The sequence below is a fragment of the Protomyctophum parallelum genome (assembly GCF_964188405.1).
Source record: "Protomyctophum parallelum genome assembly, chromosome: 14".
Taxonomy (NCBI): Eukaryota; Metazoa; Chordata; class Actinopteri; order Myctophiformes; family Myctophidae; genus Protomyctophum; species Protomyctophum parallelum.
The window spans coordinates 49,295,882-49,428,381 of record NC_139709.1 but is presented as its reverse complement, the minus strand read 5'-3'; the positions used below and the strand labels follow the sequence as shown (position 1 = coordinate 49,428,381).

At 42.6% G+C, this 132,500-nt stretch overlaps 8 protein-coding genes and 1 long non-coding RNA gene across 10 annotated transcripts; 7 read left to right on the top strand and 2 right to left on the bottom strand.

Moving 5' to 3' along the window:
- Positions 1–22,688: 22,688 nt before the first annotated feature.
- On the bottom strand, positions 22,689–25,349 carry tmem53 (transmembrane protein 53). Its single transcript, XM_083782976.1, has 3 exons — positions 25,168–25,349; positions 24,797–24,900; positions 22,689–24,146 (listed from the first exon to the last, which is right to left on the bottom strand). The coding sequence occupies exons 1-3, from the start codon at positions 25,235–25,237 to the stop codon at positions 23,445–23,447; spliced, it is 876 nt and encodes a 291-aa protein (XP_083639102.1). The 5' UTR covers positions 25,238–25,349; the 3' UTR covers positions 22,689–23,444.
- Positions 25,350–29,637: 4,288 nt separating this feature from the next.
- tesk2 (testis associated actin remodelling kinase 2) lies at positions 29,638–79,815 on the top strand. 2 transcript variants are annotated; one of them, XR_014570263.1, is made up of 14 exons: positions 29,638–30,029; positions 38,324–38,986; positions 39,689–39,814; positions 50,772–50,893; positions 56,742–56,790; positions 64,149–64,295; positions 65,863–65,945; positions 68,726–68,810; positions 68,898–68,981; positions 70,306–70,392; positions 71,826–71,946; positions 75,958–76,512; positions 76,981–78,264; positions 78,333–79,815. XR_014570263.1 is itself a non-coding variant. In XM_083782039.1 (13 exons), exons 2-13 carry the CDS (start codon positions 38,876–38,878, stop codon positions 77,508–77,510), a joined length of 2,100 nt encoding a protein of 699 aa, XP_083638165.1. In that variant the 5' UTR covers positions 29,638–30,029; positions 38,324–38,875; the 3' UTR covers positions 77,511–79,815. The 2 variants fall into 2 exon arrangements, 1 of the variants encoding a protein (XP_083638165.1); XM_083782039.1 differs by having other exon boundaries at positions 76,981–79,815.
- Positions 79,816–86,464: 6,649 nt separating this feature from the next.
- LOC310871374 (kinesin-like protein KIF2C) lies at positions 86,465–94,608 on the top strand (the record flags this gene model as incomplete). The annotated part of the gene is made up of 12 exons (XM_083782860.1): positions 86,465–86,545; positions 87,235–87,330; positions 87,572–87,626; positions 88,918–89,080; positions 89,860–89,950; positions 90,085–90,148; positions 90,714–90,805; positions 92,047–92,189; positions 92,662–92,875; positions 93,491–93,601; positions 94,277–94,344; positions 94,479–94,608. 12 exons carry the CDS (start codon positions 86,465–86,467, stop codon positions 94,606–94,608), a joined length of 1,308 nt encoding a protein of 435 aa, XP_083638986.1.
- A 50-nt stretch (positions 94,609–94,658) lies between these two features.
- LOC310870036 lies at positions 94,659–96,515 on the top strand. The gene is made up of 3 exons (XR_014570201.1): positions 94,659–94,729; positions 95,060–95,195; positions 96,370–96,515. It is a non-coding gene; the product is annotated as an uncharacterized lncRNA (long non-coding RNA).
- A 6,449-nt stretch (positions 96,516–102,964) lies between these two features.
- Positions 102,965–103,276, top strand: LOC310870826 (histone H4; the record flags this gene model as incomplete). The annotated part of the gene is made up of 1 exon (XM_083782147.1): positions 102,965–103,276. The coding sequence occupies one exon, from the start codon at positions 102,965–102,967 to the stop codon at positions 103,274–103,276; it is 312 nt and encodes a 103-aa protein (XP_083638273.1).
- A 1,720-nt stretch (positions 103,277–104,996) lies between these two features.
- Positions 104,997–105,387, top strand: LOC310871067 (histone H2B-like; the record flags this gene model as incomplete). The annotated part of the gene is made up of 1 exon (XM_083782525.1): positions 104,997–105,387. The coding sequence occupies one exon, from the start codon at positions 104,997–104,999 to the stop codon at positions 105,369–105,371; it is 375 nt and encodes a 124-aa protein (XP_083638651.1). The 3' UTR covers positions 105,372–105,387.
- Positions 105,388–115,046: 9,659 nt separating this feature from the next.
- LOC310870372 (histone H4) lies at positions 115,047–115,358 on the top strand (the record flags this gene model as incomplete). Its single annotated transcript, XM_083781561.1, has 1 exon — positions 115,047–115,358. The coding sequence occupies one exon, from the start codon at positions 115,047–115,049 to the stop codon at positions 115,356–115,358; it is 312 nt and encodes a 103-aa protein (XP_083637687.1).
- Positions 115,359–117,102: 1,744 nt separating this feature from the next.
- LOC310870263 (histone H2B-like) lies at positions 117,103–117,477 on the top strand (the record flags this gene model as incomplete). The annotated part of the gene is made up of 1 exon (XM_083781421.1): positions 117,103–117,477. One exon carries the CDS (start codon positions 117,103–117,105, stop codon positions 117,475–117,477), a length of 375 nt encoding a protein of 124 aa, XP_083637547.1.
- A 5,870-nt stretch (positions 117,478–123,347) lies between these two features.
- LOC310871373 (receptor-interacting serine/threonine-protein kinase 4-like) lies at positions 123,348–130,332 on the bottom strand (the record flags this gene model as incomplete). The annotated part of the gene is made up of 7 exons (XM_083782859.1): positions 123,348–123,426; positions 123,785–123,866; positions 125,137–125,189; positions 125,340–125,479; positions 126,038–126,187; positions 129,833–130,013; positions 130,187–130,332. The coding sequence occupies 7 exons, from the start codon at positions 130,330–130,332 to the stop codon at positions 123,348–123,350; spliced, it is 831 nt and encodes a 276-aa protein (XP_083638985.1).
- Positions 130,333–132,500: the final 2,168 nt, after the last annotated feature.

The following is a 132,500-nucleotide window of genomic DNA, read 5'->3' as shown; positions in this document are numbered from 1 at the left end:
TTATAGACACATGTGGGCACACATACGCACACATGTACGGCATACAGCGTGTGCAGACACCTGCAGGTGCAGACACTATGGCGAGCACACGCACACACATGCCTCTCACACACACACACACACACACACACACACACACACAGTGAGTACTGTATATCCTGGCAGCGCCCCATGCAATCAGCATTATCCATGTCAGCTGCTTAATGGGCGACTCGTAAAATAGACGACAGCTCTGCTGCAGCACCAAGCCACAGGGAAGACAAACTATCTGTGCACGTACACACGCACGCTGCACACACACACACACACACACACACACACACACACACACACACTGCAGCTCATGCAGTCACATGATTGCATATAGCCTACAGTAACACAGACACGGCAACAGGAACGTGCGCGTGCGCGAGCGCGTGCACACACACACACACACACACACACACACCTATACTGTATGAATACAACACATGAGCAGAGTAAGGAAGGAATAGGAACGGAAAGTAAAATAAACCACCTAACTCCATGTTTTAAATATTTTTGGCAACTTTTCTTGTGACCACCGCGCTCTGACTTATGGTGTGTTACCCGTTGATTATTATTTTTTGCATGAATCAGTGCTATTGAACACCCTTTGTGTGTTGGTTAAAACAATAATGAAGCAATGAAAAGTAGTAATAGGCGCTTAGAACAAAACCTCTCAACTCCATTGGACCTTCAAACTGTCTGCTAAAGCAGCCAACTCCACCCCCTCTCATGCAAGTAATTGACAATATATAAAGTCACAACACCAACTTTGATGGGGCAGTATTGCTTTGTTTTCAAAATAAGGTTTTCTTTTTGTTTCGATCAGGTAGATTATAGTTATAGTCACCAACCAACACAGTTTTAAAATGCACAAATATTTATAAAAAAATTAAAAGATTTACCAAAAATGACATAATACAGTAGGTAGTTAACCCATTCTGACGGGCACCCATTTTGGTGTTGGCATCATGTTATGCTTTAGCTATTGAAAAATAGCAGATCTACAAGCTCATATCGCGCCACCGAGTGGCGCAATACGAGCTTGTAGGTCTGCTATTTTTGAAAAATCGAAGACACTTTTAGAATCTGATCTCAGGTCAGAATGGGTTAATAATGAAACTGTCAGGATGTAATAGACATTTTTAGAATCTGATCTCAGGTCAGAATGGGTTAACTAGTCGACTAGTAAACTAGGCAACTAGTCAACTAAGTAAAAATGACTAGAAGTGAATGCCCTGGTATCAACATTATGTACAGATCATTGAGAACACATTTAAAGTCAAACCAGGGATTCGATCTATGCATGCAGCCATGAAGCACATTGTGAGTCATCGTCCTCATCCATGTCCCAACAGATTAAGGACACACTGGAGTGAAGATTCTATCAGGCACAGCTCATACAACAGGTGTGTGTGTGTGTGTGTGTGTGTGTGTGTGTGTGTGTGTGTGTGTGCTGTATGTGCGTGCGTGCACGTGGTTACAACACATTAAAAGAGGCACATGCCACTCTGACATGCTGCCCTTTGTGTTAATGTCTTTAGAAGCCACACACACACACACACACACACACACACACACACACACACACACACACACACACACACACACACACACACACACACACACACACACACACACACACACACACACACACACACACACACACACGGCACTTTTACACTTTACTTTTCATACTTTAAGTACATTTTTATGCCACTACTTTTGTACTTTCGCACTTTCTTTTTTGTATACCGTAGTTCTACTGCAGCATTGATACTTTTACTTAAGTATGTACTTTTACTCAAGTACATTTTTGAATTCCGTAGTTCTACATTGCAGCATTGATACTTTTACTTAAGTACTTTTTTTCCACTACTGGCACACATGCATGCCTCCGTACATCTTGGATACATGTCCCCCCGTGCTTAGAAGGATGATGACCCCCCCCCCCCACCCCCATGTACGTGCTCACATACGCACACACTGTAGCGCCGGCCCTTAACAGACGACAGGCGATGGCCACACACACACACACACACACACACACACACACACACACACACACACACGCAGCCAATGCATTTGACCTTTTCCGATGCCGGCCCTAATCGGATTGCTGCCTGTCTTTATGAAATCACACGCTAAAGGTCAGCGGGCTGTTTAACATGGAAGTGGAGGAGCCCAGAGCTATGGAATTTGCCTTGGCAGTAAATTACCTTTATTATGTTTGGCCCCGCCGTGATTCCGTATATACCCTCCTCCTCCTCCCGCAGGACGCCACAGGGGGGGGGGCTCTATAGCTGCATGTATGTAGTGATACATGGAGATGGGATCCAGGACCCCCACAGGTCTCCTCAACCGGGTGTTAACCCATTCTGACCTGAGATCAGATTCTAAAAATGTCAGTCGTTCTTCGATTTTTTTTCAAAAATAGCAGACCTACAAGCTCGTAGCGCGCCACTCGGTGGCGCGATATGAGCTTGTAGATCTGCTATTTTTCAATAGCTAAAGCACAACATGATGCCGACACCAAAATGGGTGCCCGGTCAGAATGGGTTAAGGAAGGAAAAAAATGACTCCCCCCCCCCCCCCCCGCCTTCTCTCTAATGGAAATAGATGAGTTATAGTGACATACGTGCTACGATCACTCAGTGGTTGCAAAAAGTACTCACATGTTTTACTTAAGTAAAAAAATATCAACAATTTTAAATGTACTTGAGTAAAAGTACTGTATTGGTATCAAAATGTACTAATTAAAGTTAAAGCTTTAACGAGATGATCAACTTCTCAGTGGAAAATGGAAGGACACAAGGGTGAAAGGCCATGTCTACTGTAGCTATGTGAAAGACAGCTGTGAAAAACGGATAAAATGGGCTATAAGAAAATGGAGAACAGGGGGCATCTATGAAACTATTCAAGGCCAACAATGTATGTTGGGACAGGATTGTAGGCTGATTCATGATATGTTTTGGTCTGGATTTATCCTCTGGATTTATCCTTTAATTATGTAGGCACAGCATGATAAAATAAAAGTCTCAGTCTAAGGAGTTTTACTTATTTTTCTATACGGTGAGCGAGTCTTTTCCAGTCAAAGTTTTCCTTATATTTTTGAGACCACCGCTACCATAGTTAAGTTTGAAGAGAGAAAAAAAGGACGAAGAAAGGCGCAACAGTTTCCTCAGTCCTTTAATTATGTCACATGCAGACAAACATGGCCAGGAATGTGACTTTTATAAAATGTTTCTATAAAATAAATTCTTGTTTTCGGACTACTGGTTTACAAGAGACAGACAACAAACAAACAAAGTTGTTATGAGAGGTCACCTCCAAGATGCGAGTCTCTCTCCCCTTCATAATATCACCGTGGTTATAAAAGATACCATTGTCTGTCGATCCATACACGTCTGCGCGTGTGTGTGTGCGTGAGCGAGTGTGCGTGCGTGCGAGATTATCCCTCACTCATAAACATCTCATTCTGTATGAGTAAATGAAGGAAGGAAAAGGAATGGGAGACAGTGGTCTCTAATAGACTCATAAGTCATCTCTCACTAAAAGCCTGCTCCTGAAACAATTACACAGAACAAATGAATGGTGTCTATTTCAAACGATGTGCGTACGCCCACATTCATAACGGCTCTAAACCAATTGTAAAAATGGGCCCTTGAGCCGCAAATGTTTGGGCTCTAAAAACCACTTTCCTCATCAATCGGCTGCTAATGATGTGCATGTGGCAGAGTTGATGTGAAGGAAGGGTCGGTGGCTAACTCCAAGCCATCACTTTGTCTGGAGAACTGTTGAGTGGAAGCTCTGGGGGATGAGTTTCGAAGGGGAAATCAAGAGTTTACATATGTTATGTCAATGTTTCGCTGACAGCTCAATCAATACAGATTAACTTTTTTTTTTTCATCCCCTCCCCCGAGCTTGCGATCCAACATTTCAATTTGTGATGTCATCGTGACTTTGTGCACCTCTCCTTTACATTGCGGAAATTTACCGCAAGGACACTTTGTGCTCACTTTGTGGACCAAACAGGCTGATTTTGGAGCTTCACCGAATCCATGCCACCATTGACTGGTTGCAGAATTGTTTTTATTAAGGTCCTAACATCGTCCCTCACCCAATATCACCTCAATCTGAGCCTCTAAATCCGCTAAAGATTGCGTGTGAGTTTTTTTAAATTTTGATGACACCATGGAAACAAACGTTGCCTAGCGATGGGAAGGTAAAATTCGGTAAAAATAATAGTAATCATTCTGGATTAATACTCTCGAGTTTGGCATAGATTTTGTTAAGACGAATTCTCGCTAGTTTTCTCAGCTTGGAACAACAAACATCCCCCTCATAATCGTAGTCCCTCGCAGCATTCTAATCTGTAGTTTTTCAGAAGAGCCTTGTACGTGTTAACCACTCAACTGTCTAATTGTCAGTGTCATGCAAATAAAAAAAATAAAAAAAATTAGCTAGTTAGAAGTTACCAACTTCTTTATTGTCACCAGTGCACCACAATAGAGCACATACGTCCTGACGTCACTCGCTAATCCCCTGGTTCCAAGGGTTTCGCAGACGTTTTTCTCAATGGAGATTATATCATATATAGGGTGGCGGTGGTGGCTCAGGGGTAGAGTGGCTGGATGGTAACCGTCAAGGTTGCCAGTTCAAATCCGGGCTCCCGGTGTGTGTGAATGGGTGAATGTAATGCTGGGATGATTTGATCATTTTTTTAAAACAGTTCTTATGAGGCAATCTAAAATCCCCCTATATGTGGATTACAATGCAAATCCAAAAAGTACACAAACCGGTGGACTCTTTACAGACCCTCTCTACCGATATTGACGTCAGATTTCGGTGCTCTGGTAGCAACATGTAGCAAAATGCCTGTACTCTGAGCTTCTCTCCACAGTGTTGAGTAAAAGTAATAAGTAAATATAAATAAAATAATAATGGTAGACATGGAATGTACAAAAAAATTTTTTTTTTAAAGGATAAAAAGATTGTCTGTACGGCGGATGTGCTGCTGAAAGCATTACAAGTTCTAAAACACAATAAAATGCAATAATTGTACAACTCATAAAATGCAGCACTCAAACTCCCATTCTCCAACATTACTTATTTAACAAAAACAGATCATTTAAACATTAAACACACTTGACTTATCATTACGAAGTCCACCACTTAAGCCCACAGCATAAATACAATGTGTGGGTCCGTACAGAAAAAAAGCACTTTAAAGTGCACTCGCGTTCCCTCAGAAATTAACTTGAGCGCCATTGATAATTATACAATAACATTCAATATTTAAAAGGGTAGAGCTGTTTAGGCCAGCTCAAATTAGCATCAACTTAAGGTTCTAGCTAGCACAATAACCATTACGACTCGCTGGCTGAAATCACTCGGGTCATCTCTCTCTGGGCTCTCTCACTATTTTAAAATCTTTATTTTTGTGTTGTCTCTCTCCGTCTTTCTTTAATTATCTCTATACATCTCTCTCCCTCTCTCTTTGCATATTAATTATCTCTATACATCTCTCTCTCTCTCTCTCGCTCTTTGCATATTAATCAGTCTCTTAAGTTCTATCTCTCATGCTTTGCACTTTGAATTCTCCCTCTCTCTCTCTCTCCTCTACCTGTTAGGTCTTTCCGTGCAGCTGTGTGTTTCTCCACACGTCTCTTTCTCATTTGCCTTTTCTCTGCGTCCATGTCTCTTTCTGCATACCCCCCCCCCCCCTTTCTCTCCGAGGTGGAGGAGGGAGGGAGGTATGGAGGAGAAGAAAGGAAGGAGATGATTTAAGGTAATGAGAGGAATAAAACATCATTAGTGCAAATTAACTTTTGTCAGCCAAGGAGGTGATCTTGGTGTATGCGTGTGTGTGTGTGTGTGTGTGTGTGTGTGTGTGTGTGTGAGGGGGGGGGGGGGGGGGGGGGGGGGGGGGGGGGTTTCTGCCACCGCCGGCAGCCCTGATAATGGCAATTTATATGTGCGTAAGCGCGCGCGTGTGTATGTGTGGTGCTGAAGTGCCGTGGTCCCGGATACATTTTACTCTAAAAGGGGGTTAGTTTGGGATTTTACGTAGCCTTTTTCTCCTACTGATTTTTGGAACCCAATATTTTCTTTCATGACGTGCAAGATATATGTTCCCTTCGCTAGCACAAGGTTGAACGCACATCGAGGACATTTTTAGACGGAAAAGGCAAAGTCCTGTTGCTTTCTCAGTTTTTTATTCAGCCTTAACCCGGAGACGCAACAGTGATGAACACGCTGTAGTGTGCATGCCAGGGCGATAGGTGGCGCTGACGGACCGCAAGATAGACCAGGCACACGTGTACAAGAACCACTTCCGTTGTTCACGTCATTGTTTACATTCACCACTATACATTTGCATTCGTATATAGGATGAGCGGGGCGATGGGAGTGATTGCTCACTCTAGGAACTCCAAATATCGGCTACAGCTCTGTGTCAATGTAATAAACATAATCGTGAGCCATGATGTCACATGTTTTGCGGATTCACCGTTTTGCCCGTTTACATGGAGACGGGAGGAAAACGGCATTTTCAAAGATTTCCACTCTGGAGACTGGAAGGTGTTTTCGCTTTGTTTGTGTTTTCATTCCCCAAAAACTTGTTCTTGTCCAAAGGGACTCCAGCAAACGATACTTTTTTTCTTGCTTCGCGCCGCATCGCGAGCTTGTAGATCTGCTATTTTCACTACTTCTTAAACATTTGTTTTCTAATTTGGTGTGTGCGCGGCTGCACGCTACATACATGCCATGAATAAAAGAAGGTAGGTGACTACACTACAAGATTAAGCCTGGTGGTTTTTTATACTTACACACTTGCTTTAACCCATTCTGACCTGAGATCAGATTCATAACGAGGTTTCCGCTGGACACACACTGGTCTGATGAACCCATTCTGACCTGAGATCAGATTCTAAAGAAAAACGATTTTTTTTTTTTTTTCAAAAATAGCAGACCTACAAGCTCGTAGCTTGTAGGTCTGCTCGTATATATGAGCTTGTAGATCTGCTATTTTTCAATAGGTAAAGCATAACATGATGCTAACACCAAAATGGGTTCCCGTTCAGAATGGATTAATCGCTGTCTGATAACCCTAGACGCAAGTACTCTTTGGTTGTAGGAGTATTTCTGGTTCCACTGAAGAAAAACAAATCGGCCATTCATTTTTCCCATAAAGATTTACAGAAATATTTATATCAATTATTTTTAAGATTAGAATCAAGCCACCCAGAATCCTGGTGAACCATGGCCATAACAAAATGTATTCTGTGGGGGAAAAAAGATTTAAAATGTACATTTTAATAAATACCCTCTTTTTTTCACAGAATCAAAAGGTTTTATGGTCATGATTCACCATGATCCTGGATGGCTTGATTCTAGGCTTAAAATAATTGATGAAAAATGTATGGTCGACTTTTTTCAGCGGAACCAGAAAACCATTCCACTGCTATGCCCTATAAACCATCACATGCACACAATATCCAAAATGCCGACCCATATCCCCCGCTATAATCGGGACATGCTGTTTACATGCACCTTTAATAACCCACTTCCCAATATTATGACAACACCAGTAAGATGTCGGTTCCTCTGGTAACAGCAGCTGTTCTCAACTCGCTTGACAAGAACCTCATTTTAATTGGCCTTGCTGTCAGTTTAGTTGTTCAGCTGGAAAACAGGCGATAATAATTGGCTTGGAATGCATTGTCTCTAAAAACATAGGAGGGGTGTGTGTGTGTGTGTGTGTGTGTGTGTGCGTGTGTGTGCGTGCGTGTGTGTAGGTATAGCTAACACTAACCTCAGACTTAACCTGCCATGTAGGTCGCCAACACTAACCTCAGCCTTAACCGGCCTCGTAGATCGCCAACCCTAACCTCAGTCTTAACCTGCCACATAGGTCGCCAACCCCAACCTCAGTCTTAACCTACCACATAGGTCGCTAATCCTAACCTCAGACTTAATCGGCAACGTAGGTCGGACTAACGGGATGTCGGACTCATGGGCAGTACCCAACTGGATACAGCGGAGCACGCATCAAATACGTGTCTCAAACCCCACAATATCAAGGGGTATAATATTGGCCCAAATGTTGTAGCCAATGAGTCTCATATAGGCAACAGACCTGTGTCACTCACTTTGTACTTGGGCTCAGTGGTTAGGCATAATTAGCGCATTTGTAAAGTGGGCTTGGAATCTGAACAGGCTGCTGTCATTCTCCGACCCCGCCGGTCCTCTCTGTGTTCCTGGCTGTGGCGGAAAGGCAGGATGAGGCATGGCCATGTTTAATGCATTCTGACCGGGCACCCATTTTGGTGTCAGCATCATGTTATGCTTTAGCTATTTAAAAATAGCAGATCTACAAGCTCATATCGCGCCACCGAGTGGCGCGATATGAGCTTGTAGGTCTGCTATTTTTGAAAAATTGAAGAGCGACTGACATTTTTAGAATCTGATCTCAGGTCAGAATGGGTTCATCAGACCAGTGTGTGTCCGGCGGAAACCTCGTATGAATCTGATCTCAGGTCAGAATGGGTTAATGCATGTGGTTTGTGTTGCACTCAGGGCTGGAGAATGGGCTCCAGTCCATTAATTAGCAGCAAAACGGTCGTTGGAAACAAGACAGTCCCTGTTCAGGTCAAGCGGCTCTAAGGTCTGGCGGTGATCTCTGGACATACCACTGACGTGTCTGTCCTTGGTATAGCTTCGCAGGGCCGTCCAATGTCCGCAGCTTAACCCATTCTGACCTGAGATCAGATTCATACGAGGTTTCCGCCGGACACACACTGGTCTGATGAACCCATTCTGACCTGAGATCAGATTCTAAAAATGTCAGTCGCTCTTCGATTTTTCAAAAATAGCAGACCTACAAGCTCGTATCGCGCCACTCGGTGGCGCGATATGAGCTTGTAGATCTGCTATTTTTCAATAGCTAAAACATAACATGATGCCGACACCAAAATGGGTGCCCTGTCAGAATGGGTTAAGTCACGTCTGAAGCCTAATTTATGAGCATCAAAATACTGTTACCGATTATCAAAAAAAGTAGTTTTTTTGTTCTTCTGATTGTGTTATTCTTTATTAAGTAACCCTGGCTCGCGACAGTGAGCTTGTAGATCTGCTGTTTTCGTAGTTTCGGCACATTGTACGACAAATCAAAGAATTAAGCTCTAAAACGTTGCAGAGAAGAAATGCAGCTATGTCTGATTTACCCCTAAGCGCATCAGAATGTATTTCCGTGCCAACTAGGCATGTAACGAACATATCGATATGTATCGCAATCCAAACAGCAGAGGGATCACTCAATCGAGTTAACCCATTCTGACCTGAGATCAGATTCTAAAAATGTCTATTACATCCTGACAGTTTCATTATTAACCCATTCTGACCTGAGATCAGATTCTAAAAGTGTCTTCGATTTTTCAAAAATAGCAGATCTACAAGCTCGTATCGCGCCACTCGGTGGCGCGATATGAGCTTGTAGATCTGCTATTTTTCAATAGCTAAAGCATAACATGATGCCAACACCAAAATGGGTGTCAGAATGGGTTAAACTTGTGTAAAAGGTCTCCTGTCATTTGCTTGCTATTACTAAACAGTATTGAAAAGGGGATAGTACAGTTGGCTTAATATCTACTTCAGGATTGAAAAGGGTGTGAGAGTTAAGATTTGTAGAAGATAAATTATTAAAAAAACGTTTCCTGTCATTTGCTATAGTATTATAGCAAATAATAGCTATAGCGAACAGTAAAAGAAAAAATAAATACTGGATCTGTGTAAGAGAAATAATAATAATAAAAAGGGCCTGGGCTGGCCTAGCGGTCCAGGCACCTAGGCTGGTAATCCAGCCTGACAGCAACCTGTGCTGGTTGTCTTCTTCCCCCCCCGACCCCCACCCCCATCCCTGTTTCCTGTCAACCTACTGTATACCGTTTACATTTACTGTATCTATCAATAAAGGCAAAAAGCCCCAAAAATAAAAAAAATAGACGAATCCCGCACACTGTCTTCACTTACAGAACGTTTTGGCTGGTCGGAACTTCATAATTTTGTCTGGAAAACAATTTTAATAAACTATGAAAAATCGTATCGTGAACCAAATATCGTGATCCGAATCATATGTCGTTGCATGCGTAGTGCCACCACATTATAGAATGTTCATTAGGTAATGTGGGCGTGTAATCACAATCACTTCTCACGGTTGATTCACACTCAGTGGTTGTAGAGCTACCGTACGTCGCACTAGACATGGAATTCTGCATGAAATAAATCCATGGAATTTCGTCAGAGTAATGTACAAGCTCACAACATGTCACTTTGTAGAATATCTACTTTCGGTGCGACACTGCACTCAACTGCATTTCAAGTTCAGGAGAGTTTGGTAAAGGCAATTCTCTTGAAAGCTGGGTACGGAATGGAGGTAACAAGAAGACTCGCCCCGTTTCTGTTTTTCCTCCTAGAATTTTCCCCAATGTGAGGGGTGGGAGAGGCTGGACAGCAGACGGCTGGACTTTGAATTTCTCTAACTATAAACTTTCATGACAGCAGACAGCCTAAGTACAAATATAATTTATGAAAATCTACTACATTGAAGTCTGTTCACAGAAGTTGTTGTAGGATATGTGGGGATTATCTGACGAGGTACCATTTGAGTGTGCAAAACCTTACATATACTAAATAATACTAAATTGTTTATAGGGTCAATATAAGTAAAATAATATAGCCTTTCTACAGGAGTATCTTTTTATATTTTTCCAAAAAGAATACAAACAGCCAATAGCATATTACAAAGTTATCCCCCTCACTGGTGACAATTCCGGGAGGAAAAACGGGCAAGCACCGGGTCGAGTCTTCCGGAATGGAAAGGGGGCAATTGCATTTATTTCACCCTTAATCTCTCATTTTCACGATTTCTCGAAAAATAGCAGATCTACAAGCTTGTAGCGCGGTGCCATGAGCTTGTAGATCTGTCATTTATCAACAGCAAAAGTTAGCCTGATGAAAGCTGCATAGGCCGAAACGTTGCCGTTTCCCTATTAAGGTTTTTCACTGCAATTGAAGACAGTGTGCAGGTGTTCTTCTTTTTCTCAACAGCTAAAGTTTAAAATCATGGTTAAAGTGGTAAGGTGACATGCGTCGCAGGACGTAATGGGTCAAATATATATCTTCGCTGAAAATAACCGACCAACAAGCTCACAACGTTGCGAGCAGATCTGCCATCTTCTGCAAATGTTTTCCCAACAATAGGGATGCTGAGGTTAGACCACAAATAATATTATGCATGTTTGGCAAGTCCAACGTGCTGAGAACGGAAGGTTTATTTGTTCTGACCACTGGCTAAGATGCAATACCTAAATACATCATGGTAATAATACATAATAATGTGACTCTAGTATAGCGCACAGGCCCGAAATGTATTGTGTGTTCTCCGTGGTGCGTTGTTGAGTGTTATTGTATGAATTCTATGTGGTGCCTCTTGGCTCCTACAGTGTAGCCTATGAACCATTAATTAAGTAAAATAAAAATCTCATTTTGTGTATATAAAAGCAAATATTTTTAGGTAATTACAGCAACTTGTGAGATTAATGCTGTATAAAGACAGTTTGCGAGAACTGCAACAATACAACTCTATGCAAGAGATATCAGTTAATTAAACAGTAGGAATGAATTATTTGTAATTATCACTACAGGACCTTGGGGGTCCTATGAGAGAGAGAGAGAGAGAGAGAGAGAGAGAGAGAGAGAGAGGAGAGAAAAAAAGTATTGTATGTTAATCAAGCCATGATGAATTGTCCATGTTCATGCAAACACAGCCTCTTTACGAGCCCCGTGTGCATTCCCCACACACACACACACACACACACACACACACACACACACACACACACACACACACACACACACACACACACACACACAGAGAGAGGGTGGGGAACAGAGAATTAATTCTATGAAGTGAGCTGGTAAAGACGGACTATATGTGCATAAGTGGTCAAGGTGTGCAACGTGTGCTAGCTTGTGTGTGTGTGTGTGTGTGTGTGTGTGTGTGTGTGTGTGTGTGTGTGTGTGCACGCTTGTTGAGTGTGTATCACGCATTGGATTAATTGACTGACAAAGGTGTGTGTAGCGTATGTGTCCGTGTGCGCAGTGGGCGAGGAGTGAGGTGAATATGTATACAATTCATGTGCGTGTGCGTGTGTGCGTGCGTGCATGTGACCGTGTGTGTGTGTGTGTGTGAGAGATTACTGCTCTTGCGGTCTTGCTTGCGGTGGCGATGACATATCTTAATCTGCTTAGTTAGCGGCCGGGGGTCTTTAGCTAACGGATTATCAGCCAGATTTGAGTAATAGACTCCTCATTTAGCTTTAATGCGTTTTGCATAGAGAGCAACCTTCCCTCATCACTCTTAAAGATAAATCGGCTTCCCAGCCACAAGATGGAGGGGGGGGGGGAAGATAAAAAAAACTTCTAAAGATATTAGTCTGCCAGCAACTGCATAAATCATAACATTTTACTAATGGAAGCAATGTGGCAAAGCCTCTTAAATACATACGTGGCTGCACATAAACATGTGCACATGCGCAAAGACAAGGCGCCATTCATGTACATGCGTGTGCAACACACACACACACACACACACACACACACACACAATCATTTTTTTTATCAACATCTGAGAAAGGCTTGTTTTACAACACCACCTGCATTAATGCCACCTAGTTGTAAGGACACTTCAGTTCCAGCAAATTACGAATTCGTATTACTAATACTAGTAGTTTATTTAAATAGGGACGATACATATGCACGTTAAACAATTGGAATACAAAACCATCAGATGTGTTGTAACTTATGCAAAATGCTTGTAGCTTGTATAGGTCTGCTATTTTTGAAAAATCGAAGAACGACTGACATAGAAACATAGCTTTTTTTTCAGAAAACTGTCATTTTCAAACAGACATTTTTAGAATCTGATCTCAGGTCAAAATGGGTTAAGCTGTATGAAATACTTGCCATTAATATAGTGGTTGCAACTGTATTAATTTATTGCCCGTGTCCCGTGGTGGGAGTTCTGCTTTGCATGGTTTTGGTGAAATATTAAGTAGTTCCGGAACCTGCCGTTTAGAGAGTGGATGTGCATACTCTATTGTACTTTTCAACGTTCAATTTGGTGACATGTTTCACAGTAAAAGTAGAATAACATACGTATAGAGAAGTTGAACAATATTTTGCTAAATCAACTAATGAGAATTAAAAAGGAAAAGAAAGCAATCGATACAATTTTGAGACATGTACAATAAATGTATACGACCAACTCTCAGAGCTAAACCATTACAAAAACCCTGCATGCCATGCAACAGCAAATGAGGGTTTTGATGGGATTTGATTTTATGAAAATGCATACATGTTTCGATGATTGTTGTTGGATAATTCAAGCATTGGTGTCCATCTTAAAATCATACGAATGTTCTTGTACGTAGTGCACGTGATCGGGGACAGAGTACCAGGACTAGGTTTTATCATGAGTAAAGTATATTTGTGAAATTCAGCTTTATTTGTTGATACAGGTAAATGAAAAATACAGGCTATAGAATTAAATATACACACATAACACATCTGTTATGCTCTCTCTCTCTCGTGTGTGTGTGTGTGTGTGTGTGTGTGTGTGTGTGTGTGTGTGTGTGTGTGTGTGTGTGTGTATATATATATCTCTGTCTCTCTGTCTTTCTGTCTGTCAGTGTGTGTGTGTGTGTGCGTGCGCGTCAAACATGCAATGTCACACTCTGGTACTTAGCCACATCTTATTAGACGCTGCCTTGTGTGTTTATGCAAAGTTGTACTATCACATGCACATACAAACATACGCACACACAAAGCCACCCCTGCTTACTATGCACCTGCTGCCTGCCTGCCACACACACACACACACCCCAACCCTGGAAGTACTGCTGCCTTCACGCACAGGACCTGGCCTGTCTCTGTGACACACACAGTTTGTTTGGTACCTTTAATTTGACAGGTCTCCGAGTAGAGACTCTGAAACACACACACACACACACACACACACACACACACACACACACACACACACACACACACACACACACACACACACACACACACACACACACACACACCTTTAATTTGACAGTGCTCTAACAAGAGCCCGCTGCTTGTCAAATGTTCTCCAGTGGCAGCGGGGATCCGCACAGCAGAGGGGGTTCCTGTTCAAGGACATCAGTGGAAAAAACCACACGCACACACTCACACGCGGCCAACACACACACACACACACGTGCACACTCGCATGCGCACTCGCATGCTTTGAACAGGCCCGAGAGAGGCATGCCTGGAGCACCGTGCGACGGCAGAGAGGCTGCACACACGCTGAGGGGCTCCGACGCAGCTGTCTCACACTCTCTCTCTCTCTCTCTGGCTCCGTGTGCCTTTTTTTCTCTTTATCTATCATCCTATCGCTCTCTGCGCCTTTTTGGTCTTAAGTAGAGGGCTGAGGGGCCGGGAAGGGAGGGGAGGGGCAGGGGGGGGGGTTTGATGACGGCTCCCTGTCTAGTCCAACAAACTGATACTCTCAACCACACACAGAAATACACTCACAGATAGTACTATATTATATACTAATATGAATATTTGTACTGTATAAACAAACAGGCACACGTGCGTACACACACACACACACACACACACACACACACACACACACACACACACACACACAATCATGTCCTCTTATTCGATTCTCTCTTAAATTCCAAACACCAGGAAATCTTTAAAGTGACTTGAAGGGCAGATGTGACTTTGGTCCTCATCCTGTCTCAAGTATGTATGTGTGCGCGGCCGGGTACGTGCGTGTGTGTGTGTCTTCTGTTCACTCACACAGTCGCGGATGCCTCCCTTCGTTGCGGCCTGCTTGTGCGCTCTCATGCTGTCTTCCGCGGGACGCTTTGCTCATTAGGGGAAGAGAGAGCGAGTGGTGGGACTGAGAGACTGGTCGCCGGCTCCCCCCTGCTTCAACTGGATCACATGTCGTCCGGGGCCCGCGGCGGCCGCAGAGCGACGGAGAAGTGAGGTCTCGGCGCTGCGTGTGCTGCGTCGCCTCAAACCGCAGGCAGGCGGTGTGCTGCATGGGGGATGTCACCGAGAGCAGATGAGATTGAAGATCCTAAGGTGTGTGAGAGGGACTCACGAGAGATGTGCTGCTAAACATCTAAAAGGTTGCTTAATCTGTGCTTTGTCTTTGATGATTTGATCTAAGCCCCCAGGCCCCCCCCAAAAAGAAAGACAAAATATTATACTGTATGTATATACCGTACTGTAATTATAATATAGATAGATAGATAGATAGATAGATAGATAGATAGATAGATAGATAGATAGATAGATAGATAGATAGATAGATAGATAGATAGATAGATAGATAGATAGATAGATAGATAGATAGATAGATAGATATCATCCAGACTTAGTGGTATTTGCTGCTGTGAAAGACAAAGTCAATTAGACATTATGCATTGTCTTTGCAAATGTATAGAACAACATGTTTTCTGATATTCTCCCCAGAACAGGCAGGCACATACAAATCCCAACAAACAAACGGAAACTATTTTAAACATTGAGGTGGAGTGTAAACTGAACAACAAATATTCTGCCATTTTACTTATGTAGCTCACTGAACGTAAAATCGTGTTATCACAGAAGAACATCATGGCATGTCAGACTTAACATCTAAATGTCACATTTAGAAATCTCTGCAGATCACCACATGCAGAGAGATAGGCAGGCACCGGGAGGGGCTATATATCATACCATCATAGGGTGTGTGTATGTGTGTGTGTGTGTGTGTGTGTGTGTGTGTGTGTGTGTGTGTGTGTGTGTGTGTGTGTGTGCGAGCACCAGATTAAATACTGTCGTCTACAGTATATCCCCCAATGAAAGGGGTTTCATAATGTACCATCCAAAATGTCAACATACAATAATACAAATATTTCTCACCCGTTCTTCCCCTTCAACTGAGAGTGACATTAAACCAAATAATCAGTTGATCCTTTACCAGGCACAAACACGCAGTAAAGTTCACTCAGGTTTAGTGACTGTAATGTAAGGCCACATGCACTGTATGATAACTAGTTCTGTAAAGTGCAAAGGAAATCAATAGGCTTTTTTCTTTTAAAGATGTTAGGACTGTATTTTCCGATTTGAACTGGCACTGATTTTACTGCATGTGCATCAAAATGTTCATAGGTCCAAGTACTTACTGTATAGTTTCGCGATGGTAAAAAGGGATAGACAGATTATTTAAAACCCTGTAAATCATGACCAAAAGAAAATCACGTGAAAAGCCAAGGTCTATGAAACTATCGGCTTGAAATAGGAAACACAGAGGATATGTTACGGCATTGCCAAGTGCTACCACTTAATACCATTAATCTCTCTCTCTCTCTCTCTCTCTCTCTCTGAGTGCATGGCGTCCTCTAAAAGTATGGATCTTGACCGCAGCCATTTTCTGTGGAAGAGGGAAAGGCTAAAGAGAAAGCACTGACCCCTCTTCACAGCAATTTTTCCCTCATCAACTTGTGAGACTTCATTAACTTCCGTGCGGGTAATTTCTTCTTTCAGTGCGTTTCAGAAAGGGTGCTGTTATGACGTTTTTATATGGCTGAATCTCAGTAGTCCTTTCTCAATTCCCTCATCAGTTTCCCGGCTCTCTCTCTCCCTTCTTTGCCCCCACCGCCTAACACACATCAGGCTGTATAGGCTTTGTTCAGTTTATCTGAGAACTGTTCATGGATGGACCATTAATACTTGACATCAAGGAATTTAAACAATACAAAATATTTGCATAGGTATCTTGGACGCAGCTACAATGATGGAACATTTCAGTTTGAGCCTATGACATTTTGTTTGAAACAACAAGAGATTACAATAAATTTGAATTTAGAAAAAAATATGTTCACATAGAAAGTACTAATATTTAGTCTGTGGAGAAACATATTTGTTTCTCCTGGATTACCGCCGGTATTCCCATTTCACTTAAATTCAGCCGTAATGCTGGGACTGGAGTTGTGTCCAACGAAATATCCACTGCTCAACCTGTGGGGTATTTGGCTGGCTGCACATGACACAGGAAACTGTGGGCCAATGCTGCCCTCTATGGGAACATTTGTGTCACTGTAAGGACAGTATCAATGTCTTACGTGTTTGCATCATCTCATGGTTGGTGGTGATGGGAAGTATACCACTGCAAAACAGGTTTGATAGTGTTTGGAGAGTTGGAGAGTGAGTGGCTGGATGGTAACCTCAAGGTTGCCAGTTCGAACCCGGGCACTCCCAGAGTTAGTGTCAAAGTGTCCTTGAGCAAGACGCTGAACCCCTAATTGCTCCTGATGTGCTGGTTGGTGCCTTGCATGGTTTCTTCCGCCATGTGTGTGTGTGTGAATGGGTGAATGTAATGCACAATCTATGTAATGCGCCTTGGATAAAGGCGCTATATATAAATGCACCATTTTATGTTCGTAATTATCTCCACTGGGCCACAACACTAAGTAAACTAAGTAGCCTATAGCGATACATTATTTTACATTACAATTCAAAGTCAGAGAGGAAGAAAATCTAACCAACTGAACATGTTATTGCATTGATGCGATCATGAAAAAAAAAGAGTGTCAGGGTCTCTGGATCATGATAACACTAAGATTTAGAATGGACCGATTTGGAGCGACTATTCAAACATCGTCATTTGAAACAGCGGAGAAAATCACCCGCCTGATTAGACCTGTCTGTCTCTGCACTCCAGTAAGCCATGTTCATCTGTCTGCGCCGATATGTAAACTCCCCTTCTTTCTCCCTTTCCTCCAACCCTCTCTAAATGATACATTAAGTGCCAAGACCAAGCCTGGCGCACAGACAAATGCCAAGCACTCGCTCCTCCAAATGTCAAATCTGACAGTCAGAGACATTCAATAACCATCCCTGCCGAACCAATTCAGAGCCACGTTCTTCAAACAGTCCCTGACGTCTAAGGACCAGAGAGGAAGGGAAAGGATTTTTGCATTCATGTATGAGACAGGATGCCATGTTTCCAAAACAGTATCTCTGAGACAAGGCTACGGGTAGAATCTACAACTGCAGTACTATACAAGTATGGTGTGGTGCGTGCATGTGTATAAAATTACCACAGATATATAATCTATATCATGTACTTCTATCATACCTGGCCTTGGAAGGGAGGCCATGATCTATACATACTTTAAGCATTATGTTATACTTTAGCTATTGAAAAAACAGCAGATCTACAACAACAGATCTACAAGCTCATATGAGCTTGTAGATCTGTTTTTGAAAATCGTAAAAATGTGGCGCAAATTTCGAATGTATATTCTTTCAGAGCGAACGTTTTTAACTCAAATCTTTGCTTCTGGGGGGTCCCTGGAACTACATATTTTCATAGAAACATGGGGTTTTTCAGAAAACTGTCATGATTTAGAAGGCATTTATTGTAAAGTCGTCCCTCAGGTCTAAATGGTGACCACCGAAATGGTGGTTAGTAAACGTGTTGACCACCGAAACGCGTCGGTGCTGGTATAGCCATGGGTCAACCGCACAGAATGCAGCCTACTGAGATTTTAGTAGGTCAGCAGAATGATGGCTACTGCCGGAGTGCATTCAATGCTCTGATTAAACATGACTGTGTCCCTTTCAATGCATTCGAAACGGGTGGGAACTTGGGAACTTGATTCCACCAATGTGCTTCCGCCTTCCGGCTTCGCTGCAGGGCGCTCAAATTAACACAATTGTGTTCTAGGAAGGACGGAAGTTTAACTAGGAAGGATCGCTCCCCAAGACCACCAGTGGAAGTTGCTAGTGTCAGCGACAATACACATGGGGGATAATTGGCATAATTACTAGTAAATTGGGAGGAAGATGACACACACTGGAATTTAAGGCCATTTATAAATAAAGCTATGGGCAGATCTGTCATTGCCCTCAGTCAGAATCCAATCGTGGACCCGCATAGCCTCGGTTGGATAAGCTTAAGGCCTATTCATAGTCTGGATTTTCGGTGGTAAGGTGACCACCGCTCCGGTGGTGAGCTGACCACCAGAGCTGAAATAACGTTGAGCGGTGGTGAGTAAAAACAGAGCGAAGGGCTGGAGCGGTGGCGGTGGTTTGCTCTTCACCGCGGCTCGTGACGTCATGTTGTAGTTCGGTGGTCACCCCACCACCGTAAATCCAGACTATGTATGAGCCTTTATGCAACCACAAATGCCAGGGTGATAATGTATCATGGCCACAGTACAGGCATTTGAGAAACTCTGCTTCGCATCACAGACATAATATCTCCCGGCGAAACTCCTCACTCCTGTGAGGTGAAAAGAGTCGACTGGTTCTGACTACACCCTCCCCAAGACCTACAGTAGGGGTTGGCATTCTGCACACATGGGGGGAATTGGAATAAATTGGGACAAATTATATAAATAAGGTTGTTTCTGACACTTACCTAGGATCATATAATGAACTTTTCCTTTTAAAAAAAGCTTTTCAACAGTTGACGCTGCTGCTCCACGGCTCCCCGACTCCTCTCCCTCTCATGTCTCCTCCTCCCTCTCCATCCCCTTCTCTCCTCCTGTCCTCTCACCTCCTCCTCATCTTCTCTCCATATGTGCGTGTTCATGTCCCATCAATGCACGTTACTACTAACAATGTCTCTTGTCTGCATCTATATCACAAATTCAACATTTAGAGACCTCTGCCCCAGAGTGTTAGTGCTTTCTCAATTTAGGCATTCAACACAGACTCTTATGCAAAGCGAGTAAGCATGCCATATTGTCAACAAACAATTGTGTACAGTAAAGTCACAAGTGGAGGGAGTGCAAATATAAAGCCAAGAGAACAATGTTGTGACTCAAAGAAATAAGGATACCAGGTACTACTGAACCTAGCATGCATCTTTATTCATGCTCTCTCCATTTTTAGTTTGTGGTTGTTTGGCGCTTACAACTTACCACAGACATTGCATCTCAGTCTGGTCAATATATGAAAACTTCAAAGCTGCTTAAATGTAATGTAAGCAATGTACTGTTGCTTGACCCCTATGTCTTTGAAGGATTTGGATACAAAGTAGCCGAAAAGCGAAAAGCAAATACCGGTAGTCAATTAAGTACCTGTACCTGTCTAGATACTTCCTTAATGTAAACGAAGTCCACACACACAACACCAGAGGGAGTGCAACAAACCATGTACAACCCAGATTCGGCACTAACAAGGGACTAAATTATTTTCGCTCCTATGCCACCAAAATGTGGAACGCCCTACCAAGAGTCATTAAGACATGTGAATCCCTTGAGTCCTTCAAAACCGCTCTCAAAGGGCACCTACGGATGGCTGCAATTCGAAACTGGCCTCTGTAAAATCTGAATCCCCCCCACCCCCCCCCCCCCCATTTCCCCTCACTATGTATCTTTTCCCTTTTTGCTTCCTATATGATGAATTCCAGTTCTGTTCTTTAGTTACATAGAAATGTCTATTTGTATGTCTCTAAATGTTTTGATGAATTGAACAATGTGGACCCTGTTGTAAACAAGTGTAATGCTTAATTGGGTCGTCCACTCACAGTTAACAGTCTTTGTATTGAGTTTGTGCTTGAAATGTACTGTAAATTCTGCAAACTGTTAATACATATTTCAATCAATCAATCAATAGGTCTACAGCAGGTAAACAAACTCAAGTATTTTGGCGCTGCACTGCGGCGACATGGACATAAGGGCTACGCGTATCCGGGCCTAGCCCTCCAAGCAGAACCCAATGGTACTGAAGTTTCTGACATTTTTGACGACACAGACCATGGGGTCCTGTTGCAGCAGTATCCTGCCACCTGGTACGCAGACATAATAAAACATAAACACCGTGTTTACGGCCTGTCTGCGCTCTTTGACGACTTTTTTTCGTGTGAGGGCTTCTGAATCTGTGAACTATAAGTACCTATACATGCCGCTGCGAATTTCTCCTGTGGCGCGGAAGCCGTTAAGTATTTTTAATCTTTGTTTGACCGATTTGGTCGCTTTGATTCTTCTCTTCCTTCCTTGTTTATTGACACCTCATTGTACCGCCTATCTGGCTAGCTAGTGGCGCTATAGCTATGACAGAGCAGATCAGAGGCAGGGACGTAGCCGCACAAGCCAACCGCACACCGGGAGGCGGTACAATAAACGGTAAACAAACAAGAAGAAAGAAGAAAAATCGGTCAAACATAGATTAAAAATACTTAACGGCTTCCGCGCCACAGGAGATATTCGCAGCGGTTTGTATAGGTACTTATAGTTCACAATTTCAGAAGCCCTCAAAGGAAAACAGGCCGTCAAACGGCGCAGATATGATGTTAGTGAGCATATTTATGTCCGCGTTCCAAAATTCCCATACGAAAATATAGTTATGAACAGGGACCCTACAATAAAGCGACATCAAAATTTCAGAAAAGCTTTATGGAGGGTTCCGAGAGGGGCTAATCCGGGCCCTTTGTCTAAGACAAATTTCTTCCTCGGGAGACATATAATAAAGAACCTAGAAGTAGAGTAGACTAATTATTATAGGAGTGACTTACTTGTGACTTTCCTGCGTCATTCCCACGCCCAACCTCACGTCACCATGCAGGCTTTCCAGTTTCCACCTCGTCTTCTACCTGTCCAGTCTATCCCTATCTACGACACTGTCTCTCCACTCGAGAGACAGAGCTCACACAATTTCTCCTTTTGTTAAATTGTGTAAGCGTTTCACTTTTCTCAGTTTTCTGGCTTGACACTTGAGCTATCCACACGGACATGTGGCCTTCCTTCAAAGGAGGAACTAAATTAGCATGTGATGAATTCAACCAGTAGCCTACAGCAGAAACCTCTACCAGGCCAGCAGGGGGTGGAAGAGGACTGCTGAACAAAATGAGGGAGTACCAATTATATTAAGAGGTAACCTACAAGAATCAGTTGAGGGGGAGAAAAAAAACATTATTACTGAGGAAACCACGTTTTTCCTCCCCCTCCCTAGGTGGTACTCCCTCATTTTGGGCAGAGTTGGGCACACACACACACGTTTCTGAGCTGGAGAGAATTAGCCCCTGGCTAAAGATAAGTGTGATGTCTACCACATCATCTCTTGACTGCAGTACAAATTGACCTGAGCCTCCTAAAAATCATAGCTTGCTTGATTGATGTGATTATGTCTATTTATGTGATGCCCACATTTGACTCCACTCAGGCCCCTTTTCCACCAGGGTTGAAACGATTCAGTTATTTTTTCCCCGCCTAATGTTGAACCAGTTCAGTGTTTCCACTTCAGGAGTCAGGACCCTAAAAATTGGTTCGGAACTGGAATAAAAAAATGGCCGGCTGTTCATGAAAGCACCAAGGTTCCAAGAATCGGAATGGAACCACTTCTAGAACCAAAGTTCTCTCATGAGTCATGAGGAAAAACTGCAGTGCTAGTGGAAATGTTACCAAAATAGTGTTCAAAATGTGACATACTATTCAATGGTCACTCATACTTTATTCATTTATTCAAAGGCACAATACTTAGAAAAAAGAAACACATTTTAGTCAGTGTTGAACAATATACATTCATAGTCTAACACTTTATTTTTTTGTGACATATCACTTGTGTACCACTTATTAGGGCTGGGAATTGTTATACATTTTGACCCCAATTACAGTTTTAAAGCTTCCAAAACTTAACTACTGTTAAATACAGTGTTTACAATGTCTTTCTCAAGTGCCTCGTTGGAATAATTTACAATATATTTTCTTTTCCATTTAACATTCATGTGCCATTAATATTTCTAAGTAGAATCACAATTGTGCTTTTTTTTTTGTTATTACCGGCAGTTAAAACATTAAAATGTTGTAATGAAATATGTAATTTTTTCAATGCCCAGCCTGCTTGGTTTTAGATCCTACGAACTAACCTAAAATCCAACTAATTTCACCGGAGGTTTACGCCATTTTACCTTCATTTCTAATATTCAATGTTTCTATTCCTTAGTTGCCTTTACATCCGTTACATGACAGTAGTGATGCAAATACAAGTATAGCGCAGGATAGAAGTTGTACCACATTTAGGTTACAATTAGGTCTTACACAGACATAGATTAAACCCAGATCAAAGGAAAACATCTGAAAGTAATCAAAAGAAATCTAGGTCAATTCTGTAGAGCTAGCGGCCCAGGATGTGCTTTCGCCATGATCATTTAACTACAAAATTGTCAGTGTCACAATAGTTTACGGATCATTATAACACCAATTAACATTCAAGACCTCTGACGGTAAAAACACACTCTAACTGAAGCTACATCCTAAGCCATTTTCTTTCCTGAAAACAAAGAGAAAAAACAACAAGAAAGCAAAGCATCACTCTTTCTGAACATGGTGTCTCTTTTTGATTTCTGTCCCTTCTGAGTCCTTCATGCAGGCATCCAAAAAATTGCGGCACTTCAGAGTGTACTGCTCTGGGAACTCTCGGAAATGGCTAACGTGTGCAGTGGTAGCAAAGTCAAAGCTGTCCACTGGGACGCCTTTCTGCGTCAGGGTCTCCACCATGAGCTCCACCTCTCTGTGGCGGATCACCTGGTCAGCTTTGGAGTAGAGATATAGCTGGGGCCAGCTCGGAGGCTTGTCTCGCAGGGCATCATAGTGGTTCTTGTGGATATATTTGGTGATGGGGTAGAGCACCACCCGTAGCAGGAAAACAGTTACTGCAAAAAGCACTAGGAGAATGTACCTCAGAATGGGGTTTATTTTGGGCCCTAGGGTGGCCCTCAGCGCACGCAAGGCCCCCTGCACATTCCCACTTCCCGGGGCACTATCCACTACTGCCCCGATCACTCGCAGAGAGCTGAACTGTTTGTCACTGTGCAGGAGCTCTACGATGTAACGGTACAGCATGAAACCACCGTTGCTGAATATGTGGAAGAATATCGGGCTGTTTTCCACCTCGTAGTCATAGAGGACTTCCAGCAGTTTGAGGGCTGTGCCGCTCAGCTCCTTGTAGCCAAAAGACTCTGATATGAAGACCGTCTTTAAGGGGGCTGTATAGCAGACCGTGACACATCCCTAGAGAAACAAACAGTCAATGAGAATGTTAAATTGGAATAGAAACAAACATAGAAATTGTCTACTCTAAACCAGAGGTTCACAATCACTGGTACTAGTAACACTAGTGATACTTGAGCCCCCATATGATGGTACGTGTGTAATGTGTGTAATGCTTAATTGGGTCGTCCACTCACAGTTAACAGTCTTTGTATTGAGTTTGTGCTTGAAATGTACTGTAATTCTGCAAACTGTTAATACATATTTCAATCAAATATTTCAATCAATCAAGAGGCGTCACCCAAAAAAGACAAAAGTGGAATGAAATATTTATATTAATACAGGTAGTTCTTCTGACCAAGCAATTGGTTGAAATAGGCTGAAATGAGAATGATGGCACACCTAGCCATTAATAGAAGCTTTGAGTACAGACATTAGGAAAAATCTGTTGTGCTTAGACAAAGTTGTCAGAGCAGCAGCAAAATTGGCTTTGAACAAAAACAAAACAATTCAAATAATAACTCAGCATGCGCCATGCAGGTCTACTCTCCTGTATTTTAACATCAGTAATTATGGTGGTACTACTTGGAGAGCCAGATATTTTCTGTGGTGGTAATTGATATAAACCTCTGAACCTTTACGGTCATTTATTTTTCTTGTTCTTTGCCAACCTGTTCATTGTAGATGGAGCTGTACTTGGAGAGGTGCTTGTCTTTGCAACCAGCCCAGCCCAATAGGATGACAACTGGCTCCTTTGTCTCCTGCCAATGTCTCTCTGAAAGCACAGACAGGCCACCAAACAAACATACTGTTATGCAATATAGTAGTATATAGGCAAAGCAAGTCCACGATTCTTGTTTGTTATTTGGCAGATGTGTGCTAGAAATGGCACTTAGCCGTGCGCCCGTTTTGAGATGTATGTGTTGCTATGGATCGCTATGTAGCTTGTAGCCTACAGTGATAATAGCTCAGACTCCTCAGAGAGAGAGAGAACGTTAGCAACCTAGCTAGCAAAGCCATGTCGAAACATAACACGCCTTACCCGATAGCGTAACATCAGGAAAGCAGATATTGTAGTCTATTTCATCGTCTGCCATTTCTGCACGATTCATATCAACTGTGCTCCTCGGTTTTATAGCTCATCTGGCTGACTGTTGTCAGATTGATCAATAATATGGGGATCTGATCGTTGACGTTCAACTGAGTAGTATAGTAACGCTGGGTTACCTAATAATGGACATAGAGCGCTGCCCTGCCCCCTTTTTGAACGATACAGTTCATCGGTTGCTCTGGGTTGTCTGCTGCTGTCTGTATATGGAACAGCTATCCCTACCTCTGGCCACTAAATGGCGAGAGTGTGCTGTCAATTCAAGTCAAGTCAAGTCAAAGGAGCCTCATTGGCATGAGAATAAAACCTGTTTACATTGCCAAAGCAAGTGTATATAATACAAACTGTTGAAAATGGGGAAAATATACAGTAGGAGGGGATACAGCATTGTGTAAACAGAGCTATATCACATTGCATCGTTATATACACGTTATACAGGGTAGCCTATAAAGCTTGAAACAAAAGCAGCATTCTTTTGCAGTCACTTTGGGACAAATAGCAGCATTTCTTTGCAGTCACTTTGGGACAAATAGCAGCATTTATTTCTCAAGGCTATTTCAATAGTAGGCCTATACAAAAAACCCTCAAATTTAAGATGTGTTTAAAGGTAGCAGATACATGTTCAGTACCTCTGGCACATAGCTCTAATGTCTTTGCAATGTAAAGGCGTTAGAGCTATGGACCACCATCTTTACACCTGGGAAAAACTGAATCCATTCTCTTTGGATCTAATAGTAATCTCAGCAAGGCAAATGACTTCAAGTTCAAGGTTCAAGGTTTCTTTATTTTGTCTTCCAAGGAAGAAATTTGTCTTGGACCCCAAGGACCCGCTCTGCAGCATACAGATACAAAACAAAACAAAACAAAACAATACACAATACAAGACAACAAAGGCACGTACAACATTCAAAAACCACATACCAACATACCTAGTGCAAAAAACAAAGCAAGAACATCACCTTCGACCCCTACCCTGTCTGCCCTCTGCAAGGACTCTGTTTAGGAGTGTGATTGACAGAGGGACAAAGGAATGCTTGTACCTATTGTATTTGCACGCATGGACCTCGTATCTCCTACCTGATGGCATTAGCCGATACTCAGGGTATAGTACATGGGAGGGGTCAGACACAATTTTCTTAACCTGTCCAATGGTGGCCTGCTCAAAGATGACCTGGGGGGTGATCGGAGGTGTAGACATACCCATGATCTTCCCTGCCATTTTGGCTAATCTAATCTATTTTGGCTTCTTGGTTAGAGTGGGTGACAATGTTATCACATTATCACATGAAATTACCTACCTAGGTTCCATCCTGGAGGCTAATCTTTCTGGTGAAAAAATAGCCACCAACGTAATCAAAAAAGTCAACCAAAGAACAAGATTCCTTACAGGATCTCCTCACTGGTCAACAAAAACACCTTGAAGACCAGGAGCCCTGGAGTACAAGGTTTCTTTGACTATGCATGCACCTCCTGGTACCACAGCACCCCAATGGCTCCAGACTTCCCAAAACAAACTGGTCAGGCTCCTACTTGGCTTCACCCCCCGAACCCACCTCACCCCTGCCCACATTGACAGGCTGGAATGGCTTAGGGTTGACGACAGAGTACAGCATCTTGCAATGGGTCTGGTCCACAAGATTCGATACACCACCAAGATACCCATGTAGGCCTACATGTCTAGATACTTCCTTAATGTTAACGAAGTCCACACCCACAACACCAGAGGGAGTGCAACGAACCATGTAGGCTACAACCCAGATTTGGCACAAACAAGGGACTACATTTTCGCTCCTATGCCATTGGAACACCCTACCAACAGTCATTAAGACATGGAAATCCCTTGACTCCTTCAAAACCGCTCTCAAAGGGCACCTACGGACGGCTGCAATTCGAAACTGGCCCCCGTAAAATCTGAACCCCCCCCCCCCACCACCCACCCCTTTTTCCCCTCACTGTATATGTTTCTTTTCCCTTTTTACCTCCTTTATGATGAATTCCTGTTCTGTTCTTTGACTATATAGAAGTGTCTATTTGTACGTCTCTAAATGTGTTGATGAATTGAACATGGTGGACCCTCTTGTAAACAAGTGTAATGCGTAATTGGGTCGTCCACTTCCACTCACAGTTAACAGTCTTTGTATTGAGTTTGTGCTTGTGTAGGCCTACTGTAATTCTGCATACTGTTAATACATATTTCAATCAATCAAAAACCAGAGCTAACATGTGCAGTACTTGGTAGTTGTTGGTACAGATAGACGATAGTAGTCCTTGTACCACCCTAAAGCCAAGCCAATGGAATACAACCTGACTAACCTTCTGTCGCAACAGTTCACAAATCTTGCTGCTGTGTTTGCACATTAAGTATTTCTGTCAAACTCTGCTGTCTGCTGCTGTCCAGCGGCGGCTACTGTTATGTCCACTAGATGGCGTCGTCTGCACACATAATGTGCATGGTGTTTACTGTAGTCTTGGACTCTTTGTTGATGAATCTGATTGATTGATTGATTGAAATATTTATTAACAGTTTGTAGAATTTACAGTACATTTTAAGCACAAACTCAATACAAAGACTGTCAACTGTGAGTGGACGACCCAATTAAGCATTACACTTGTTTACAACAGGGTCCACATTGTTCAATTCATCAAAACATTTAAAGACATACAAACATTTAGAGACATACAAATAGACATTTCTATGTAGCTAAATTCATCATATGGGAAGCAAAAAAGGGAAAAGATACAATATACAGTGAGGGAAAATGGGGTGGGGGGGGTGGGGGGATTCAGATTTTACAGAGGCCAGTTTCGAATTGCAGCCATCCGTAGGTGCCCTTTGAGAGCGGTTTTGAAGGAGTCAAGGGATTCACATGTCTTAATGACTGTTGGTAGGGCGTTCCACATTTTGGTGGCATAGGAGCGAAAAGAATTTAGTCCCTTGTTTGTGCCGAATCTGGGTTGTACATGGTTTGTTGCACTCCCTCTGGTGTTGTGGGTGTGGACTTCGTTTACATTAAGGAAGTATTTAGACAGGTACATGGGTATCTTGGTGGTGTATCGAATCTTGTGGACCAGACCCATTGCAAGATGCTGTACTCTGTCGACGACCCTAAGCCATCCCAGCCTGTCAAAGTGGGCAGGGGTGAGGTGGGTTCGGGGGGTGAGGCCAAGTAGGAGCCTGACCAGTTTGTTTTGGGAGGTCTGGAGCCTTGTTTTAAGGGCCTTTGAGGTGCTGTGGTACCAAGAGGTGGATGCATAGTCAAAGAAACCTTGTACGAGGGCTCCTGTTAAGGTCTTCAAGGTGTTTTTGCTGACCAGTGAGGAGATCCTGTAAAGGAATCTTGTTCTTTGATTGACTTTTTTGATTACGTTGGTGGCCATCTTATCACCGGAAAGATTGGCCTCCAGGATGGAACCTAGGTAGGTAATTTGATCTTTTCGTGTGATAATATTGTCACCCACTCTAACCAAGAAGCCATCTGCCTTGCTGAGATTACTATTTGATCCGAAGAGGATGGATTCAGTTTTTCCCAGGTGTAAGGATAGTTTGTTATCAGCGAGCCAGGTGCAGATTCTACCGAGTTCAGAGCTGAGGGTCTTTTCAACCTGCAGTTTGTTCCTGTCCGAGACCAGCAGTGCTGAGTCATCTGCGAACAGGAACAAGTTGCAGTCACAAGCTGAAGTCATGTCATTAACATATATTAGGAACAGTAAAGGCCCTAGTATGCTTCCTTGTGGGACGCCACAGCTCACTGGGAGGGGAGGGGACAGTGTTCCGTTCACCTCCACCATCTGTTCTCTCCCCTCCAGGTAGGATTGCATCCAGCTCACTGATGTGCTATCAAAACCAATAGCTTTAAGCTTGTTAACCAGTATGGAGTGGTTCACGGTGTCAAAAGCCTTTTGGAGGTCCAGCATGACCATGCCGCAGTATTTTCCAGCGTCCACCTCGTGTTTGATGTGGTCGCTCAAATAGAGGAGGCATGTGTCAGTGGAGTGGGATGTTCTGAAACCAGATTGGAACTCGTACAGCAATTTATTAGTGGCAAGATACTTTTCAACCTGTTCATAGACTATTTTTTCCATCACTTTCGAGATGGAGCTTAGAATAGAAATAGGTCGGTAGTTGCCGGGTTCTAATTTATGATGATGATCATGTCAAACAAATATTGCATTTACAAGCACGCACGCGCGCGCGCGCGCACACACACACACACACACACACACACACACACACACACACACACACACACACACACACACACACACACACACACACACACACACACACAGCGCGCGCGATGTGTTTCAGTTTAGCCTGCGACACCGTCGTACTGCCTAGGTATAGGTTTAACATGTAGGCGGAGACAGTGGGAGGTGCCTGGATGAGAGAGAGAGAGAGAGAGAGAGAGAGAGCTGTCAAACCAGCAACAAGCAGCTGAAATATGATCTTAGGCGGACAATAAACAATAGTGTTTTTTTTGCTCGCTGAGAGGCCATTATTACTACTAGAAACTTTTGTTGCTTTGCTGCTCCGTCGCCGACGGTGTCGTCCTGGGATGTTATATTACCCAGTGTTTACAGGACGTAAATAAAGTGCGTGTGACTTCATGGGCTTGCTGCTTCGTGCTAACGTTCCGTGTGTGTTGCTAGCGGTTGGTTAGCGTGACTTTCTGTTGACAAACTAAAAGCCCAACCAACCCTGCAGACAAACTATAGCACAGCTTCATCGATCCTTCGAGGAATGGAGCAGCACACAGCCTTGGCTGAACTGTCGACTTTCATGACGAATGCATAAGGTAACTGCAAGCCATTTTGTATGCAATAACATTAACTGGTAACTTAAAATATTTTTGAAGAGTGTGTGTTGATTTGAGTGTAGAGTGTTTACATTTCCCCCCCTGGCATGGCTGCAGCCTAGGCTGCCCTCTCACCTTATTACCTGTGCTGTGGTGGTGGGACATTATCATACTCTATGGACATTTATCCACAGAAACTATAGTAGGCTACCGTACTAGTTTGCCTGTATAAAAATGATGATAATAATAATAGTTCACAGGGAAGCATTTTCCCACCCACTATAGTCCCTGGCTGCTTTGATTGATTGAACTATGTATTAGCAGTTTGCAGAATTACAGGACATTTCAAGCACAACTCAATACAAAGACTGTTAACTGTGGACTACTACTATAGTTAATAATGTTTTAGTCCTGAAACATGACTTTTAAGCCCCATGGAATGACAGGCATGCCGCTGCTCATGCTCACGCATCTTGGCAGTTTACCACAATAGATTGTGGATAAGACTCAAGAGAGGACAGGTATTTTTCTTTCGATGAATGTGACCTAGCTTGCATATTTGATTAACATTTCCCTCTGTTCGTCAGGGCGTTTCGCCTACCCCACATTCCTCCTCCCCTGATTAAGCTTATAGACAGTCTTCTCTAGACTAGACTATACAACTCTCATGACAATTAGCAACGGTTTACAAGTGTGTCTTGATCAGTTGATTGTGGTTACATCGACTTTTGTTGAGCTGCTGGCTATCTTTGCCATAACATAATGGTGGTTGCAGGGGGAGATTGGATGAAAAAAGTAGTGAAACTAAATATGTAATCGTCTCGTGTAGCTGTTTGCCACTCATCTAAATACTGCACAGACAGTAAGACACTCACTTGCAGATGTTGCACAACCCATCATCAAACTCACTTTAGAGGTTGATTTACTGCCATTTTCTATTAGCCTATAATCCAGTAGGAGTACGGGCACAGCTGGACCGGTGTGAGGGCCCCTAAACTACTGCTGAAACTTTTGGCCTCAGGGATGGCCCATCTGTTTTTGAATATCACAAGGCCACATTTTACAGACCAAGAACAGTCTGCCCACTAGTTTACAATTCCTTTTCGTGTGGTCATTTGAACTCATGCATTCACATTTGTGGGCAGTGCGCTGGGCAGCAGGGGATGGCTGGGAAACAAAAATAGTGATGAGAGGTTCTATAGCTGATTCTAAGAGCTGCATGATTCTGCACATACAGGCATATTATTATAAGCTTAAGGCCTGTCCATATCACCAAAATATTGTGCTAATTGCTAAATTGTTTATTCTTATTTTCCGTGGCATCATAACATCCAGTGAATTTAATTGTTAATCAAAAGTGAGGGGCGCTTTTATCATTGTACATCATCATGAAGGTAAAATAGACATCCATCCATCCATCTTCAACCGCTTATCCGTAGTCGGGTCACGGGGGCAACAGCTCCACCAGAGTGCTCCGGACTTCCCTCTCCAGAGCAACATGTCTAATGTAAAATAGACACTGATGTAAAATTCTCCATTGTCAAATGCTTATGTTTATTTAATGTTTGTTTAGGACAAAGATAGTGGACGTGGACGGTAACTAAAAACCAGGGTGGGCTGGCACCCCTAAAAATATAACACTTAAACCTTTTTGGTATTGTCAACATTTTCCATATAGGGTTTAGTAAGAATCAGGTTGGCCACCTTATAGTTGAGGTAAGGTAAAGCCTTAACGAACGAGACTGTTGACTTTACCCATATCCCATCTGCAGTGGCTGCAGGAGAACACAGGCCTGGCTTTGTGCATTTCAGTTGCCTACTTCTGTGATGGCAAGGCTGAAATGTAAGCGTGGGCAGTTTGTGTTTCGCTCAGCGTTCACTCTTTGCCTGTTTGTGTCCAAGAGGCCTCTTGGCCACTAACGTGGGCGAGTGGATAAAGCATTCGTCCCTTATTGTTTTGCCGTTTTGCCGTTTTTTAATTGAAGGAAGTAAGAATTTATATTTCACACTAGGCAACACTTCACCTGTGTGAGACTGTGACAATGAGATGAAACGTGCATGCCTGCTTGCTCTCTAGTCTCTGGGCTCAGAAGGAAAAACTAAACTGAAATCAGATAAAACTTGGGCCTGCTGCTCGTAGCCTACATTTTCCTTGGCAGAGAGAGTTTTTTATTACTGTCGGACTCTTTCAAAAAGGCACACAGACTGATGCGTCAGTGCGGAGAGAGAGAGAGAGAAAAAAAATAGTACGAGGACGATGATGAAAATCCTTTTAACACTACGAAGTCTGAAAAAAAATCACTACTACTCAGTCGGCTGAACGGTCAGGGGAACCGTGTTTTTGGTGCGATTTGATTGGCCACTCTCTCCCCCACACGTCCCTCTCCAGCTGGAGAAGACATTGTTCAAGCCTGCATCCCATTTCCAACGAATTAAATCATAATATGTTTCTTAACACATGTTTTCACTCCTAAAATGTATAAAACTAATAATACATGTGAAAAATATATATTTTGCCGTTGCCCGTTAGTACTATATTGCAACATAGCCATGGAAGAGTGTCACGTTGCTGCCTTTTGTTATTTTTTTCCTTCCAAAAGAGCAAGATCACTTGTCTTTTCTTGTGTGTTATCGATGTAATTAATATATGTCACCCCACGCGATGTACAGACTGCTTGACTAGGCATGTAAACATGACATAATTGTATTAATGTTTAAGTGTAATGATGTTATTGACCGGATTGTCCGTAGTCCTCCAGCCGTTAGCTTACAGTTGCTAATATTATAAGCTAACAACATTACTAAAGCCAATGTATTGCATTAAATGCGGCCTGTCCGCGGTAAATTACTTATACAAGTGAGTCGCGTTATATTTACCTAAATTACCAGCCAAAGTACATTCCAAATAAACAATTATTAGCCACGTTATGTTGTTATATCAGTTTAATTAATAAAAAAACATCGTTCAGAATACGGCCGTTAGCACTGTGAATTCAACATCCGGTGAGGAGAGGATACGGTTCGTGTATGTGTTGTGTATGGAACTCAGCGCATACAGTGGCTTACCGGATGTAAGCCTTGCACACTAAATAGACACTAAATAGAAAGCCTGCAGCCTGGTGATACAAAAAATAAACTCCACACGTGAAATGCACTGCATGTTGAGGAGAAACACTAGGTCAGCTGCTATTTATAAAACATCGTGCAGTTATTGAATTCATGAACATTTGCATGCTTCCCTGAGAGGGAGAGAGAGAGAAAAAGTTTACAGATAAAGAAGGACGGACAGGCTGAACTCTTTTGACTGACAAAGAGCTGGCGATATTGAGCCTATATGCCAGAACAAATTAATCCACAGCAGCATGCCTACATAAGTTCCACGTCGCTTGCAGAAAGAACTGTTCTTTTGACTGACAAAACATTTAGCGGTTCGGGAGGTCTATCTGGTTGGAATTATTCAAACACTTTTTATTTTGTATCGCGCATCGGCAAGCGTTCTCGCTTCATGGAAAGTAAATGTCGGGTCGAGTCTAACCGAGCATTCAATAATAATAATAATAATAATAACAATGATAATAATCATTGTATTCATATTCCTATTATCTTATCAAAATAATAAACAAATTCCAAGTTAATTAACCAGCCAAACGTATATGATTTAATTCGTTGGACATGGAATGCAGGCTTGAACAACAACAATGCCGTCTCCAGCTGTCTTTTGTGTGTTCTTTTTTTTTCTCCACCCCTACCACCATAACGACCATAACTCGCTCATTTTTTGCTCATTTAAAAAAAATCAAAATACCATGTAAACTATGGAATTGGGGCTTTCATTTGGTATATAAATCGGTTGTGTAGGCGCTCTCTACGAAACGATATCAAGTGAAAAGTAAATGTCGGGGAATCACCATTAACACCATTATCAAGCAGCGCAAACAAAAGACGAGAGGGGGAGAAAGGGTGACGGCGGTCGATTGGGCCGATTATAGTCAGACTGAGTAAGAGATATATGCCTAAAATCATATTTACAAAATGTTTCAAATGGAAAAAAAAACAGAGATGATTTCAACCGAATATTTAGACAAAGTCATGCAAGGGGAACTTTCTCTGGACTCCATGGGCTAAGAAAATAAACGTTGAAATTTCAAATTCGGTCAGAACGGCTGCTCAGACTTCCTAGTGTTAAGGATGTAGCTCGGACTGAGAGGATGATCTCACTATGTTGTCCAATAGGTCTAACTCTGGAAGAGGGGTTTAGTGTATAATGTGATGTAATACTGAAAGAACAAGGCCAAGTCTGACTGTCTAAAATAGTAAATACCCCTCTTACACTTGTCTGTCATTATGGGACCATCGCACCACCCTACTCTCTCCCTTCCAACCCCTATCTCTATCCACTGGTGGTGGTGGGATGTCAGTTCTGCCCGCTCTGTTACTCGATGTGCCCGAGTCACATTAGTATTAATGTTGTCTTTTATTCTTTCTGCTTGGTCTTTGCATCGCCGGAAACATATTTCCTGACTATGACTACTATCTAGATCTGTGTTACAATGGGAGAGTGATCACCTCCGGAACAGACCTGGAGGGTATAACACTCTAATGTGGCTTGCTGGTGTGTGCATGCATTGTGTCCACACACCGTGGACTTGAGTTTAAATAGCGTGCCATTGCCTATTTGGTGTATTTAATCATTAATAAGAGGCGCTAGCCCCTCCTATGCCCAGCTTAGTCTGTTTGTGTGAAGACAAGTGAGCAAAGCACATAAAGACGCCAAAAGTGATTGGCCGGAATTACATTTTTGATGATATGATTGGCTGAGCACGGAATGTGATGTATGATGATGTTGTTTGCACATGAGGCCAATATATTAACTAGTTTTTGCTAAGTGTTCATGCATTGCTAATGAAGCAACTCTTAAATTGTAGATTACTTCTTGAAGACCCTTTGCCCTAAGAGAGACTGTTCTTCTCACATATAATGACTGAACTGGCAAAACATATCACAGGGGTTAACATGTCTTTTGTTTAGAGGGTGGAGTTTGGGTTAAGCCTATTATATTAACACCCAATCCAGAATTGAATTTTGGTGCCCTCAGATGAGCCTAATGACTTTATTGAAATAATATTTTTTAGAATTATGTATTCTACAAAATATAGTCTAAGTATGAAGACATTTAAATGTGCAGTTATAGTGTTATAAGAGCAACATTTATATACTTTTGCTTGGGGCTCTGAATGTTGTGAAAATCTCAATTAAGCATGTAAGCTTAGCTTATACTTCAAAAAATCACACCCATGTGAAGTGAGGGGTGCTCTTATCATTGTACATCATCATGACGTAACATGTCTATTTGCTCAGACACACATGATGTAAATTCTCTATTCGTGTAGGACAGAAATAGCCGATTTGCTCGTCCACGTATGACATAAATTCTCCATTCATTGTCAATGTTTGTGTAAGATGAAAATCTACACTAATAGCTGAATATAGCCCCTCAAAACTCCTATGGGGCTGAAACCACCGTCGAGTTCTATTGTAGTTTTATTGAGGGGAACTGCTGGGTGGACAGACGCTTGGAAAGTTTAGCTCAGAATGAGAGTGAGGTCATTCCTCTACCCTCAGCTTGCTATATATTCTCTCAACCAAAGGCTCATTCTGCTCCCCCAGGATCATATCAGGAAGTGCAATAGCAAAGAAGAAATTGTTAGGTGATTCTTTTTTTTACCGTGAATAGAGATTCCTTTGGCAGTGGTGACAGATTCCTGTCACCACTGCCAGATCTGCATTTGGACCTCTCTTTTGTCCACCACTTGGTTCACCTTGTATTTTGTCAAAGCATCATAATTATTTCTACAAAATCCACACCTGTGTGAAGTGAGGCGTGCTCTCATCATCATGCATCATCTCATCCCGGCAAATCACAATTTGCGTCCTCACTTTTGTCTTCAATGTTTGTGTTGAAGCTGGACATATAGCCCTCAAAAACAGATGTGAAAATCCAGATAGTTAAATGTTTAAAAAAAAAATCACACCCGTGTTAAAGGACAACTTTAGGTTTTTCAACCAAGGTTCATGTTTTAGGTTATTATTAGAGAAACTAAAAGGTGAGTGTTAATTTTCTTTCATTTGCTGCCTTCTTTCGTTTTAGGGATTTTAGCTCTTTTTGACAGGGGGGCGGGGGCATTCGAGCATGGGGCTAAATATGTATTTTTTTACCAAATGTGATGGTGATTTATTTATTTATTATTTACTATAGTCCTAATAAACCCCAGGAAATTACATCTGGCCACAGAAGATCACATGATCTACTGAATGTGAAGGTATAGCCTACTGGGGGAAAGCTTATACTGTGTGTATAGGCTCAATATGTCAGTTTGTCACATTCAATAGATCCTGTGATCTTTTGTGGCCAGATGTAATTTCCTGGGGTTTATTAGGACTATAGTAAATAATAAAAAAATAAATCGCCATAATATTTTGTAAAAAAATACATATTTAGCCCCATGCTCGAATGCCCCCGCCCCCCTGTCAAAAACTGCTAAAATCCCCAAAACGAAAGAAAGCAGCAAATGAAAGAAAATTTACACTCACCTTTTAGTTTCTCTAAGAACAACCTAAAACATGAACCTTGGTTGAAAAAAACTAAAGTTGTCCTTTAAGTGATGGGTGCTCTTATCATCATACATCATCACGTTCCAGCTAATCAATTTTCTGTCCTCACTGTTTTACATTCATACAATGCTCAGGCTCACATCATCGCTATGGGGTGCTTAGCCAATCAAATCATTGCTATGGGCTACACAAAACACACAAAGCTGGACATAGGAGGGGCCCCTCAAAAAAAAAAGAAAATGAGAAGACCCTTAGCCACAGGACCCCTGTCACCTTTGTACCCTGCTGATCTTGTTTTAGATGGCTTTGGCTATTTCTTGGCTAATCTCCTATAATTGGACAATCTGCCCCTATTAAAGCCATTACACTGTGGGCCTGTCTTGTAAACGCCAGGCTTAGCTGTCCTAACATCAGTTCCACACTAGAGGGTTTATTCAAACAAAGGTACTGTACCACCAAGTTATCACCACTGTCAAGGTCACAGTCATCTGAATAAGCTTCTAAGAAACGTTATGAGAATTGAACTAATATTATTATTAGTTATTAGTTATTATTAATTATTATTATTATTATAATTTACAGTCAATGTCAGTAACTGATTGACTCCTTGTCTTTATTTATGGAAAAGAAAAACTCAACACAGACCTGTATGAATCTTGCATTCTCAGGCATTTTATATTTTTACGGGTGAATTCATGAAAATCAAGACATCGACCTTTTTATAACAGACAAAACGGAGAGAGTGATCCTGTTTGGTGTATTTACCTGTTCTGTGATCTTGATGAAATTGAAAACGAAGTACACTTTTTGTTTTACCGCTCCAAATATGACGACTTAAGGGATATTTTGGTTAATAAGATGTCTTATATCTGTGGGGATTTCCTAGATTTAAATGACTATGTAAAAATGGAGATATGTTTTGCCAAAGGGACTTTTGTTGTGGCAGATTTTATATGTCAAGCTTGGGAAAGAAGTACTCTGTATAAATCTGAGTTGTAATATAATGAATTATGTAATGTAAACATGCTGTAAATGCATGAATTATGTAATGTAAACATGCTGTAAATGCAATTGTGAAATGGTGCCTTATAAACCCATGAGGGTTGGGCACATTGTGTGCAGGACACGAGAATAAAGAAACAATCAATCAATCAAAAATATTATTTCACATAGAGCATGCCTTGTTGTGCTCTCTCTCAGCCTTTTCGGATAAGCATACATTCAGCTCGCTGTATAGTCAAGCAGGACATTCCTTTCAGTAGTTCACGTTTGCCAGTGGCAAGATAAACGCATTTGCATTAAATCAGTTAATAAATGTTTAAAAGAGTGACTCAACTTCCAGTTTACGAGTTCTGACACCAGGACAAACGGTGATGATGATGAGATCAGGTCACACATAAGAGGAAAGTCTTGCTGGTCTTGCGTTGATCTATTCATTAACATTGTGTGCATCTATCCTATCTCTGGAAAAGATAGTAGTATCCACAAAGAAGTTTAGATATTTGAAGTGGCAGAAATAGACTTGTTAATGTCAATATAGGACCACACAAAGGACATAATTGAGCATTTGTTTGATCTACAAATACTCCCACTTACACCGAAACATACTCTGTAAAACTCAACTTCCTATAATACAATGACACGGCCAATCTCACTTTCATGTCTTGTCTTTTTTCCTCTAGATCTCCCATGGCGTACCAGACACTTGCAAGCCTTCCCTTCCAGGATTTTCTCACACATGCAATAAAACCCAGGGCTTGCCAGAGGCTTCTCGATCCCAGATGGTCTTAAATTGGAGTTTAATTCTACTCACAGTTTTAACACGACATATATATAGGGCAAGAACTTTTGCATTTAGTACACGCTGGTGAGAGAAGTTAATGTCACCCCCTTGGACCGAGGGTAATTAAAGCAGTCTGTTATACTCTTGTGATGTGGGGACCCTCCAGAAACAGCCCTAAAGTCCCTTTTGGGTGTATTAGTCGCTATAGTTTAACACCGGTCTTTGGGCCTCATCGCCTCTGCCTGCCTTGGGTATAAAAAACCCAAACCTGGAGGAGGGGCAGAGCTCTGCTGCTCTGCTACTTGTTCTGCTCAATTTATGATTCCAAGGAAGAGAAGCTCCCACCTTTTGGTAGTAACTAATGACTAGTTTCTACCAAGTCACTAATGGGGATTGACCAGTAGAGAAACAAGTCACCATCACTACTGGTACTGCCAACGTCTTCTAAGCCATGGACCGTGGCAAACGGAACTCCATCGCCGGCTTCCCCAGCATGCGCCCGGACCGATTCTCTGACGACCGAGATGGCATCGTTTCCGGAGAGATGGGTCCTCCGTCACAGGTATTACTACTATATATATCCGTCACAGGTCTGTGACTGTTATGCATTTGCTATTGCTCATGACATAAGCTGCCTGGCTTTTTGACCTGTGAACTACATCCATATACAGATTAACATAGCCAGTGTCTGTCGACTGAAAGGACACTGGCCCGGTTTAAGATGTATTACATAATGTATTACATTAACAGCTTGATTATTGTCTCTAGGGCTGAAACAGTCAATTGATTAATCGTTTCATCAATATTGTATTAATCAAATAATACGTTTAGGATTGTGTCATTTAAACATTTATTTATTTATATTTATTTACGTCAACAAAAAAATGTCAACGGTATTATAACAAAAAAATTATGAAATCTGCTGGGTAAACACATGAAACTAACATGTCTGAGGTAATGTGATGAGCATTTGCTATGATTTTGTACTTTTATTACCTTATTTTGCAGTCACTTTATACTGTCATCATTGTGTAACTCATTCGCATTGATTAACCAAATTATCATGACGGAATTAACGATTATGAAAACCCTTAGTTGTAGCACTAGTTTACTCATGTATTTATGTGGTCATCATGTGAATGTCGATGTGGACATCATGTGGTGTCCATCCCTGTGGTGTCAAAAAAACAGTGAACACGCATCATCATATTGCATCAAATCGCATCATTACGTCCATCCTCCTGATGAATGTTCATCCTGACAGGTGGGCAGAGTGTGTCCGTCCTCCTCCTCCTACAGAGCCCTCATCAGTGCCTTCTCCTGCCTGACGCGCCTCGACGACTTCACGTGCGAGTGGATCGGCTCTGGATTCTTCTCTGAGGTCTACAAGGTGGGTTTGGCTCAGCTTTCACTTCACTCCATTGTTTTCCGTATCGTTCTCTTGTCTATATCCCATGTGATGTGATTGGTCTGTACATGCACCCGCCGGACAGGGTGGAGTCATAGAGTATATATGAATAGAGAAGACACCCGAGTTCTCCTTCCATCCACTTGCATTAAGTTGCTCAAAAGCGCATGAGGCGATTTCACTCCTCCTTCCTGGTAGGAACAGAGTGCATTCTGGGACGGATTGCAATGGTGAGTGGCCCCAAACACATGAACGCGCTGCCGTTGAACACGCACAAGCGCCGTCCGTCGTGAACGTGTAAAATGTGTTTGGGGCCAGGCTGCAATACCTTCATTCGGCCACTATGTCCATTTCGCCTCAGGGTTTCCTCTGGGTGCCTTCTCTTTTCATATATACTCTAAGGGTGGAGTTCCCCACCTCAGCGGGTATGACGTCGGAGCAAAATGGCCGCCATGGGAGTCTGGCACTCACCCTCGTTTTTTCCGCCGACAGCTCGGTTTGGCGGTTCTTGTATTCTTTTATTTGTTTTGACTGAGAATAAGATTAGAAATAAGTTTAGGTTTAGGCATAGTTTTACTGGGGCTAAGTTTAGGAATAGGGTTAGGTTTTGGCACCCTTTTACTGAGGTTAAGGTTATGAATAAGGTTAAGTTTAACCGTTTAAGCATAGTTTACTTATGTTACGTTTAGGAACACCAGGCTGAGCCGTTCCGCCGGCTCTATGCCTGGAGTGACTGTGTTTTGAGGCGAGCTTTCCAGTTTTCAATATGGTCAATATACATTATCGATCCTTCCATCCATCCTGTCTGTCCATCTAGCCCCCCCGCTGTTTTTTTGTAATTGTTCAAACAGGCTGTCATTGATTTATTTTCCCTGTTGTGTGTGACCTACCACCTACGTCATGCCATGATGCCACTGTGGAAACATGAAGCTGGAAGAAAGTGCTTGTGTAACGTTATAGAATTACGTTATAGAATTAGCAATGCTATTTTGACTTTACTAATGAGATTTGAGTTTAACTTCTCAGGGCCGATACATGTGCCTGCATGGTGGTCTGTAGACAGTGGCCACAGCTAAGCGAGGGTCTATGTGCTCGCAGGTTCTCCCTCGACACTTCAGGTCAAGTTAGCCAACACTCGCGTCAAAGAGAGTAGTTTATAAAGGGTGTCTGTTAACCCTGTTACTTACCCCTCTCTCCCCCTGGGCAAGTGAATGACACGCATGCATACACACACGCACGCACCCACGTGCACACATGCACCCATGCATTTTCAGTTCAGTTAGGCATTAAACATTTAAGCCCTATACGTCATAATATGATCATTTTGAAATATCTACCAATGTATAAACTCACCCCCACCCATCTATGCAGGGTGTTTTGTAATTGTTCAAACAGGCTGTCAGCCTTTTTAACCTCAATGATTGATTAATTTACACAAACAACAAGCTCACAAACAACATGTTGCAATGTGATATGTCGGTAGTTTTTAGTTTGGCTATTTCCGCTCATTTTCTCCTAAAACGACATGCCTAAAATAGGAACGCTAGGTTGGTTAATGTGTCTCTGATCTTTTTTCTTTCATACAGTACTATAACATTAGCGTAGTAACATTTGGCACAGATCAGTTTGTTTTGGAACTGGAAGAGTGCCACAGCACATTGGCCAGTGGTTAGAACTTTCTTTGCATTTCTCTGTGTGAAGTTAATCGAACTCGCTTTGACTAGTGATTGTATGTCTTTTTCAGTGGGCTTATTGTGACTGCTGTGTAGAAGGTTAAGAGGCTTGTGTATATATATTATGTATGTATGTGTGTGTCTGAGACAGACCCCTTCATTCAGTATTGTGTGCGAGGGGGTTAAGACAAGAATGAAGTTGAACTTGAATGGCGGGGGATGGGCTGTCCTGTGCTCTCTCATGCACAAGTCTGAAGGGGAAAAGACTAATTAGCTTATATATAGGTCTAGTGGAGTTTGTGGGAGGCGCCATCTAGGTCATGGAGGTTAATCTCAAGTTCAAAATCATCTTGGATGTGCTTGATCGTCATCAAGCATTTTGAACTTGTGTGAATTTGAGGTGTACATAGATCAGTGGTTCCCTAAACGTCTTAGCCCGTGACCCAAAACACATTCTCCCCGGGACAAACTAGTGAAAATAGCCGATCTACAAGCTCACAACGCAGCGCAAAGCAATGCGTTGTGAGCTTGTAGATCTGCTATTTTCACTACGGTACTTATTTTCTTCTAATTTATTGCATTTCTTAGATTTTTTTCTTTAATGAAAAAAAAATCTTAGAATTTTGGTTTAATTCATGAAAAGTTTAGCTTTTTTGGGGATGTTTTTTTTTTTTAATGTTTTGAAATAATAATGAAAAATTATAAGGGGACCCATAACAATGTGTCAACGACCCACACTTGGTTCCCGACCCACTGTTTGGGAAACGGTGACATAGATGATATGAATATAACACAGAATGAAGAGAATGATAATATGCTAGGCTATATCAGAACTCATCATCAAATCAGGGTGATCTGTCTCATGAAGACTATTGTAAAACGTTTGTTTCCTGTACCTTTCTAAATACATGTTTTCATTGTGGCTAAGAGGTGTGTCCTTCTCAACAACATCGTCTTTCAGCCCTTTTTCACGAGAGTCAGTCGATACGCTTAGGTAATTCCACATCCACTCTTATTTAGGGTAAATGATGTTCACTTTTACATATTGGCTGTTTATAACTAGAAATACCTTCGTCATAGGTCAAGCTATTTGCTATAAACCTCTGTTTTGCAAACATCCTGCCAAAGTATTGGTTTCAGCATTGCTGTGTGTACTTTTGCCAGCTAGCATACAAAATGCAGCAACTCTTCAGAGCTGATGAAAAACTAAATGCAGGCTTATTTCTAGGGAAATTAATGCTTGCATCTGGTTTGCATAGAAATATAGTACGGGCACACGGGGTGTGTGTGTGTGTGTGTGTGTGTGTGTGTGTGTGTGTGTGTGTGTGTGTGTGTGTGTGTGTGTGTGTGTGCAAAGGTCATAGTCATGCATGCTTAATAGCAAAATAAATGGGAAGTATGCAACTGTAATGCAACTGTAAAACAACAGAAACTAGAAAAAGTGCCCTTCTGGGCACAGGTCTCCACCAGGATAGGAATGTAGGACATTGCAGCTTGCCTTCATCTGGTGGTTGGATAAAAGGGCAACAAAAGTAAATTATCCACAGATCCGTGCAGTTAGAGGTAAAAACACTTTTCGGCCAGTTATAGCGCCACCTTGAGGCTGAGTTGAAATTGTTCATGTGGCATTTCGTCCTCGGCCTAGTGGGAATGTGCGTGCACAATTTCACGGAAATCACACGATGTGTTAATGATTTGCAGCATTTTGTTTGAAACTGAGCACTCCTGTGAACTTTGGAAGCCAATCTTAACCAATCAGGATGGAGTCTGAGAAATCTGAAAGACCCGTTTCGTTGAATGGCTCTAGAGAGACTGTGTACCAATTTGCGCGATGTTTGGACAAAATCTGTAGGTGTACTGTGCAAAAACTTGTTTTGCACAAAGCGGCCTCCTGGTGGCGCTATAACAGGCCGTTGTGGAAAGTTTGGGGCATAGGTTCATCGTTGGCATCCAGGGAGTGTGTGTGCAAAATTTGGCATCGACCGGGTTAACGCCGGTGGCCGAGATTAGCTGCTCACGGACACACGGACGGACGGACACACACACACACGGACGGACGGACGGAGTGCAAAACATACTCTCCCCCCATGCCTTCGGCCTGGTGGAGACAATAAGGATGATGGCCTGATGAGGGGGTTATCTGGGGAAAGCAATTCTGAAGTAGTGGATTTTTTAGGGCGGCTTTAAAAATGAGCCTGGGGGGCAGCTTTGATGTGGCTTCCACTGAGAGGGGGTGGAAACTGATAAGGCCCTGCTGTCACCCCAGGTTAGGCACTTGCTTGTTCCCCGGGGGTTTGCAGTAGGTTAGCGTCACCGGACCCGAGGGATTTGGACTCTGATGTGCGTACTCCGACGTACTAACAGTCCGACAGGCATTAGTCCGACACCCTCCCTACCCAAACCCTTAACCTAACCTTAACAGGGAGCCACAGGTTAGTTGTAACCTGCCACAGGTTAGTTGTAACCGCCAGTGCACGTTGGGAGCGACGGTGTTGTCGGACCATGAAGGACACTTTACCATAATCAAACCATGGATATAGAAAAATAATGAGTGTTAACGCATAAGTTTGGTTCAGAGGTGGGCGGGCAATATTAAGGAAGCAGTTGCACTTTTGGTATGCACACGTCTATGCGACCATTATCCCATAATCGGAATCATCTTTGTTGTCATATGACACAGTCACAGGTGTAAAAGGGGTGGGTGAAATACATTTTGTGCAAGGTCTCTAATTTTGCGGTGACATAAAGAGTTAGAATAGGGAAGAGGGAGAGAGGAACACATTGTGTGATCACGCTGAGGAAGGCTTGATGTCAAAACCCGTGTATGCCCGTGCCTCTATTAATTACAAAAACATTGTGAGTCTTCTTGAGCCGTGCACCCGGCAAACTGTATTAGAATGGACTGTTCCTAGGAAACACACGCACACCTCACACACGCACTCACACGCCTCACACACACACACACACACACACACACACACACACACACACACACACACACACACACACACACACACACACACACACACAGACACACGCACTCACTCACAGTCACACACGCACGCACACACGACGACAACTTATCATTTAACGTAACTAATTTCTTTAATTGCGCTGAAGCACGGAGCAACTATTCAGAAAAAGCTTAAATAGCAGTGAGCTTCTGCCCTTCTCCTATTTTTGCTACTTTTGTGTGACACTGTCATACGACAAAGTCTAAAGCAGGACATAAGCTTAAAGTTTATGAACAAAACATAACAAACATCAAAAATGTTCTGCTCGACGGCGATGATATTTGAGCAGATTGTAGATGGACTCACGCTGGGAAAGCCAAACGGAACGGGACTTTGATGTTCATCTGTGCTCTCTGTTTGGCACTCTCTCTATCCTCAGAAAATGGTGGAGAGATATGTGGGAGTTGAACTACCAGAGAGTTGAGGATGCGGTGCAAATGAAAGGGGAGCAGGGGAACAACAAATAGAAGGAAAGATGCTTGGAAGAAAAGCAGAGGGAGGCATTGGTAAAGGGATTTGAAAGAGAGCAGAAGTGAGCTGAGCCAGGGTGTGGTGGACCAGAGTTGTTAGAAGTGGAGAACAGGTGAAGATGAGGAGAAAGGAGAGAACGGGGATGATGGAAAGAGAGAGAGAAAGAGAGAGAGTGAGAAGAGAGACTGGACTGCGGTGGTGTTTAGGAGAGGAGAACAGAGGGGTGCTTCATTATGTGAGAGAGATAGAGAGTGGAGAGTCGATGGGTTCAGTCAGGGAGAGGGAGGAGAGGCTTTGAGAGGACAGAGAGAGATGAAAGGGAGAGACACAGTAGGACATTTGGGGGGGAGGGGGGGTGGTGTGTGCGTGGGGGGGGGGGGAGGGTGGTGTGTGCGTGTAGAACTTCCCAAACCTTTTAGCCTGTGACCCAAAAAAATAATTTGATGTCTCCCCGGGACCAACAGTAGTGAAACTAGGCGATCTACAATCTCACAACGTAACGGAAACTACTTATTCTAATTCATGGAATTTCTTCGATTTGTCTTTGATTTCTTCTTTGAAATAACTGGAAAACAATCATTCCATTTTGTTTTTGAAATTGGAAATGTTTTTTTTGAAAATGTAGGAAACCAAAAAATAAAGGGACCCATAAAGAAATGTGTCGACGACCCACAAATGAGAACCCGACCCAGTATTTGGGAACCTGTGGGCCGCAAATGGCCCACCGGCCGCCTATTGGGGAACCCTGGTGTAGAGGATGGTAGAGAGAGAGAGAGAGAGAGAGGCTGGGGGTCAGGGAGAGATGAAGAGAGATGGGGTTGGGGGAGGTGAATGGAGAATGATGGGGTGGAGGGGATGTGTGCTAAAGCGGAGCTGCCATCTGTTGTCTCTCCTGTCCCGCAGTGAGGGCTGTTAGCTGCCCCCCCCCGCCTCACTTGAACTTGAACAGAGATGGTGGGTGTGTGACTGTGCGTGCATGCGTTTGAATCATGCACAGAAGATTGTGCAGATCCAATAACTTCTCTAATTTTATATCAAAACACAAACTTCCTTTTTCCGTTTCCCCTTCTTTTTCCCCCTGATATTGTCGATGTCGAAAACAACCATCATCATCATGTATATATATATGAAGATGAAAACAACCATCATCAACATGTATATATATATATGTTTCATTTTAGTCTGTAATAGAGTTCTCTCATTCTGCCCAAACCCGATCCGATATGTTTTAGGGGCGGGTCGGGCCTAAAATGTATGCTAATTATTTAATTAGCCCGTTGAGAACTCTAGCCCAAAGCCCCAATGATCGTAATAGTGCCTGTATGTTATTATGGCCCATAGAAACACACAGAGAATTGGAAAACGTCAGATGGAACAGGCTCATGATGACACTCCCCACCACCCAGTCAGGCTCGAAGAGCAAGAACACTTCTAACTAGAAAAAGTGCCCTTCTGGGCACAGGTCTCCACCAGGATAGGAATGTAGGACATTGCAGCTTGCCTTCATCTGGTGGTTGGATAAAAGGGCAACAAAAGTAAATTATCCACAGATCCGTGCAGTTAGAGGTAAAAACACTTTTTGGCCAGTTATAACGCCACCTTGAGGCTGAGTTGAAATTGTTCATGTGGCATTTCGTCCTCGGCCTAGTGGGAATGTGCGTGCACATTTCACGGAAATCACGCGATGTGTTCATGATTTGCAGCATTTTGTTTGAAACTGAGCACTCCTGTGAACTTTGGTAGCCAATCTTAACCAATCAGGATGGAGTCTGAGAAATCTGAAAGACCGGTTTCGTTGAATGGCTCTAGAGAGACTGTGTACCAATTTGCGCTGTGTTTGGACAAAATCTGTAGGTGTACTGTGCAAAAACTTGTTTTGCACAAAGCGGCCTCCTATAACAGGCCGTTCTGGAAAGTTTGGGGCAGAGGTTCATCGTTGGCATCCAGGGAGTGTGTGTGCAAAATTTGGCATCGACCGGGTTAACGGTGGCTGATATTAGCTGCTCACGGACACACACGCGGACGGACACACGGACGGACGGACGGACGGACGGACGGACGGACGGACGGACAGACGGACGGAGTGCAAAACATACTCTCTCCCCATGCCTTCGGCCTGGTGGAGACAATGAAAGAGGCTATACATTAGATGTATACATGGAGAACATGGTACTGTAGATGTATACATAGAGCACACATGTAATTAATATAAATTCTTGTGCCCCCCCACTCCCTTTTGGGATTTGTTTTTGTCACGGTAGTCTACTGTGACAAAAATAAATGCACATTTGTGAAATTTGGCCTCTGCAATTAACCCATCCTAGCTACTTAGGAGCAGTGGTTGTCACTGCTACAGGGGGCAGGGGCAACGGCCCTGGGAGCAGTTAAGTGTCTTTCTCAGCGACACTTTTGGCCACAGGGTTTGTGGGCCGGGGCACCATGACCAAACCGACGTGGACCTTCTGTTTCCCAGACGGGCCTTCTATCCATAAAGCTATGGCCGCCCATGCCAATAGCTGCAGTAGTTTATTTTCCATGCTTCTCACCAGATGTGTGCTCTGGTTTCCTCTTTGCACCTCAGGTGCTGTAACCACCAGAGTTAAACATTGCTCAGCACAGTGCATGTCTCAGCTGTATTTCAGTGTGAGGAACTTGAGTAACTTATCGGGTCAATAGTTATTTAGGTCGGCTGCTTTGTTTGTCACAGCTTCCTGTGGTTTTTGGCCACGTTGACATTTCCTATTGCTGTTGAGTGTTTTTCGGGGAAACCAGATGCATTGCTCTACTGTACCTTTACCACGACAGGTCTCGGCCGCCTTCAAAGATCACACCTTCTAAAGTTGATCTGAAATGTTGATCACTCCTTCTAAAGCTGATCTGAACTGCTTAATTCCACACTTCAATCTGCTCTGGTCATTACAAATAAAATGCCTTATTCAAAATATACATTTCAAATTCAAAGTCATCCAGAGTCATTTTAGGAACTCGATGATAATGCTGTGACAGCCTTTGCTGCTGATCACAACCAGTCCAACACATTTGCCGTTAAAACACTTATTGTGCCCAGGACATGTCCACACGTCTTCATAATTACACCCGTGGGAGGCCCACTAGGATGTGTGGACACGTCTTTAGGACCAGACGGTGGCCTTGTGATTAGAGTGTCCGCCCTGAAACTGGGAGGTCGGGGTTCGATCCCCGGCCGGGTCATACCAAGGACTTCAATGCCTCCCTGCTTGGCACTCGGCATCAATGGGTTGGATTGGGGGTCAAATCAACTAATGATTCCCTTAATGATTTCACCGCTCCAAGAGATGGGTGAAATGCGTAGGACAAATTTCACTGCGGTAACGTGTGTGACTAATCGTACGACTTTGGTCCTTTTTTAATGGTCTAAAAACCTGTCTCAATTTTTTTTGACAGTGGCCGCTGGTCCGTCCTGGAGCTGTTTTGTTGCGCACGCAGCCGTTCACTTTCTGGTTTACGGGCCAACAGTCTTCCTTATTTACTCTGAATCTACGCCGCTGTCCGTGGCTTTGATCAGTACGGCGATGTTCTGTCCTAATTTCTGACTTCATGATGCATCTCGGGGTGACTGTGGCTCAAGGTCCATTGGACGACCTGCCACCGACCTGCCACCGACCGATGGTCGGTGGTTCGAATCCCGGCTCCTCCTGTCTACATGTCAAAGTGTCCTTGGGCAAGACACTGAACCCCAAATTGCTCCCGATGTGCTGGTTGGTACCTTGCATGGCTTCCGCTGCAATCTGTGTATGAATGTGTGTGTGAATGGGTGAATGTAATGCACTATGTAAAGCGCCTTGGATAAAGGCGCTATATAAATGCACCATTTACCATTTATTTTATCTCGTTTGGAATATTAACGCTTTCTAAAGCGAAATCAGATTTATTAGCGCGAGGTAGTAATGGAAGATTTCACCTCCCGGTTTTGGGGGGAAATGGAACGGGGGCTTTTCAGAGTAAAATCTGCCTCGTCTGCTTTGCGCTCTAGCGCCTTTATTCTGAAAACCTTGTGTTAACATGGTGGGTCCAGAAGTGACTGACCTCATATCACTTCTTGGGTTCTGACTGTCTGCCTATACCTGTATCGCTCACTCTGGCCATCCACTGTGGTCTCCCGGCCTTAACCCTCTAACACCCGCATTAATTTCTACTTGCAAAAAATTGATTTCAACCTTACTACTACTTTGTACTACTAGGACTGACACTAAAACATATGTTAAAAAAAATAAAAAAATAAAGTTTGATGGAAAATTTATAATAATTATATAATAATATAAAAAAATCATAATTTACATTTGGGGGATATCTTTCACAATAATGAATAAAACATGTTCTAGACATTCTAATGATCACAAAAAAACATATTACAATTATTTTACCTACTTTTATTAGGGTAAAGGTCAAAAGTCTTAGGTTAAAAAATGTTCAAAATCGCACAGAGTCCAGACATTTTTAATTTGTGTGAATTTCAGCCTCTGTGGGGGGTATTTATATGCAAATATCATGACCAATGTCATTGAAATGGCATTGCAATGAACATCACTGATGACATTTAGGTGAAAAAAGAACAGAAAAAAAATATAATAATTTAGTAATTAAATAAAATAGAATTGTTGCTAAAAAGCAACGCTGGGTGTTAGAGGGTTAAAGCCAGCAGGAGAGCGACCTGTAACTGGGAAAGTGTTCCTGAGTCAGTAGCAGCGTGTCATGTTGCAGGTTTAAAGCACCAGTCCCGTCAGCTTCCTACTAGCACTGACATTTGTTAATTTACTAAATGCTTCCCTCAGTTCCTCCCTCTGCATTCGCTCAGAAAAACAGCACTCACTGTCGCACCTCCCTCTGAACTTCTCACGTAACCACTTTAACACGTACCCTATGTACTTTGTTGAATGGGGTCCCTCAGGGGTTTATATTTGGCCCCCCTCCTTTTCCCTCTACTTCAAATCTCTTATTTATAGCTGTGATCTACAAGCTTACAACATGTGGTGACAGGTTGGGAGCTTTTGACTATTTTTGTGAACGACCGTTCACCTGTTTTTCACCCATAGAGTTATGACTAATGGAGACGCCACCGGATTTCCCCGCCCATCCAATTGCATGGAGTTGCTCACTCAGCGCATACTCCATTTTCACCCCTTCTTACGGGTTGTAAAGGTGGTGGGCTCCCCCCATTTTGGGCCTAAAAACGTAATGGAATTGCATTCATGAACTCGCCGGGCCGAAAGCATGGATGAAAACCGCAAGTCGTCTGTGCGTGTGTGTGTGTGTGCGAGTCATGAACGAGCACAGCTGCTGTCGAGTAAGAGTACGAAATCGAGTGTGTGATTTCAGCTGTTCCAATTCCAAACATGCAGACATGACCCACTGCCTAATGTATTTGTATTTAAGTTCATAAAGAAAAATTAAATGAGGTTACTTTTCAGGATTCCAATTCGAAAATAGCAACAAATTATTCAAGATTCAAATTAAAATATAGCAAAATAGCAGATCTACAAGCTCAAAATGCGTCACGCTTGCGACACGTTTTGAGCTTGTATATAGATCCTCTATTTTTGCTACTTTTGTGTGACATGGAATGACAAAGTAGGGCATTCATTTACGAAAAACTTTAAAATACGGAGATAAGAGGTTTCTTGCCCGACAGTATATGCAATGTGGCCCCGCCTCCGGAGTGAGTGTGGAAACATTGTGGCCCCCTGCATCATCAAAGTTGCCCACTCCCCTGATGTAAGACGCTGATGATGTCTTTCTCCCCAGGTGCGCCATCGAGCATCGGACCAGGTGATGGCTCTGAAGATGAATAAGCTCAGCAGCAACAGAGCCAACATGCTGAGAGAGGTCCAGCTGATGAACAGACTGTCACATTGCAACATACTCAGGTTGGTAATAACGAGCAAAGCCCCCAGGCCACAAAAAGGTGACATGACATAATGTCACTATTCTTTTTGGCTATGTACGATCGTTTTCTTTGAAATATATAATGTTAGGTTACGATGATGATTGAGGACAGGTTTTACAGTAGGTCTAAACAATAGGAAATTGGCCCACATATGGGTCTCACTGCACTATACTGCACAGTGCATTGCAGCATTACTGTTATGCAATAACTGAATAGCAGGTGGAACTGGGATACTATGACATGCTCAAGCAATACATTGCGTATTGTATTTGTGTTTTTATGTGGCTCTCGGGATCCACAAAGAGACAGCGTGGTTCCAATTGTGGATCTCAGACTTGTGACCATGTGACCAGTCTCTGATTCATGAGACGTCAGTCGTCCGTGACGTATGCTCGATGTATGACTCCAAATTTGGGAGAGGTTTCAGTGCGATCGATCATTGTCCCATTGTCTTCCGTTAAAAACTATTTCAAAGTCTGTAAAGCACAAAGGCCATTGACGTACTTGGAGATACTTCTTTGGCCTACTGGCACCTCTGGACAGACACATACACAGACCCTCTCTGCTAGCCTCTAGCAGAGTACATAAGACATGGGTTGTGCACATCCCGTTCCTTGCTGGTACTGGATACAAAATAACAAGTTTAAAAGGATGAAAGTCTTCAAGCAGCTTTGCTCCTCCTCAGTGGAATGTCAATGTTCTAAATCAAAGAAACACTGAGGAGCAGAGCTCTTTGCGTCCCCATTTTTCCTCCGGGAATTCCCCCCCCCCCCCATGCAGTGAGGGGTGGGAGGGGCGGCAGAGGGGCTGTGGAACTGGACGTGCACTTCATGAGAAACAACGGAAAATAAAAACTTTGGCGAAAACAGAAGCGCAACACGAGGATAGTGGAAACATTCAGTCCAAATGTCCAGTTTGCTAATTCACAACAACTACTACTAGCCTACTACTTTGGTGTTGAAACTTTATAACTATAAACCTTCACGACAGAAGACAGCCTAAGTACAATTGTAAAGGTTGTTTGCTGTAGCACATTGTGTGTTTGAATCTGCATAACGGGCTCTCGCCTCTCAACCTGGGGACCACTGTTGTGTTGGGTGGGGCGATATGGGCAGGGTCTGGGGGAAATAGCTTGGATTTAAATATTGAGGGCTTAATTTAATTAATTGGTTAATTCGAGGATAATTAAACCGAGCCCTTAACGGCCATTATTTATTATTATTATATTGGTTATATGGACACATTTCCTAATAATGGTGACTCAACCGGTCAATCCGGTACACTTTGAAAAACTCTGTGGATGTTCATGACATCCAACGTTCCAGTAAATTACAACATTGACGTGTTATCCTACGTCACCAGGTCATTTAGTGCACTGTTTCTCAACTAAGAGATTGATAAAAAAAACAAATCTTCAATTTCCTACATTACTAAATGCATGGTCCACATGCAATACCTTCATGGACCACCAGTTAAAAACATCTGCCATAAATTGTCTATGAGCCATTTCAGCCAAAATAATCACACCGTGTGAAGTGAGGGTGCTCTTATCATCATACGTCAACATGCATCATATCATTCTGGCCAATCATACAATTTGCGTCCTCACTTTTGTCTTCAATGTTTGTGTTTACACAAACTCTCAAAGCTGGACAAGTATAGATTTCTTTACTTGATCATTATGTAAGCAAAACCATGTGCGTGCAGTTCTACGTTGCGTAACATGATTTAGCAAGATAACGGGAATAGTAACCACAATACAACGTCTATGGACTGTGTGGATATGGCCTGTTTTCTTTGCTGGCCAGGAAAGAGCCTGTAGCCTGCCTGTTAACAATGGATTTTCTGCTGTGAGCTGAAGAAATCAGGAGCTCAAGCTCAAGATTCTGGCCTGTATTTTATGATAACTGTTGGGTGTTTTTGAGGGGCATACACTAGCCCCTCCTATATTCATCTATAGTGTAGATTTTCGTCTTACACAAACATTACATTCCCATGCAGTTACATGCCGGCTTTTAATTCAGAATAAAATAATTCAGAAGTTTTTTTTTTTTTGCTACGAGTTTACATGGGAAATGGTCATTCCGAATGAGTGTTTTTACATGGACGATACTTTAAAATCCCATCATTTCATTTCGCAGCAGCTTTGGGGCTGGGAAGGCTTCTGATTGGATAGGGGCGGGCATATATGCTTACGTCTTTACGTTTCTTTCACCCGCTGCGGGTCCCCTTGCTGGGAAGGTTATCATCTCGTTCTGTACTTTATTAGAAAATAGGCAGCACGGCCGGGGGGGGGGGGGGGGGGGGAGAGGAGAGAGACAGACACGGGGGTCATCTCATTTATCAACTTTTCTGATGTGGCTCAGGAGGCTATTATGGATTTCTTTGTGCTTCGTCGTTGCACAATGCACATACTGTACATTGTGTAAGAGACAAGAGCTGACAACGCATTCTTGGAACTGTGTGTGTGTGATCAGTGATCAGTGCGCTGACGGCATTGCGTCCCCCTCCACTGTCTTTCTCCGAGTCCCCCGCTGCAATGTACAGTAGCAATCCAGATACTGTACATGTATAGGCTAGCCTATGAAATTATCAGAGTGATCATGATCAACTCGGGACGGACCGGTTCCGATTGGATCTTTGAACACTCACAGCTCAGGGGGATCATCCTCACTGCTGCTGCTCCACGTTTTTTCTGTGGATTTCGGATGTGCAAAATGCACGAAAAACCGCGCTCTATGTGCAAACTCCTCGGAAGATATATTCCCTTGGCGTGCCTTGGAAATGAGCACCTTGGAGAACTGCCTTGGAGTTGGAGCGCCTTGGAAATGAGCATGCTCAGAAAGACCGGAATGAACTTAAATCCGAATTAGTGTATACATGAGTCCAATTTTCTTTCAATCGCATCGGAATAATCCGGACAGTTACATCAGAATAGTTTTTAAATTGCATTGAGCATTTTCATTCGCATTTAAGTTTTTGTAGGTGTTTACATGACAACTTTTAATAGGATTGAACTTTTATTCTGAATTAAAAGGGGTTGAAAGACCTCATGTAAACGTAGTCAATTAATTGAGAATTTATAATCATAATCTTATGTGGATGAGCAAATTAGCTATTTTTGTCCTACACAAAGATTACATTTCCATTCCATTGACAATGAATGGATGATGTACGATCTACGATGATAAGAGCGCCCCTCACTTCATTTATGGTTTATGGTTTTAGGATGCACCAAAATGGGAAGGATTGGTTTTGAAAATCCCACCACAGGGCTCGCCTGAGGACGGCGTAGAGAGACAGTAAATCAAGTGTTAATAATATAACTGTCTGAGATAGCTTTTTTTTGCGCTGATAATAATTTGTATTATGCCTGTGAAAACAAATGGGAGATGGGAGAAATATGATGCAGTAAATCTGCAAAACAACCAAGCTTACATTTAGTTCCAGGCTCATGGCCGGGAGAACATGTGTAGGAGTTTGTGGATGTTTCTGTGTGCGTACGCCGTGCGTGCGCGTGCATACGTGCATGTGCCAAGCAGACACATGTGCAGTATATTTTACAATCCCGTCATTGTGTGAGTTGACCAGTGGATTGTGTGCGTATGGGTCTGAGTGTTAACATGCACACACTGAGGGGGTCATTGTTGGTTGTAAGACCAAGAGGGGATCCACAGGGGTGACCTTTTTTATTGCCTCCAGCGTGCTAGGCTGGCTCATGCACCGGGTGGACACAAACACACACACACACACACACACACACACGCACACGCACACAAAACAAATGTTTAAGAAGTAGTGAAAATAGCCACAACGTAGCGCAAAGTGACGTGTTGTGAGCTTTTAGATCTATTTCCACTTGCTATGTTGGGTCCCGGACAAACGTCTAACTTCGTTTTTTTGAGCTAAAAAGGTGTGGGAACCACTGCATTAGAGGGCATATATTATGACAGATTGAATGAACCAAGTCTATCAGTCAGAATGATAAATGGAGGCAGGTAGGCTGAAGGTAGAGCGTAGAAGAGAGAGAGAGAGAGAGAGACGGTGGGATGTGTAGAGACAGGAAAAGGAATGTGCAGAATGTGCAGGTAGAGTGTGCTACTCTCCTCATGTTTAATGACACGGTCTTCCTGGGATCACTTGTTGAGTCTTGCCCTCCAGGGAGGAATACCTAACCATTCCCTGGACTTACCATGGAATGTTTTTTTCTTTTAAAAAGATGCTCAAGATTTTGTATTTGTTAAAATATCATATTATACTGCACTGATAAATGAGAGTACCCGTAATAATTTGACTCCTCAATATTGTAGCAAAAAAATTATAAATATTAAGGAATAACAATAAAGTAGTAAGATAAAAAAACGACACGCTTTGAGGTGCCTTTTTGTAAGGTCCTGACTGTCCTAACAGTGGTTCCCAAACTTCCCTTTGATGTCGAGACCTTATAGAGAGATTTGACGTTTGCTCGGCACCCAAACTAGTGAAAATAGCAGATCTCCGTGCTCCCAGCACGTAGATTTAGCTATTTTCACTACTTAAACATTTTGGAATAGCTTTGATTTTTCTTTGATTTCTTCATTAAATTACTGAAAAATAAATCATTGATTTTTGGCTTTTAATTCAAACAAAATGTGGGAAACCAAAAATAAAGGGACCCATGCAAATGTGTCCGCGACCCACAAATGGGTCCCGACCCACTGTTTGGGAATCAGTGCTGCATAATACCATGTGTATGAGGTGTGGCGGATATATGTTTAAATAATATGTGTGATTGTGTACAACATGACGTGTGTTATTTTCAAGACCAAGAGTTTTAAGAATAATAAAAAAATAAATATATATATATATATATATATATATATATATATATATATAGCTACTTTCATCTGGCATCCACAGCGGTTTTATTTTCCGTAGCAAATGCATCAAAGTTGAGTTAAGTAAGTAAAGTAATATTTTATTATGTGTTGTGTTGTGGAATTCTGGATCAATCAATAATCGATGATGAGGAAAAAGGAGTCTGAGACACCCATTTCACAGTGGTGGTGGTGGTGGTGGTTGTGCTTTAATTGTATGAATTCATGGGGAGCAGTGTGTCGAACACAGATCAGTGGTAAGGTAGTTCTGCCACTGAACACAGGGAACAGACCATAGTTATACTTATATTGTCATGGATAAGCTGTACCAAAGCAACACGAGCTGTAACAAAACTTATATATCATACCATAAGGCGTAAGATGACCAACATTATCCAATAGTGAAGTTCAGATGAAGGCAAACATAACAATATAATGTAATATCTCTGCTGTCGGGAAGAAACCATGCACCACAAACAACTCCAAATGTTCATTTTTCAGAAAATGAAAATATATATTTTTCAGGAAATTAAGACAACCGTATATTTTGAAAACAAAGCAATACTGCCTCATCAAAGTTGGTGAATTACTTGTATGGGACGGAGTTAGCTGCCTTAGCAGACAGTTTGAGGGTCCAATATGGAGTTACGTGGTTTTGTCCGAAGCGCTTTTTAATACTTTCCTTTGGTTCAATATATGTTTTAACCAACACACATGTAAAGGGTGTTCAATAGCACTGAGCACAATAGCACTGATTCATGCAACAAAATCAAAAGTTAGGTGGTTGACTCCCGACAGCAGCGATACATGGAACATGTAGACATCATGCCAAAACGTCCAACCCAAGGCCCTTTTCACGTCATCTCCACTCAAGTCTGTACACTCACTGGCACTCACTGTACACTCACTGGCACTCACTGTACACTCACTGGCAGACTTCCACTGTTCAATTCCTCTCTGGTTGCTTTGTAGGTTCATGGGAGTGTGCGTTCACGAGGGCCAGCTTCATGCTCTGACAGAGGTAAGACAACTCTCTCTCTCGCACGCACACACACACACACTAAGAACTCCTTGTCCTCTGCATCTGAGATGACGATTTCTCTATAAACCATTGACATGTGACATAATGAAAGGTGGTGTGTGTGTGTGTGTCTCTGCATGGACTTGTAAGTGCTTCTACAGTAGTTCTTTTATGTGGGGGTGAGAGAGGGTGTAGCGCCGCGTGGATCAGCGTTTTGTGTGTGTGTGTGTGTGTGTGTGTTCCTCAGTGTTTACCATTTTCAGGTGGACATCACGTCATTCCCATACATACGGCAGCCTGTAATTTGGGGAAACCAGAAGAACTTTGTGTTCTCATTCTCAAGTTTGTGTGTGTGTGTGTGTGTGTGTGTGTGTGTGTTTTTGTGTCATACACTATACTATATGACCACACGTTAGACAAGTCCTGACAACTTTATTAGGGTTCACACACACACACACACACACACACACACACACACACACACACACACACACACACACACACACACACACCATTAGGTATAATAGTGCAGCAGCTGCATATGGTCTGTTTCTTCTCCTACATAAAGAAAGAAAGGGAGATAGAAAATGAGAAGTATACATTCAGGCCATATCCTCTTTCTTGACTGTCGACAAATACAGAGAATAAGCCCATTTTAGGCGGCGGGAACCCCTTTTGGTGTTAGCATTACGTTATGCTTTAGCTATTTAAAAATAGCAGATCTACAAGCTCGTAGCGCGCCACCGAGTGGCGCGCTACGAGCTTGTAGGTCTGCTATTTTTTTGAAAAATCGAAGAACGATTGACATAGAAACAAGCTTTTTCAGAAAACTGTCGGGATGTAGAAGACATTTATAGAATCTGATCTCGGGTCAGAATGGGTTAATAATAAGATTGACGTAGCAGCCGTTTTGCTCTTCCATCATACTTAGTTTTGCGATGGCCGTTTGGAACACATGGCCCTTTGGCCCTTTGCAGGTTATGCAATGCCAGTTGTACCTGTTGCCAGAGAGTACTTAGTGCACTACCCGCGGGTTGAAGTTCTCCGTCATTTGGATTCCATAGAAGTCGGTATGGAAGCATGTCACACACCAAAAACAAGCATCAACTTAACCACTTGTTAACAAAAAACTTGGTTGACGACAAGTGCTACTGCCGGAAGGTCTACATTCAAAATCCCCCACAACGGGACAAATTCTTGTGTGCCTTGCCATGTCGAGCAGAACATATTGCTAGCCGAGTATTGCTAGCCGAGTTGATATGTCTTAAGGGAAAAGGGTCCACTCTACTGCCCAATGTCAGTGGCATATATAGAAGGAATAACCCATTTGTCTTGATTTGAGCCTCCCAGCAACAGACTTAAGTATACAGAGTTGGCATGCAGTATATTTATATATGTGCACACACAAATACACTCTCAGCCTTTAAGTATAGTGCCCATGTTTCAACACACTTTAATTGCATAGACTCTTTAGTGTGTGCATATACAATGTGAATGTATACATGCACACCAAAAGCATGTGTGTGCTGTTGCACACGCACGCACGTGTGCACGCACGCACGCACACACACGCGCGCACAAGCACAACACATAAAACACAATTCTGCCCTTGTTGAAAAGCACACGCGTCCAGGAAGACAGACGGACACAGTCCATTTATGCACTGAATGTCCACATTGTAATCTTGACACAACAGTGAACACGCAGTCACGCGCACACACATAGACATCTACAAGCGCACGTGTACTTTCCTTGCTCAGACATGGCGCACACGTGGTAAATCATAATTACAGTTGTGCGCGCGCACACGCACACGCACACACACACACACACACACACACACACACACACACACACTGTGGTGGGTCTTGTTTATGATGGATCGTGTTGTGCTTTGACGGCACCATACTAACTTCTCTGACCCTGCTGACGGGGCCGTGCTGTTTAGTTACCTGACCCTCGACATGAGGCCGCTGCACTCACAGGAAATGGAGAATCAAGTTACGGTGTAGCCCTCGGCGTGCACACACACACACACACACACACACACACACACACACACACGCATACATACATACATACAGTACATGCATACACATACTGTACACACACAATTCCACGCAGAGTGTCAAAATACAAAACAGAAAAAAAATATTTGTGTCGTGTGACTCGTGAACCTGTTGGTAGGCTGAGCTCGCCTTGTAACTGCGGTGTTGATTGGTTTGAACTCTAGGGGAATAGCAAGCAATGTCTTGAACAAATTGAGACATCGAGGGGTTAAGGCATTGCACAACAGCGACAGAGGCCTAGTTCAGCTATAGGCTTGTTGTTCACGTCGGGAAACTGTGGCCACAGGTTTCTGGTGTTTTTGTCCAAGCAACCCTTTCTGCACCTCAGTGGCCTGTACCTGCACCCGGAAGGCAGTGTGACATGACATGACATGACATGACATGGTGATTGAGTGGGTGAGAGAAATGTCCTGTGCTATTGCGGTTGTGTGCCTTACTGTTGAGCTTACTGTTGAGGTTGGGTGTGGGGAGCCCAATAATCTCCCACATTTTTGAGGCTATTTGAGATAAATATGTCTAAATGGCCATTTAAAAATGGGTTATGACTGGTCTAAAAGTTTTTTAGTGGCTTAGGCTTAGATCAATTGATCAACTAATCAACTAAGCTAAGCCTAGACTGCTCAGTGGGTTAGCAGTGGTATTGGTTAGGTGTGAGTTTGGCCCGCTTTGTAAAAGATGGCAACATTAGTTGCGACCCTAGGTCACATTTACTATGAAAACCTGCATTTCCGTGTGTCACGCCACACCTCCATATATCATTATGCCTCGTGACATCACGCCTCCATATATGGTCACGCCTCGTGACACGTCTCCATATATGAAGATCATGACACTGACATCATCTAACCCTGGATAACCATACATGGAGACGACTGGATCATCACCTAGATCTGCATATAAAGCCGGCCAGCAACTCCACATCTGACCTCAAACCCTTAGATCTCCATATATGGAGCTGACCTGTTCTGACATTCCATATGTTGATCTGACGTCATCAAACCCTGTATACTCAAGACACGCTCCATATATGGCCAGTACAGGGGGGGGGGGGGGGGGGGGGTTCCAGACCCACAGGAACACACCCAGGGTGCCGGCCTGATTCCGGTGAGCCGCCCCGTGTCCGAAACGGTTGAGAAATGACAGAGTTACCGTGTGGGGGTCCCTCTACTGTACTGTACTGTACTGGCACACCTGAAATCACCATATATATACAGTTAATATGTGCGTGTGTGTTTGTGTGTGTGTGTTAGGTTGTGCACAGGTGGTGAAAAACAACCATGCTGTTTCCGTGCTCACACATACCCAGCCAGCTACAGTACCCACACACATAGTCACTTAAGTCAGTGGTTTGCACCACTTAATAAGGAAGTGGTTTGCGCCACTTAAAAATAGAAGAACCCACTGACATAGAAACATAGCTTTTTCAGAAAACTGTCAGGATGTAGAAGACATTTATAGAATCTGATCTCAGGTCAGAATGGGTTAAATCTCCTCGGTCTTACTATGATCTGGCACAGTGAGTCCTGCTCTGTCACTGCTGACCAACCTAATGCACCCTACACACGAAAGGCTATTACTGCAATCCTAATCTGGCCTAACGACAAATCACTAACCACGGCAGGATTATGCCATTGTTTGAAGCTGCTTCCAGTAAATGACAAAGACATTTTTGTGTGTGTGTGTGTGTGTGTCTCTCTCTCTCTCTCTCTCTCTCTCCCTCTCTCTCCCTCTCTCCCTCCCTCTCTCTCTCCCTCTCTCTCTCTCTCTCCCCCTCTCTCTCTCTCTCTCTCTGGGGTTGTAGATGAATGTTTGAATGATAAGCTGGAAAGGACACCGAACACACGGGCAAGATCAGCATTAAAAAAAACATGAATCGATCAGCATTTCATCTGCTGTCGAATTAAGGACCATGTTGGGTTACACTAAAAACGGTACTTACTTAGGCCCGTCACTCCCAGTGGACCATAGGCCATCTACGACACTAAAACATACCCATATGTCAATATTTTACTAATATGAATTATCGTGCTGTGGCGTTTAATTGCTTAACGGAATCTGATGCTTTCATGTCATAGCATGCGTGATTCATTTATTGCAGTGGTAAAACCAATGCAGTATCATAGTGCATAATTACTGTGGCCTTTTCTCAAAGACACAAAAGCAGAGTAGTGACTTCCCATAATGTACATTCACTAATGCTCTCAAACACTGATCCCCTGTCTTCTACCAGCTCAGGTTAACCTTGATCCCCTTATCTAGTTATCTACGCGCTCATGTTAACCTACTTGTGTGTCAGTAGTACTCCCCCCCCCCCCCCCCCACGTCAAAGCCTTATTACTGGTGGTTGGCGTGTCAGTGAATGAACAGGTGAGAACAGGAACCATAAAGGTACTTAACCCATTCTGACCGGTGTTGGCATCATGTTATGCTTTAGCTATTGAAAAATAGCAGACCTACAAGCTCATATCGCGCCACCAAGTGGCGCGATACGAGCTTGTAGGTCTGCTATTTTTTGAAAAATCGAAGAACGACTGACATTTTTAGAATCTGATCTCAGGTCAGAATGGGTTCATCAGACCAGTGTGTGTCCAGTGGAAACCTTCGTATGAATCTGATCTCAGGTCAGAATGGGTTAACTCTACATGGACAGTACGGTATATTCCCTTTCACTTATCCGTCTGTTTAACCGAGAGCGCGCTCAACATATTGGAGAGTAGTTGGCTCCACGCTGTGCTAATGGAGACTAATTTCTCCACTGACTAGTACTGCCGCCGTACGGGAAGCTGGATTAGTCTGAGCTTGTAATTGTCTCCAGTGGAGGTTCCCTCTATCCCAGATCCCGGCGGCCAGGCAGACAACAGATGTTGAACTGGTTGGACTGTACAGTCGGAGGCATTTGCCAGACAGAGACGGCGTAATCCTCCATCACGGCGTCTAGGATCGGCGTTTGCGTGCACATGTGGTGTTGTGTGTGACGTGTGTGTTTGTGAGTGTGTGTGTGTGTGGAGGGGGGGGGGGGGATTTCACTCTTAAATGGTAAATGGTGCATTTATATAGTGCTTTTTTATCCAACGCACTTTTACATATATTGTGCATTACAATGCAGAGGAAACTATGCAAGGCACCAACCTGCACATCGAGAACAATTAGTCTCTTGCTCAAGGACACTTCGACACTAACTCTGGGGGAGCCTCATGTACAGTATATACAGTAAATACTATAGGCAAACCAACATGTTCAGTCTTTCTTTATTGTAAGTTATAAGCACTCAGAACTGAGGTCAAATGTTAAAAAAAAAAAGCTTTTATTCTTTTAAGCCCTTATTTTATCCCATTCTGGGCGGGAACCCCTTTTGGTGTCTTACCCCCTCAGGCCGGGAACCCATATTTGTGTTCTGTACAGTATGTACAGTATTCAAAAATTACAAAGAAATGATGCTGCTATATACATATTTGAAGTTTTTCAGAAAACTTAGGTCAGGCTTTAGAAGGCGTTTTTAGAATCGGCCGTAGGCCTAAATGGGTACCCAAGCAGGTTTAGTTGGGTACCTGCTTGGTCCCGAGGTTCGGAAACCCACCCCAATCATTGCAGGGCTAACCTGTCTGTAAACTAACAAAACATTGTGGCGTCTACATTATTTACAGATCTAAAGATGTGACACATTTAATTCTCATATGAGTCCGCAATGCTCCAGCTTCTCCATACATACCTATGGAGGCTCTAGCCTTGCTTATCAAAAGGCTAAACCCCTGTTCCTTATCGGGATAATCTCATTACGATTGTTAACGTGGAACACTGGGCAGATTTTGTGAACAGATGATCCCTGAAAAACCTCACAAATCCCTTTCCGGTCAAATGCTAAAGTTACACATCAAAAACCACAAGGAGGGGGAATAATAGAGGCGCTCCGATCAGGTTTTTTGGTACCGATCACCAATTGGTTTTTCTCACGGTCTGCCAATACCGATCTTGTGCGTAAGGGGAAAATTTCAATATTTCCAAAATGATTATATATCAAAACCCAAGTCTGTGTGTTGAGTGTTGAGTCTGTGAATGGGGTCAGTCAATGGACCCCCGGCCCCTCCCGTATCTGGCAGACCCGACCGTGCATGTCCTAATTCAGTGCCTGGCACTCTTCAATCAGCTCATCATTCAGTTTTCTGAAAAAGCTATGTTTCTATGTCAGTCGTTCTGCTATTTTTCAATAGTTAAAGCATAACGTAGCCTCGGTACCAGGCTTTCATTTTTGTTGGTGCAAAAATGTAAAGCCTGGAGGAACGCATTGGCCGCTCTGGTCTAAAAGTGGGAGTCAACCCTTCCGGGTGGGCGTCGCTCCAAATGATGTGACGTAGCGCTGCACTAAGGGGGAGAGGAGGGGCCGGGGGTGACGGACAGATCGATGAGATCCAATCATGGCGTGCGCAAATCTCAGCCGCGACCCGCCCCTCTAGACCAGAAACCTAACACGTTAGCTCAGGCTAAGCATAACGTAATGCTCAACACCAAAAGGGGTTCCCGCCCAAAATGGGTTAAAGGGCACTAGCTCCTCCTATATGCAGGTTTAATGTTGGTTTTTAAAAATGCCATTGACAATGAAGGGGAATTTACGTCATCTTGTCCCGTAACACAAACATTAAATGCCATTAACAATAAAGAGAGTTTGTTTTGTCCGTGTTTGTTTTACATCACCATTACATCACCCAATCATAGCAACATGAGTTAGACTTTAACCCATTCTGACCGGGCACCCATTTTGGTGTCAGCATCATGTTATGCTTTAGCTATTTAAAAACAGCAGATCTACAAGCTCGTATCGCGCCACCGAGTGGCGCGATACGAGCTTGTAGGTCTGCTATTTTTGAAAATCGAAGAGCGACTGACATTTTTAGAATCTGATCTCAGGTCAGAATGGGTTCATCAGACCAGTGTGTGTCCAGTGGAAACCTCGCATGAATCTGATCTCAGGTCAGAATGGGTTAATATATTAGCGCCCCTCACTTCACACGGGTGTGATTTTATTTTTAAATACTGTACAGCACTGGTTCCCAAACAGTGGGCCGGGACCCAAGGTTGGGTCGTGGACCAATTTCTATGGGTCCCTTTATTTTTTGTTTCCAACATTTAGTTTTTTTTAATTATTACTATTCAAAACATTTTCAAAAAACATTCCCGAAAAGAGAATTCAAGGTTGAGTCTGAAGAAGTGGGTTTTCAGACTACGGTGGAAGATTTGGAGTGAGTCTGAGATGACATAATTTGTTTGCTTTATTCATTGTTTGTGTCTCTGCAGTACATCAATGGCGGTAACTTGGAACAGCTTCTGGAGAGCGACAATCACCTCAGCTGGCCCAACCGAGTTAAACTGGCCTGTGACATCGCCAGTGGTCTGGCCTACCTGCACGCCAAAGGCATCTTCCACCGAGACCTCACCTCCAAGGTAAGCTATAGGACTATAGGAGGTTCTCTCAAGCCTGGGAGTCATTTCGTTTCAGACTAGCTCAGACAGAAATGTTTGCAGAAAAAAAACTAATATGCATTCCAGAGACTACATTTTGGATAGGAATTCAGTTTTTTTCCCCTTACTAGCTGCAGTGATGTAAATAGGTTTTCAATGTAATGAGTCCCGGAAACATAGCATAGACTGGTGTCTGAATCTTTACCAGCTTAAAGGATAAGTTTGGTGATTTGCAGAGCTCAGAATCACTTTATTGCCTGTGTGCAGGACATAATGGGGACTTGTTATTTGCATTGTACATACAGTACTGTAGTACTTGAACCCACGGATAATTAGCTATTAACTGGAAATGAAGGAGTGCTCATTTGGTAAATCAATGAATCAATGTAACTCAGAGAAAATAAACCAAATCACTCCATCCTCCACTTGGAGCAATGGAGGATGAAGTGAAATTAAGTCCCAAACTCTTTCCACCGGCTCCACATCTGAGCTGACCACAGGAGAATAGTTCAGTTTAATCCGTTATTTCCTGTTTAAGGTTACTAAATGCGTGTGATGGCGGAAATCATGAAATCCAATACAAATGTAATTGATATACTTTTAGTTACTGAAACTCACTGCCGGACATAACCAATAAGTTAATAACGACAAAAACAAATGACAATCAATCAAGACAAGATGTGCAGACGCTAATGTAGGAAGTACACTGACCTAATGGACATGAACATCAGCTAAGCTGAAAATGAAATTTAAAAAAAGGACGATAAAACCATTAAACATGATTGACCAGTTCCAGTAAAGTTTGTATGGTCGTATTTCACCGCTCGGTGGCTGGGGAGGAGTGCTTGTACAGTACAGTACAGTACAGTGCAGTGCAGTGCAGCGCAGTGCAGTGCAGTGCCACTCAGTTCAGACAGGTCTGATCCTTTTGAAGTGTTTTGAAGAAAATGCAAAATGGCAGTAAATCTAGTCAAGCGGTGGAGTGTCTGCCTTGGCCTACTGGCAGTGTGCACGGAAGTTGTGACGCAGATCGGTCCATCAGTTTCCAAATTTAGCTGTGTACACAGTACACACGCACACACGCACACAGAGACAGGGGCTTATACATAAACTCTGCTGCCATTTTGGCTGTGCGGAGATACTGACACATTTACTACCGGTATATCAATTTGCATGTAATACAGTATGGTGGCAGTTGAGTGGTCACTGTTACAATGGACTGCCCTAACTTTACCATGAGGCTTTCACAGTGAATAGAATGAGATGCTGGACTGAAATTACTTTCTGGGAAACATATTTCCTGAGTCTGCATAGTGCAATATATTGTAGTACGAATGCTTCCTGAGTTCTGTAGCAAAGGAAGACTTACAAAAGGTTCTGTAACATAGAGATGTGTGTGTGGGAGGTGATTCTCAGGGTTATGTCATGTCTTTGTGTGTTGATAATTGTGTGTCTTTCTGTGTGTTGATAATTGTGTGTTGATAACTGTGTGTCTTTCTGTGTTTGTTTGTGTGTTGATAACTGTGTGTCTTTCTGTGTTCCTCCCTAGAACTGCCTGATCAAAGTCGACGAGAACGGTTACACAGCAGTGGTGGGGGACTTTGGCCTGGCAGAGAAAATTCCCACCAATGAGTAAGCAGCACTCCTCTCTGATAACTTTCTCTGGCATGGTTGAGATCATGCCTTTAATGAGATCCCAGTCTTCCCACGCTGTTGTAATATATACCTGTGTAGATCATGGCTATGAATGCCCATGATTTCTATTCACATGTAATTGGTTTATACAAATTGGATAGGACATTTAGGGCACCATTTTCGTCACTGCTAAACCCCTTATCCCTAAACTTTTGTACTATTTTGCAAAACATTTTTGAATAGTTAAAATGGCCAGTCTACAAGCTCACAACGTGTCAATGTAGATTGGCTAGTTGAACTATTAATGTTAATGTTTTCAAAATAGTAAAAACAAGGCAAATAAGTTTACGGATAAGGGCTTTAGCAGTGACGAAAATGGAGCCCTTAGGGCTCTATTGTCATCCATGCTAAACCCCTTATCCCTAAAATACTTTGTCTTTTTTGTTTTACTATATTGCAAAAATAGAGCCATTAGTCTTGTTTGTCTCGTCGGTTGTTGTTCACCACACGTATTTAATTACAGTGGTGGAGAAAAGTACTCAAAAGTAAAAGTATCAATACTGCAATGTAGAACTACTCTGTTACAAGTTAACGTGGCTGACTCAGCGCAGCACAGCCGATGCAAAGCGCAAAGCAAGCCCAACAAAACACAGTCATTGAACCACGCACAGAACGTCGGAAACGAACGCAGACAGCGGCCGCCAGGCGCGAGGTTGTGACACACAAACATAAACGTTGCTAAAATAATAAATTAATCCGACTAACAAATGGGGGACAACACAACGGAGACGGTGCACGCAAACAACTCCCACGAGGCGCAATGTTGTGACACAAACATACACACAATAATCATACTAATATGACAAATATCACTATGTGATCATTTCTTGTTTAATAATAATCTAAATCTAACTAGTAACTAAAGATGTCAAAAACATGTAGTGGAGTAAAAGTACAACATTTGGATTTGAGATGTAGTGGTAGTAGAAATACAATGTTCTTAAGTACAGTACTTACGTAATTGTACTTTCCACCACTGTTTTAATTGTGTACACGCACATGCACACACGCACGCACACGCACACGCACACACACACACACACACACACACACACACACACACACACACACACACACACACACAATGGAACACTACTTTCTACAGTGACTGTCACTGTATTTGTACTCAAACTGTCTTGGCCAGAAGCGGGGATTAAGGGTACTGTAGTAGAAAGTGTCCCAGTCCTAGACTGGGTCCTTTTTTTCCTCCTCCTTCCTCATACAAGGGAAAGGTTTATTTATTAACATAGAGGTCAGCCACAAACATTTACAACACACTGCATCGCTCACATTCTCTACTTCAGTGCTTTGATAACAAGAGAAAGGATACTGTCATGACAGCTGGGCTGCACACAGACAGACATTGCCCTAAGCACAGCTAAGCATCTGGCATCTTTTTTTTAACCGAAAGACGTTAAAGAATAACACATAGGCAAGTGATAATGTTTCGATGTTTGTATCTGTATCATTCACAGACAACACACAACATGAAACCACTGCAGTAACAATTGTTGCAATCTAAAATCTTCGGTTTACCGAATGATCTTTTTTGGAAACCTACTATTCCTATTCTCCCAATGTGGTCATTATGCCCAAATAGAAATCCCCCCATGTTGTGCCTCTGACTGCTCACCCCTTGGGAAGGGTTTAGTCAACCACAAGTCTTCTCAGATCTGTGTGAGTCGTGACGTCAAAACGTATTTTCACCTGACCGTGAGGAACACGGTATTCTTCCCTGTTCCGCACCCCACTGAACAGGTCCTCTCTAATGAAATCTAGTCTAGCCCATTCTGACCGGGCACCCATTTTGGTGTCGGCATCATGTTATGCTTTAGCTATTGAAAAATAGCAGATCTACAAGCTCATATCGCGCCACCGAGTGGCGCGATACGAGCTTGTAGGTCTGCTATTTATTGAAAAATCGACTTTATTGAAGAACGACTGACATTTTTAGAATCTGATCTCAGGTCAGAATGGGTTCATCAGACCAGTGTGTGTCCGGCGGAAACCTCGTATGAATCTGATCTCAGGTCAGAATGGGCTAGGCGAGCTTAGTTCAGCCTGACCCTGCATGATGTCTGCTGACTCCCCCCTCATTTGTGATGTAATCTCTGTTCTGCTTGAGTCATTCTTTTGAAAATGAATCAAATATTGCGTGCCAATGTGAATGGATTTCTCTTGCCATTGCCAACCTTGAACTAATGAAGGACTTTCTTCCTCGACTTGGTTTCTCCGTTGGCGCAAATACCAAGACAGCTGCATTTACTGTATTTCTATGACTCTACTGACCTACTTATGGAGGCAACAGGGTAGGAAAAAGGGCCTAATTAAACATTTTACTGACAACCTTTTTAGGAAAATAAATTGCAAATGAACACATTCCAGAGCCATGTCTCTGTTATGTCTATTAAAAGCTTAGCAACTGTCTGTCCAGTTCCTTCATTGAGCATTACTGTATTTGAATGAACTTGCCCAGTAAAACATGAAAGGCCAGTAGTGTATGGCTGGCTGTGGGATACTGGAGAATACTCTGCATATTCTCAACACTGTGGCGTGCTTGTCGGGAAAACAGAACGAGGGAGTTACTGGCGCATTGCTCGCTGTTTTGCAGCAAACTGAGGGGAGTGATGGTCACGAATCATTAACTGTGTGTGTGTGTGTGTGTGTGTGTGTGTGTGTGTGTGTGTGTGTGTGTGTGTGTGTGTTCGCCTGTTCAGGGCTGAAAGGGAGAAACTGTCGGTGGTGGGTTCCCCATTCTGGATGGCTCCAGAGGTGCTGAGAGATGAACCCTACAACGAGAAGGTAAGGTCCCCATGACGTATCGTGGTTTGGTTGTAGGCATGGACTGGGGCCATGTACTAAAAAATGTGTGTGTGTCTTCGTCTTCAGGCTGACGTGTTCTCCTATGGCATAATCCTGTGTGAGGTCATTGCCAGGATCCAGGCTGACCCTGACTTCCTTCCCCGCACAGAGGTGAGTCCTGGGCTCCTCTTTAACCCATTCTGACCTGAGATCAGATTCTAAAAATGTCAGTCGTTCTTCGATTTTTCAAAAATAGCAGATCTACAAGCTCATATCGCGCCACTCGGTGGCGCGATATGCGCTTGTAGATCTGCTATTTTTCAATAGCTAAAGCATAACATGATGCCAACACCAAAATGGGTGACGGTCAGAATGGGTTAACCACATGCACTGTAGCGAGCCTATTATTCTGACCTTGTCCATAATAGGCGAACATTTGGCAATGATAGGTGAGCATTCAGCAAAAACAGGCGAACATTCGGTGAAAATTGCTAATCCACATGAAGCTCACAGGATGCGTTGCAAGCTGGTAGATCGGCCATTTGTCATGCAACGAAGTAGTATAGGCTATATGGGGTTAACATAACTCTCCCTGTGTCCCCATGCTACTCTGTCTTAAAGTGTCCCTCCTGTTCCTTGTGGGATTGTGGGATCATTCTGAAGCCTGTGTCCCTCTTACCATCATGATAATAGTCTTCTTGTTCACATTATGTAACATGCAGTAATGCTAGGACAGGTTCAAACTTCAAACTAGAAAGAAACACCAATATTAATTCCCTGTGTTTTAAACTTTAAATCGTATAGGCAGTGGATTTGAAGTGGGTGAATGAAACGTACTAATCTACAATCTAAAAGTCTTTAAACTGTTAGTTGGAGGTTCAAATGAAAGGAAAAACATACACTATGAGTTTAGGAAAGACTTAAGTGTCAAATGTTGCCTGTATCATATCTGTCTTGACTTTTAAACAATGGTAATCATTTCATAATTCTGATATATTTTCGTAGAACTTTCTCTTTAAATGTGCAGTGTACAGCTGTAGGTACATATACGGTATGTCAGTCATCAGGCTCAATTCCATATAATTACATTTTAAATTACAGACAATTTACAAACGTTTGCGTAATTCCATTTTGATAGAGCTTGGAGCCAGTTTGCCAATGCAAAGGGCTTATTACCCAGATATTTATGGTGTTCTATGTCCATGCAAAATGCAAGACAATGGTTGCATATTGTCTGTCTCTCTGTGGATAATTCACATAGGGCGATCTGGGCATTTGACCAAGCAGCATAGTACTCAGCAGTCAAACAGGGCCATGTCCACGGCTGATCCAGGAGATGGCTATTGCTACTGGAGAATACTACCGAGTTCTTTGCCAAACCTGAGAGAGCTCAGCAATCAGAAGGACCATGTTAAGACGTTGGCTCCAGCAGAGCAGAACTTGTCACACATCTGTTCTCTCTCATTTCTGTGTTTCCTCTCCTACTCTCTAATAGAACTTTGGCCTGGACTACCATGCGTTCCAGCACATGGTCGGAGACTGTCCCCCTGACTTCCTGCAGCTGGCCTTCAACTGCTGCAATGTGAGTCTACTCTACGGTATCATCATTCTGTCCAAACAGCAATGTCCCGTATGTTCGTTGGAATATTTATGGGCTGTCAGTTAGTCCATCACTCAAACTGTCGTCATGATGTGTCAGCCAAAGGGCTGACGCTTCAAAAGTGTTACCGATGACACTAATGAAGGCTCTGTTAAATTCTGGTCAAACAGAGTCAGGGTGCTGATATTGTGCGTGTTGGCACACTGGAAACACTCTGCTACACCAGTGGGTTCCAAATGACCACGTACGGGTGTGTAACTCTGAGAGTCATGGGGGTCCTTGAAATTTAAAAGTTTGAGAACCACGGCGCACTAAATGGAACAGAGCCTTAATTAGTATCATCGGTAACACCTGTGAAGGATGGTAGGAAAGGGGCCCGGAAGTAGGACGAGTTATTCTGTGTGCTTATAGCACATTGGGGTTTTCTTTTCAACCATTTCAGACATGGCAGTGATGTTGGAATACGAATGATGGAGTGAATCAGCTGTCTCACAGTTTCATGCTTTAACTTTTCTACATTTCTACACTATTCTCGTAACTTTCATACACTATTCTCTTGTTTGGAAGCTGTTCAGGGCATAGACATAATAACGCCTCTTCCGGCCCCGGTGGCGGGTGTTCACGAGAGGGCGGAAACATGAGTAACGCAAGTCCCGGAAAAGGCGCGCTGTGATTGGCCAGTAGTCACTTGAATGACAGCGAGAAACATGAAAGAGTCACATGAGTGACTATACAATAATTAGTGCATTATACATTGTGCTTTGATTGATTGATTTTATCTATCAATAAAAATCACACCCGTGTGAAGTGAGGGGCGCTCTTATCATCGTACATCATCATGCATCATCTCATACTGGCCCATCAGAATGCCTGTTGCCACAAGTTTACGTCATATTTGGCGGACATTTGACCTTATTTCTCCTTTCATTGTCGATCTCAAATATGATAAGTGTGGGGACAAGATGTACATTTTCCTTCCATTGTCAATGGCATTTAATGTTTGTGTTGCGGACATTTTACGTCATATTTGGCGGACATTTGACCTATTTTCCCCATTCATTGTCTATGGCAAATACGAGACATGTTGGGCCAAGATGACGTACATTTTACCTCGATTGTCAATGGCATTTAATGTTTGTCTTGCGGACATTTTGTGGGGACAAAAGCTGTATATAGGGAGGGCCAGTGGCCACGATGCAATAATACTTTTATTAAAATACAGAAACCAACGTTCCTCAGGGTTTACATTATGAAGGCAACATTACCTTATGTTCTGTCCTTTTCCTCCTCATACCACTAGACCAGTCCGTTTAGTGGTGTAATGTCAGCCTTCAGATAGTCTCATCACTAATGTATGTCCAGTAGGCTACAGTATCAGGTGTAACATGGTCATGTTTCTTCTGTTCTCCCCTCAGATGGACCCCAAGCTCCGTCCTTCCGTCCCAGACGTCGTCATGCACCTCGAGGACATCCTGGCCAGACTCAAAGCCGAGGAGATGGAGCGAGAAATAAACAAAATAAAGGCAATGGCAAAAGGTAACACACAAACTGTTCTCTGTTCAGTCGATGGAACAGAGGTTTCCACTGGACACACACTGGTCTGATGAACCCATTCTGACCTGAGATCAGATTCTAAAAATGTCAGTCGTTCTTCGATTTTTCAAAAAATAGCAGACCTAGATCTGCTATTTTTCAATAGATAAAGCATAACATGATGCTGACACCAAAATGGGTGCCCGGTCAGAATGGGTTAAACAAACAACTTTTTTTTTTTTAAGTTGCTTGATTCAGTATTTACATATTTGATATTAATGTTAGCTGTCCCGCCCCCTTCCTATACGAACCCTTTTTAACCATTCATCGAAAACACCCGACCTTTTTTTCTGGTGACTGATATTGTCCTTCTAATTATCTAATATGTGTTGTGCAATTACTGTTTTCATTTATTTTTAATAATTTGTATTGATTATTTTGTCTCCTCCAGGCCACCTCCTTCTCCTTATTGTTTTCCAAATAAATTATTAAGAATAAATGAAAACAGTAAGTGAAAAATCACGGGCACCTCGCGTATTAGAAAGACAATATTAGTCGCCAGAAAAAAGGACGGATGTTTTTGACCAATCTATCATGATTAAAATGGAGTTTGAAGTTACAATGGGTTTGTATAGGAAGGGGGAGGGGCAGATGAAATGAATATCAAATATCCAAATACTGAAAAAACTTTCCGGGGTGCTCATATAAGCCTCTGTAGACGATACAATGACCATTTTTTTTTTTTTTTTAATGAAATATCCCTATAGCTCCATATTCCAATAGCAATCATTGCTATTTGTGCTTTCATGTGTGAGTGTGCTATTACAAAAAATGCTCAGGCATGTACCGAGTGTATCCTATCCTTAATAGGTGTTGTTTTTGTGCACAGAAAGACACACGAGCACTTGGCCATTACATGACCTGTTGCATTTCCAGCATCATCATTTACAGCCTATAAAAGTCACTTCCATGTGTTTACTATCACGTCACCCCACTTCCTTTCACTTATTATGTGGTCTAACCCAGTCCATTTGAGACTTGAATGTGGACAGACCAGGGTTTTCCTGGAAGGGGGACGGGTGGTAGGGGGGAAGCTGTGTAAACCAAACATTGTGACAGAAGCCAGTCTTATAACCCTGTCCTGGACTCCCTATGTGACCCGACACCAACCTGTCCCATGCACGTGGCCCTTGCCCTCTCTGCTCCCTTGCGCTCCTGCTAATCGTTTTGTGGTGCACAGTGATTGTTTGTTGCACTGCACACACGTGTCCACTGTCCAGTCAGTCATTGATTCAGCCACGTCCTAACTAGTCGTTCAGGGAACAGCAAACCCTGCCAATGACAAAGAGTGAGTCTCTCAAGCCGGACTTTACCTAACCCCAAACAGCCATTCATGTTTTGCCAGTGAGCCTGATAGGCAATTCACTGTTCTGTCATTCGGGGAAACTGTTGATCCTGTCCAGACCATTATAGCCCCCCCGACTACAAGCCAAGAAAGCCAGCCATTCAGACAGGCATTCTGCCAATAGGACGGGCCTCCTGAAATCAACTCCACTCAACGTTTTTATGACTCTGGCAGTCAATCAGCAAGCCAATAACGAGCCCCCCAGGCAGCTAACCAACCAGCCTTCTGCAGCCTGTCATTTAGAAAGCTGTAACTGCCATATCCGTTTGATCAAGCCATTGCTTAATGCATACTTGCCATCAGTCTAACCTCACTCTGCTCATTTTGCCACATGGTAACAAAGTCAAACTGATACAAGGCTAGGACAACGCACTGTAGTGCAGGTCAAATTAAAAATTTATTAAAGTGTCAAATCACAACCAGTTGTCTCAAGACACTTTACATATAGAGCAGAAAACCGGTTAGGGTTTTACAGAAATAATTTATAATTTAAAACATAATCAATGCACATATTTCTGGACGTTTTTAAACCACATAGCGTCCCTATTCTGGAGAGAACATTCTGCAACAATTGCAGATCTACAAGGTCACAACAACACCCGCCAGCAGTTTTCTGCAGTATTTGGCTGCAGTGTGTGTGTGTGTGATGGATGGACCTATTATAGACATTCATCTTGCACCTCAGAGGTTCTCATTGAATGTGTTCGGTAATACTTCCTCAAGCTTTTATTTTTCAATTGAACACTAGAGCTTGCATTAACCTTCAGAGAATGCCCTGGTCAGTGACCGTATAAACCTCACCATGCCTTAAGGGGGAAAAGTGGTCCCGCATTAACATTCCTGTTCTGAGATACTCGATACATCTGGGCCCAGGTTTCACTTCTAATTTGGTCCAGTGGACATGCAGCCGCCTGCGTGTCTGCTGGTCGAGGGGCTGGTCGGTGGTGCAGCATCTTTGTTTTTGTTTACACCCCAACATGCAGCCGCCCTTCCTTTCGGAACGAGGCAGAGAGAGGAGGGGCCGGTTATGTCACAGCACTCATGCCTTTTTGAGTGGTGCTGCTGCAACAACGTCTGTCCGTATGTCTCCGTGTATGTACAGTAGTCCCGCTTGAGTACGGAAATACTGATGGGTGACCTACAAAGGTGTCACTGTTGAGCAGCCTAACGCACACACACACACACACACACACAGACCCATTGACCACTGCAGCACACACACACACACACACACAGCACCACTCAGTTCAGACAGGTTTGAATATTTTGTTTTTTTACACCAGCAACAAATGTGGGTTTCCACATCTGGCTGATCGAGAGATGTTTTAATGGAGTCCAGTGAGGCATATGGCTTAGCCAACGTAGCTGTAGGTTACAGGCCAACTCTATACTAAGGCCAAAGGGCGCATTTAGCATGCTTATACAACAAGAAACCGCCTTTTCTTTTTGGACCAGACCTTTAGTCCCTTTTCTTCTCTCGCCGCCCTCCCTCCTCTGTTAGCCTGATGCTATCAGCGTTTCCTGAAACCAAACTCACTCCTAGTTATGTCTGCTATGCAACAGCGAAAGGGTATCTTGATGTTTCCCACATCACGGAGTATCGGTTTAAGTGTATTGTTTTTGTTTAGTTTTTCTCGAGAATATAGGGCTAGTTTACCCTATAGGGCTACTTTACCCCTATATTGGACACTGTCATCCTAACTGCATGTTGATGTTCGATGGGGACAAGAAGATCATATAATGTCCCACATGGAGCATCTGTGTTGTGAAATAATTTATGGTCTGGCTTGTTGTTACCCCTTGTTGAAATTAATGAAACAAGCACTGACCCTAATCCTTTATTGTGGGACTATATTCTCAGAGGCTTTTAGCCAATTACTTAACCACTTACACCCTATAAATACTCGTTTAAGCAACAGTGGAAATAGCCGATCTAAAAGTTCACACCGTATAGCGATTTGAGGCCTTCTAATTTTTTTTTATATTAATATTTTTGCCTGTTATATAACAAGCGCAAAAATAAGGACGCCACATTGAAAGTGGTCAAAAAACATATTTTCCTTCCTCATAACTCGACTCACAAGTAAAGCTTTATGAGAGAAATCAAACCAAAATACATTTTATAACTGCTTCACCAGACCTTGTTAATTCCTATAGCAAGTCATATAAAACAGTAGTACAACATTCAAAGCATCAGAGAACCAGGGGTTTAATTGCCTTTTGTGCCTTTTAGACTGTACATGGCCTCTAATGCCACCTGGTGGTTTAGATTGTAATCTGACTCTAAAGTGGAGAAATACAGGAGTTTGTCTTCCATCCTTAACCACTTAAAGCCTTTATACTATGGTCTCCTAGCAGTCTATATTTGGTCCCGTCCTGTTTCCCGCTACACCAAATGTCCTCCACCAAAATAGACAATTTCCAAGCTCACAGTGACTTGTACAGTCAAGCTTGTACAGCTGCTATTTTCGCCGAGTTCATGTGGTTAAAGACAATTAAAATTTTACGGCAAACTTTTGGGGAACAAATGTCGCCGCTTGTACTTGTATAAGTTAGTGATGAATAAAACCTTGATTGATGAATCTCTCTCACTCTTTTCCGTTGTGCAGAGAAGAGCCAGGGCATCAAGAGACTCAACCCTCTCGGTTTCCCGGAAGACAAAATCTCGCCCAAGTCGCCCCGTCCCCGCCGCAACATCTGGCTCAGCCGCAGCCAGTCGGACATCTTCTCGCGCAAGCCGGGGAGGAAGGTCAACGTCCAGGACCCGTACTACGACCCGCCGCCTCCCCACCACCACCGGACCTCCTCCAAGATCAACCCCTTCACCGCCCGCGAGGACCTCATGGGGGGCAAGATCAAGTTCCAGGACGTGCCCAGCGCGACTGTCTTCTCGCACATGTTTGACCTGCACTCGCCGCCGGGCAGCAGCGCCTTCTCCGGGCAGCCTTCTTCCCACCAGGGCCCCGGCGGGGGCCCCCAGTACCAGGAGCCCCCCGGCAGCAGCTACTGGCAGCAGCTGCCGGGCCGAGAGTGCCGCTCCTTGCCCGTGTCCCCCCAGATGCCCCTCTCTGAGGTTTTCCACCCCGTGGCTGCCGCCGCTGTTTGTTCTAATAACAACGGCTGTTCTACCTGCACCACCGCGCAGCTCTCCACCACTTTGCCAGGTGTGTGTACTGTGTATGTTTGTCTTCTATTCTCAACCTTTTAAATTTAATTGACCCCCAGTTTGATATGCATTTTGTCCACAGACCTTAATCTTAATTTAACTCTGAGAGTGCACAAATGGATCTAAATGGATTGGAGTTAAAGAGCTGTAAGGGTCTATTTGGTCCTGTAAATCATTTAACTGGTGATCCCCTGGAACTTTTTTTCTATATTCAGTTTTTGGTTTTGAAAGTTATAGGCTCATTTACCGGCATTCCGCAAATAAAATGCCACAAGATGTTGATGTCTCCTCCTCAACATCATGTAAATGTATGATCCCCCTATAGTATATATATATATATATATATCCTTTCCTTTCTTCTCTTTTCCCTCACCATTTTAATACTTTCATTCGGTTCCTTTTTCTTTCTTCTTTGTTTTTTTTTGTTCGTTCTTTCAATTGTTGTCTTTTCTACACCCTTCGCCAGGAACCAACGGGCAGCTAGGCAACGATGTCCGCTCCGCATTCCTGAGCGGTTGGGCCAAGAAATATGTCGTCATCGAGATTCCTCCGTACCGACTGCGGGAGGAAGACGAAGACGAGGAGGAGTGCGACGCGGGCAAGGCCGAGGTGTTCCAGGACAGCTGGTCTCCCATGGTGCCCAGCAGCGAGAGGGACAGCGAGGCAATGGACTTCTCGAGCGGTCCAGAGGAAGATGAGGAGGAGGATGAGGAGGAGCTTAAAGGACAGAAAGCGGAGGACAAGTGCGCTGTGTACGACATTGCGATACGCGGGGACAGGGAGAGACCCCGCTGCCCCATGCCCGCTCAGACGCCGTCCCCCCATGCACATGGACAAGGCACAGAGGAGGATATGGAGAGGTTCCTCTGTCCTGTGCAGTGCCAGCTCCAACGGGGCCTTTTCCATCCTCAGGGCATGAATGGCAGCCTGGGCCAGGAGAAAGGCACCACTACCCCTGGCTGCGAGGACATGGAGGCCCTGGGATCTGGGTGTTGAATCGTTGTACCACCAGAACAACCCCTGGGGGTTTACAGCAACTTGAGTGCGTTTCACCACACATTTTGGCTTGATTAAACCCATTAAGACCTGAGAGCAGATTCAACAAAAGTTTTCTGGAAAAAAACGTATCAGTGGTGCTCGAACTTTTTCATGTCAAGGACCAACAGAATTATCTGTGTTTGGCTGCGGACACCCATCTGAAAATATGTTTTTCTAAATATTTGAGTTAAAAACATTCGCTGTGAAAGATTATTATATTCAAAGATTTGCACACGTTTTCAAGATTTTTCAAAAATAGCAGATATATGAGCTTGTAGATCTGCTATATTTCAACAGCTGAAGTTTAAAATAATGGTTAAAAGTGGTTAAAAGCTATACGGTGACACAGATGCGTCATCAGGTCTGAATGGGTTAAACAAGTGTACCTGCCTGACATCATTGAGATGATTAGATTTTAAATGATTTCGTTTTAAGAATACGTTGTTAGCCAGGTCTGACAACTCTCTCCAGCATGAGGTCAGTGATCAGGAATGGACGGCCGGCAGAGATTCTATTTTTGAAAAGGATGTTTATAGTTAATAGTCTGAGACGATGTACATTTTTAGTTTTTTTTCCTTCTTAAATGGCTCTAAAAATAAGCCATCTTGTCTATAATGAGGTGTATCAGAATTCCCTTTGTGTGTGTGTGTGTGTGTGTGTGTGTGTGTGTGTGTGTGTGTGTGTGTGTGTGTGTGTGTGTGTGTGTGTGTGTGTGTGTGTGTGTGTGTGTGTGTGTGTGTGTGTGTGTGTGTGTGCGCGTGTGTGCGTGTGTGAGCTTAGCAGTGAGTGTAGGACATGTTGAACTATACAATGGTACTCGTCCCTTTGTTTCCACCCCTTTTTTGTGTTCATAAATACAGAAGTGGTAAACTAATGTTGAATTGTAAAAGAAAGAAATACCACATGCATAATATTTTCGATGCTAGACATTGCACTGCCATACTCCCGCTTTGTAAGGGGGTTTGTGTCTCCTGACAGTCAGTTGATGGACCTTTAATCTGAAACAAGCCTTTCAGCACTAGTCTTTTAATACAAAATGTATGTGTCTGCCAGTCCACTCCTCAGAATTGTAAAGGAGAGGGGGGGGGGGGGGGGGGGGGGGTATTATTCATTTTCCTCAGTGGCAGACCTATGTTGCCACCTAGGGAACCGAACAATTGCTTCCTGTATTTTGTTTTTGTTTTCTTCTTTTTTTGGTCAACCTTCCATAATCCGCAACTGGAAAAGGGGTTGGAAGCAATGGGTTTGCTTAGAAACGGAATACTTATATAATTATTTAACATGGCAGATGGGATTTTCTAACTTGATATAACTTGATTGTAATATCATACTGTGTGTGTGTGTGTGTGCGTGTGTGTGTGTGTGTGTGTGTGTGTGTGTGTGTGTGTGTGTGTGTGTGTGTGTGTGTGTGTGTGTGTGTGTGTGTGTACTTGTTTTAAGGAATTGACTGTTTCCACTTGTGTCGACAAGTGATGCTAACCTATTTTGGTACTATTTTCTGTTGAACGGCTGAACTAGACATTTTCACAATATATGTTTATCCTTGTTCTTGTGTTATAGAGGTTGGATTATGTAGGTATATTTATGGGTGTATGTCACTGCTGGGCAGGTCAAGTCTGCTTTTTGAGTGTATTAAAATGACTACATTAGCTCTGTTGTTTACGAATGCTAGCTTTTCACATGACCGAAAAACATTTGGATGATCATAAAATTGTTTTAAATTTTTGAATACTATTTTATTGCTCATTTGATGTTTTTTTTAATACTGGTTCTGATCATCTTCTGAGCACTCCCTTATTGCTTGACACTGGTGTTCTGCTGAAATAGCCTTTGTCTGTAACTACTTAAGTAGACAACAAAATTGCACTTGAGAGGGTGTCAAATTGGGGGTGTCAATTGTATATTCTTTGTTTTTGTCGTCACTACATTTCTATGCAATAAATTAAACTTATCAGGATAGTTTTACATAATGATAGAGGATCTATTTTGATATTTATATGGGGAAAAGGATGAACAATTTTTTATGTCTTACTTTGTACATTTGTCTAAATGTTTGTGCTGACTGTCTTGATAAATACAGAATGAGATAAGGTTTTTGAGCTAAGAGCGTTTTTTGTCTTGAACATTGTTCCTCTCCAATCAATGTTATCCAACTTTTGGTAACTCCAGTGTAACCGAATGTGTTTAAACTGAAGCACAGGCAGCCTGCAATTAATACTTGTTGAAATGACCTATTGGCTTAAAAAATAAATGTTTAACTTTTGTTGATTTGTTTTGCCTTTCCTTTCCTTGGAAATTCTATGAATCCTGAAATATGACTTGTATACTTTATGTAGAAGGGTGAAAACAGAAATGTGAAGTTATTTGATATCTGGACTTGGGAGGAAGTGGTCTGGAAGTACTTCCATACGTAATTTACATACTAGACTAGAGATTGGCCTCACAATGTTATGAAGAGTCAAGTGGTAGCCAGGACATCCGGGTGGTGTAGAGAGATAAAACTCACCAATGTGACACCTCCATCCATGGAGACCAGACAAAATTCCAGCCTGGCGGGAAGCCAGCAATTGAAAGTGTCAATTTGTTTTTAAGGGAAAAGCCAGAAGGGCCTATGGTCCCTTATTGTATTTGTCTGTTTTTTGAGGGGCTCTATCCCCTCCTATGCCCAGCTTTCCGGGTTGATGATTGGCTGATCACTCCATAGCGATGATTTGATTGGCTGAGCAAAGTACATATTGAAGATAAACGTGAGGGCAGAAAAGTGAAGATGCCAAAAGTGATTGGCCGGAATGACGTTTGTGATGATTTGATTGTCTGAGCATGGAATGTGATGAATGATGATAAGAGCACCCCTCACTTCACACCAGTGTGATCGTTGCTAGAGCGTTTATATTCAGTCTCCCTGATTATATGACAATTGGTCTCAACTGTTCAGAAATAATGTTGATTATGAGCTGGTCCAGTCGGCTCCATTCACTGCCATGTAGTCATTGAACTTCCGGTGTGAGTTTTGGCTCTCATTAGAGGCCCAATCCCAATTGACTCCCTCAAGCCCTGAGCCCTGAACCCTCATTGACTTTAGTGACGTCAGCTGTAAGTGCTTGAGGCCAGGGTGAGTTTGATTGATTGATTGAAATATTTATTAACAGTTTGCAGAATTACAGTACATTTCAAGCACAAACTCAATACAAAGACTGTTAACTGTGAGTGGACGACCCAATTAAGCATTACACTTGTTTACAACAGGGTCCACCATGTTCAATTCATCAAAACATTTAGAGATTTACAAATAGACATTTCTATATAGTTAAAGAACAGAACAGGAATTCATCATAAAGGAAGCAAAAAGGGAAAATAAACATATACAGTGAGGGGGAAAAGGGGGGGGGGGGGATTCAGATTTTACGGCGGCCAGTTTCGAATTGCAGCCGTCCGTAGGTGCCCATTGAGAGCGGTTTTGAAGGAGTCAAGGGATTCACATGTCTTAATGACTGTTGGTAAGGCGTTCCACATTTTGGTGGCATAGGAGCGAAAATGTAGTCCCTTGTTTGTGCCGAATCTGGGTTGTCTGGTTTGTTGCACTCCCTCTGGTGTTGTGGGTGTGGACTTCGTTTACATTAAGGAAGTATTTAGACAGGTAGCCTACATGGGTATCTTGGTGGTGTATCGAATCTTGTGGACCAGACGCATTGCAAGATGCTGTACTCTGTCGTCGACCCTAAGCCATCCCAGCCTGTCAAAGTGGGCAGGGGTGAGGTGGGTTCGGGGGGTGAGGCCAAGTAGGAGCCTGACCAGTTTGTTTTGGGAGGTCTGGAGCCTTGTTTTAAGGGCCTTTGAGGTGCTGTGGTACCAAGAGGTGCATGCATGCATAGTCAAAGAAACCTTGTACGAGGGCTCCTGTTAAGGTCTTCAAGATGCATGTTTTTGTTGACCAGTGAGAGGCTGCAAGAGCTCCAAATTGTTGTGAAAGGAATGGGACAGCACTTTGAAGATGAGAAGATGAGTCCGCCATTCATGACACTTTGCATCACTTACAAAAAACATGTCCTTTATTCACAGCCAGTGCTTTAAACATATAATTTATATGTAACCAAAAAGGTGTAGGCTGAAGCCGAGGCTTTATTTGAAGAGTACTTTCCACTGGTTGAAAACCACTGGCAGAGGTCTACTTAAAATACATCACATCCCCAAAAGGTTTGGTAATTAATTGGGTAGCACTGCTTCTGGGTTTGTTGGGAGCATCGAGGCCCCTCATGCTCTGCTGGATGTCTACGACTACCACAGTTGACAGCAGCCGGGCAGAAGATTCCAGAAGACATGAAGTAAAAATAACACTCCAGAAACATACTGTTTGAGATGATGCACACTGGGAAACCTAGGATATTCAGCATGTGGACGTCGTGGACCGTCTGACTGTGATGGTTGCGGGCTTGCGGCACCGTGCGCTTGTGTTTGGAGTTCATCCATGGTGTAAAAATGTTCCGACACTACCACAGTGTGGTGAAGCATGATATTGCACAATTACTGCTTCATTGAATACAAAAAGAAAAACAATGCTTTATGTTGATAATTCTGCCTATTAAATCCAAAATCCAAATTAATTCCGTAGGACTATGTGGTTTGCATGGGCTTGTGGGTCTTTATATTATTAATTAATAACATAACATAATTTCAAATTGAAATAATCATATTGAATAAAGGACCACAGTGGAAAGTTGGAAACAAGCCGTAGGCTTTCTTGGGTTTTAAATTCCTGTGCTTTTTTCTGCAAGCTGAAAGTAATCAATCAATCAATCATTATATTGATTGGATTTGCCCCAGTCAAACCAAACGCCATCAGTCTGATCATGACAACTTCCTGTTATTCGACCAATCTGGTGTTCCAAATGCTGATAAAATGCCAAAGAAGAAGAACGGTTTGATACTTACTTTGATTCAAACGAAACGCAGGCAAACAGGTGTGTTTTTGTTGCAAAAAAATACTATTAGTGTTAAGTACGGTAATCCAATGCTGTTCTTGTTTTCTTGACCAAATGTTAATGTTATTTAGATGGCCATGCAGTTGTTTAGACAAATGCAATATTTTGTCTGCGGTGTCTAGTTTATTCGAGGCACCACTAGATGTTGTTCTCTCGGCACTCCAATGCGACGTGGAGAACTTTGACAGGAGTTCATGCTTATTCCGACAGTCTTACAGTCGATCTGGATAAAGGCCATGATACATGGCTAAAATGTTCATTGTAAGTTTAATGTCGCAAAAAGTCATGTTCGGCTAACGACTGTTTGTTACTTTACAGTGTTTTCGGCGCAGGCAGAACTATACTTACCTCGAAGAAATGGAGGCACATATTGTTGGGAGTCTGCTCGGCGAGACTGTGAACATAAGCAGGAGCAATGGTCAGTCCATGTCATTTCTTAAAAAATGGGTATTTTATCGTCAACTGTTCACTCAGCAAATTGTTCAGCTATAGGCTATGCCTTCCTCGGTAGCGGCTATTAGTATTCAGCCCTTCCCAAGTAGTACGTAGTACGTCTCACACCTGAAGCATGATTTGTATGAGTTTATTATAGGCTTTGGGTAGGCTATGTGATAGACTTGTGTAAGCCAGGAAAAAAACGACTGAAGACATGTTCCACAATGATTGAATATGACATGGTATTACTATTAAAGAACATATTCCTGAGTTTGAGTCTACTGTAATATCTTTGCCATGATAAACCTATGTCTTCTTAGTGAGTGAATCATCCAGTTGACCATCTCTGGAATTTTTAACTCCACTGTATGAAATGTATGTTCATCATACCCATTTCATGAATCTATATGCAACCAGGCCGAGTTCATTCTTCAGTGGTGATGTCTGTGGATGAAGCCAAAGGCACGGTTATGGTTGAGTGGATGGAGAGGAATGCAGCCAAAAGGAAGGAGGCAAGTGTCAAAGCCAGATGTAATTTATATGGCAACCTTATAGCCCATCATGTCCACTATAACGACTAATTTAGACCTGAGGCCAATTTGAAAAACGCCTTCTAAATCCTAACTTTTTTTTGGAAAATTCCAAAATATTAAAACTGGGAAAGCATCAGTGTCATTTAGATGTTTCTGTATAGCAACAGGATTGTTAAAAAAAAATGGGTATAACTACAATCGTATAGCTTTTCCTGGTCTTAATGGGTTAACGAACTATAGCCTACTGCCTGTCCAACATTAACCATGTTTTTTCTCTTGGTGTTTAAGTGTTTATGGATTTGTTAAGTCGGCCAGGTCAACAAGTATTCACCCTTGGTTGACAAATGTTTCACAGAAACCCTGCCTAACCTCTACCCATGTTCATCTGTGGTGTACAGGTGGATTTTGAAGACCTGAACGCCCACAACAAGGAGCTGCTGCTTCACCTCACCTCTTTGGTTGTGAAAGAGACTCCGTCCAAAGACAAGGCAAGTGAACAAGGTTTCCATGCAATCAATATATTGACAATTTTGGCTTTTCCCGTAACGTGAAACTGATTGGTGGCCTGCACTGGAGATGTCCCTAGCCTTGTTTGTGCTGATATGTACCCCCCCCTGAAACTGCATTCATAGGTGTGTGCTTCATATAATTGGTCCTCACTAATTTTCATAATAACTTTGTCTACTGTGGCTCGGAGGACTAGACACGTCAAAAACCTGCTTACCAGAGACATAATCGATGATTAATCTAATAGAAACTCATGCTTTCTAGTTTATATTACTGGAAAGTTGGCATGCTGTAATGGAATCCATTGTACTTAATCTAAAACATTGAAATTGTTTGCTGGGGAAAAGAAACTGCCTAATGGTGGTCTGTTAAATCGCTGCTATGAAACACGAAGTAGAAACAAATGGGTACTTAACATGAGCATTAATGAGGAGTCGTCCATGAGTGATATGGCTTGTTGCATGAGCTCATAGTGTCATGATAACTGTACACCTGTCTCTTTTCTTTCCCTTTGCAGAAATACCTTAGCCGCCTGCCCTCGTCCAGGATTCCTGCTCCTCCAACTGGTATGCAAATTGATTTTCACTACACTTCTGCTTCACATCCATTTTGGCATTTGTATATATATAGTCCTCCAAGCAGAACCCAAATGCTACTGAAGTTTCTGACATTTTGACGACCCAGATAGCATTGGGTCCTGTTGCACTACTACCATGCCACCTGGTACACAGCCATTCTTAAACATAAACAACATGTTTAGCGCCTCTCCGCGCTCGGTGACGACATATTTCAGTGTGAGGCTTTCTGAATATGTAAAGTATAAGTACCCATACATCCCGCTGCGAATATCTCCTGTGGCGCGGAAGCCGTTAAGTATTTTTAATATATGTTTGCCCGATTTGGAAGCTTGGATTCTTCTCTTCCTTCCTTGTTTATTGACACCTCATTGTACCGCCTATCTGGCTAGCTAGTGGCGCTATAGCTATGACACAGCAGATCAGAGGCAGGGACATAGCCAACCGCACACCGGGAGGCGGTACAATAAACGGTAAACAAACAAGAAGAAATAAAGCGACCAAATCGGTCAAACAAAGATTAAAAATACTTAACGGCTTCCGCGCCACAGGAGATATTCGCAGCGGGATGTATAGGTACTTTAAGTTTTCAGAATAACAAAGGCAAAAAAATGCCGTCACATGGCGCAGCTTCTATTTTAGAGAGAATGATTACTTCCACGTTCTGGAATTTCCATACGAAAATATAGTTCTGACCAGGGACCCAACATAAAACTCATCAAAATTTCAGAAAAGCTTTATGTAGGGTCCCGAGAGGGGCTAGTATATATATTGACTGTTTTCTCCCAATTTTTTCTTTATTTTTAAAAACAAAAGCCTCTGTTCCAGCAGCCGTTGTGGCTGAACAGACAGGTATACATGTTTCTCTTTGTAAAGCTGACAATCACCTTAAGCATTCAGATTCAGATTTTACAGGCCGGTTTCGAATTGCAGCCATCCGTAGGTGCCCTTTGAGAGCGGTTTTGAAGGAGTCAAGGGATTCACATGCCTTAATGACTGTTGGTAGGGCATAAATGTGCCAGAGTTGGCCATAAGCTATTATTATATTTAGATGTGTTAATGTGAAAACTGTTAATTTCTCTTCAATTGATAACGTAATGATCACCAAATGGGATTTAATGTGCTTTTTGTTTCAGTCTTTTAATACCTGCTGAGCTTAGCCTTTCACTTTTCGGTTGGGGTGCATGTCAGTCTTTAAGGGCAGCCCTGCCGATTTAACCAGACTGTTAAATCTGTGATGGAGCTCTGACATTCTGATGACACTTACTGTAGACTGCCGTTCCAGCACAAAGTCTTTGTTTCTCTCCCCAAGTGCATGCTGTAGTTTACTTCTCCTTTCCCACATTGTGTAAAAGTCAAGTTCAATCATTACTATCACAACTCTGCTTGCTGTTTGACTTGCATTTCACTTCTTTAGTTTCCAGGCCTTCGACAAGGAAAACGTGTATGCTTGTGGCGCCACTTCAATCCACATCCGTAGAGCCAACTCATCCAAACTCTGCCCTCCCCTCAACTGGAACTGGTTGGTATTTACTTCACCCCCTGATCTGGCTACATAAGACTAACATCCATCTGTACATTTATAACTAACTCTTATCTCTCTCTCCTTAGTGGCCACCAAAAAGGTGAGGAAGGATGCCGGCGGCTATAATCGTCCCCGTGAGGAGGCGAAGGAGAACGACGAGGCCCAGGACATTGTAAACAACATGGTCAAAGGTCAGGATTGGGGGTGGAATCATATTCACTGTCCACTAGCTAAACTACAACTGGCTATGAACCATTGTGTTAAACAAGAAATTGTTTTTTGGCAAAGGACTATTTGTTTTGGGTTTTTTTAACTGACCCTAATGTTGCATATTCTGCACACAGGCCCAAGAGCATCCATGGCTCCAAAGGATAAAATCAAAACCAACAAACGGTCTGGTGTAATGAAGCCCCCCGATGCTCAAACCAAGAAGGGGAAGGTGAGACAAATTGCCTAGGAATTGTGCCAAGGGAATCCAGTCAATCGTCTAAGGCTAGGCTAGTAACATGTTAAAGGGATAAGAGGTCGCTACACTTTTCTTCAAAGTCTGAGCTAACCCTACAATGCCTTAATCTGAAAACTCACCTCTTCAGACCCCATAGATATTTAAAAAGAAATAGATGCCTCATTGGCCGTTGCAGTTTGTTGGAGCACGGTGTGTTGAAGGAGGGGTGGAAGAATTTACACTGGGAGAGGAAGTACAACGGGAACTGTGGAAGGCACGTTGTGTCACACTGCCACTCAAGTGATTACTGGCCAAGCATCTTTTCCGGGACTTACAGACCCGAACATGCGCTCTGTGACGCATGCTTCCGCGGGGCTTCGCAAGGAATCTCGGGAAAGTTTTGCCCTCCCTTGAGCACAAGCATGTGTATATATTTTATTTAACCACAGTAGTTGCAGGTGAAAGTAGCTGGACTCAAATTTGGTAATTCCTCTGAGCGCAAGATTGACACGTCAGTCATTTCTTGTAGCACCTGAGAAAAAATGTCAAAGCTGCTCCAGTGGCTATGCCTTCTGCAACTGTTGTCCCTGCTACTGTGACTCACTGGACTGGCAGATTTAGGCCTGAGGCGTGCTGGTAGACTCCATTTGTCCTTTGGTTTAATTCCCATTTGTTTCCTGCAGTTTGGAGAGGTCTCCCGGCCCAACCAGAGGTTTTATGACATGATCCAGGAGTTCAGAGAGACCCTGGACATGAACCCTCCCAAACCTATGGATGAAGTAAGATGTTAATTTGTTTTGTTTTTTTTGCTCAATGGGTGCATGCTGTATCAATTTTGTGAGAATATGATCCAGTTTGCTGCTCACATAGAACCCAGGTGTGCAACTGTGCGTGCATTTTAATGGATTATGTTCCATATTTTGTAGCCCTACCTACGACCTAGTATGTCAGCTTAGCACATCTTTGATGGCTTATCGCTGATCTCAGTTTCTCAATTCTGATCTTAATTTCTTTGTACAGGTAGAAGATCAAAAGTTATGCGTGTGCATCCGCAAGCGGCCATTAAACAATAAAGGTAAGCGGGCCATTCAACAATGTTTAAAGAAGAAACATGTTATCAAAACTAGGGGTGGGTCCCGAACCTCGGGACCAAGTATGTACCGAACCGAACGTCTATCGGTTCCCACAAACACGCAGTCACACGATATTTCTTTATTTTCTTCCCTTAATAGACGCGCAGGGAACAGAGCTGATCTACAAGCCCACACGTGTTGCATCAGCGACGTCTTGTGGCTTGCAGAGGCGGAGCTATCTCTCTGCATGGAGTTGAGTTAGTTGTTGAGGATTCAGACGGTGACACGCGTTTCTTAAGCGTAATTTTTGTGAAGTTTATGGGAGGAAACTTTTAAGAGGGGACAGGAATCTTGCCTGAGTCTTCACTGCATACGTGCGCAGCATTGAATCAACATGAGACGAGAGAGGAGAGAGAAAGCGTTGGTGCACTCACTTCGAATGCGCACCCCCCCCCCCCCCCCCCGTGTGTGTGTGTGTGTGTGTGTACACGGCGTAGGGTTCAGAGGCCCAGTCAGTTTAGAGCTTGCCAGTCACTTCGAAGAGAGGTGGCGAAACAACAAAAGATAGCCTACTTTGGGCAGCCCGTGTGCATGCACATTTATGTTAGTAGCGCTGCCCCTCCCCCCCCACTTCATTAGCGATGCTAATTTGCCCAGCCAATCGTGTGTGTTGCTCTCAGATCTCAGACATGCTTTTATTTGTTATTGATAATAAGAGAAAAAGCCCACAACACTAAAAAGTTGTATTATACAGAATAGATATTATATTTAAATTAAATAATCACTATTATCCACAAATGGCTCAATAAAGGAGAGGATGTAATACTATTCATTATACTTCTACTACTTCGTCTCATACCATTTTGGCACCGAAATAAGGAACCGTTAAGAACCGGAATCGATAAGCAGAACCGGAATCTGTACCGGATTCGCAAAAATCCAAACGATACCCATCCCTAATCAAAACCTGTCATCAGTTTTGCATGGAATAAATTGTACACTACTAAATGTGCTATATCTCTTGGTCATCTCGGTGCTCCCATGTTTCTGACCTTTACCACTTACATCCTATACTTTGTTCCTATGAGGTCGCTGTAGGCAACGTCATGGAATGGAGTAAATCATTGTTGGTATCCTCTACCCTGCGGAGCCATGAGGTGTTGCCAAAACAGAATATTACACTAAAATGCATGTCCCATACAGTATGACTTTAAATGAGTACTTAACAAATGCGACATGAGGTTTTCACTTGACGGCTGATTATTTATTTTCCCTGATCTGTCATATTCCCAGAACTGGCTAGAAGGGAGATTGATGTAGTGTCTGTGCCCGGCAATGGAACTGTGCTGGTCCACGAACCCAAGACCAAGGTGGACCTCACAAAGTACCTGGAGAATCAGGAGTTTCACTTTGATTACTCCTTTGACGAGAGCGCCACTAATGACATGGTCTACAGGTAATCCTGTGGCCTATTTCTTTACTCCAGTGCTTCTCAAACCCCAATGTGCTACTGTATACAGCCACGGGCGGTCTAATTTATTCATTTATTTTTCACTCTTGCCATGAGGTGGAACAAAAGACCAGCTCATGCTCCATACGACAGCATACGTTTTTAAGCAGAATCTTGCAGATGACTTTCATTGGTCTGAATTACCTTTCAGTTTGAAATGCCACGGTTTACAACACCAGACGAGGCCTTTAGATCTTAGCAGTTCCCTACTCTATGCTCTAGGGATGCACCGAAAGGGAAATTCTTGGCCGAAACCGAATATAGAAAAAGTTGGCCGAAAACCGACTATCCGAATATGATTAATATTGTATATCTTTTTTTTCCTACCATGGTTGTACCTTAACCTTAATGCTACCTGATTTATGGCAAAACTTAAATAATAATCACTATTATGGGTCCATAAAACATTTATCCAGCTCTTTTGAATGCATTCATTGCATACACTATTCTGTGATATATATATATATATATATATATATATATTTTTTTTCCTGCCTATTCGGGCCGAAATCGAATTGGCCGAAAATGCATTTTCTGCCGAATATTTTCTGTGGCCGAATATTCGGTGCATCACTACTATGCTCAGGTATTGTGACTTTGTGGGACCTATTTCCCTTTTAGACTGCAATTTACCACTGGAATCATCCCTGTTCTGGGCCAACATTCAGCAGAAGTGGTTAAAAGGACAGTATTAATTATATCCCCCCCCCCCCCCCCCCCCATAGGTTCACAGCCAAACCCCTGGTCCAGTCGATCTTTGATGGTGCCATGGCAACTTGCTTTGCGTATGGACAAACGGGCAGTGGAAAGACCCATGTAAGTGTGTCTGTTCATAGTGCCGGAGAACACAAGATCACACATTTGATGCACTATGGGTTGAATCTGAGCCTACTAATGCAGTAGTTAAAATGTACCATGTGCTTATGGTATGTCACTTTACTTATTTCCAGACCATGGGAGGTGACTTCTCTGGGAAGCGCCAGAACAGCACTAAAGGCATCTATGCCTTGGCAGGTAAACCATACTCATACAATTTCCATACCAAAAACCATGTAGTCTTAAAAATGGCTACCTCATGGATTAAAGGTCGCAGTCAAGCATAAAATGCATCGCGGCACCACACATTGTATGCTTGTAGATGGCTCATTGCTGGTTATTAATTATTTTGCATTAAAACTTGGAATAAATGCAACATCAATGTTCCTAATGAGCTCAGATGTAAGCAAAGGTCAATCTTCAACTGGTTGACTATGGCATGTTACCAAAACATAATTATGCTAATTTATGAAAAGGTGCTAATTCACAAACCGATTGGTTTGGACACTAGGTCTTACTAGCAACATCTTTCAGTAATCAGATTTTTTTTTATTGCTTTAATCCATGTGACCCCCACTAGGCTAGTTGGGTGTTAAACCACTTAATCCTGTATATTTTGTTGATGGGGTTCCCTAGCTTCACTGAAAATCTGATTCTCTTAGCTGAAGATCGCTGACCGTTCCCATTGCGCTGTGAGCTTGTCGATCTGCTATATATGGCTGAAATGGGGCAACTTGCAAAAAATAATTTGTCCCTTACACAGCCCACGATGTGTTCAGCCTAATTACCAGCCGGAGGTATGCCCACTTGGATCTCTGTCCATACGTCTCCTTCTTTGAGATCTACAATGGCAAGGTATGAAAACTATTAATCTAATAAACATGTGCTGTTGTACCCAAATGTGTAGCGATCACTTACATTTTCAACCTAATCTTTGTATCGGCCCTCAATGCTCATTAATAAGATGGCACAGTGTCTGTCTACTGACGCTGTTTCACTTATTGGTGGGCTAAGTATGGACACAATGCAGTTTGTATTAACTTGGAGCCTCCAATGGCAGTCATTGTCTTCTGGGAAGTTGGTATGCTGAAATGAAATTATACTTGCCAAACCTGCCTACTGGTGATGACATTGGTCGACCGGTTTCTGACTGTCCAGAAATTGTACAATTTTGTTGGTGACCAATCACTAGGGTTGCACGATATAATCTGATTACGATACCGTGCAACCCTACTGATAATTAAAATAAAAAATAAAAAAAATGCCGTATCGGAAAATGGTATAGTAAATGAACTCATTGATAAATTTACATTTTTTTCCTTCAATATAAATCAAACTTTTCTAGAACAAAAGCCTAATCAAATTTGTTGTAAAATCTTTACTTCTGTGTACTCTTTTCCAAGTGTCTGTTTTCACAACTGAATGACTACTGAATGAGAAGCTTACTGAATGAGAAGCTTTTTATTGAATACTATATTAAGAGGCTTTGGGCCTAGGGTTGTTTCCATTGTGGTCCTCTGTATATCGGCAGAAATCAACCTATTATTTATATAGCACATTTTAACAACCAGAATTGACCAGTGCTTCACCACAAAAGATACAAATTAAAAGCGATAATATCTGGCTGGAACTCCGTGCCCATCTGCAGGGCTGGAGCACTGTCGGAAAACGAGGAAGTGACTTTTTGGAGTGACTTTTTAGAGTCTAAAAAGTTTGAAAATATTTGAGTGAGAAATAAACGAAGCAGTACCCGAAAATGGATTCTATTTGATCAACTCAACTTCCTAGTAATTTAGAGCAATGTTTAGCTGCAAATGACATTGTGTGTGTGTGTGTTTACATGGCTGTCATGTTGGAAACGGCAGTAAATCAGTGGGACGCAGCTGGTGCTCCGAGGGTATTAGTCATTGGTCTGTTGCGGAGCGGTCATTATCCAGAAATAACAGACTGCTTAATTAAGCGATTGACCAATCGGAATAAAGCATTAAACAAAGCCATGTAATGGTTCATTTGGTCCACACACACCCCACCAATTAGAATACAACATGACAAAGTGTTCTGGTAGGATCGAGTGAACTTGTGTTTTGTCATTTCAGGTCTATGATTTATTGAACGACAAGACCCAACTGCGTGTTCTGGAGGATGATCGGCAGCAGGTTCAGGTGGTCGGCCTGCAGGAAGTGGGTGTCTCTGCAGCGGAGGACGTCATCAAGATCATAGAAGTCGGCAGTGCTTGCAGGTAGGCTACAGTATATGAATGCTGAACAATGTCACCCATGTTTGTGAAGGCTTTGTTTTCAACAATGGCAGATCTACAAGCCAATCTACTTCCATTTTTAACCCATTAAGACCTGAGACCATAGTCTACAAAATGTCTTCCAAATCCTGACCGTTTTCTGAAAAATTTATCGGTGCACTGGTGCTCAAACCTTTTCATGTCAAGGACCAACTGAATTATCTGTATTTGGCCGCAGACCCCCATCTGAAAATATATATTTTTCAGGCACCCCAGAAGCAAATATTTGAGTTAAAAATGTTCACTGAGAAATTTTCAAATATTTGCACCTTTTTTCCCAGATTTCTTTCTTTTTTTTCTCTTTTTTCCCCGAAAATGGCTATTTTTCAACGGCTAAAGTTACAAAAATAATGGGTAAAAGCTAAGCCGACACACACACTGTCCTACAGACTGTTCTCTTCTGTCACTCCTATAGGACGTCTGGCCAGACGTCTGCGAATGCCAACTCGTCCCGCTCCCACGCCATCCTCCAGATTGTCCTGCGATGCAACAACCGCGCACGGACCTTGCACGGAAAGTTTTCTCTGATCGACCTGGCTGGGAACGAGCGGGGCTCGGACGTCAGCAGCAACGACCGTGCCACGATGATGGAAACTAATGAGATCAACCGCAGCCTGCTGGCCCTGAAGGTATGGATATAAAAACGATCTCTCTCTGTTTCTGGCACAACAGCGCCCCTACTGGTACTAATAGTCATACTCGTGCTCATTTAGCCTCATTAACGTCACATACATAGGCGGACACGGACATTGCTGTTCTATTTTTGAGTGGTTGCACCACTCAAAAATAGATCTACACACTCACAGAGTTTGAATGCTGACTGAGAAGTGACAGTTTTGGAAATTATATGAATATTTTACTCTATAAATAACATTCATGTTAACTAAAGCAGATTAATAATCTAAATATGCAACATAACTAGCCAACCCTATTTTACTTCCGTACAAAGGTATGGCAGCAGACTCTGATCGGAGTTCCCCAGAAGTTATTTCTTGACAGCTTACTGTTTTAAAAGCTGAGTTAAAGCTGACATATTGTCCTTTAGTGACCTCTAAAGGCAGTGATCGGATATTATTATGAATCCATGAGCTGCAAAATACGGTAGACTATTCTAAAATGCACTTCAAAATATTGATGCTCAATATATATATTAGTTACACATGCACTCTATTTATTTTAACTTTTTTTCTCCAGTAATTTGTACTCTGGGCTCTTAATGAATAGTGTTTCTCTCACTCCCACAGGAATGCATTCGCTCCTTGGGGAGGAACGGGGACCATGTGCCGTTCAGACTGAGCACCTTGACGAAGGTACTCAGAGACTCCTTCATTGGTGAGAAGTCCAGGACCTGCATGGTATGTATACAAACATGGAACCATTAAAATGCCTACTGGCATCCAGCGAGTTTCGGAATAAATACATTTAGTAAAAGCAATGCGTTTTAAATATTTAGGTGCATGTCAATCAATGCAAAAGGCAACCTTCCTTCAGTAATAACATGCACGACTACAATATGCCATTGAGACACGTGATAAAGAAATAATTGTGCAAAAGGCATGACTGTTGCACCATTTCTCCTACTGCGGTTTACTCTACAAAAAATAAAACGGTCACTGTTAGTTCCTACTTTGTTTTTGCAAATTGATTTCAATTGTCTATAAATAACAGACTTATTTGTACAATACACAGACAAAGGAATCGGGGCCACTTTGTTTTTGCAAATGATGACTGTCGATAATGGTGGCAGCAATAAAAATGTATGCTAGAAATTACTCCTGGCTATAAGTTTTGTATAGGCTCTATAAAGCACCATAGGCTAGCAATTATGTTGGCCTAGGACTTCTCTACTTGGAAGTGCCCACAACCTACAAAATTACAAATGCACTGGTATTTGGGTCTTTTTCTCCAACAGATTGGAGAAAAGTAAAGACCTGACGGATGAAAAATGCTTTAAAACCATGCAAATGACTGGTGCTCAGTTGGTTAACCATGAATAATAACGTACCGGCACCTTTCCTCCTTCTCGCCAGATCGCACTGTTGTCTCCAAGCATGGCTTCATGTGACTACACCATGAATACGCTGCGCTATGCGGACAGGTAGCCGTTTATTGTGTCACCAACCATGTATTGTAATGTGTATCGTTACACCTGACCCTTAACATGCATATACAGAGAATGTCCATGCAGATGCAATTCACCGCTTGATTGGGTTTTCTTGTAATTTCTATTAGGGTGAAGGAGTTGAACGGTCCCAAGGCCCCGCGACCTGCCAATGCAGCAAAACCCATAAACAGCAGCTCATCAGAGGAGGAAGAGGAGGAGGAGGTCAGATTGGACACGGCTCCCAGATATCCTGACTGAAATAATAAGTCATACTAGTCTCTGACATTTCATTGATTGTTTTCCTCTGCAGGACTCGATCCAGTCTGACCCCTACGCCCTGGTGACGGAGCTAGAGGACAAGGTCCAGGGCGAGATACAGGTAGAATTTCCCTTGACTAATGACATGTCCTTGTTACTTTTTGAGACGGTTTCCGGCTTGGTGTTTGACGCTTCAAGTCATAGCTGCGTTGGAATTTGGCCTCTTAAATTCTAAATACATGTTAGGTGACCTGGGTATACTTTTCCCCTCTTTTCCATTACCAATTCTCTCCCAAAATGCCTAAGCTCATAATGCAATTTTTGCCAATGTTATCAATTGTTAATTGTATGTCCAGAAGAGGGACTCGTATGGCTCATAAAATCGCATCTTGATCAAGAAGAGGGATGCGTATGGTTCATAAAATTGCATCTTGATTTGATTGTTTTCCAGAGATTTAGTGAAGTGTCTCAGAGAGCCAGTGAGGTTCTTGAACCAATGAAGCACATCTCATATGACGTGGCGGTTGCCCTCCCTGATCTGCTGGACTACTCGAGACGTGTGCAGGAATATTCCAGCAGTCTGCAAGGTTGGAGTTATTTATTGCACTCTTTAGATTGAGTGTCATGATACTTCTTGTGACCAAAAGCATTGCATATGCAAGCCATGGTGACGGCCAAAAATTCATTTTTCTCATGAATGGGCTAGTGAGGGCATATCGTTGCTGTCTGGCAGAAACCTTGTATCCATATTTCAACTTCTGTTTTATGGGGGGGAAATTAATGCCGGTCCTAGAACATGCAAAAGTAGCAAAGTATTGTGATCTTGTCATTTAAATACTCTTGTTTTTGTCAGTTGGTCTTATAAAAAGTAGAGCTTGTGACCTATATTGGCTCCTTGGAACAGTTTTTTTGTTTAGTTTTTGTCTTACCATTTCCTGAAGGTAACAATTTTGTAACAAATTAGGTTTCTATCTGACGGCAGTGATATTGTTTGCTGAAGTAGGAAGTATATGGTAGGGGGGGGAGTGGGGGGCGGTTGGCGGTCACCAAAATCAGAAGGGAACCCGGCAGTGTCACTGGTACTGTGCCATTGAAAACCTATATACTTCTTAAAGTGGATATGAGTTGGTGTTTTACTTTGCCCTTGCTTTAAACTAAATCTCTGCAAGGACATTGCTAATTCCCCCAGAATAAGGATGCTAGGGTTCACATGATTGAGGGGCACCAGCCCCTCCTATGCACAGCTTGTGTGTTTGTCTTTGTAGCACGGAATGTGGTAGGTTCACACGTTTGTTTATTTTTCTTCCCCGTGTGACTCAACGGCACTGCTCGAGCTCGCCGCTCGGTGGTCTTAAGCTGGTCTAGTATCTGCCCAACATGACTGAGGGTGTAGCAACTTTATCGCACCATGTCAACATTGGCTCACTGAATGCTATCATTTCTCGTCTTTGCTAGAAAATAAAGACTAAACACAAAAAGGTCGAGGCACAGACGAATTCAAACTGACATGTATGTCGGGTGGAAACCTGGGGCACGTTCGGAAATGGCGCACTGTGCAATGCAGACTAATGGGCGAGTGGGCTCCGGTGCGTTATTTCCGAACGCGCCCCTAATGTGCCAAACTGTTTTCAGTATTCAAATGTAAAAACATGGCAAGCAACACGTCTCTGCTGCGTTTCGACCTTGCAGATCTACTACTTTTGATGCTGTAGTTGATCAAGGTATGATTTCATAATTGTGTTTTCCTCTGTCACCATGTAGCTGCTGTGGAGGCTCTGCAGGCTGCTGTGGAGGAGGAGCGAGTGTCACGTCTGCCTAAAGCATCAGGCTCCCGTCGCCGCTGAGCAGCCCTGGAGAACGCCTGTACTGTTACTGTTTTAAATGTTTGTTCCGTTTGAAGTTGTTCTGTTGAGCTTTTAAATGCTTTTTGTAATAAAGTAATTTGTCATACTACTTGGGTAATTTTGTCTTTAACTTTGGAGTGGTCCCATGTCTGTGAAATTATTCCTAAAGATATTTTGCCAAGATGCTGGTACAGTAGCTCCTAGTTGCCTATGGGCTCATTTCCCCTAATTTAAGGATGAGGCTGTCATTTTACAGATTGGTTAAAGTATTTTATTGATTCTAACGTCTAGCTTGATATGCTATGAAACTGCACACTGACCACTTGACACGCCAACTGATGTGTAGGCAAGGTGTATGGGCATCATGAACTCCTTCGTCAACGACATCTTTGAGCGCATCGCCGGTGAAGCCTCCAAACTGGCTAACTACAACAAGCGCCGCACCATCTCATCCAGGGAGATTCAGACCGCCGTCCGCCTGCTGCTCCCCGGTGAGCTGGCCAAGCACGCCGTGTCTGAAGGCACCAAGGCTGTGACCAAGTACACCAGCTCCAAGTAAACTGCATTGTCTGCTATTAAAACACAACGGTCCTTTTAAGGACCACCCCATCTTTTCCAAGAAGAGATTATTCAAATAGTATAAGGCAGCAAATGGCCATTACAGAGCCTGTCAGCTAAACCGGTTAGTCCATGTCAGTAGTCTCACACTAATCTGAATAACAATGTAACCATTAATTCATAAGCAACAAAATAATGACTGAATGGCACACACACGGGATATGTGGGCACAACCAGCAATGTCCGTGTACAACTGTACACCTATTTGTTGATGCATTTTTATTGATTAATTCTACTCTTCTGTGCTTGGAAAGCAGAAGTGTGCATGTTTACACACACACACACACACACACTAGGGATATGTGGGCACTTTTTTGAGTGGTGCAACCAGTCATACAACCAGCAATGTCTGTGTACACATGTGTTCAATTGTTCACCTATGTATGAGTACCAATAGGGGCGCTGTTGTGCCATGCAGAGAGAGAGAGTACTGCACTGTTGCCTGCTAATGAGAGAGAGAGAGAGGGGGGAGTTGCACCACTCGGTTCACACGGGTGTGATTTTTAATGAGTGGGCACCTGGACAACTGCACTTTAGTCTATACTTGCCAGCCCATAGAACCCCATTGTGAAGCAGGACATGTTGAGTACACAAGGTTTTATGTTAGAAATGTTGAGTATGGGTCCCCCAGCATGTAGAAACTGTTGGATGCTAACTTGCATATGTTGAGCAATTTTCACAATTTAAATAATATGTGACAATACCATTAACAACCTATAGAAGGCAAAACATTCAACATTTCATCATGCTTTAAGTAGCATGTGACGTGTCACCTGATGCTGAATCCATTCCAAGCATTCGTTTTGCAAAATAAAACACTCATTGGGCTTGAAACGACCATAGCCACTTGCCCAAAGTGCTGACATCATCACTTTTGTGTAAGGCCGTTAAGTCTGAGGACTGTTTGTTGTGCAAAAATAATGCTTGGAATGGATTCAGCATAATGAAAACCCCCTAGTTTGACACGTCACATGCTACTTAAAGCATGATGTAAGGGCCAAATGAGTACCAAGGTCAAGCACATTCATGTAACCTTGGCGTGGCGCTGTTGTTTACTTAAAGGACCACTTCACCACTTTCCAACCTATCTTCATATAATAGGTCCTCTCTAATAATCATGATAAAATGGCACGATTTTTTTCTACTCAGTCTGTGACTCATATAGGAGGGCTGTGTGGGCAGTTTAGAAACCGTCTTCCAGTGACATCATCATTAGGCAGATTTTTTTTAAACAAGATTTTTTTACAAAAATGTTTAGATTTTCATTATCGTGAAAACGATGGCTTCCATTTTCGCATTGCAACTTTTCAGGACTAGAAACCCTGCAGTTTCTATTGTATTCCCCATCGATGATGTCACTGGAAGACGGTTTATGAACTGCCCACAGCCCTCCTATGAAACACAGACCGAGTAGAAAAAAATTGCGCCATTTTTTCATGATTATTAGTGAGGACCTATTATATGAAGATAGGTTGAAAAGTGGTGAAGTGGTCCTTTAAGTATCAAGTTCACGGGTATGGTGAGAGGGAGGATTGACCCGGAAAGGGCAAATGGTTTCGACCACAGGTATGCTACCACTGTCAAATGCTGTGTGGAGAAATGCCTGTCAGAGAATATTCCTTGTTTGTGATCTATACTGATAATTGTTTCATTTTGAAATCGCAGATACTGATGCCGTACTACTACTCACTGCTTGGAAATAAACGTGTCAAAGGCAAGAAGAGCTGCCTGTGTGTTTATTATCGCATTGTGGGGCTGACACACAGAACAAACAGTACGGCATTTAAACAGCGCGTCGACCAGTTCAACTACGGGGTCAACTCCTCGAGCTCCTCAGAACAAGAAATGTAAACTTTGTCTCTGCTAATGAACAAAAAAGAGCTACTACAAATAAACTAAAGTTATTTTCAACCCTGTCTCCTCGCACATTATGTTATATCCCTTCACCCTAGACGAAGGTGCATAACAGGGCACTTGGAGAACTGGTCACCTAGGGGGAGAGATAACTGGGCAACTGGACAACTATGGTGCCCAGATGTCCGTAGTGCCCAGTGCCCACCTATCTTGCCTTCTGTGGAATGCATGGGACTGGCCCCGCCCACTGAGTCTATTTGAATAGGTTGCAGTCAAAAGCAGAGCATTTCCTGATTCCAGTTCCCTCACCAAGCAGCAGCAAGACCTTATCATCACAGTCTCTTCTGAAAACCAACTAAAGGTAATTAGTGTACACGTCTGCTTTGCGTTTCGTGAGTGTGCTTATTTGGGCTTGCTTCCAAATGTTGTTAAACCAGCGGTTCTCAAACATTTTCATGTCGAGGAACATCTCCCATGACACAGGTGATTCGAACCATAGGCCGCACAAAAATAATGGGATGGCGTATGTCCACGCCTCAATTTCAAATCCTTCATGTTTCTATATCCAGTCTGAAATGCAAACTAATGCAGTGAAATTAATGCAGTTGGGGTGGCCAGGTCTTCACTTGGTAGAACCAGTAGAAACACAAACATACCCTATTTCAAATTAATTAAAAAATTAATGAGACCATAATTTACTAAATGCATTATAGTAATATTGATTTTTTCCCCCCCATTTTCTTTCAAGAATGTGACTACGTGAAAGTAGTGCCAGGTCTTAGACATTATGGACACGGCTAGATGACTTAGACTCTAAGTCATCTAGCTGTGTCCATAATGTCAGATTCCATTATTTCTTTATTTTGTTCTGTCTGGGACAACCCTTTTCTGACCCTGGTCTGGTTTTCAAATTGGTTTGTTAGTTGTCCATCGTGTATCGATCTACAGGCCATTCCAGAATAGCTGTTGACGTTCACTAGCTTAGTGGGCACTCTATCAACTTTACAACTACAAGAAGGCATTTGACAGAGTGGGGAGTTTAATGCCTGCTCTATGATTAATATGCAAAGAGTGGCAATCTGGTCGACACATGAGACATTTATTCCTTGCTGCATGGTCCCTTAGGTGGTGGTCAACTGTGTCCTTCATTCTTACCAGGAGAGCTCCATTTAGCACGTACTTCCCCTGCCACAGAGTAGGTCCGGTTGATCCCTCTATAGTTGTTGCAGTTGCACAGGTCTCCTTTCTTTGGGAGCTTAATGTTAATAACTTAAGGCCCTCTTTCCAGATCATTTTTAAGAGTTCAAGCTCACAGTGCTCTCTCTGCCTTCATGCCTTCTGCTGGGATGTTATCTGGTCCTGCTGCTTTCCCACTCTTCAGCTGTTATACAGCTGTTCTGATCTCCTCTCTGCTGATTGTAGGGTAAGTAGGCAGACTATTTTGTCCCTTTCTGATTTCTGTCAGGTTGTGTTCCCACATCAGGATTATAACAGAGCTTTATCTGCTTATTTAGAGCACATTTCACACAATGGAAAGGGTTGAGTCAGAAATGTGACCGTTTTTTTTTGTTCTCTTTAGACAAACTGAGTCAGAGGATTGTAATGTGCTGTTCATTCATGCAGGGCTGAGCAACGTCACCACAGAAGAATCGTTGAAGAATCGTTTCTCCACATACGGAAACCTTGTCGATGGTAAACGGTCGACTTGCGATCCATATGGGCAACCACAAATCCATTCACATTCATGCTTTTATTCATCTTGTATATATTTTTTCAATTCTCTTCAATGTTCTTTTTACACTTTGTGTCTACAGTTAAACTACGCACTGGATTCGGCAGAGCATGCAATGGAAGCAATTAATAACATGGATGGAATGGTGAGTTGATGATATATCACAGATGGTTTGATGGAAGCCATTTTGTAAGGCACTTGGTGGCCTGGTGACACAACGCGGTACTGCACCGAATACTACACAACTGACAATGGTTAGCTGTAATAATGTACATACTATTGACACAATGGCAGGAGTTTGAAGGCAGTGAGATCCATGTTGTTTGTGCTGGGCAACGTTCCAGAGGTGGTTCCGGAGGTGGTGGCAGAGGTCGTGGCCATGGCTCAAGGAAAAGAGGTAGTGATGGGCTTTTTACCCCCAAATCATTGAATTTGGATTTCCCATCTCTGGCACATTTATTCTTAATCAATGTCATGTTGACTTTATTTTCTCCCCCACTCATATTTGTGCAGGTCGTGGACGCCAGTGACAAGAATGGTGGAGATTGAGGTTGGTGGAGGAGATGGAAGCTACGGTGGAGGTGGCGGCGGCTACTCCTAAACTTACTTTTGAATTGTTTTGGCTAATGCTAAGGGTCTACTGTTGGTCTATCTATTTCTACATGGCTGCCTCGTAAAATATAGATTAAATGTACCATTCTGCTAGCCTGGTAAACTATCCCGGTGCCACCATTTTTGACATCCTGGTTACAACATGATTCAGCAATATGATGTATTTTGGTTTTCTGATTAAAGTAAAGGTGAAATGACACCTGGTGTGTCCCCAAGCTTGTCTCAAAGTCACCTCACCTAAATATGCACTGCCATTACTACTATAATGTACTTCTCACTGTTGAGAAAGGGTTACTTATAAGTAGTATTTTTTCGTGTGTGTATGTGTGTGCAAACCGGCTGCTAAGAAAGTAGTAGCTAGAAGGCCACCAAGAGCCCCAAGAAAGTGGCTAAGAAGCCCACTCCAGCCAAGAAGGTTGCCAAACCCAAGGCAGCACCCAAAAATAAGTAAACTGCTACATCTGTATACCCACCAAAGGCTCTTTTAACCCATTCTGAACGGGAACCCATTTTGGTGTTCATCATGTTATGCATCATGTTATGCTTTAGCTATTGAAAAATAGCAGATCTACAAGCTCATAGCGCGCCACCGAGTGGCGCGCTACGAGCTTGTAGGTCTGCTATTTTTGAAAAATCGAAGAACGACTGACATTTTTATAATCTGATCTCAGGTCAGAATGGGTTCATCAGACCAGTGTGTGTCCAGTGGAAACCTCGTATGAATCCGATCTCAGGTCAGAATGGTTGTTCTATAAGAGTATCCTCACTTTATACAGCATTGCACTGGAATAATAACCAGTTTGTTTACTAATAGTCAAATATCACAAATGGTTCATAAAGAGATGAGACAAACTGAATATGTATTAGTTAAACATTTCTGCAGGACAGGAAGGCAGCTGACCTGTATTATAATCTGGCCATTTCTCTCACAAAACAAATTGTGCTACATTTACCATAAATCACTGTTTGGTTCAAAATTACCATTGAATAGTGGGCATATAGCTCCACATCACACACATTATTGTAAATAGTAACCACCTCTACATCATCTCAAATAAGCAAGTCATGGAGTTATTAATGCTGTACAAATGGTAACAGCAAATGCACATATAGGCCTACAATATTGTATCAGTCTCTTGGGATTGACAAAACATTGAATATGCTTTAAATTAACAGCATTTACTGTATATGATATAGAGGAGTTCAAGGGATATTTCACTTTCAGAATAACTTTTGGTCATTTCATCATCTACTCAGTTTTATGTAAAGGGAAGTTCCTAAGTTGCTTGATTCAGAATTTAGATATTTGATATTAATTTTATCTGCCCCGCCCTCTTCCTATACAAACCCATTATAATAATAATAATAATGCCAAGGAATAAAACTAATAAAAACAGGGAAAGCAATATTGGAGTGGCAAAGATATTGACCAAAAATAACAGCAATTATATGATTATAGAGTTGAATAGCAATATTACTGTAAAAACAAATGGGTGATGTGACCAAGGGGGAGGAGTATGTGTGTGTGTGTGTGTGTGTGTGTGGGGGGGGGGGGGGGGCGGTGCACATTGGCAACGCCCACGTAGCTCTCTCTTTGCCAGTCCTCCCTTACGTCCTCAGAACACACATAAAAAGGCAAGGCTCTGAGCTCTCAAAGTCATTCAATTTTCTATCTTCAACTACGTTACTGCTCAAAATGTCAGGTCGAGGCAAGGGAGGAAAAGGTCTTGGAAAAGGTGGCGCCAAGCGCCATCGCAAGGTTCTTCGTGATAACATCCAGGGAATCACCAAGCCCGCCATCCGCCGTCTGGCTCGCCGTGGCGGAGTGAAGCGTATCTCCGGTCTGATCTACGAGGAGACCCGCGGTGTCCTCAAGGTGTTCCTGGAGAACGTGATCCGCGACGCCGTCACCTACACCGAGCACGCCAAGAGAAAGACCGTGACCGCCATGGATGTTGTCTATGCTCTGAAGAGACAGGGACGCACTCTGTACGGCTTCGGAGGTTAATGATGCTGACTTGATCTACCAACAACCCAAAGGCTCTTTTAAGAGCCACCCATATTTTCTCTACAGAGTTCTTTGCCTTGGATTTATATAGTAATGGATAATATATCTTTAATTGTAGTTTTGATAACTTTCATGTACCGGGGCCGGGTTGATTTGATATTTAATCTTGATCTTTAAAGAGTATTACCAAATATTATAGTCTATTGAGCTAACTTGTTGGTCTATTTCATGTGGTGTTTTACAATAAGACTTGTTGAACACAGGTAACGAATACAATAGTTTAGATGGAGAATATATAATGGCAGATCTACAAGCTGACAGTGCAACACATTAAAGCAGATGTAGACCTACAGGGAATTAAGAGCAGACAGGGTGGAGGAGAACAAGTACAAAGCCAAGTAGCCAACTCAGTTCAACCTTCCAAATATAGAGGTTAAAGGTATATTCAGTGATTTCACTCAAAAAACCTTAGGTTTCGTTTTTGGCTGTGGGACCCAGCCTTTCGTCTAATCAGGATAGAGAGTCAAAAACGAAACCTAAGGTTTTTTGACCCCCAGGGGTTAACTGGGGACAGGGAGGAACTCCTTATATGGCCAGCACACTCTATAGTAGGGAGGATTATCACAACAAAACAAAAAGATAAGTGATATTTGAATTAAGTGAAATCACTGAATATACCTTTAAGAAGTGTATTGGGAAACATCATTGCATAACTATGCATTTAGATGTTTCTTATAATTCCAGACAAGAGGACCGCTCTGTATGTTAAAAATCACACCCGTGTGAAGTCAGGGGCGCTCTTATCATCTAACTCATGTTGCTATGATTAGGTGATGTAATGATGTGAAACAAACGTTGACAAAACAAACATTAAATTATCTTTATTGTCAATGGCGTTTTTAAAACAAACATTATAGGAGTGGCTAAAAACAACTATCAAAACAACAGTTTCTATTACTTCTAACTCTCGGGATGAATGAAATTTGGTGCCAATAAAGAACATGTAGTAGTTCATCCGGTTCCTGGTTTCAGCAGGCCGGTTTCTGTCAGGTAGGACCTGAGGCCTGGACATGTACAATATTCAGAATACATGTGTTTCCCTGGAGTGATGAGAACCATCATCTTTCATTGTTTTATAAACAGGCTAGGAATTACATAAGAACACACCTGCCAGCTCTGAGCTCTCTATTCTGGCTTTAGAAGCACAGAGGAGCAGAATTATTATCATAATAGTAACAATTCATTAACTTATTATTATATTATACTAACGCTGCAGGGAATATGGTGTCTCAATGAATATGCAGATATAGATATACCTTTATCATGGGGAAATGTGCGTGTCATAAAGGAGGATCAATGCAAAAACAAAACAAAACACATTATGATAAAAAGGGGCTTTAAATTATACATTTACCATGAAATGAATGTATATTTAGCCCCTCACAATGAGGACAATAGAGCACCCGACAGAAAACAAAGGGCGCGTTCGGAAATAGCGCACTGAGCGCACTGTGCAATGCAAACTAATAGGCGAGTGCGCTCCCGGTGCGCATTTCCGAACGCACCCAAAGACTCACTCTTTGTGGCAGGATAAGCCAATCATATGCTGGGAGCCACACACTTCATTTGCATTGGCTCTGTATAAATAGTGGTACGAGAGAGAGAGAGCACCCTCAGACCTCTTCACTGCATCTGAACTGTTCTATTGAAAACAACCACGATGCCTGAAGTAGCGAAACCAGCGCCCAAGAAAGGCTCCAAGAAAGCCGTCACCAAGACCGCCGCGAAGGGCGGCAAGAAGCGCAGAAAGTCCAGGAAGCAGAGCTACGCCATCTACGTGTACAAGGTCCTGAAGCAGGTCCACCCTGACACCGGTATCTCTTCCAAGGCCATGGGCATCATGAACTCCTTCGTCAACGACATCTTCGAGCGCATCGCCGGTGAAGCCTCCAAACTGGCTAACTACAACAAGCGCCGCACCATCTCATCCAGGGAGATTCAGACCGCCGTCCGCCTGCTGCTCCCCGGTGAGCTGGCCAAGCACGCCGTGTCTGAAGGCACCAAGGCTGTGACCAAGTACACCAGCTCCAAGTAAACTGTTCTGTCTGCTCTAAACACAACGGTCCTTTTAAGGACCACCCATCTTTTCCAAGAAAGCGTTTATCCTGATACTAGAAGGATATCACAGTCTCGCAGATAAACCAGTCATATATTGGGTAGTAAGTAATGGGCATTGTTTAATTAATAAGCAACAGAATGGATGTCTTATGTTTATGAAGGGGCTTGTGGACATGTATAGATTAATATTTCAATTGCATATAGCTTCAATCATGTGTAGATTAAAGTAGAATGTTATCCACCCAAGTTAAGGTGCAGTATGTTTATACATCTATCATTGTGATTTAAATGCTCATGCTTATAGAAGACGAGCTGCATTTTTTTTGGCACACTGACAGGATCAATGAAAAATAAAACATTGTGTACATATAGCATACATGTATTTAGCCCCCACATGTTTACAGGATCAATTGAGCACACGGATGATAATCAATTAACGAATTAAATTAGGCCAACTTTTAATTACATCAGAACAAAGACATTAATAAAACACTGCTGGTAATGCAGACAGTCAGACTGTGACAAGATACATTTAAAGTATGGTATGTTTTATGAACTAGGAAGGGTAATGGAGACATGGTCAGACTGTGACAAGATACATTTAAAGTATGTATTATGAACTAGGAAGCGTAATAGCGATGCCCTTATAAAGTGAGCTTACTTTGACGGGGATATTGGAAATGACTAATATAGAAACAGTTGGGTGGCTCTTAAAAGAGCCTTTGGAGTTTGTTCAGTCGAAATGAAGCAGGATTATTTATGAGTAATATAATTTTCTTTATTTCTCTATGACCAAGTTCATAATAAGGCTAAAATAAATTCATAATTGTTTTTTATATTTCTAAAGGGTCTAAGTTCATAATTAAGAAGTTCATAGTTTAAGTCACATTTATGTTTAAAACATTATTATTTTTGTGTCAAGTTGTTGTAATGCTTTTATTTTGAAGAGTCAAAGTCATGTTCTGTATCTCGTTTGGTTTGCTCTCATGTTAATGGGGTACACAGGACTTTTGTATAAGCAATCAAGCAACAAGCATCTAGAAGCAGCAAGGTGCAGAAGCTCCGTTTCACACTGCGCACACAAAGACTTTTAAAGTTAAAAGGTCACAAGAGACTGCATGTCTAACTAAAGTCATAAGAAGGGTTATAAGGTCCTGAAGACTGAAGAGATACCCCTTTTGTTTTGCGCGCAGCCAACCGGGTATGTTGTTCGTTTCTGTCTGTATTTTACTTTGGTAAAATGTTTGCTTTTTTTTTTTTTCTAAGTATTTTATTAAATTTCCACAAAGTTACAAGTCATCACATTTCATATATCAACGTTTAGAGATCCATACAGATAATATGCTGCTTGTCATCATATAAATACATCACATCAAATACATACATCATAATACATAATACATACATCAAAAAGCACAGACACCTAGGCGCCAGAGAGCGCGAGCGAACAGCACCATGCTTTGGTGCCATGTGTACTATCCGCAGCACCCCCTAACGCCCAAATGCCTGCACCTGCATGTGCTGTTCTGAAGGTCTCGCCACCCGCCAACAAATAGCACCATGCTTTGGTGCCATGTGTGTCTATCCGCTGGCATGCAGCAAGACCCCCAGAGCCACACACTCAGCATGAACATTTAAAAGTATAAAACATGTAGACGCAACCGGGGGTCACATCAGGATATTACTATTTGTCTGGGCTGTTCTAGAATTACTACAGTGCCAAGGTGGGCCAGTTTAGGTGCGTGTGCAGTCTCTTCAGGTCCATTGTTTTTTTCCTTTTAAGTTCGGTTTTAATATGTTTAAAAACAGTGTTTGCGTCAATTACCACGTTGTCCATTGACATTTTGCACCGAGTCTTCCAAATCTTAAAAATTGTCACGCTAATACAAACCCAAAATATATCATAATTTTCTTTTCCGCAGTTAAAAATACCGTACAAAATGTCTCTGTGGCATGGCACCCTCAGGCCTATATCGTGCATCTTGCTCCAGATTGCTTTTGACCTATTGCAGTCGATGAGCAAGTGCCATATGGTCTCTAGCTCTTCACAGTCTGGCATGGGGCATTCCGTTGTGGTCACAAAGCAACTCCATTTAACCACTGCTCTAGTTGGAAGTCTACCGTGGGCAGTTAGCCACATAACGTCCTGCATGTTTCCAGTGACGAGGCCGCTGTTAAAATTATTTACTAGGTTTTTACTTTCTTCAAAGGAGCAGTGTTTAAAACGTACCATACCTCCATATATCTTATTACTTATTAAATTATATATTATTTTATTTGATTGGGTTCCCCAGTTAATATTTAAATTGCTATGTTTTGTGGTGAAATCCCCATATGCCAATTTATAGTATGGCAGTGACAGTCTGCCCCTGCCCCTCTGTTTTCTCCATGTTTTGAGGTCTCCTACCCAAGCTGCTCCACACAGAATGCCCCTAGCCACATTTTTACAGAATGCAATCATTATTTTGCTGCCGACGTCCATTGCGCCAAGGCCTCCCTCTTTGACACTTTTAAACATAAAAATCCTTTTGGTAACCTCCCGGTTGTTTCCCCAAATCAAACGTACACACATCCTATTAATTCTTGTTATGCACTTCTCAGGTGGCGGAAAAATGGTGGCCAGGAACAATAACTTTGATAAAATAAATGATTTTACAATCCCTATTCTCGATTTATAAGTTGTGTCCCTAACTTTCCATTTTTCAACTTCGGCATGTATTTCAGTTTCTTTTCTGTCCCAATTATTTTTAGCACAGTCCCTATTAGCAAAGAAAATGCCAAGTATTTTAATTTCCTCTTTCACCTCCATGAGCAGGGCCGGCCTCCGATCCTCCTCTCCTATCCAAATACATTCCGTTTTGGTCTCGTTTAGCTTGGCCCCCGCGACCTGCTCATAGAGGTGAAAGTGTTCTCTAACAAAATCAAGTTCTCTCTGCGATTTTATAAAGGCAGTTATATAAAGTTATGTAAAATGTTTGCCTCTACCGTACATGCTGTCGTTTTATGTTAATTGTAACATGGGTGTATTTTGTCATAGTTTAGTTTTCACGGTGGATTAGGAGGATTGATTAGAAGCTTTCAAATAAATCAGTATGAGGAAACCACTTGAGGGAGTTACATCAGCTAAGTCATGTTAGTTTAAAGTGCATGGCTAGTCTATATCAAATGAATAATTTCTGTTCAAATAACACATTTGGTGGCTCTTAAAAGAGCCGGTGGATTGGAGCTATGGCTGAGTCTCTGAGAAATGTAGAGGGAATATTGTCATGGCCAGTGGCCTTGTGGGGTTGAAGGGCACTCCGTTTTTTAAGTACCTCCTCAGTTGTTACCATTGTCAGCTTAAAATCATCTTTACAAACACCTAGGAGGCTTTGATGTGCTCTACACCAAAACGCCCAGAGTGGGAGGGCAGTTTGTTAACCAGGTTGTGGCAATGTTTGTGAAGAAGATGTTTAAGTAGTTGGCTACGTCAAGCTTGCCAGTGATGAGGGTGTCGTTCGATTTGATTATGTTTGCAAACCTGGTTTTAGTTTCTGACCGCAGCCGTGGTTGTTTAGCAGCTTCCAGAGCTCCTGAGGATTGTTTTTGTTTTCCTCTGCTTTATCTTTAATTTGAGTCTCTTTTTATGTTGTATATCTAGAGGAAAGATATGCTGCTATTTGTTAAAAATACTTTATTCCCAACATGTATCAAACAATGCAATGCTCCAACTGTATATACTTTATGTTTACACAATGCTGTACCTCCTCCAACTGTATACTTTATGTTTACACAATGCTGTACCTCCCACTGTATAGACTTTGTTTACACAATGCTGTACCTCCAAGTGTATATACTTTATGTAAATAAGCTGTATGAATTTGTGAGTTTAATAGGCTTAATAATAATTTATGTCGTTATCTCCATGATAAATCAATCAATAATGCTAAACCTTAAATAAAATATTAATTTTTTCAACATTTAAACACAGAAACGAGGCTGATCTGATATTTTATTGTATTTTATTTATTTTGCTTTTTTGAATGCCCCTGATCGTGGCACCAATACATTACATAAAAACTTAAACTAGTTAAAAAAAAAAAATCTGAATTTAGCATTTTCACCAAATCTAAACTAAACCTGCCAAAACCCGCTTTAAAAACGAAGGAAATTACACATTTTCCTAGACAGTTCCAAGTACAGAGTAGACTTAGATAGCATTTGATACAGACTTATAGCGTCTGTATAGCATGTTATGTAGACAGCACTATAATTGCATTGTAGGTAGTCCTAGCACGTCATAGTACATTATGTATAGCATAGTATAGTATATATATGTATAGTTTATATGTATAGTTTCATTATATAGATATTCCACTGTTACGTTCTTAGCTTACGCATGTTGCATGATAAATGCTTTTTATGTGATGTATTCCCATGCTTTTTTGTTCTTGCTTAATGTAAGTCGCTCTGGATTAAGAGTACATAAGGGTCCATTTGGTTCCAAACTATAATTTAGCTGGGGACCCCCTGGAACTCCCTCAAGGACCCCTGGGGGTCCCCGGACCTCACTTTGGGAACCACTGGTTTAGGCTACTTTAGGTAGTGTGTGCCTCCCGCTAGAACAATTGTGCTGACTTTAATATTTCCTGTGTTTTGTTTTGTTCATTATTGTTAAATTCAGTGTTGACGTGTAGGGGCTATTTAGGAAAATAAGGAACAAACTGCGTTCCTTATTGGTTCAATAAGGGACGCATCATTTAATTCTCAAATAAGGGACGATTCTGTATTTTAAGGGACGGGTCGCAACCCTGGATGTAAGGTCCAAATGAGTACCAAGGTCAAGCACATTCATGTAACCTTGGCGTGGCGCTGTTGTTTACTTAAAGGACCACTTCACCACTTTTCAACCTATCTTCATATAATAGGTCCTCACTAATAATCATGATAAAATGGCACGATTTTTTTCTACTCAGTCTGTGTCTCATATAGGAGGGCTGTGTGGGCAGTTTAGAAACCGTCTTCCAGTGACATCATCATTAGGCAGATTTTTTTTAAACAAGATTTTTTTACAAAAATGTTTAGATTTTCATTATCGTGAAAACGATGGCTTCCATTTTCGCATTGCAACTTTTCAGGACTAGAAAGCCTGCAGTTTCTATTAGCTTGTATTCCCCATCGATGATGTCACTGGAAGACGGTTTATGAACTGCCCACAGCCCTCCTATGAGACACAGACCGAGTAGAAAAAAATTGCGCCATTTTTTTCATGATTATTAGTGAGGACCTATTATATGAAGATAGGTTGAAAAGTGGTGAAGTGGTCCTTTAAGTATCAAGTTCACGGGTATGGTGAGAGGGAGGATTGACCCGGAAGGGGCAAATGGTTTCGACCGCAGGTATGCTACCACTGTCAAATGCTGTGTGGAGAAATGCCTCATTTTGAAATCGCAGATACTGATGCCGTACTACTACTCACTGCTTGGAAATAAACGTGTCAAAGGCAAGAGCTGCCTGCCTGTGTGTTTATTATCGCATTGTGGGGCTGACACACAGAACAAACAGTATGGCATTTAAACAGCGCGTCAACCAGGTTCAACTCCTCGAGCTCCTCAGAACAAGAAATGTAAACTTTGTCTCTGCTAATGAACAAAAAAGAGCTACTACAAATAAACTAAAGTTATTTTCAACCCTGTCTCCTCGCACATTATGTTATATCCCTTCGCCCTAGACGAAGGTGCATAACAGGGCACTTGGAGAACTGGTCACCTAGGGGGAGAGATAACTGGGCAACTGGACAACTATGGTGCCCAGATGTCCGTATAGTGCCCACCTATCTTGCCTTCTGTGGAATGCATGGGACTGGCCCCGCCCACTGAGTCTATTTGAATAGGTTGCAGTCAAAAGCAGAGCATTTCCTGATTCCAGTTCCCTCACCAAGCAGCAGCAAGACCTTATCATCACTGCAGTCTCTTCTGAAAACCAACTAAAGGTAATTAGTGTACACGTCTGCTTTGCGTTTCGTGAGTGTGCTTATTTGGGCTTGCTTCCAAATGTTGTTAAACCAGCGGTTCTCAAACATTTTCATGTCAAGGAACATCTCCCATGACGCAGGTGATTCGAACCATAGGCTGCACAAAAATAATGGGATGGCGTATGTCCACGCCTCAATTTCAAATCCTTCATGTTTCTATATCCAGTCTGAAATGCAAACTAATGCAGTGAAATTAATGCAGTTGGGGTGGCCAGGTCTTCACTTGGTAGAACCAGTAGAAACACAAACATACCCTATTTCAAATTAATAAAAAGATTAATGAGACCATAATTTACTAAATGCATTATAGTAATATTGATTTTTTTCCCCCCCATTTTCTTTCAAGAATGTGACTATGTGAAAGTAGTGCCAGGTCGTCTAAGACTTAGACATTATGGACACAGCTAGATGACTTGGACTCTAAGTCATCTAGCTGTGTCCATAATGTCAGATTCCATTATTTCTTTATTTTGTTCTGTCAAACAGGAATGGGACAACCCTTTTCTGACCCTGGTCTGGTTTTCAAATTGGTTTGTTAGTTGTCCATCGTGTATCGATCTACAGGCCATTCCAGAATAGCTGTTGACGTTCACTAGTTTAGTGGGCACTCTATCAACTTTACAACTACAAGAAGGCATTTGACAGAGTGGGGAGTTTAATGCCTGCTCTATGATTAATATGCAAAGAGTGGCAATCTGGTCGACACATGAGACATTTATTCCTTGCTGCATGGTCCCTTAGGTGGTGGTCAACTGTGTCCTTCATTCTTACCAGGAGAGCTCCATTTAGCACGTACTTCCCCTGCCACAGAGTAGGTCCGGTTGATCCCTCTATAGTTGTTGCAGTTGCACAGGTCTCCTTTCTTTGGGAGCTTAATGTTAATAACTTAAGGCCCTCTTTCCAGATCATTTTTAAGAGTTCAAGCTCACAGTGCTCTCTCTGCCTTTATGCCTTCTGCTGGGATGTTATCTGGCCCTGCTGCTTTCCCACTCTTCAGCTGTTATACAGCTGTTCTGATCTCCTCTCTGCTGATTGTATAGGGTAAGTAGGCAGACTATTTTGTCCCTTTCTGATTTCTGTCAGGTTGTGTTCCCACATCAGGATTATAACAGAGCTTTATCTGCTTATTTAGAGCACATTTCACACAATGGAAAGGGTTGAGTCAGAAATTTGACCGTTTTTTTGTTCTCTTTAGACAAACTGAGTCAGAGGATTGTAATGTGCTGTTCATTCATGGGCTGAGCAACGTCACCACAGAAGAATCGTTGAGGAATCGTTTCTCCACATACGGAAACCTTGTCGATGGTAAACGGTCGACTTTCGATCCATATGGGCAACCACAAATCCATTCACATTCATGCTTTTATTCATCTTATGTATATATTTTTTCAATTCTCTTCAATGTTCTTTTTACACTTTGTGTCTAAACTGTCTAAACTACGCACTGGATTCGGCTTTGTAAATTACTTTAACGCAGAACATGCAATGGAAGCAATTAATAACATGGATGGAATGGTGAGTTGATGATATATCACAGATGGTTTGATGGAAGCCATTTTGTAAGGCACTTGGTGGCCTGGTGACACAACGCGGTACTGCACCGAATACTACACAACTGACAATGGTTAGCTGTAATAATGTACATACTATTGACACAATGGCAGGAGTTTGAAGGCAGTGAGATCCATGTTGTTTGTGCTGGGCAACGTTCCAGAGGTGGTTCCGGAGGTGGTGGCAGAGGTCGTGGCCATGGCTCAAGGAAAAGAGGTAGTGATGGGCTTTTTACCCCCAAATCATTGAATTTGGATTTCCCATCTCTGGCACATTTATTCTTAATCAATGTCATGTTGACTTTATTTTCTCCCCCACTCATATTTGTGCAGGTCGTGGACGCCAGTGACAAGAATGGTGGAGATTGAGGTTGGTGGAGGAGATGGAAGCTACGGTGGAGGTGGCGGCGGCTACTCCTAAACTTACTTTTGAATTGTTTTGGCTAATGCTAAGGGTCTACTGTTGGTCTATCTATTTCTACATGGCTGCCTCGTAAAATATAGATTAAATGTACCATTCTGCTAGCCTGGTAAACTATCCCGGTGCCACCATTTTTGACATCCTGGTTACAACATGATTCAGCAATATGATGTATTTTGGTTTTCTGATTAAAGTAAAGGTGAAATGACACCTGGTGTGTCCCCAAGCTTGTCTCAAAGTCACCTCACCTAAATATGCACTGCCATTACTACTATAATGTACTTCTCACTGTTGAGAAAGGGTTACTTATAAGTAGTATTTTTTCGTGTGTGTATGTGTGTGCAAACCGGCTGCTAAGAAAGTAGTAGCTAGAAGGCCACCAAGAGCCCCAAGAAAGTGGCTAAGAAGCCCACTCCAGCCAAGAAGGTTGCCAAACCCAAGGCAGCACCCAAAAATAAGTAAACTGCTACATCTGTATACCCACCAAAGGCTCTTTTAACCCATTCTGAACGGGAACCCATTTTGGTGTTAGCATCGTATTATGCTTTAGCTATTGAAAAATAGCAGATCTACAAGCTCATACGAGGTCTATTTTTGAAAAATCGAAGAACGACTGACATTTTTATAATCTGATCTCAGGTCAGAATGGGTTCATCAGACCAGTGTGTGTCCAGTGGAAACCTCGTATGAATCTGATCTCAGGTCAGAATGGTTGTTCTATAAGAGTATCCTCACTTTATACAGCATTGCACTGGAATAATAACCAGTTTGTTTACTAATAGTCAAATATCACAAATGGTTCATAAAGAGATGAGACAAACTGATTATGTATTAGTTAAACATTTCTGCAGGACAGGAAGGCAGCTGATTTGTATTATAATCTGGCCATTTCTCTCACAAAACAAATTGTGCTACATTTACCATAAATCACTGTTTGGTTCAAAATTACCATTGAATAGTGGGCATATAGCTCCACATCATTATTATAAATAGTAACCACCTCTACATCATCTCAAATAAGCAAGTCATGGAGTTATTAATGCTGTCAAATGGTGTTTACAAATGGTAACAGAAAATGCACATATAGGCCTACAATATTGTATTAGTCTCTTGGATTGACAAAACATTGAATATGCTTTAAATTAACAGCATTTACTGTATATGCTATAGAGGAGTTCAAGGGATATTTCACTTTCCGATCTACTCAGTTTTATGTAAAGGGAAGTTCCTAAGTTGCTTGATTCAGAATTTAGATATTTGATATTAATTGTATCTGCCCCACCCCCTTCCTATACAAACCCATTATAATAATAATAATGCCAAGGAATAAAACCAATAAAAACAGGGAAAGTAATATTGGAGTGGCAAAGATATTGACCAAAAATAACAGCAATTATATTATTATAGAGTTTATAATATTACTGTAAAAACAAATGGGTGATGTGACCAAGGGGGAGGAGTATGTGTGTGTGTGTGTGTGTGTGTGTGTGTGGGGGGGTGGGGGGGGGGGGGGGGGGGCGGTGCACATTGGCAACGCCCACGTAGCTCTCTCTTTGCCAGTCCTCCCTTACGTCCTCAGAACACACATAAAAAGGCAAGGCTCTGAGGTCTGAGCTCTCAAAGTCATTCAATTTTCTATCTTCAACTAGTACTACGTTACTGCTCAAAATGTCAGGTCGAGGCAAGGGAGGAAAAGGTCTTGGAAAAGGTGGCGCCAAGCGCCATCGCAAGGTTCTTCGTGATAACATCCAGGGAATCACCAAGCCTGCCATCCGCCGTCTGGCTCGCCGTGGCGGCGTGAAGCGCATCTCCGGTCTGATCTACGAGGAGACCCGCGGTGTCCTCAAGGTGTTCCTGGAGAACGTGATCCGCGACGCCGTCACCTACACCGAGCACGCCAAGAGAAAGACCGTGACCGCCATGGATGTTGTCTATGCTCTGAAGAGACAGGGACGCACTCTGTACGGCTTCGGAGGTTAATGCTGACTTGATCTACCAACAACCCAAAGGCTCTTTTAAGAGCCACCCATATTTTCTCTACAGAGTTATTTGCCTTGGATTTGTATAGTAATGGATAATATATCTTTACTTGTAGTTTTGATAACTTTCATGTAGGCTACCGGGGCCGGGTTGATTTGATATTTAATCTTGATCTTTAAAGAGTATTACCAAATATTATAGTCTATTGAGCTAACTTGTTGGTCTATTTCATGTGGTGTTACAATAAGACTGTTGTTGAACACGGGTAACGAATACAATAGTTTAGATAGAGAATATAATGGCAGATCTACAAGCTGACAGTGCAACACATTAAAGCAGATGTAGACCTACAGGGAATTAAGAGCAGACAGGGTGGAGGAGAACAAGTGCAAAGCCAACTCAGTTCAACCTTCCAAATATAGAGGTTAAGAAGACAGTAGGCCTAGTCTCAAATGTATTGGGAAACATCATTGCATAACTATGCATTTAGATGTTTCTTATAATTCCAGACAAGAGGACCGCTCTGTATATTAAAAATCACACCTGTGTGAAGTGAGGGGCGCTCTTATCATCTAACTCATGTTGCTATGATTAGGTGATGTAATGATGTGAAACAAACGTTGACAAAACAAACATTAAATTATCTTTATTGTCAATAGCGTTTTTAAAACAAACATTATAGGAGTGGCTAAAAACAACTATCAAAACAACAGTTTCTATTACTTCTGGTTAAGCTCTCGGGATGAATGAAATTTGGTGCCAATAAAGAACATGTAGTAGTTCATCCGGTTCCTGGTTTCAGCAGGCCGGTTTCTGTCAGGTAGGACCTGAGGCCTGGACATGTACAATATTCAGAATACAGTGTTTCCCTGGAGTGATGAGAACCATCATCTTTCATTGTTTTATAAACAGGCTAGGAATTACATAAGAACACACCTCATGAGCTCTCTATTTTGGCTTTAGAAGCACAGAGGAGCAGAATTATTATTATAATAGTAACAATTCATTAACTTATTATTATATTATACTAACGCTGGGAATATGGTGTCTCAATGAATATAGCCTCGATACCCAGGCTTTCATTTCGTCTGCGCGAAAGATGAAAGCCTGGAAAAGCCGTGGGCTGAACCAGTCTAAAAGTGGGAGTCAACCCTTCCGGGTGGGCGTCGCTCTAAATGATGTGACGTAGCGCTGCACTAGGGGGGAGAGGAGGGGCCGGGGGTGACGGACAGATCGATGAGATCCAATCAGGGTGCGCGCATTTCTGAGGCGCGACCCGCCCCTCTAGACGAGAAATGTCTCTGTTTGGGTCAGGCTACAATGAATATGCAGATATAGATATACCTTTATCATGGGGAAATGTGCGTGTCATAAAGGAGGATCAATGCAAAAACAAAACAAAACACATTATGATAAAAAGGGTCTTTAAATTTTACATTTACCATGAAATGAATGTATATTTAGCCCCTCACAATGAGGACAATAGAGCACCCGACAGAAAACAAAGGGCGCGTTCGGAAATAGCGCACTGAGCGCACTGTGCAATGCAAACTAATAGGCGAGTGCGCTCCCGGTGCGCATTTCCGAACGCACCCAAAGACTCACTCTTTGTGGCAGGATAAGCCAATCATATGCTGGGAGCCACACACTTCATTTGCATTGGCTCTGTATAAATAGTGGTACGAGAGAGAGCACCCTCAGACCTCTTCACTGCATCTGAACTGTTCTATTGAATACAACCACGATGCCTGAAGTAGCGAAACCAGCGCCCAAGAAAGGCTCCAAGAAAGCCGTCACCAAGACCGCCGCGAAGGGCGGCAAGAAGCGCAGAAAGTCCAGGAAGCAGAGCTACGCCATCTACGTGTACAAGGTCCTGAAGCAGGTCCACCCCGACACCGGTATCTCTTCCAAGGCCATGGGCATCATGAACTCCTTCGTCAACGACATCTTCGAGCGCATCGCCGGTGAAGCCTCCAAACTGGCTAACTACAACAAGCGCCGCACCATCTCATCCAGGGAGATTCAGACCGCCGTCCGCCTGCTGCTCCCCGGTGAGCTGGCCAAGCACGCCGTGTCTGAAGGCACCAAGGCTGTGACCAAGTACACCAGCTCCAAGTAAACCGTTCTGTCTGCTCTAAACACAACGGTCCTTTTAAGGACCACCCATCTTTTCCAAGAAAGCGTTTATTCTGATACTAGAAGGATATCACAGTCTCGCAGATAAACCAGTCATACATTGGGTAATAAGTAATGGGCATTGTTTAATTAATAAGCAACAGAATGGATGTCTTATGTTTATGAAGGGGCTTGTGGACATGTATAGATTCATATTTCAATTGCATATAGCTTCAATATGTGTAGATTCAAGTAGAATGTTATCCACCCAAGTTAAGGTGCAGTATGTTTAAACATCTATCATTGTGATTTAAATGCTCATGCTTATAGAAGACGAGCTGCATTTTTTGGCACACTGACAGGATCAATGAAAAATAAAACCTTGTGTACATGTAGCATAAATGTATTTAGCCCCCACATGTTTACAGGATCAATTGAGCACACGAATGAGAATCAATTATCGAATTAAATTAGGCCAACTTTTAATTACATCAGAACAAAGACATTAATAAAACACTGCTGGTAATGCAGACAGTCAGACTGTGACAAGATACATTTAAAGTATGGTATGTTTTATGAACTAGGAAGGGTAATGGAGACATGGTCAGACTGTGACAACATACATTTAAAGTATGTATTATGAACTAGGAAGCGTAATAGCGATGCCCTTATAAAGTGAGCTTACTTTGACGGGGATATTGGAAATGACTAATATAGAAACAGTTGGGTGGCTCTTAAAAGAGCCTTTGGAGTTTGTTCAGTCGAAATGAAGCAGGATTATTTATGAGTAATATATTTTTCTTTATTTCTCTATGACCAAGTTCATAATAAGGCTAAAATAAATTCATAATTGTTTTTTATATTTCTAAAGGGTCTAAGTTCATAATTAAGAAGTTCATAGTTTAAGTCACATTTATGTTTAAAACATTATTATTTTTGTGTCAAGTTGTTGTAATGCTTTTATTTTGAAGAGTCAAAGTCATGTTCTGTATCTCGTTTGGTTTGCTCTCATGTTAATGGGGTACACAGGACTTTTGTATAAGCAATCAAGCAACAAGCATCTAGAAGCAGCAAGGTGCAGAAGCTCCGTTTCACACTGCGCACACAAAGACTTTTAAAGTTAAAAGGTCACAAGAGACTGCGGGCTGTATTTTGTGTGTCTTAAGTACCAGGTCTTATTCCCTAACTTGAGTAAACTAAAGACCTGGAGGCGTGATCAATGCTCTTTGGCCACTCAGAATAGCCAAATGGCATTGATCACGCCTCCAGGTCTTTAGTTTACTCAAGTTAGGGAATAAGACCTGGTACTTAAGACACGCAAAATACAGCCCTGCATGTCTAACTAAAGTCATAAGAAGGGTTATAAGGTCCTGAAGACTGAAGAGATACCCCTTTTGTTTTGCGCGCAGCCAACCGGGTATGTTGTTCGTTTCTGTCTGTATTTTACTTTGGTAAAATGTTTGCTTTTTTTTTTTTCTAAGTATTTTATTAAATTTCCACAAAGTTACAAGTCATCACATTTCATATATCAACGTTTAGAGATCCATACAGATAATATGCTGCTTGTCATCATATAAATACATCACATCAAATACATACATCATAATACATAATACATACATCAAAAAGCACAGACACCTAGGCGCCAGAGAGCGCGAGCGAACAGCACCATGCTTTGGTGCCATGTGTACTATCCGCAGCACCCCCTAACGCCCAAATGCCTGCACCTGCATGTGCTGTTCTGAAGGTCTCGCCACCCGCCAACAAATAGCACCATGCTTTGGTGCCATGTGTGTCTATCCGCTGGCATGCAGCAAGACCCCCAGAGCCACACACTCAGCATGAACATTTAAAAGTATAAAACATGTAGACGCAACCGGGGGTCACATCAGGATATTACTATTTGTCTGGGCTGTTCTAGAATTACTACAGTGCCAAGGTGGGCCAGTTTAGGTGCGTGTGCAGTCTCTTCAGGTCCATTGTTTTTTTCCTTTTAAGTTCGGTTTTAATATGTTTAAAAACAGTGTTTGCGTCAATTACCACGTTGTCCATTGACATTTTGCACCGAGTCTTCCAAATCTTAAAAATTGTCACGCTAATACAAACCCAAAATATATCATAATTTTCTTTTCCGCAGTTAAAAATACCGTACAAAATGTCTCTGTGGCATGGCACCCTCAGGCCTATATCGTGCATCTTGCTCCAGATTGCTTTTGACCTATTGCAGTCGATGAGCAAGTGCCATATGGTCTCTAGCTCTTCACAGTCTGGCATGGGGCATTCCGTTGTGGTCACAAAGCAACTCCATTTAACCACTGCTCTAGTTGGAAGTCTACCGTGGGCAGTTAGCCACATAACGTCCTGCATGTTTCCAGTGACGAGGCCGCTGTTAAAATTATTTACTAGGTTTTTACTTTCTTCAAAGGAGCAGTGTTTAAAACGTACCATACCTCCATATATCTTATTACTTATTAAATTATATATTATTTTATTTGATTGGGTTCCCCAGTTAATATTTAAATTGCTATGTTTTGTGGTGAAATCCCCATATGCCAATTTATAGTATGGCAGTGACAGTCTGCCCCTGCCCCTCTGTTTTCTCCATGTTTTGAGGTCTCCTACCCAAGCTGCTCCACACAGAATGCCCCTAGCCACATTTTTACAGAATGCAATCATTATTTTGCTGCCGACGTCCATTGCGCCAAGGCCTCCCTCTTTGACACTTTTAAACATAAAAATCCTTTTGGTAACCTCCCGGTTGTTTCCCCAAATCAAACGTACACACATCCTATTAATTCTTGTTATGCACTTCTCAGGTGGCGGAAAAATGGTGGCCAGGAACAATAACTTTGATAAAATAAATGTTTTTACAATCCCTATTCTCGATTTATAAGTTGTGTCCCTAACTTTCCATTTTTCAACTTCGGCATGTATTTCAGTTTATTTTCTGTCCCAATTATTTTTAGCACAGTCCCTATTAGCAAAGAAAATGCCAAGTATTTTCATTTCCTCTTTCACCTCCATGAGCAGGGCCGGCCTCCGATCCTCCTCTCCTATCCAAATACATTCCGTTTTGGTCTGTTTAGCTTGGCCCCCGCGACCTGCTCATAGAGGTGAAAGTGTTCTCTAACAAAATCAAGTTCTCTCTGCGATTTTATAAAGGCAGTTATATAAAGTTACGTAAAATGTTTGCCTCTACCGTACATGCTGTCGTTTTATGTTAATTGTAACATGGGTGTATTTTGTCATAGTTTAGTTTTCACGGTGGATTAGGAGGATTGATTAGAAGCTTTCAAATAAATCAGTATGAGGAAACCACTTGAGGGAGTTACATCAACTAAGTCATGTTAGTTTAAAGTGCATGGCTAGTCTATATCAAATGAATAATTTCTGTTCAAATAACACATTTGGTGGCTCTTAAAAGAGCCGGTGGATTGGAGCTATGGCTGAGTCTCTGAGAAATGTAGAGGGAATATTGTCATGGCCAGTGGCCTTGTGGGGTTGAAGGGCACTCAGTTTTTTAAGTACCTCCTCAGTTGTTACCATTGTCAGCTTAAAATCATCTTTACAAACACCTAGGAGGCTTTGATGTGCTCTACACCAAAACGCCCAGAGTGGGAGGGCAGTTTGTTAACCAGGTTGTGGCAATGTTTGTGAAGAAGATGTTTAAGTAGTTGGCTACGTCAAGCTTGCCAGTGATGAGGGTGTCGTTCGATTTGATTATGTTTGCAAACCTGGTTTTAGTTTCTGACCGCAGCCGTGGTTGTTTAGCAGCTTCCAGAGCTCCTGAGGATTGTTTTTGTTTTCCTCTGCTTTATCTTTAATTTGAGTCTCTTTTTATGTTGTATATCTAGAGGAAAGATATGCTGCTATTTGTTAAAAATACTTTATTCCCAACATGTATCAAACAATGCAATGCTCCAACTGTATATACTTTATGTTTACACAATGCTGTACCTCCTCCAACTGTATACTTTATGTTTACACAATGCTGTACCTCCCACTGTATAGACTTTGTTTACACAATGCTGTACCTCCAAGTGTATATACTTTATGTAAATAAGCTGTATGAATTTGTGAGTTTAATAGGCTTAATAATAATTTATATCGTTATCTCCATGATAAATCAATCAATAATGCTAAACCTTAAATAAAATATTAATTTTTTCAACATTTAAACACAGAAAAAAAAGATGTCAAACGAGGCTGATCTGATATTTTATTGTATTTTATTTATTTTGCTTTTTTGAATGCCCCTGATCGTGGCACCAATACATTACATAAAAACTTAAACTAAAACTTAAAAAAATCTGAATTTAGCATTTTCACCAAATCTAAACTAAACCTGCCAAAACCCGCTTTAAAAACGAAGGAAATTACACATTTTCCTAGACAGTTCCAAGTACAGAGTAGACTTAGATAGCATTTGATACAGACTTATAGCGTCTGTATAGCATGTTATGTAGACAGCACTATAATTGCATTGTAGGTAGTCCTAGCACGTCATAGTACATTATGTATAGCATAGTATAGTATATATATGTATAGTTTATATGTATAGTTTCATTATATAGATATTCCACTGTTACGTTCTTAGCTTACGCATGTTGCATGATAAATGCTTTTTATGTGATGTATTCCCATGCTTTTTTGTTCTTGCTTAATGTAAGTCGCTCTGGATTAAGAGCGTCTGCTAAATGCCTAAATTGTACAGAGCCCTGGAGAACCCGCTCAGCTGAGGTTCCCAACCACCGGTATGCGGACCAGTGCCGGTCCGCAGGACACGTGCCACTAGTGGTACGCGAGAGGGGAATTCCAAGTTTTCCCGCTTCTGATTATGCGGCGGGGGGCGGACGGACGACGGTGACGACGACACACCAAACGGCGGTGAAAAGTTGACTCGTCTGTTCACTGACTGTGATTTATAAACGGCTTCGAGTCAGTGTTACTTCCATGTTGCGTATAGCACTGTCCAATCCTTGGTATCTTTACCGTTCATGTATGCTCTGAGGGCAGCAGCAGCTGCAGGCTTTTTTGTCACAATCACGCTAATGAAACCAAACGCTACATGGTGACTGTACAGGATTATTATTTCATGTCAAAACGAAAAGATGATGTTATCCAGGTAAAGTATTAACTATAGGCCTAATGTGTCACATGTTTAACTACGTTTTCCACATGTCCAAAGCAATTTATGAAAAAGACATAAGAATAACCCTTTTTTAATAAATCACACTATCATTGTTGATAATGATATAACGCCATTTAGGTCAATGATATATAACAATAATAGGCCTATAGCAGCGGGTAGCCTATTTAAGGGCCAGTCAACTGTCTTCCATGAGAACGTTAGGTTTTGGTACGATTCACAAAATATCTGTCTGACTGCCCCCCTGGGTTCAACATGTTTACCAGATCTCACAGACCTCTGCTGTAGCAGCAACAACATATATCCCTGCATACAGAGGTCGTGTGAAGGTCATCCTCTCTGTATGAAGGAGACTCATTGTGTTTCCACACACATGGTAGAAACACACAACACCTGCTGGTGGATCTACATACACCCCCACCCTGTGGCTCCCCCTTGTGGAGGGAACAGTTCCTGACACTTCAGTGTCAATGTTGTTGTGATTGGACATGTAGCGTTTATAACAATCAGAGTAATATAACATCGATGACTGAGGAGTGGATCCAAAGCATGATGGACCCCAATTCTTTCTGTTGATGTCATCCTGACACACTGCTATACCAACCCACTTTCCACTCCATTCCACTTCAAAGTAACGCGGTTCAGATATACATTCTTTACTCAACACATTAGACCTAGAGGTAAATCTCAGAGGATTATCTGCATAAGGTTGGTCTACATCTGTTTCAGTCACCTTCCTGTTGTTCTCTGACAGGACGAGGGTTCTCTTCGCTGTGTTTGGATCCAATGACAGAGGAGAGGAATCTGTTAGAGAAAACAGTATGTACACATGATGAAATTGACTGACGCATGCGCACGTTTCAACGTCACAACAAACTTTGTGTGTGTGTGTGTGTAAAGACTGACAAGCGTGGACACGTTTCCACGTCACAACATAACTTGTAAAAACTGTCTCATTGCGCGTGCGTGTAGCTATAGCAGCTGTAGGCAGTTGTGTCTTTCTCTCTCTTGCGCTCTCTCGCTCTCTCTCTCTCTCTCTCTCTCTCTCTCTCTCTCTCTCTCTCTCTCTCTCTCTCTCTCTCTCTCTCTCTCTCTCTCTCTCTCTCTTTATTTAATTACGTCTTTAAGGCTGAGCTGGTATTTGACTATGTACATTGTATACTGATATCCAAACAGTTCCACTGTGTAAAAGCTGTGTATCAACATGGACTCACGTTTTAAAAAGGCCTTTCTGATGGTGAGCCCTGGAGCACCAGGAGGAGCAGAAACAGAAGGAGGGGGATTCAGGAGGTCACAGGCAGCAGAGATTCCCTCCTCATGTCTTGAAAAAACACAACTTGTCACTTCAACGCATACTGAAATGAAAAAACATGAAAGAATCACTTTTTTTATAAGATATTATTGGGAGCCTTTTGCCTAAAGTTATTGATAGGTTTTACAGTAGTTTGACAGGAAAGGGGGACAAAGATGCGGGAAGACACGTAGCAAAGGTCGCCGGGCTCAGGACTTGAACCCTCGACACGCTGAATACCACCCTAGGGTGCCTGGACCGCTAGGCCAGCCCAGGCCAAGTCCTCACGTATTTAAGAGTTGCGGGCGCTAGAGGCGGGATCAACGTGAGACTTATGACGTATTGAAGCTGTGACACAGCGCAAATGTAAACAACCTAACAAGACTACAACTCAAAATTATTGTCCCGCTGCTTACGGGTTCATCGTTTCTGCTTGAGAGAGACCAGATGGAGGCAGGAGGAGGGAACCGGTGAACTCAATACTGCCACCATCTGGCGGAGTCAGGTTAACAGAATGACAATAAATTCAAAATGGCTGACTTCCTGTTTGGTTTCGGTCATGACGCCAAGAGACGTTTTTGTAAGTGTGGACATAATACAGGTGTGTACCGATCTTCATACATGTATTGTGGGGCTTCAAGCACAAACTTGTGATGTGTGTGCAAAAAGCTGCGCAACTTTTCGAGTAAGTTTAGTGCCTCAAAAACAAAAACGCTTTTCATTAGTGCAAAGAATAATCTTTTGTGATTTCAATAGACCTTCTCACTGGTGCAGTGACAGGTAGATTTATCTGCAAACGAAGGTCTCTTGTTGGGCTCAGAGTCCCAGCATCTGCATGAATAGATTTACCTGCAAACGAAGGTCTCTTGTTGGGCTCAGAGTCCCAGCATCTCTGCATGAATAGATTTACCTGCAAACGAAGGCCTCTTGTTGGGCTCAGAGTCCCAGCATCTCTGCATGAGCTCCACCAGATCTTCTAATCCAGCTGCTTTCTGGACATCGATTTTACAAAGATCTGGTCTCGCTCCCCTCTCGCAAATGTGGAACTCCAACATGGTCCGACCCACCCCTACATAAAATAGAGGAACATTTTATTACGTGTGTGTGTGTGTGTGTGTGTGTGTGTGTGTGTGTGTGTGTGTGTGTGTGTGTGTGTGTGTGTGTGTGCGTGCGTGCGTGCGTGCGTGCGTGCGTGTGTGTGTGTGCGCGCGCAAATAGTTTACCAGCTGGATAGGGACTCTCTCCAGTGAGAATGGTCCAGAGAAGTATGCCGTAGCTAATAAAAAGACGGGAAACATCCAAGCATTAGAAAGAGGTTTTCACACTATAAAAACTTCATTGTATTTATGACTGATGTAGTAGCAACAGAATTCACCTGTAACATCATAGTGAACATGGTGGTAAGTATCTAGATATAGTTAGTCACCTGTAAACATCGTAGGAGCGAACACGGCGGTATGTCGGTCCAAAACCCTCAGGGGGGGTGTAGGAGGCAGTGCCTCCTTTGTTTGTATGGTTGGTCGACTTGACACTGTTGGTCACCGTAGACAGGCCAAAATCTGCTATCTGTTGACAGAAAGAGGAGGCGTTTATGATGTTGTTTAAGCGGGACATGCAGTGACGAGAACTGTTCATTTCAAGAGCAAATTTGGATTTAGTTTTAGCCAGTCCTTTGAATACAGTTTCATTTAGTTTTTGTCAGATTTTAGTCACGTGAAATGTTTGATCTCTTCTCCACTAGTCCCTCCCTGACATTTAGTTTCACTGGATCTCTTCCCTCACGTTTAGTTTTACTGGATCTCTTCTCCACTAGTCCCTCCCTAACATTTAGTTCTACTGGATCTCTTCTCCACTAGTCCCTCCCTGACATTTAGTTCTACTGGATCTCTTCTCCACTAGTCCCTCCCTGACATTTAGTTCTACTGGATCTCTTCTCCACTAGTCCCTCCCTGACATTTAGTTCTACTGGATCTCTTCTCCACTAGTCCCTCCCTGACATTTAGTTCTACTTGATCTCTCCTCCACTAGTCCCTCCCTGACATTTAGTTCTACTGGATCTCTTCTCCACTAGTCCCTCCCTGACATTTAGTTCTGCTGGATGTATAATTATTGTATATTGTGTACCTTGGCATTGAAGTCGGCATCCAGCAGGATATTGGCTGGTTTCAGGTCCATGTGCACAAGGTTCTTCTTACAGTGGAGGAAGTCCATGGCTAGTGCCACCTGGTGGGCTAGACGGAACGCCAGGGGCCAGGGTGGAGGTTTAGACTGGGTCTGTAGAAAGGTTAAGAATAGTTTTGGATTTAGTGTTAGCTTTAGTTCTTTGTTATTATCCACCCCCAGCAGCAGGATTCATAACGGTCAGAGTAAGTAGGCCTGTCGTGTACTAGGGCAGTGGTTCCCAAACTTTTCTGGCCATGCACCCCCTGTTACCTCCTGACCTAGCTGACGCACCCCCACATGGAAATAAAAATTGCATAAGCTATATAGAGACATATATTTCCTATATGCACATAATATGAACCTGAATATGGCATATATAATGCAGCATAGGCTATATTATACATATAGGCCTACTTGCCACAATATGTTTATATATTTTAAATAAAACCATAGCACCACCATTAGCCTTTTCATGTCACGCACCCCCTAGAAGGTTCTTGCATACCATCTCATCTCAAATGCGCACTGTTTAACTCCCGTTCTCTCAACCTCAAGGAATCCATTATCAATAACTACATCTGGATTTTATATTCATCACTGAAACCTGGCAAAAACCTCAGGAATACATCACACTTAACAAATCTACCCCCTCCGGCTATTCCTATATGGACAATCCTCGCCTGGACGGACGTGCCGGTGGTGGTATTGCTGTCATCCACCGGCTTAACATCAAATTAACCAAAATCCCCATCCAGGCCCCACCATCATTTGAATCCCTCACTTTCAAACTATCCGGCCCCAAACCCCTGGTCATCGCAGTCATATTAAGCCCAACCCATCTTTTCTCTCCGACCTATCAGGATTTCTCACACAACTGTGTTCCATATCCCCATCTGTCACACTCCTGGGTGACTTCAATTTCCACGTGGAAAAATCCACTTGCACAGCTGCTTCCGAATTTATGGACATCCTGACACTGTTCAATTTCACTCAACACATCGATTTCCCCACCCATGTTAAAGGCCATACCCTCGACCTAGTCTGCTCCACCAACTCCAGTATCAGCCAAATATCTAGCACCAATTTTGGTGCCACCATCTCAGATCACTTTGCCATAGACTTCCACATTGACACCCCCACCCCCCACGAGAAGCTAAAACGCACCATAAAGTTCCGGAAGTTAAAATCCATCAAACCCTTGTCTCTCTCCGTATCCCTCTCTGACGCCATCTCCATCTCCTCCTTCACACAGTCTGACTCCCCCACCGAACTGGTTAACATATTCAACACCACACTTTCCTCCTTTGACCAGCTTGCACCCGTTCAAACCCGTTCTGTCTCATTCACCCACACTGCTCCCTGGTTCACGGATGAACTCAGCAGCCTCAAGTCCAAGGGCCGGTAGCTGGAAAGGCTGTCCAAGAGGACAGGGCTCACTGTTCACTCCGACATGCATAAACAGCATATGCAGCTCTATAAGGACACCATCAACTCCACCCGCACCTCTCACTACTCTGGAATCATTCAGTCAGGCAGTGGCAACCCCAGAGTACTTTTCTCCACAATAAACAAACTACTCAAACCCATGGACACCATTCCCCACTCCTTCATCACTGAAAAATGCAATAACTTCCTAACCTTCTTTCATGAGAAAATCAACAACATTCACAGCCAGCTGGCCACCCCCCCCCCCCCCCCCCCCCCCGGACCTGAACCTGAGCCTACCATACCCACTCCACACTCCTTCTCCTCATTCACTGACATCTCACCCTCTGAGCTGTCAACTGTCATTGCAGGCATGAAATCCTCAACCTGCTCCCTGGACCCCCTACCTACCTCCCTACCTCCTCAAGGACTGTATCCCCACTCTCTCACCACTCATCACTAAAACAATAAACTCCTCCCTTTCCTCTGGTTTCGTTCCCTCTTCCCTAAAACCTGCCTCCACTTGCCTCCATCACATCGATCCATCACACCTCGACCCTGACTCCCCCAATAACTATCGGCCCATCTCAAACCTCCCATTTCTGTCAAAAATTCTGGAACGAGTCGTCACAAACCAAATCACTGCATACCTGGAAACAAACCACCTATATGAACAATTTCAATCCGGCTTCCGCACCAAACACAGCACTGAAACTGCCCTCCTCAGAGTCACCAACGATCTCCTGCTATCTGCTGACACCGGTTCACTCAACATCCTCATCCTCCTTGACCTCAGTGCCGCCTTCGACACCATTCATCACTCCATACTCATCTCACGCCTCAAATCCACCCTCGGAATCACTGACACTGCCCTCTCCTGGTTCCAATCATATCTCACTGACAGACAGCATTTTATTTCCATCAATAACTGCCAATCACTCACGTCACCTGTCACCCACGGCGTCCCCCAAGGTTCAGTACTTGGTCCCCTCCTCTTCATCCTCTACATGCTCCCCCTTGGCCAGATACTCCGCACTCATGGTCTCCGCTTCCACTGTTATGCCGATGACACTCAACTGTATCTCCCCGCCAAAACCATCACCGCCATCACCCACTCCACTCTCACCTCCTGCCTGTCTGACATCAAAACATGGATGCAAACAAACTTCCTAAAACTCAACTGCAATAAATCTGAAATCCTCATCATTGGCCCTGACTCACTCACCCGCTCCTCCCATGACTTCTCCCTCACCATTGATGGCTCCACTGTCACCCCCTCCACCCGAGTCCGCAACCTTGGTGTCATCCTTGACCCCACCCTCTCCTTCCAGCCCCATGTCAACCAGATCACCAAAACCGCCTTTTTCCACCTCCGTAACATTGCCCGCCTTCGTCCCAAGCTATCCCACACGGCCGCTGAAACACTCATTCATGCCTTCATCACATCCAGACTCCACTACTGCAATTGCCTCCTGTATGGCGTCACCACCAAGGTCCTCAAAAAACTACAATATGTTCAAAATTCCGCCGCCCACCTACTCCCCAGAACCAGATCCAGGGACCACATCACACCCATCCTCCGCGAACTCCACTGGCTCCCAGTCAAGTCCAGAATTGAATTCAAAATACTCACCATCACCTACAAAACCCTCAACAACCAGGCCCCCCTCTAAGTCTCTGAACTCATCAACCGCCATGTCCCCTCCCGCTCCCTCAGGTCAAGCACTGCCAACCAACTGGAACCCCACAGATCCAACAAACGGACATGGGGAGACAGGGCCTTCGCAGTGGCTGCCCCTTCTCTTTGGAACTCACTCCCAACCCACATCAGAGCTGAAATGTTCAAAAGCACACTCAAAACGCACCTTTTCAAACTGGCTTTCCCTACATAACCCCCCCCCCCCCCCACACACACACACACACACACACCCTTCTTGTTTGCTCCTCTTTTGATTTTTATTTCTAGTTTTTAACCTTTTAAACCTTTTAATTTGTTTTCTAATACATATGTCTGTACTTCTTTCTGTAAAGCGACTTTGGGTACCTAGAAAAGCGCTATATAAATCGTATATATTATTATTATTATTAATGCGCACCACAAGGGGTGCACGCACCACAGTTTGGGAACCACCAAAAAAATTTAAAAAATGTAAAGGAAAAAAACTAAAACAAAGGACATTGTGTCTATCATTTCAAACAATTTGTAAACACACTTTCAGTTATTTAACGTCTTTGTTTTTTTATTCTAGTTTTGATTTAGTTCAGTTGACGAAGATGCGTTTTCAGTTTTAGTTGTGGTTATTTAGTTAGTTTCAGTTGAATTATAAAGACCTTGGTGAGCAGAAAGGACTCCAGGCAGCCTCCCTCCATCAGCTCCATCACTATACCCTGCTTCTCTTTGCCCATCATGGGGGGCCGGCCGCGGTACATCCCATAGACCCTGGGAACAAACTGCTCTGCATCTTCCATGTGTCTTGCTTCGAGACACAAGGCAGCATACAACGTACCAGAGCTGCAGTACGGGGTCAGTTTAGGAGGAGGGGAAAGACAGCAGTTAGAACCCAAAATGTTATAATAATATATAATGTTATAATTATGTAAAACTGACTAAGATCATGAATAAAATAATAGTGTGAATGAAGATAATTATCAATAGATACATTATGTAGCTCATTGTCATCATACCTGTCATCATGATTAAGCAGCTTTATGGCCACTTTGCCCAGGAGCTTGTGTGTGGCCTTAAGGACCAACCCAAAGCTCCCTGAGCCCATGAATTCCCAGTCCTCCAGACTGTCGTCTCCAATTGGCCCTTTGCCACTCTCTGCCATCTCTCACCGAAATCTAGAGGGAGACAAAGTACAGGAAAATGTATGTGTCCAAGTGTCCAAACTATATCATTCTATCATTCAAATACAGTATATTTATAGTACTTTATAGCAGACTAAGTTCCTTTTGACACATTTAAAGTTATGAGAACCATGAATATTCATGCATAGCATAACCTCCATATTGTCTACACGTGCTCCAGCCCTGCAGCTGGCCAGATGCAGCCAGCGCAAATTATGGAATACTTTTTTTGTTGTGTTTTGGGTCAATGTATTAATTTATGTTAGGTAGCCATGTAATAATAATAATAATAATAATAATAATAATAATACACTTATACAGAGTTAACCCCTTCTGGTGTTTTAAGCATTATGTACTTTAGCTGTTGAAAAATAGCAGATCTACATGCTCGTAGTTCTACGAGCTTGTAGATCTGCTATTTTTTAAATGAATCGTTAAAATGTGGCGCAAATCTTTTAATATATATTCTTGCTTAATCGCATCTCGCTTTCTCGCTTAATCGCTTAATCGCATAAAAAAAAACGGTTGCTCTGAAAGAATATATATTCAAAGATTTGCGCCACATTTTAACGATTTCTTTCAAAAATAGCAGATCTACACGCACTGGAACAACATATTATCAGATGGGGGGTCCCTGGAACTACATATTATCAGATGGGGGTCCCTGGAACAACATATTATCAGATGGGGGTCCCTGGAACAACATATTTTCAGATGGGGGTCCCTGGAACAACATATTTACAGATGGAGGGGTCCCTGGAACAACATATTATCAGATGGGGGGCCCTGGAACAACATATTATCAGATGGGGGGCCCTGGAACAACATATTATCAGATGGGGGTCTCTGGAACAACCTATTTTCAGATGGGGGTCCCTGGAACAATTAACATATTATCAGATGGGGGTCCCTGGAACAACATATTATCAGATGGGGGTCCCTGGAACAACATATTTTCAGATGGGGGTCCCTGGAACAACATATTTACAGATGGAGGGGTCCCTGGAACAACATATTATCAGATGGGGGTCCCTGGAACAACATATTATCAGATGGGGGGCCCTGGAACAACATATTATCAGATGGGGGTCCCTGGAATAACCTATTTTCAGATGGGGGTCCCTGGAACAATTAACATATTATCAGATGGGGGTCCCTGGAACAACATATTTTCAGATGGGGGTCCCTGGAACAACATATTTACAGATGGAGGGGTCCCTGGAACAACATATTATCAGATGGGGGGCCCTGGAACAACATATCAGATGGGGGTCCCTGGAACAACCTATTTTCAGATGGGGGTCCCTGGAACAATTAACATATTATCAGATGGGGGTCCCTGGAACAACATATTATCAGATGGGGGTCCCTGGAACAACATATTTTCAGATGGGGGTCCCTGGAACAACATATTTACAGATGGAGGGGTCCCTGGAACAACATATTATCAGATGGGGGGCCCTGGAACAACATATTATCAGATGGGGGGCCCTGGAACAACATATTATCAGATGGGGGTCCCTGGAACAACATATCAGATGGGGGGGGGGGGTCCCTGGAACAACATATTTTCAGATGGGGGGTCCCTGGAACAACATATTTTCAGATGGGGGTCCCTGGAACAACATATTATCAGATGGGGGTCCCTGGAACAACATATTTTCAGATGGGGGTCCCTGGAACAACCTATTTTCAGATGGGGGTCCCTGGAACAATTAACATATTATCAGATGGGGGTCCCTGGAACAACATATTTTCAGATTGGGGTCCCTGGAACAACATATTTACAGATGGAGGGGTCCCTGGAACAACATATCAGATGGGGGGCCCTGGAACAACATATTATCAGATGGGGGTCCCTGGAACAACATATTATCAGATGGGGGTCCCTGGAACAACATATCAGATGGGGGGGGGGGGTCCCTGGAACAACATATTTTCAGATGGGGGTCCCTGGAACAACATATTATCAGATGGGGGTCCCTGGAACAACATATCAGATGGGGGGGGGGGGGGGGGGGGTCCCTGGAACAACATATTTTCAGATGGGGGGTCCCTGGAACAACATATTTTCAGATGGGGGTCCCTGGAACAACATATTATCAGATGGGGGTCCCTGGAACAACATATTTTCAGATGGGGGGTCCCT

Excerpts from the sequence above, each read along its gene's own strand:
- tmem53 (XM_083782976.1), bottom strand. The coding sequence starts at position 25,237 with ATGAATCGTGCAGAAATGGCAGACGATGAAATAGACTACAATATCTGC. Across the intron at positions 24,901-25,167 it reads TCCTGATGTTACGCTATCGG|AGAGACATTGGCAGGAGACA; the intron begins GTAAGGCGTGTT and ends CTGTGCTTTCAG. Across the intron at positions 24,147-24,796 it reads GCTCCATCTACAATGAACAG|GGATGTGTCACGGTCTGCTA; the intron begins GTTGGCAAAGAA and ends TTGTTTCTCTAG.
- tesk2 (XM_083782039.1), top strand. The coding sequence starts at position 38,876 with ATGGACCGTGGCAAACGGAACTCCATCGCCGGCTTCCCCAGCATGCGC. Across the intron at positions 56,791-64,148 it reads AGCTTCATGCTCTGACAGAG|TACATCAATGGCGGTAACTT; the intron begins GTAAGACAACTC and ends GTGTCTCTGCAG. Across the intron at positions 65,946-68,725 it reads GAGAAAATTCCCACCAATGA|GGCTGAAAGGGAGAAACTGT; the intron begins GTAAGCAGCACT and ends TCGCCTGTTCAG.